This window comes from Aedes aegypti, chromosome 1, assembly GCF_002204515.2.
Source record: "Aedes aegypti strain LVP_AGWG chromosome 1, AaegL5.0 Primary Assembly, whole genome shotgun sequence".
In the NCBI taxonomy this organism is placed as follows: domain Eukaryota; kingdom Metazoa; phylum Arthropoda; class Insecta; order Diptera; family Culicidae; genus Aedes; species Aedes aegypti.
Genome location: NC_035107.1, coordinates 220420172 through 220564350, shown reverse-complemented (window position 1 = coordinate 220564350; position 144179 = coordinate 220420172). Strand labels below are relative to the sequence as shown.

Genomic DNA, 144179 nt, shown 5'->3' with positions numbered 1-144179 from the left:
CTGAGAAAAGGAAAAGTGTTTCTCATCGGTCAAGATTTGTGAAATCGAAGCCTTCGCAAGATAAAGAAGAGCAGTATTAGAGTTGGGTTTCTTTTGCATTTCGCTAGCTGAAAAATGGTACCTCCGGCAGCTACAATGGATGAAATTCCCATGAAGACATGCTCTGACATTCGGTGAGAACTTTCCTTTCATCATTCTACTTTATTTCTTACATCATTCTACTTTATCCTTCATCATTCTACTTATTTTGTCGCAATAACTAAAAAATAACCTTTCAATAGTTCGACAATAAAATTGTCGACGCATAGATAGATGACTTTTTCAAATTGAGGCTACATGATGCGATTCATGTCATAACCAAGATTAATCCTGATTATGTAGCTTTTGAACCCTCCCACTAACAATCATCCTTCCTGTAAAAACCATGGGGATGCAGAGGTGATCTCGGTCTCTAGTAGCAATGGACGACCTTTCCTTCCCAGATGACTGTAAGGACGTGACCGGCGCCTTTATTGACATTACAGTCGACTCTCCACATCTCTATGTTCTACATCTCGATATCTCTCCCTATGTCGATGATTTCATAAGTCCCTTCAGTCTGCATACATTTTCACTCTCCATATCTCGATATCCTCCCTATCTCGATATCTCCATATCTCGATGTGTTTCTGTTCATTTTTCGTTCTCAATTTTCTCTCCGTATGTCGATATGACCAATATCGAAGGTTACTAGACCAATGTTTTGGGATTCAAAACAAATTAGGAGCGCGAAATGACGTTTGTTTGTGTATTACTGGTATTACTTTCTTGGCAACGGAGTGTTTTTCAATCTAGTATTCATCAAAAATTTGTTCTATGTCTCGATCTCTCCCTATCTCGATGGTCCCTTCGATATCGAGATGTGGAGAGACGACTGTACTATGATTGGAGTTCTCGAAATTGTACAATGAAGATGTATGCTACTCCCAAGCTGCATCTGTTTCCCTGTACAATTTTGATTATTCCAGTCAATTGCGGACTAGCAACCACGAATTGTACTGTCATCAATGCTCATGCTTATGATTATGCTCATCGTTCTAGTGGTTCTGTATGTTTTTTGCCATATATTTCATAGAGAACTCTATTGGCCTAAAATGTAAAAAGATCAAAATTGTAAACCTTCTTGATAATTAAAATCATGTATAATTATCAGTTTAAATGAAAATTAACAGGAATAATTGTAAAATCTCTAAATCTAAAATGTGAGTAATTGGAATGTTCTGTCAATTTGGCAAAATTTTTTTTAACGCTCTTTATGATCTATTGTCACAAAGAAACAAAGCTAAAAAGAGCTGTATATATGCGCTTGACATATTTTTGAGACTGTTGATTGTTAAATGGAACAAACCTTAAGTGTCAATGTCCTTAAGGTACTGCGAGGCAAGTGGGAACTAAAAAAACGATAGTTTGAACAAAATGTTCAATATAATTTTTAAATGAAAACATTTTGCAAATCCAACGACGCGGTCACATTTTGGCAAAATATTTGCTAGTGTGTGTATGAATTTGAATAATTTCGAAATTGTTAAAACCTCAGAAGAAAGTTGTAAAATGAGCCACTGGACGCAGTTACCTCGTTAAACGGGGCAAGTGGAACACATCCAAATTCATGCAATTCATAGGATTGATAAATCATAGATTGAGTGCATATTTAATGTTCATAAGGGATCAATCATAAAATACGTAGCTGACGCTTTAGAAAAAAAAGTGCATTTAATAGTATATCACATCGCACTTAATATTAACTGAAAAAGAAGCACAAATAGCATAAGAAGGAATCAAACATGTTACAAATAAATCATTTATAAGTTATTAATAAAACAGTAGCACGTAAACTTTATTATTGTTACACATGGCAAAAATCTTATTAACTGGATGGAATCGTTTTTTGTAATCACTAAATTTGGTAGAAATACCAAATAAAGTACAATAAAAATAGAAAAGTAATCTCATTATACATTTCAAATTTCAACTCTGTCTTTGTTCAACTATAAATAGGGTAGAAGCACCGGTTTTGGTCATACGCCAGTTGGAGCCATAGTGGATTATGAACCGTTTAAAAGCCAATCAACATGAAACCTTTTGTGTTCAGTAGATCACTTTCACATGATAGAGTCACATTTATTTAAGCGTCCAAATTCTTCAAAACATGAGAAAAACAATTAATTTTCCTTATAATTTTAACTCCCATACACCTAATTTGGTCAGGGCATCCTATATAATTTTTATTAACATTTTCTCTTAGGCTGGCCAAAACCGCAGCTTTTACCCTACATATTTCGAAACTAAAAAACAATAAAAATATATAGAAAAATAAGTCATTTTCCATTTTTCTTATGTGTATTTTGTTTTCTGCGTCCCTCCCGAAATGTCAGATAGGAACAACCCCAGCGTTAAAACTAAAAGCCCTGTAGTGTTTTTGTCGACATAGCGAACGTCAAACATTATCAAAAGTGTTAAGGTTCATTTATGAACCCAATTTTTGAGTTAAAGTTTAAATATGTTATAGCCGTTATTTGAGCGGGAAAAATTGTTTAAGTAATTGCAGTAACATGCTCTTTCGTGTTACTAAATAAAAACAAGATTTCATTCAACATTTTAGGACCCTATTATGATAAAAATCATTCTCCCAAAATTTGAAGTGATTCGGAAGAAATTTGTTTGTGCACATTCCATTTAAAGTTTGTATGGAAATTACTATGGAAAAGGCGCACTGTAATCTCCATATAAACTTCAAATGGCGTGTGCAAATTTCTTCCGAATCATTTCAAACTTTGGGAGGATGCTACTTACTATAATAAAAATCGTTTAAGCATAGGGGAGCTAAAATTTCAAAATTTGCATCACTCTAATAGTTATATAATATTGCTGTGTGCGTTTGAAATGCAAATGTCAAATGCGGGAACACCAAACGCGGTAAGATTTTTCACAAGAATGTCAAAGATAGATTTTTCTTGCTAGGGCGGCGGTGATTTATATAATCGTTTCTAGGTATCCTTTGATTGTTTTGTGTTACCGCATTTGGAGAATGTTTGCTCAAGATTTGCATCTCAAATGCAAACAGCAATATTACATTATATTAAATGCTTAGCTAGTAAGCATGCAACTTTTGTTTTGCGGATAACTCAGTAGCCCGAAGACTTAGATAGATGGCGTCTTCGGCAAAGTTATTCAGTAGCACAACAGCTACGACATTTTGTCACCAGGTGGCGCAAATGAGCAAGAAACTTTTGTTCTGCAGATAGCTCAGGCGCCTGACCACTTAGAAAGATAGCGTCTTGGGCAAAGTGTTTCTGGTTCAAGGGCTAACATTATTTTAGCAATGAGGTTCGAGATTTCGCCACCAGGTAGGTGGCTCTAGTGAGCATGGAACTTCTGTTTTGCGCATAACTCACTAGCCTGACAACTTGGAAAGATAACGTCTTCGACAAAGTTGTTCAGTAGCGCAAGGAATAACGAAATTTTGTCGCCTGGTGATGCTATTCGTGATCAAACGTCAACATCCCACCGCAAAATCACTAATACCCTTCTTCTTTCTGGCGTTATGTCCCCACTGGGACAAGGCCTGCTTCTCAGCTTAGTGTTTTTATGAGCACTTCCACAGTTATTAACTGAGAGCTTACTATGCCAATGACCATTTTTGCATGCGTATATCGTGTGGCAGGTACGATGATACTTTATGCCTTTTATATCCTGCAAATAAAGAATAAAATAATATGTTAATCTGTCCACGTTCGGGAAGTCTGTCCCTTCTGCGCATACAGCAGCCATTATTAATAGCTAAGAAATTTAGTAGGTACGAACAAGTAAAAGGTACCATAGTCATAGGGTAGTATAATGACTAATACTTGATATAGGTAGACATGACAGTCCTTTCCCTTTATAAACATTCTAATAACTCTTTAAAAAGACACCTACACGTTACAATAACTCATACAATGAACAATCGAAAAAATACCCAGAAAATTCCACAATTTAATCTTCAAATCACAAATTTGTTCATGACTACAACAAAACATTCAAACCATTGGATTCATACTGCTTAACATTACATTTGACAAATTCGTCAACACTAAAGAACAAATCCGTTTATCTCAATACAGCAATCGCTACACAAAGGAACAACTATGTTCACAATAAACGACAATTTCGTCAGCTCTAAAGAACAATTTGGCTCAACTCATATAGGCAATTTCACCACACTTTTCAAAAACAAATTAAATTGGCAATTCGCCATCCCAAAGAAAAACAATTATCTCCAACACACGTTTCCATGATCCTCGTCGCCACTTTTATATCCTGCAAATAAAGAATAAAATAATATGTTAATCTGTCCACGTTCGGGAAGTCTGTCCCTTCTGCGCATACAGCAGCCATTATTAATAGCTAAGAAATTTAGTAGGTACGAACCTGGGAGGGAGAAACCAATACGAAATTTATGTACGTCAAGGTGAGCCGAGATTCTGCTGTCACGAACTGTCACTGTGAGCCTAGATCTAAAACAATGGACAAACATGGAAAAAGCGCGTAATTGATTAAAACGTATTTTTGCATTTTATCAAATGTGACATAAAATCGATTGAAAAGCTATTCATGCTTATTCAAAAGTAATGTCACAATAGCACCTTTTATCCTGATTGAATATAAAGTATTCAAATACGCATTATTTTACTTTTTCCAATTAAAACGAAAATTAAATGCACAGAAAACTTTGGCCCTTTTTCCATGTTTGTCCAGAACGATCGAAGGAACACAACAAAAGAAAACTAGCGATTTTCATCAAGTCTGCCTTGATTGTCGTTGGCAAGCTGGAGTTTTCTTGCAATTCGAAATAACTTTGTGTCACATTTCGTGTGTAATATCGGTGCCTCCCTCCCAGGTACGAACAAGTAAAAGGTACCATAGTCATAGGGTAGTATAATGACTAATACTTGATATAGGTGGACATGACAATGCCCTGGGAAGTCGAGAAAATTTCCAACCCGAAAAGATCCTCGACCGGTGGGATTCGAACCCACGACCCTCAGCTTGGTCTTGCTGAATAGCTGCGCGTTTACCGCTACGGCTACCTGGGCCCCACTAATACCCTCCGTTATATGAATTATGGTGGAGCGTCGATCGTCACAAGTTTCTCGTTGAACAGTCAATAGAGCGCTGCATATGACGAGCCTAACCTCACTTATTTGACAGCTGCTGGTCCTGTTGTTTACGTTTCGGACTTAGTCGTTTTTTCCATCATTTTTTCATCTTCGCATTTCTATCACCAGCATGTTGATGGTGACGATTTTCCACGGTAGGAAGATAGAATAATACGATCCGTGGGTATCTGCAGTGGATTTGACCTCTTCTCGCAGCAAACTTTCACGAAGTTAAGAATGATTCGAAAAAAGTACTAAGTCCAAACTGTAAACAACAGGACCAGTACCTGTCAAAATTGAAGCATGACGTCACAGTGCAGTGGGCAATTGAGCATTAAACTTTTGGTGGAAGTGGTCAGGCTACTGAGCTATCCGCAAAACATAAGATCCATGCTCACTAGAGCCGCCTGTTGACAAACTCTCGAACCTCTTTGCTAAAATAATGTTAGCCCTTGAACCTGAAACACTTTGCCCAAATAATGGCTGTGGTAATTTCATCATCCGGAATTCCACGTATCACTACAAACACAGATATTACTAAATACTATTCGTTACGCTCCACAATCTTCATGGCTCTTCCAAGCCTTTATGCTTCCCGCACAAAGCAACAATTACACTCTAAACTTGCTGCACCCATTCTGCATCACCTTTCACTACGTAACAAGATATATTTACCTAGCCGACCAAGGTTGATTCATCCAAGGCACCACATCAACTTTTTTTTTTATAAAACGGAAATAATGTTTACATTTTAGTAGTTTCTTGTTTTCCACTTTAAAGACAAAATCCCTATCAGAGTTAGCCAACTTTTCCTGTAAGTCTCCTAAATAAAAAAGTCTATTTTTTATAAATGCTTAATTGATATTTGTTTAGCAGTCATTTGCTCGGAATCATTTACTTTACTCCTCGAAAATCTCAATATTCTTGAAAGTCTTCTGCTTATGCTGTTACTGGTTAATTAATATTTGATTTTGAATTCTACCACAGATGTGTTATAATATCTCTATCGTCAATCAACTTTATATGCACGGAAAAAAAAGTCTTGTAAGATTGACATAATCGTTCCGATAGTTGCTTTAACACGGCATCCGATTATTTACTATGGTTTCTTCTAAACTATCGAAATGGTTCACCCATTTAATCTTTCTGTTGTTTCTACTTTGAATAATACAATCATACAATATTTTTGAATCAAGTTTATTTTTTTCGGATGAGCTTATTCTCGATAATTTATATGTTTTTTTTTTCTGTTCGGGACATAAACCACTGCGACCAATATTTGATCTATTGTAGTATATCCCGTGTCCTTTGTTTAGTGCATGTCGTGTTACCTTATCACTATTGAGAAGCGATAAAGTATTCGGTTTTCTTTCAGTTGTAATTCCCAACTTGATCACAGGAAAAGATTCTAATTGAAAGGTTCCGCTATCTATACCCTTTAAAGAATGTGGTGGGATCACTCTTCACAGGCGCGCCCCTTTATCAGTCAAAATCGGATCCCTTGATAAAGCCAAGAAGTTACCCCGATATTGTCCATGTATCAGAATCCAAGTCCTTTCTTCTTCAAACTAGAGAACTAAATAAATAAAAGATTAGAAAACAAATTGTTGCATTCGACTCATTTTTTTTTCCTTGTCTCAAGACCATTCTCGGCAACTGGAAAAACCAAGACTTGTCACTTTCAACAAGGTTTAAAAATGTAACAAGGACTAAAAAATGTTCCTTTGATTACTATAATATCCTGTTCTCTTAGTTTGAAGCAGTCAGAACTAGGGTTCACTGGTAGATGGGGTAAAGCATAACGCACCAGGAAAAGGTTATCTACCCGCGTTATGGGTTATTTCAGTGGCACAACCAAGGGGGGGTTTTGGGGGTCAAACCCCCCCCCCCCCCCAGAGCTGAAAAATATATGTGACTTACATGACCATTTTTAAATTTAACACTACAATCTACAAACACCGGACCAGTAGGCTTTATTACCAGTTGTAGTATTCTGAATGGTGCCTTTGTTTTGAATAGGACCTCACGATTTAGGTATTAGTAAACGTGAGAAATTTACGTTTCTATGCTGGCTTTGAACGATATTATATGCGTCAAACATTTGTACATGCATATATATTGGGACATTTTTAACAGCTGATTGATGTATTACCCAAAGCTTCTACAGTCTTTTCGTTGGCTTAGCATTTAGTTGAATTTTAAATCATTCAGGGCACGTAAATTCTCGATTATTTCGATAATTTTCTTTGATTACGAATAAAATCCTACAAACGCTCAAAGGGGATGGCAGTTCCGTTCTTAATCTGAAAAATAACAAATATTTGTGTACAAGCTAGGAATGTTTCAAAATCTGCAATGCCGATTCCTTTTCATCCAACTGCTTATAGTAAGGACGAACATGTATCAAACCCACAAATCAAATTTTGAAGAGCACAAATGTTGAGAACCATAAAGCCTTATTCTTCTAGGCATTACGTCCTCACTGAGACAAAGTCTGCTTCTCAGCTTAGTGTTCTTATGATCACTTCCAGAGTTATTAACTGAGAGCTTTCTTTGCCAAAGTTGCCATTTTTGCATTCGTACTTCGTGTGGCAGGTACGATTATACTCTATACCCAGGGAAGTCAAGGAAATTTTCATTACGAAAAGATCCTGGACCGACCGGGATTCGAACCAAGACACCTTCATTATGGATTTGCCTTGTAGCCGCGGACGAGCAGTCACCACCAGCGAGTAGACAATCGTTCAAGTTTTCAGCTTAAACAGTTGTCTGGTTCTCCAGATGTGTGCTCTTAAACATTTCAAGTTTGGCTTCAATTCATCTTTACCCTAACAATTTATTTAAAAAAAAAACCTTTTTTTTTCATCTTTCCAACACAGGCGTATTTCGAAAAATTTTGGAAAATTTCAAAGAAATACTCTTCAATGGTGTAAGTCCATAAAAAAGGTATACCTGGAGTGGACAAGAGAAGCTTAAGTTAGCAAATGTGTTTTCACCGTCTTTGAATGTTGGTCTAGAAATGTATTGATATTTTACCACCTCCAAAACCCCCCCTAGAGACAAATCCTGGTTGCGCTATTGGGTCATTTATATGGTTGATCGACCAGAAAATATAATTGACTGTACTTTTCTTTTTTTCCGTGGTTTTCATGTAACCTCAATCATTTTTTTTTTTTAGATTTTATTTTACTACCCACAGTTTAGAGATCCCTTTGCAAACAATTTCATTTTCGTCAGCCAGTTAGCTGCCCAGTTGAAGGAGACATCTACTGTATTGTATTTCTTTATGATTTGCAACCGGATGTGGACGGGCTAGCCTCGCTAGGATCTGCGTGGTCTTAGCGGACTAGCCTTTCAACAGGTTATGGGCCCAGGAACGTGTTCTTACAGCATGTATCGTTCTGGAGGAGGATTGGCCGCATAAGCCGCGTTGCGCAGCACGGGATCCTCAGGCTGGATGGATTGGCCGCAACGAAGAACGGGATCTATCGGGAACGTAGGCGATACAGGACACTGGATGGCAGCTGGCTGGTCAAAGGCTAAGAAATAAGTCGATTCCCATTTAGAAAATTCACTGGGTATTAACTGATTCAGTCACATTAGGTATATTCATCATTAATTTAGTTAACATTTAAACAGATAACACTTAATCAACGATTTCACGCCAAAATACTCGGTTCGTGGCCGCATCTCTCCATCCTCGGTTCTGCCCCACACGCAATGAAATAAATCCAATAAATCTTTAAACGGAATTCAAGATAATTTGTCCCATATGTGTATCTACCTATCTGTCTATCCTTTGATTTTTATTAGAGTAATAGTAAAGCCATATTATACGATACTAGTTTGGTGATAACTTTTTCAAATCACTTCGTCAACATGCAATATGTTTCAGAAATACATTTGAAAAATATAAATTCATGAAAGTTTCTCAAATATAAGCATTTTTTAACATATTTTCATCATGTTTTCAAACCACCACAACAAAAAAGCCCCACGTGGCCCCACTTTTCTTTCTTCGGGACAATGAAACTTTTAGCTGCCGCCATCTGCTGCTTCAAGAGTTATCCTGGATTTTGTAAAACACTATTTTTAGACTGTTTTTACCAAAAATATAATTAAATCTGAAAATTTTGCTAGTGAATGATGTAAATTTACTTTGTTATAGTTAAGCTTCTAATACTTGATGACAAAAAATGTTTTATTTTTTTTTATGAAAAAATGGTCAAAATCGATCTTTTTTGACCACAGCTTCTTGTGTCTACTTGAAGGCTTCATATAAAAAGCTTTTGGTTTATGTGGGAATATTATTAGTTGAGTTTTAGAAGCATTAAGAGAAATCTTCCATTTTTGCAAGTCTGAAGAAAAAATATCCAAACATTTTTGCAATTGACTACAGATGACACGCAGACTTCGTCCTTCGATCGAGAGGCCTGTGTCATCCGCAAACAAAGATTTTTGACATCCTTGAGGTAACTCAGGTAAGTCAGATGTGAAAATATTGTATAATATTGGTCCCAAAATGCTGCCTTGGGGGGGAACACCAGCTCTTACAGGAAGTCTTTCAGACTAGGAGTTCTGATAACACAGCGTAACAAAAATGACATTTTTGCGTGTCTCAAGGATCAAATTATGTGTCTCAAGTAGATTTTGGGTCGCTGAATTTGATGCCGTTCTCAGAAATGTTCCAGCACGTCACAATTTTTTGCAACATGTCGCCAAAGTTGTATAAAACACAGGTTTTATTGATGTTTACATGAAAATTAAAGTATGATTTATCAAACTTTTTTTGTGATTTAATCAACCAATCGTGCAAAATAGGACTTGAACTTTTAATTTAGATATAATTTGATTGTAAGTTTTACCATTAATTTCACTTTAAATCGATTTTTTCAACATGCTTGCAGCCTCCATATAAAATTCTTCGTTTCTCTTATATGGCAAAAGACAATACTTTTCAGAACCAACAAAAAATAACATTTTACCAGCGGAAAAATTATGAACTTTGTTGAAAAGTATTGTTTAACACATGAAGTTTGAATTTTGTGACAAATTAAGCAAATAAATAGCCATACAAGTTGGAAAACTTCTATGCAAGTTGGCTGAAAACGTCAAATTTAGCATTTTCAACAGTCAATATCTCAAAAACTAGACGTGCTATGATATTTTTGAAAACGGCAATGGATTCAGCAACCCCTATTCGAGTAAATAGTGGTACTTTGGTGCTTGAGACAAAAACGTGTTCCGCAGTGTAATTAACCTGAAGTGTACGATTTGACAGATAACTTTGAATTATTCTAACAATGTACGTTGGAAAATTAAAGTTTTTTTTTTTAATTTTACAATCAAACCTTCATGCCAAACACTGTCGAATGTTTTTTCAATGTCCAAAAGAGCAAGACCAGTAGAATAGCCTTCAGATTTATTGGAACGGATCAAATTTGTTACACGTAAAAGTTGATGAGTGGTCGAATGTTCATGGCAGAATCCGAACTGTTCATTGGAAAAAAATGAATTTTCGTTGATGTGGGCCATCATTCTGTTCAAAATGATGTTTTCAAAAGGTTTACTGATGGAGGAAAGCAAACTGATTGGACGATAGCTAGAAGCTTCAGTAGGATTTTCGTCTGGTTTAAAATTGGTACAGCTTTGGCATTTTTTCATTTGTCAGGAAAATATCCCAACTGAAAACATTTATTAAATATATCAACTAAGGACCACAAGCTACTTTCTGGAAGTTTTTCGATGAGGATGTAGAAAATTTCATCATCGTCAGGGGCTTTCCTATTTTTTTTATAATAATTCTAACTTCATTCAAATCAGTCTCCCATGAATTTTCGAAAACGTTCTCTTGATTGAGAACGTTTTCGAAGTCACGAGTATCTTGATTTTCTTTTGAACTAGTAAGTCCTAAATTAAAATTGTGCACGCTTTCAAACTGCATAACAAGTTTTTGAGGTTTATAGCAATTAGTTGGTAATAATTTGTTTTCTTCTTTCAATGCCAGTATTGGCTCCTGAGGTTTTTTTCAAAAATTTAGATAATTTCCAAAAAGTCTTAGAGCCAGGGTTTAATTAGGAAATTTTATTTTCATATATTTTGTTTCTTTATTGAAACGAATCGTTTTTAATGTTTTTTTCTGCAGATCCTGCCATATAATTTTCATAGCAGGATCGCGAGTGCGTTGAAATTGCCTTCTTCTCACGTTTTTAAGACGGATCAAGAGTTCAAGATCATCGTCTATAATCACGGATTCAAATTTTACTTCACATTTTGGAATTGCAATGCTCCTGGCTTCAACAATGGAATTTGTTAAAGTTTCAAGAGCATTGTCAATATCAAGTTTTGTTTGTAAAGAAATGTTAACATCAAGATTAGAGTCAATATACGTTTCATATATATTCCAGTCGGTTCGAAAATAATTGAAAGTGTAGCTGATATGATTGAGAATCGCTTCATGGGATATTTGAAATGTAACAGGGACATGGTCAGAATCACAATCAGCATGAGTAACCAGTTGCCATGGCTACAAAGATGACTAGAGTCTGGTAAGACCAAATCAATCGTAGAAGGGTTTCTAGAAGAGGAAAAACAAATAGGGCTATCACCCTAAGCAGCAAATGTGTCACGTTAAACACTTGGGTGTTCTTCATCGATATGATGAGCTTCATGAGGGGTTCGTCGCTTACGCCGTCCAAAGCGCACACAAATCACTGCTCTTGTCAAGGAAGCAAAAGCATCGACAGCCTAAAGGAGGTAATCAGTTCCAGCGTTTAGCATTCTGCTCGGCATGTATGTATATGAAGCGTCCCATATATGAGACCACAGCTCCGTGCACCGGTTTAGGCGGTCTGGTGGTTAGCACCGATCTCCGTGACTTGGGAGTGCGCTCTAGTAAACATGTGGAACCCAGTGCGGTAGTTATTTAGCTATCTGATAGTTGATTCCAGTATCTGCTAATTGAGAATGTTGGACACCGTAAAACGGTGATATCTGTGGTGGTTCTTTGGCATCGTTTTTGAATAATCCTTCGAATTTCCAAAGCTTCCCTCGTGTGAAATATTGAAGAAAAGTACAAAATACAGACCCAAAAAACCGTAGCGATTAACTTACAGTTTGAAGGCAAATATATACACGAAATACAATTGACTTATGAGTAAATTATGCTCTTAGCAATTAGGCGTTACCAACCCAAAATGCTCCCTGGGCCAATCAAGAGAACGTTTTCCAAACATTCCTGGGAGACTGATTTGGAAGAAATGAGAACTATTAATAAAGAAGTCAAAAATATGAAAATATGGTTTACCAATTTTAAAACCGAACAAAAATCCTGCAGAAGCTTCCAGCTATCGTCCAATCAACATGCTTTCCTCCATCAGTAAACTTTTTCAAAACGTCATTTTGAACAGAATGATGGTCCATATCAACAATAATTATTTTTCTTTTGTCAATGAAAAGTTTGGATTTCGGAATAGACATTCGATCACTCATCAACTTTTACATGTAACAAATTTGATTCGTTCCAACAAATCTGAAGGCAATTCCACTGGTCTTGCTCTGTTAGACATAGAAGAAGCATTCGGCAGTGTTTGGCATGAAAGCTTGATTGTAAAATTAAAAAAAACTTTTAATTTTCCAACAACCATTGTTAGAAAAATCCAAAGTTTTCTGTCAAATCGTACCTTCAGGTTGATTATCAGTACTCTGAATCAGTCTGAAAGTCTTCCTCTATAATCAAAAAATATTCTCATAAGTGTGAATAACTGCCTCCTGCATTCCCGCAAAAAATAAACCGTGATGATGTCATCGTCGCTACGTTGAGCAGCAATAAATACTGTGCGACCTCGGTGAGAAAAGCGAAAGCATCCAACATCGAGGGGTCAACCTTTCTCTTCCATTCATTCTCTCCACAAGAAGTCTCCCGTGTAGCGAAGCATCGTTCAGAAAACCTACAAGTGAACTTCACCTTCGAAAACCATGCCTTTCCCATTCCACTCCAGGAATGAGGCGAAAGATTGAAACAAAAAACAGTATTGTTTTCTTTTTTTGCCTATGGTTTTATCTTTTCTCGTTGCTTCTTATTTTCAAACTTAACCCTACGTTTTTGGCGTTTTATTGCTGTTTTTTTTTCGTTCCATCGGGTTCAAATGGATTCAAATTGATCTATCGTTTCGGGCAGTTCATTTTTCAAGCATGTCATCTACTTCTTGTTACCGAACGTAATATAAGCAACATGACCTACATTCTACTCCAGGGAACAGAGGGGGAGAGAGAAGAATGAAAACCGATACTTTTACGAAATTCAGGTGGCAGAAATTCCTGAAAAAATAATTGCGCCTTTTAGAATCAGATCGTTTTTTAAATGCTGACATGTCCGGAAGTCATAAAACATAGAAGTTTAGTGCTTTTTTATTTCCCAAACCAGCCATAAAATAGATTAATTCACCTAGAGATGATGGAACCTTTCTCGAATTGGGTGCAAGCAACCATCACAAAAGGAATCAAAATAGCAAAATTGAGTTTAGTTCATGTGTAATTTGGTCTTGATTTATCAAATTCAAATAAGAGCAATCCGGAGTAATAATGATCGGTTTTTTCATTATTTCCTCATCAATTATTTCACATTTTCTTTTCTTCTCTGGTACAGGATAATTTTTTTGTAAGTATTTTATTGTAATCCGGTAAAATAGGAATTCATTACAAACATAAAGAGCAATTTATCCGGAAGCCCAATCAATGCGGACTTCTGCAAAGTTGTTGCTGAGAAGCTTTCACTTAGGTAGAGTTCGTGAACTTTCACTTAAAATATCATGACTTTGAGATGGAGGGCTGACCACTAAAGGTTGGCTTCTATGTAGTAATTTCCAGATAAACTTTAAATAGATTGAGCACAGTCCAATTTCCTCCGAATCATTTCAAACCTTGAGATGATGCTATTCACCATAATTTACAACGTTTAAGCGTAGGGGAGCCACAATGACTTGTGAATGAGTGACTTGTTGTATATTTGGCAGCTTTGTTCTCTTCGTCATAGGTGGGTTTCTAAAACCTTTCTTCTTTCTTTTTTTCTGGCATTACGTCCCCACTGGGACAAAGCCTGCTTCTCAGCTTAATGTTCTTATGAGCACTTCCACAGTTATTAACTGAGAGCTTACTGTGCCAATGATCATTTTTGCATGTGTATATCGTGTGGCAGGTACGAAGATACTCTATGCCCTGGGCAGTCGAGAAAATTTCCAACCCGAAAAGATCCTCGACCGGTGGGATTCGAACCCACGACCCTCAGCTTGGTCTTGCTGAATAGCTGCGCGTTTGCCGCTACGGCTATCTGGGCCCCCGTTTCCAAAACCTATTGAGCTCAAAATCGTTTATTAGAAATAATGCAATCAGTTTTGATTCGTCTCACAACTAACGGCTCACTGTGATGTAGTGATAGGTATAAATACACCCCGTCAACGTATTATAAAATGCTCAACAAGAAAATTTAAATCTTCTGGCTACCCTCTCCATTCCCACAGCATGATGAAATCTGTGGATTTCCCTCAAAATTCATTTATTCCATCAAAACACAGCCCACACATATAAGCACAATTACTTTTGACCGACAAAAAAATGCTTGACGGCTCACAGTGCAGCAAAAGCAATTACAATTAGAGGAATCGTTTTCTATGCCAAACATCACGCACACAATGATGCGTGCAAATTATTCTCTCAGTTCAGACGGATGAAAAACTTTGTTTACGTTCTCAATTATATGCGGTCGTTGAAGGAATTTTTTAAAGTTTCGAGAATTATAGAAGTTTTACGGCGTGTGATTGGAATGAAATCCTACAGTGAAGATGTACAAAGGTTTTCCATAGTGTAAATAAGTACCCGGTGAAGTAAGCCACCCAGGGGCGGGAACAAATTTGAATCGTAATGTGGTGTGGCTCAGTCGATCGCTAATCAGATTTCGCTCGGTCTTCGTCCATGCTATTTCGGTGGAAAAGTGCAAAGAAGTTATTTATCAAAATACATATATATTATTGAATTTTTAGTGTACAACTGGATGAACCATAACAGCTTTCACCAAATTTCACTTGGAAAACGAATATATATTGTAGGTAAGTTCGAGTATCCGCCGTAGTGGAACATTTAAAGCTTTATACGACGAATAATAGCACTTGCGACGAAGTAGATCGAAACCCCAGCAAATTATTTATTCTTCCGAAAGAAAATCGTTCTTACACGATATTTCCATTTCCTTCTTCTTTTGATGTTTTTGGCATTCGATGCCACCCAACTCTGTTTTACGATTTACTTGCAATAACTTTGTCAATTCACAACCGAAGGTTCTGCCACGGTGTCTAGGGCTTGACAAAATGAGCCACTTTGCGTTCCCAGTTTTTTTTTCAAAAATTTGTCAAGACTATCTATCATGTGGAAGGATACCAGATTTTTTTTACAAAATAATGCAATCCAAAAATGGCAACTCCAACAAAAAGAGATGTATTGATGTTTTATAGAAAATTTTGAACAAACCATACACATCCCAACCTCTTTTTACGACCGTTATCGGGGGTGTAGATAAAATCAGGGTTATACTATTTTTTGTGAAAAATGCAACGTCTAGATGTGGATATACTGATCCGAGATATTCGGCAAAGTCGAAGCATGGGTTGAGAACTTTCCAAAATGGCCGTTCAAGTTTTTATATTTTGGTAATAGATGGCAACACTGCTCGATTGTTATCAAAAGAGCCAATTATATGGGGGTGTGATACGCAAATACCAATAAATTTTAAAGGTAACGATACCGAATGTTCACCAAAGATGAAGGAAGTGTTGCGTGCCATACAGTCGTCCGAAGCACAAATGTTCATGTGGATGGCAACATTATTTAAGAAGAATAAAGAAAAGATCAGAACCATAAAACTTGAATAGCAATACTCTTCAACTGTAATCCAGTTTTTCATGAAGCGTTCAAAATGTTGTAGTAGCTGGCAACACTGCTCAAGTGAAATTGCGCCACCAGGCAGTAATAGTGTGCATGAAACTTTTGTTTTGCGGTTATCTCAGGATCCTGACCTCTTAGAAAGATTGCGTCTTCGGCGAAATTGTTCATTAGCTCAAGGACTATCATTATTCAACCAAAGAATTTCGAGATTTTGCCACTAGGCGGCGATAGTGAGCATATAATTTTTGTTTTGCGGATATCTCAGAATCTTGAACCTTCCTTAGCCGAGTGTTAGAGTCCGCGGCTACATAGCAAAGTCATGCTGAAGGTGTCTGGGTTCGTTTCGCGGTCGGTCCAGGATCTTTTCGTAAAGTAAATTTCCTTGACTTCCCTGGGCATAGAGTATCATTGTATCTGCCACACGATATACGAATGCGAAAAATGGCAACTTAGGCAAAGAAAACTCTTAGTTAATAACTGTGCCGGCTCTGTCCCAGTGGGGCCAAAAAGAATAAGAAGGATATATCAGGATTCTGACCACTTAGAAAGATGGCGTAGTCGACAAAGTTGTTTAGTAGCTCATGGACCATCATTATTCAAGCCAAAATATTCGAGATTTTGCCACCAGGCGGCGATAGTGTGCATATATGTTTTGTTTTGCGGATATCTCAGGATCCTGACCACTTAAAAAGACGATGTTCTTCAGTAGCTCAAGAGCTATCATTATTCAAAACAAGAGATTCGAGATTTTGCCACCAGGCGGTGCCAGTGAGCATAGTAGCTCAAGAGCTATCATTATTCTATTCAAGAGAGTGGCTAAATGTTGAACTTCATAGCTTTTATAGTGATAGCGCTTGAGCTACTGAACAACTTTGCCGAAGGCGTCATCTATCTAAGTGGTCAGGATCCTGAGAATATCGCAAAACAAAAGTTTCATGCTCACTAGCGCTGCCTGGTGGCAAAATCTTGAATCTCAGAGCTTTTATAATTATAGTCCTTGAGCTAATGAACAACTTTGCCGAAGACGCCATCTTTCTAAGCGGCCAGGATCCTGAAATAACCGCAAAACAAAATTTCGATGCTCACTAGCGCCGCCTAGTAGCAGAATTCCGCATTTCAATGACCAGCACATGTTAGCCCTTGATCTACTGAACAATTTTGCTGAACATTCATTTTGAATATATTTTTAGATATTGATCATTTATACAAATGGTCGTTAATCTGAATTTTGGTCGTAAAAAAGTTCAGTTTCTCTCACTAACCGCCGAGCGGTGACACTGATGTTTGTATTCCACTCACTTATCGCGCTGCGCTGGATTCTCAAAATTCTCAAACTTCCAACACAAGCGCATGGAAGAACGGTAATCGAGAACTGTCAAAACGTATGGAAAATAATGAAAAACGTAAAATATTTGCAATTTGAAAACTGGATCGAAAATGTGGAGATTAGAACGTAATGTGAATGCATAACTTTCTGTGTTTAGTTCATCTTCCGTGGTGCTTTCTTTGCTTCGTAATTTCGATTTTACTACCACTGAAAAAGAGCCATCTATTGCCAATTCAGTTTTGAATATCGCCCTATTAAGATTAGTTTGAAAATGACACGCTAAAACAATCATTTAAGACAAGAAAAAGTTTTTGTTAGAATGACGTTTTTTCCCTAAAAGTACTCATCTTTCATTGTATGGATGATTGATAGCAAACATATTTTTTTATCTTGACAAAAAGTTTCTTTAAAATGAATATAGCCCCATTTTTTACATCGACTTTAAAATTTTAAAATATTTTTTTTTCGTTTTTTTTTTTGGAAAAAAAAATCGGGTAAAGTCTGCCTCTTTTTAAATGATAGTCTAGATAAATTAAAAAAAAAACATAGTATGGAAACTGGCTTATGCTGGCAAGGTCTACGCATCCAGAAAACTTAATTGAAATTTGAGATAGTTTTGACCTTCATTTGTTTAGTTTAGTTTGAAAATGAAACGATAAAAAAAATAATTTCCTATCTTGAGAAAAAGTTTCATTAAAATATATATATCCTTTTTTTTAAATCGAGTTTAAATTTTAAAAATCAATTTTATTCTGCGTAGGCTACAAATTGATTTTTTTCGGGCTTTTTTCAAAAATTTAGACAATTTTGAATATTTTTTTTTTTTGAAAAAAAAATCGACAAAAAAAAGTTTGTTCCTTTTTAAATGATAGTCTAGATATATTAAAAAAAAAAACAAGTATGCAAACTGATTTATGTTCTAAAAATTTCATTTAAATCTGAGAGGGTGCTGCCAGCTCGGAATACGATTTGGCACGTAATGCGTCTATAGCTTTCAGAAACATATGAATAAATTTGAAAACTGACAAGGTTAAAAAATAGTGACAATGGGTGATATAAATAAAAAGTGTTGAACTTTACTACATGTAGCATCTACTCAAGAACAAAATCCACAAAGTTTACTACACTATTGGTATGAATAAAAAACCTTTCAAACATGTAGTACCTACTACTATTCGAACATGAACAGTGACTGATGCTGCACGTTAAGAATATTCTATTCAGAGTGCAGAGTGATTCTGCACATAGAGAAAAATCTATTCAGAATGACGGTTAAAATTAATACAATCATGCTTATGAAGGAAATGCATGGAATCTAATCTAATCTAAACGCGACAATTTGCACAAAATCATGAAGGTGCTGTAATTTGACACCGCTAGCGCATGACGGCTCACCATAGTAGCATGTCCGAAAGAACTTGAAACTATTGAGAACCAGAGCTACAGGTCCAAAGCCCTGATAAAGGTAGATGGTTGTGATGACCGTGGTCATCATGTAAAGAACAAGCGGACGATGCTGTATCGTGTCAGCATCGAGGAGGCAGCCCCTCTAGCACGATGTAGGTAGCGCAACCCTGGTTAGGTGGCCTATCGAAGACTCTTCACCAACCAAGAAAGGCAAAAGTAGAGCAAACGGATTGATTTTACGGCAACAGACCCGGCAACGAATAAAGGACAACGATTGGAAAGTTGGATCTTGGAACGTGAGAACTTGGAATGAATCCGCGCGTGTTGGGCTCCTGGCTCGTGAACTGCGGAATGTCGGCGTGAACGTGGCAGCTATCCAGGAATTACGCTGGCAGAGAACCGGAGAACGCGAATTCCGAGCGGTGGACCCCATCGCCAACACTTCATTCAGGTACCACATCTACTACAGCGGTGGCGACAGAGCAGAACGTGGGGTTGGCTTCATAGTGATTGGGAAGCAGATGAAGCGAATTATTCGGTGGAAACCGGTAAGCGACCGAATCTGTGTGTTGAGAATGAAGGGCAAGTTTTTCAACTACAGCCTGATCAGCATATATGCGCCAACGAACGATAAGCCCGATGACATGAAGGATCTTCTTCTTCTTTTCTGGCATTACGTCCCCACTGGAACAGAGCCTGCTTCTCAGCTTAGTGTTCTTATGAGCACTTCCACAGTTATTAACTGAGAGCTTTCTATGCCAATGACCATTTTTGCATGTGTATATCGTGTGGCAGGTACGAATATACTCTATGCCCTAGGAAGTCGAGAAAATTTCCAACCCGAAAAGATCCTCGACCGGTGGGATTCGAACCCACGACCCTCAGCATGGTCATGACATGAAGGATGAGTTCTATGAGAGCCTAGATAAGGCCTACGGAGAGTGCCCAAAACAAGACGTCAAGATAGTCATCGGCGACGCAAATGCGCAGATCGGGAAAGAAGATTTCTTCAGACCCGTCATTGGAACGGAAAGCCTTCGTTCCGTTACCAATGATAATAGCCTGCGGCTAGAGGGATGGCAATCAGCAGTACATACTTCGCGCGAAAGAATATCCGCAAACACACCTGGCGACATCCGAGTGGCGATGCCTGCTCCCAAATAGACCACGTGCTGGTTGATGGGCGACATTTCTCAGATGTCATTGATGTCAGGACCTTCCGAGGCCCTAATATCGACTCGGATCATTATCTCGTTGTAGCTAAAACTCGGGCGCGGTTATCCAGCGTCACGAGTTCCGCAACACACAGAACGCTACGCTTCAATATACAACGCTTGTCGACTGATGGGGTAGCTGCGCAGTACCGTCAGCAACTAGACGAGAAGTTGGGAAGAGTCAACGTTGCTGGAGACGTCGACAGCCTGTGGGACCCTATCCACGAAGCTGTGACAACAACGGCGCGGGAAGTGATCGGCACTGGTCAACGACGAAGACGGAACGACTGGTTCGATAAAGAGTGCCAGAGGGTGACAGACATGAAGAATGTCGCCAGAAGCCGTATGCTTGTGGCCGGTATCCGACAGAACAGAGAGCGGTACAGGGCAGCGAGAGCCGAAGAAAAGCGAATCCACCGCAGAAAGAAAAGGCAGCACGAAGAAAGTGGGGTAGCTGACGCACAAGAAAGCATGAACCGGAATGATATGCGGAGATTTTATGCAACGGTCAATGGTGCGCGGCACAATACCGTACCAGTGCCCGCCATGTGCAATGACCGAGAAGGGAATTTGCTGACCGATAAAACGGCGGTGGCTGCCAGGTGGAAGGAGCACTTTCAGCAATTGTTGAACGGTGAGAATGGAAATGTAGCGAGGAACAGGATGAACATACATGATGACGATCAAGCTGTGGACCCACCGACCATAGGAGAGGTTAAAAAGGCTATCAGCGAGCTGAAGAACTGTAAGGCTGCTGGGAAGGACGAGATCCCAGTCGAGCTTCTCAAGCACGGAAGCGAGCAGCTTTACCAGTCGATCCACCGAGTACTTCTGAAGGTATGGGAGGACGAAGAAGTGCCCACCGGCTGGTTGGATGACCTCATCCCCTATCTACAAGAAAGGGCACAGACTGGAGTGTGCCAATTACAGAGGAATCACCCTGCTGAATTCGGCGTACAAAATTCTGTCGCGCATCCTGTTTAACAGACTGAGACCGCTCGAGGAGTCCTTCGTCGGCGAATACCAAGCTGGTTTTCGTGAGGTCCGTTCGACAACGGACCAGATGTTTAGCTTGCGAATGATCCTAGACAAATTCCGGGAGTGTAACTTGCAGACTCACCATCTGTTTATTGATTTCAAGGCGGCGAACGACTCAGTGAAAAGAAATGAGCTTTGGCAGATAATGTCTGAAAATGGTTTTCCGGCGAAACTAATTAGGCTGATACGTGCTACGCTGGATGGTTCGAAATCAAGTGTTCGGATCGCAGACGAGGTGTCAACCTCGTTCGTGACGTTAGACGGATTGAAGCAGGGAGACGCACTTTCGAATTTACTGTTCAACATTGCACTTGAGGGTGCTATTAGGAGATCTGGCGTGCAAAGAAATGGCACTATTATCACAAGGTCGCACATGCTCCTTGGCTTTGCGGACGATATAGACCTGATTGGAATCGATCGCAGGTCAGTGGAAGAGGCCTTCGTGCCTCTGAAGAGGGAGACAGCGAGGATAGGCCTGACCATCAATCCTACCAAGACGAAGTACATGGTTGCAGGTAGAGATAGAGTCAGGCATGGTGGTGTAAGTGCTGAGGTAGTGTTTGATGGGGATGTGTTTGAAGTTGTTGAAGAATTTGTTTACCTTGGAACACTTGTGACATATGACAACGACGTTTCCCGCGAAGTGAAAAGACGTGTTGTGGCTGCGAATAGGGCCTTTTACGGACTACGTAACCAGCTTAGGTCCCGCAGCTTGCAAACCGAAACAAAATTCTCCCTGTATAAAACATTGATTCTTCCGGTGGCTCTCTACGGGCACGAAGCGTGGACGTTGAAAGAGTCAGACCGGAAAGCTCTCGGTGTTTTCGAGCGTAAAGTGCTGCGGACAATACTCGGTGGGAAACTCGAAAATGGTGTGTGGCGCAGACGCATGAATCACGAGTTGTATCAAGTGTACAAAGATGCGAATATTATCAATCGTGTAAAATACGGCAGACTTCAATGGGCTGGTCACTTAGTGCGAATGTCGGAAGAAAGAATTGCGAAAATAATATTCAGCAGGGAACCAGGTAGAGGTCGGCGGCTTCGGGGAAGACCACGAATACGCTGGCTGTACGCAGTGGGAGAGGACCTGGCGACCCTAAACGATCGGGGCAACTGGAGAAGTTTCGCCCAAGACCGACGAAGATGGAGCTCTACAATACGCCCGGCAATGGCGTGATGCTACGCTGTAGCCATCAAGGTATCAAGGTAGGTGTAGTGTAATTTTGCGATTAGTCTGGTATTCTCTTTATGTGTATGATTGTAATATGATGATGGTACATAAAAAAAATCTGGGTAATTTTCGATCTTCAGTGATTGACGATTTTTCAATTTCAGCTTAAAATCTATGAAGAGATCTTGAGATTACACCTATCAAATTAGGAACCACATATTTCCTAGCACCAGTACTAAGATTCTGATGAAATTGTGGTAGAACTTTGATGCTCCCCGTGTGTTTTCTTAACAGCATGTTGAATTCCCGAAATTCAAAGTCTTTCTGTGATATTCTCGTTATTTCGGTGGGGTTTCTGATAGTATCCTTGGAATTTGTAGAATTTAGAATGTAGAGATTTTTATGAGAATTGTAGTGATTTCGTTGGCAGTCGTTAGAAATCAATGAGGATCTTCCCTAAAACACCAGGGTTCCCTTTGAAATTATTAAAATTCTTAGCGATTTCACAAAAAATCCTATTGAAATCTAGAAAATATTTACCGATATTCAAAAGCTTCATATTAAAGCTTTGCTTTGAAATTCCAACGGAACTGGAGATCAACGGAATCTTAAAGGTTTTTACAATAATTACAAAGATTGATTTTCAGAATTCCAAATATTCAAACAATAATTCGCAGTAATCCCACCGAAATCACATAGATTCTAACAGAAATATCGTCTCAAAGATACCCACAGAATTCCAAGAGATTAATAACCGGAATCCCATTCCCACCTCAATTCTAGAGTTTTTATCAGATTTCTAATATTTCCACAATATTCCTCAGAATTCCTAAGCAAAACTCAAAATACCTTCCGAAATACCAAAACTCAAATCGTTTTCCCATGATTTTTACTCAAAAGTAAATTATTCCATTCAATTCCGCAATCTCAAAGCATGTGTAGCAACCTCTGAAGCTAATTACCAGTAGCTTTGTAGTAAATGCTACCTTTATTCACCTACCTACCTTTATACCTTGTTTTTAGTATGTTCGAAAGGTGTAGAAAGAGAAATGACACGAACATGTTCCACTCGTGTTCCACATATAGCGTTTACTACCGAGAATGTAGTAAACTCAACTTTACTACATTTTATTCATACCGCCCAATATCCCGTGGGGTGCCAAAACAGGAAATTCAACAGTAAGTACAGTTGTGTTCAGAATAATAGTAGTGGAAGCCGATTTTCATACAAAATGCTCAACTTTGGCATGCTGTAACTTTGTGTCCATATGAGCAATCGACATGAAATTTTGACAGTGAACTACAAATATACTCAAATTTAATATCACAAGATTTGAAAATTTTCACACTACCGGCTAAAAAGTTAAGCACCAGGTGAAATCGCTCAAAATAATAGTAGTTTTTCTTTTGCAAATTTTTGTTCAGTAACAATTTTGTAAAAAAATGGGTTGTTTATATATTTATTGCTTGGGTGGAAATGGTTGAAACGATGAATAAAGAAAAATTCAAAAAATTCAAATACAGCAGATATTTAAATTATTAAAACTACTATTATTTTGAGCGATTTCACCTGGTGCTTAACTTTTTAGCCGGTAGTGTGAAAATTTTCAAATCTTGTGATATTAAATTTGAGTATATTTCTCGCATAACTTCTGATCTCGCCCTAAAAGCCATTGGTAACCATGTGTGTAGCTCGTTGTTTCTGAGCATTTGAATGTATTTTCATGTTACTTACCAACGCTATGGGAATGAAAGGATCATTATCTACCTGCCCGTGATGTTAGTTTGGGTGCTTATTCTTTCATTTGCTCAGAAACAACGAGCTACACACGTGGTTACCAATGGCTTTTAGGGCGTTATCTCAGAGTATGCGAGATTTGTAGTTCACTGTCAAAATTTCATGTCGATTGCTCATATGGAAACAAAGTTACAGCAAGCCAAAGTTGAGCATTTTGTATGAAAATCGGCTTTCACTACTATTATTCTGAACACAACTATACATTGAATCACTTCAAATCTCCGACCTCCGAACCTCATGATTCAACATGATGGATACTTATGTAAGGGAAGACAGGGTACAGCGCTCCCTAAGGAACAGCTCAATTTTAACAGTGAATTCCGTCAATAACTTCTGATTTGATTTTTTTGGAACAGGATTGGGCCAACCATATCCAAGTAATTGAATTTTAAAGAAATAAAACCACAGTCAACAATTTTCAAAACAGCGGGGTATAAAGCGTCACCCCAGTTCCAAACGGGGTTGCTTGTATTAAAATCCAGCTGTTTTCCAAAACCTTTTGTATGCAGGATGCGTTAGGCAGTTTTTTATCTCGTTTGAGTTAGGCTTTTGCGGCACAAGTTGAATTTCAATGATAGTTTCGGAGCAATAACTAAATATGGTGCATTTTGCCGTGTTTTGCCCCGACGGCGCATTTTACTCCCAATTCCCCTACATGTCAATGGTTGCTACTCCGTGATTGATTGGAATTGGTAAAAATTGCGCTTCTATCCAAATCTATTCCAAAAAATAAGGGATTTCCCGTTTATTCTCGAAGTGCACATTTAAGCAGATCTCATATTATCAGTACTTGGCGACGGCCAAGTCCTTACAGTAATTTGGGATGGGGAAGGAATGTTAGTGTGTAGTGATTGTTGCTTCTAGAGACCTAGAATACCTCTGCATGTCCACAATAACCATGGGAAGGATGTTGATTAGTGAGAGAGGAAAAAGATCTGTGAGTCATCTTTAGTCGGTGAAGCGATCCATGGATAAGAAAACTAAATTAGTCATTTTGTATCGCGTTGAAAAGATAGTGGTAAAAGATTACTATGAAATAGAAATTTGATAGAATTCAAAAACTTGTTTTCAGCATGAGACAGAAATTTATATCATAACAGGTTTAAAAATTAAACTGTACACTCAAGTTTTCCTATGAATTCAGAAAATATATTTTTCGTATAAATTTTATGTAGCAATAAATTGCTTTTATATAATTTATACATGAATAAAAACAATTATGAAGTGTTCAAATGTTGTTACAATTCCGTAAAATATAGTAGTTTGAAGATATTTAGCAAATAACAATTTATATTACAAATAAAATATTCCACATTTTGATCGGACCAGGAGAGTTTCTTAAATAGTTGCATTGAAATTTCATTCAAAAATATCATAATCCAATATCCTTCATCAAAGAAACTCGTTAAATTATTATCGAACACCAAAATGTTAAGCAAACATTCCCATCAATACTATTATTTTGTTTCCAATTGAAAACCTTTCAACGAATTTGGAGAGAACCTGTTAAAAAATGCCTTCTCATCCTGCTGACCCAACACTGAAATCTGGGACACTGGCCCGGCAGGGGGCTAATGATGAATAAACCGGATTTTTTTCCTCTACCGGGCAAGCACTTTCGTTGAACTGTAGAATTTTTCCACTGCGCGGTAATTTATTTATAAACATATGATGATTTGCCCCGCAAAACTTGAGACACCACACTCCAAGTTGCAAATCAACGATCCACCGCAAGTCAACAAAGAGCAGCCAGCCAGCGAGAGTGTGGCAGACTCTTCTTCTTGCAATGTGGTCCAATGAAGAGGTTGACCTATTTGCAAAATAAAATCAGTTGCGGGCGTGTTTCTCGCGTTCGCCTTGGGCGTTTGATGTTTGTTCTGTAAGTTTCACGCGCCTGGATGGAAATGGGGTTAGGAATATACTCTCGTGGTGAAAGTTGGCCCGGAGACCGGAGAGAACAATGCCAAGGTTTTTTTTTTGTGTGGTCGTTCTCTCTTTTCTTTCTATTTTCTTGCGACGACTTGAGGTGAGGTGTTTCATTCTCGTTAGTGGAGCGGACGGAATTCAGGTTCGTCGCTTGATGCGATAGTCTTGTAGGGGTCATCGCGCTTTTTAGGTATCAAGGTAAAAAATCAACACGTTCGATTGAATGGATTGATCTCTTGACTCGATTCAAACAAGTGATTACCCGAATTGAAGTGAATAATAAAATGAATATATAATTAGAATAATTTTTGCAACCGTATCTAGTTTGACCATTATTATGTTTTTGATATGTGGAATATAACATCACATCAATAACAAAATAAGCAATCATAGCAAAATTTGTTATTAATTTGCTATCCTTCAAAATCGTCTAATAACTAATATATAGCACAATACTATCATGGTAAAAATAATAAATAAAATGAATTATAATAATAACAAACTTTGCCATCATAGTAAAATATGTTATTATTTTGAAATTTATGACTTATGAAATTAAGGCATTTGAAAAACCTTATATCAAAAATGTTTGATTGTCGGCATTTTTAAAATGTACAAATACAAATAAATTCCACATTTCAAAATACACATAAATAATCGTTCTCATGATGCATTTAAAATTTCATCCATGCTTTTGTTCAATTTTTGAGTATCAAAAAATAAAAAAGATATATGTAGCAAAAAATAGACATTTGCTCTCCCTCTTAGACAATTACGTAATTTAAGATTGATGTTTTTTGATAAAAATCGCTTGTTTGGATGTTTTAGTGCTACTCTCCGGGAAAATGTTCGCGATACGTATAGGATGTTTTGATTCTGGTGTTTGTTTCAATAGGCCCCACTTACACCGGGTATAAAGATATTTTAGGGAAAATTAGACCATAGAATTTGTCATATGAAATGAAAACAAAAAACCTGTTCTCGTAAGCAACTTGAAACAATACTTAAAATTAAAGCTTATTGAAGTAATTTTTTATCTTTATTAACGAGATTTTTATCTCTAGGCCATCTCGAGACCAACGGTTTTACTTCACTGTCAAGTCGTCATTATAACTTTTTACGTCATTCCGGTGTTGTCATGATTTCTTTCAAAGATCAGTCCATAGATTATATTCTTTATAGGATTCCTTCATATAATTAGGAAATCGTTCAGAAATTTCCCCGGGAATACTTACAGATAATAGCAACTTGTAGCTGTTTTTTGTCATTTCAAGCCTTTTTTTTACCCTTTTAAACTATATTATGCCGTTTTAAGTCATTTCAAGCCATTCAAAGCTATTTCAAACCATTTTTATTCATACAGGCCGTCTTGGTAGTGTTATTCGAACAACACGCCTAGCCGTTTCCATAGGGGACATAGAAGTCCTTCCTTTCAAGTAATAGTGTTTCATATGGTATGTCCTCTACAACATCTAATACAATTTCTCTCGCCGTTCCCTTACGCTACCTATCCATCTAGTTTTCATTGCTTCTCCTTACTCCCTATTACTTTGAGCAAAACAGACCGATATGCCGGTAAACTAATTAAATATCCAATTCAAGCCGTTTTTAACCATTTGAAGCCGATTAAGACCATTGTATTCCGTTTTTAAACCCTTTCAAGGCATTTTAAGCCGTTTAAGCCATTTTGATCAGTTTTAAGCCGTTTGAAGCCATTGTTAGCCGTTTTTAGTCTTTTTAAGCTATTTTAACACATTTTGAAGCAATGTTAACCGGTTTTTAGCCATCTTAAGGTGAAGATGCGTCGAAGTCAAACCATATGGCCATTATCATGAACACAAATCTAGAGAACAATACAACAGTTTGATCTGAAAACTTATTCGATTGGTCAAACGCTGGTACCGTTAAGTCACCAGTCACCGTGCGGCCTCCATTCACCGTGCACAAATACAAATTCCTACAGAAAATTCATAAAATTTTCACAAATTATTCTTTTGTCAGCAAAACAAGATAAAACTGATGAAACGAAGTAGTTTTTGTCACAAGGCATTTTGAAAAACCTAGTTTTTGTAGTCAAAATCATGTGAATTCTGTTTAATAATGAGATCTTTCAACACTCTTAGTAGAAACGCCAAAAAAATACATTTTTCATTTTATCGATGGAGTATAAAATTATTCAAAATTTCAACAAGTTTTCATTGTTGATACTATAAGTAAGATGTATTTCATCGTATGAGCATTGAGCTTTTATGCAAATTAGAATTTTTTTATTGTGTTTCAGCCGAAACCCAAATGCACGGTGAATGGATCCTATTCAATATATATGGTTCCTATTGCCGTGCATTAGTGTAAAAGGCATGAAATTATTCGGTAATCTTAGATTTATTGTTATGTGGTCATTAAACTACTTCATGTTTAGTTTTTGAGTGAACATGGAATGGTTTGGACAATACAGTCAAACCTCCTATAACGATTGTAATGAAAAATAATAATTTGGTAAATTTTTAACTTTTTATGGTTTTTATTGTAAATGAAGATTTAAATACTCTTAAAAATGAGTGCGCATACTACTAGCAACATAGTTGCTCCATCAACAACGTTTCTTCAAGATACAAAATTGAATCATGACGAAAACTATATGCACGGTGAATGGAGCACTAGTGTGCACGGTAAATGGTGACATAGAACGGTACGAGGCGACCTAACCATGACATTTTCAAACATAATTTTTGAGTTATTTTTTGTTATGCATCACTAGTTTTAGATTTTTCCCTGAATTATTATATAATTGCACACTTCGTAGTAATATTCTAGTACGCTTCAAATTATTTGGAAAAGTTATATAATTTTTTGCAGTGCAAATTTTTCTTAAATGCACAGTGAATGGTAGCTTGACGGTAATGACCAATCGATTAAGTTTTCAGCTTCGATTTTTTGTTGTCTAGATTCGTAATCTTGAAAATTTGAGATTTGGCATCGATGCATCTTCACCTTAAGGTGAAGATGAATCGAAGCCAAACTTCAAATTTTCAAGAGCATGGATGTTTGGTTGTGCAGATCCGTGCTCTTGAAAATTTGAAGTTTGGCTTCGATTCATCTTCACCTTGAGCCATTTAGAATCATTTTCTTTTGGTTTAAGAGTTTAAGCAGTTTAAGAGGTTACAAGCAGTTTTTTACCCTTTCAAGCCGTTTCAAGCATTTTGAAAGCCGTGTTTAGCCATTTTAGGCCATTTTAGGGTGGTAAATGGCCATTTTTGGGTAACAAATGACTGGACAATGCGTACCATTGGTACCTCGCGTACCCGCAGGTATAAAATAGACCCCATTTGTGGTCCTTAGCCTCTTGTCCAGTAACTCCTATACCTACCACCTCGTGGTGCCGCCAGAGGTACGAATAACCGTAGAGAAGATCTGGTAACCAACCCTGGTGGGACCTTGGGCATATGCTGACAGGGAAGGGGGGCTCCTCTCTTCTGAGGGAGTAGCTTATCAGAGCGACTGTTCTCCATGTTAGGAGCGGTTGATCATCGTCCTAGTGCCAGCGTTTGACTCTAAACAGTGCTGTGCACGATGATCCTCCGGCGAGTCAGAGGGTTGGTGCAGGCCTTACAAGCCAGCCCAAAAAATCACCAGTACAGGAAGCATACAATGTAAATTCGTACCGGAACAATCGGCATAGACCCAGGCATCGAAAACGGACTAACGATTGGAAACTCGGATCATGGAACTGTAAGTCTCTCAATTTCTTGGGAAGTACCCGCATTCTTTCCGAATTATTGAGGGTCCGCAAGTTCGACATCGTAGCGCTGCAGGAGGTTTGCTGGAAAGGGTCGACGGTACATACGTATAGAGATGGTCATACCATCTACCAGAGCTGCGACAACAGACATGAGCTGGGCACAACTTTTATCGTGATGGGCGAAATGCAGAGGCGCGTGATTGGTTGGTGGCCAATCGACAACAGAATGTGCAAGTTGAGGATCAAAGGCCGTTTCTTCAATATCAGCATAATCAACGTGCACAGCCCTCACCTTGCAAGTGGAAGCAGCTCTACGATGAACACCTAAACGGCGCAGAGGAGGAAGATCAGGACATCAGTACGGCGGATGAGGGAGACGTGCCAACTCCCCCAATAGGTGAAGTTTAGGATGCTATCAAACAGCTCAAGAACAACAAAGCAGCTGGAAAGGATGGTATTGGAGCGGAACTTATTAAAATGGGCCCGGACAAGTTGGCCACTTGTCTGCACCGATTGATAGCCAGGATCTGGGATACAGAACAGCTACCGGAGGAGTGGAAGGAGGGAATAATATACCCAATATACAAAAAGGGTGACAAGTTTGTATGTGAGAACTATCGAGCGATCACCATTCTTAATGCAGCCTATAAATTGCTTTCCCAGATCATCTTCCGCCGTCTATTGCCACTGGCAAGCAGATTTGTGGGAAGTTATCAAGCCAGTTTTGTGGACGGGCGATCGACAACAGACCAAATCTTTATGTTGCGACAGATCCTCCAAAAATGTCGCGAATATCAAGTCCCTACGCACCACCTATTCATCAATTTCAAAGCGTCCTATGATACCATCGACCGCGAAGAGCTATGGAAGATTATGGACGAGAATGGTTTTCCCGGGAAACTGACTAGACTGATCAAAGCAACGATGGATAGTGTACAGTGCTGTGTGAAGATATCGGGTGCATTATCGGACCCGTTTGAAACACGCAAAGGACTTCTACAAGGCGATGGTCTTTCCTGCCTCCTGTTCAATATTGCGCTAGAAGGTGTTATGAAACGAACGGGCTTCAACAACGATCTTCAATAAATCCAGCCAGTTCAATTGTTTCGCTGACGACGTGGACATTGTCGGAAGAACGTTCCAGGTGGTTGCTGAACAGTATACCAGGCTGAAACGTGAAGCAGATCGGGTTGGATTGAAGGTAAATATGTCGAAGACGAAATATCTGCTGGCTGGAGGAACCGAGCGCGATAGAGCTCGCATAGGCAGACGCGTGACGATCGACGGGGATGAGTTCGAGGTGGTGGACGAATTTGTCTATCTCGGATCATTGATAACGGCGGATAACAACTGCAGCAGAGAAATTCGAAGACGTATCATTGCCGGAAGTCGTGCTTACTATGGACTCCACAAGACCTTGCGGTCTGGTAAACTTCACTTCCGTACTAAGTGTACCATGTACAAGACGCTAATAAGACCGGTAGTCCTCTACGGGCATGAGACGTGGACAATGCTCGAAGAGGACCTGCAAGCGCTAGGAATTATTGAACGACGTGTGCTTAGAACGATCTTCGGCGGAGTATGTGAGATCGGCGTATGGAGGAGAAGAATGAACCACTAGCTTGCGCTAGTCTACGGTGAACCCAGCTGGAAGGGTACGATGGGCGGGACATGTTGTGAGAATGCCGGACAACAATCCCGCAAAAATGGTGTTCAACTCAAATCCGGCCGGTACAAGTCGAAGGGTAGCGCAACGAGCTAGGTGGTCTGACCAAGTGGAGCAGGATCTTGGAAGTGTGGGACGATCGAGTAATTGGAGGTTAGCAGCCATGGACCGAGTTAGTTGGCGTAACATTGTGGCGCAGGTCATGTCTTGAAGGACGCCAACAAAAGTAAAGTAAGGCCATTTTAAGCTGTTTTAGCCATTTCGAGCCGTTTTAAACTTTCTTAAGCTATTTAAAGCTCATTATGAGCCATTTTAAGCCAGTTTAAGCCATTTAAGCCTTTTAAAGCTATTTCAAACCGTTTTATGACAATTTAAGTCGTTTTAAGAGGAAAATAACCATCATCGTTTTGCAAGTTTTCAAAACCTATTTTTTCACTCAAAATTGAAACAATCTTCATGATAATCTATCATTACATTGCGCTTACTCTCTGTAATGCAATGATAAATTTTCATAAGGTTCCCTTAACATTTGAACGAAAAATCTGGTTTTTAATATTCAATAATTGCTGATGATCGAATGATGGATTATTGAGCCTTAAGCCATTTGACGTCATTTTAAGTTGTTTTAGTCCGTGTTGAGCAATTTTAAGCCGTTTCAGACTTTTATATCCTGCAAATAAAGAATAAAATAATATATTAATCTGTCCACAGTCCAGGAAGTCTCTCCCTTTTGCTCCTACAACAACCAGTATTTATAGCTTAGAAATCCTTTAGGTACGAACAAGTAAAAGGTGTGGCATCCTACGGTATTTAGAAATATTGGAGAAGGTCTTTTCTTTGTAGAGTATCCAAACTATGGTGAGCTCGAGAGCTATCACCAGTAAGGACTCAATAAAAGTCGAGACTCCTTTCCCAGTTTCTGGTTCGTAAGAATCTATTTATTATTTCGTCGTTTCTGGGTTTATATATTGTTACAAAAGCTTACAATGTTTAACTGCTTAATCTATTTTCTATTGGTGAGAATGAGACAACTGGAGTCCACACTTAAAAATTATTCATCTTTGCAAATGTGGCATTTTGTATGCCTAGGTGGTCCGTGCCCAAAAATGTGCATCTTGCTATTTCGGCAATTCGTATCTCGGTGGTCCGGCCAGGGCGATGCAATTTGAAACCTTTCGATTTCGTTTGCCTGTCCGTGTAGGGCTCACGCGGAGGAGGGAAAAAGGAATGGAAATAATTCTGGCACTTGAGGTGCGGTTGTCGCATATGGTTGTAATTTCAATATCTTGCACTTTTCGAGTGCATTGGTCGGTTTCAGGCGGATGGCCTTTGAGTGTGTTTATGATTGTGGGTTTCGGTGATCAGTGGTTCTCAACCCACGACAAAGGTACCAGAGTCATAAGACAGAATAAGGAATATCATTCGAGATAGGTAGACATGACACAGACCATTTCAAGTCGTATTAAGGTGCTAGAAAAAATGGCTCAAAAGTCAGGACTGGAAAAGCAGTTTTCTCCTTCTAAAACAATAAATTGATGAAAATAAGGACAAACAGCCTTTTTATTTGGCAAATAAAAGACCTGTGTGTTCGATTTGTCTATTCAAAAAGAGAAAACTGCTTTTTTAGTTTTGACTTTTGCACCATTTTTACTTGGGCCTTAAACCATTCTAAGCTGTTTTAAGTCATTTTGAACCGTTTTAAGCCCATTTAAGCAGCTTAAAATACCGTTGTTAACTATTTTAAGCAATTTAAGACATTTTTAGCCTTCAAACCGTTTTAAGCCATTTTAAGCTAATAGCCGTTTTAAGCTATTATCAGCCATATATAGCCGTATAAGCCATTTTTAAACATTTCAAGCGTAAGGTGAATACGAATCGAAGCCAATGTTCAAATTTTCTAGAGCACAGATCTGGAGAACCAAATATCCGTTTGAGCTAAAAACTTAATCGATTGGTCACCACCACCCAGTGAACACAAACTCGTATACGATAGGGTATAAGAGTACAAAAGTGGAGGCGATATACGTACATGCGCCATAAGGCTGCATGCAAGATGTACGTATATCACCTCCACCTTTGTACTCTTGTATACCATCATATACGATGGTATGTTTACTGGGCAGATAGTGACCAATCGATTAAGTTTACAGCTCAATCGGATGTTTGGTTCTTCAGATCCGTGCTCTTGAAAATTTGAACTTTGGCTTCGATTCATCTTCACCTTAAAGCTATTTAAAAGCGTTTTTAGCCAATTCAAGACATTTGAGACTGTTTTAAGCCCTTTCAAGTTGTCTCAAGCCGTTTTAAGCAATTTCAAGCTGATTTAAACCCCATTGAACCATATTGAGCCATTTTAAGTCGTTTTCATCCATTTTAAGCCATTTCAAGCTATTTAAAACCATTTTTAGCCATTTAAGCCCATTCAAGTTGTTTTAAGCCGTTTTATGTTGTTTGCGAGTGGATACGAGTAACTGACACTGAAGATATCCATAAATGCAATGATGCGGCGGAATTAAAAGGTACTCCAATCTACTTTTTCGTCTCTCCATTTTAAGCCCTATAAAGCCGTTCTAATTAATAACCGTTTTTAGCCGTTTTAAGGCGTTTTAATCAATTTTAAGCCGTTTTAAGCCATTTTAGGCCATTGTTAGGCTTATTAAACCATTTTTAAGCAATTTTAACCCGTTTTTAGCCATATTAAGCCATTTATAATAATTTTCTTTCGGTTTTAGCAGTTCAAGCTGTTTTAAGCCGTATGTTACTCCTTGAAGCCCTTTTAGGCCGTTTCAAGCCATTTCAAGCCATTTATTACCGGTTTGATTTAATTTTAATCCCCTTTTATCCATTTAACGGCATTTAATGCAGATTTAAGTTATATTGAGCCGCTTTAAGACATTTTAAGCAATTTTAAGCCATTTCAAGCAATTTTGAATCGTTTGAAGCCCTTATAAATCGTTCTAAGTGTTCATTGGAGCTTTTAACAAGAAGAGTTATATTGATCAATGCGCTAATATACTTACTATTATGATATGCGAAAAACTGGCGAGATTGATCCCTGTGAAACAAAAAAAATAAGAAAAAAAAATCTCTATGGAACACTCCAGGGAAACACAATTTGACGAGACTTCTGCATAGGATCTCAAACAAACATGTTTTACCACAACGGCTTTCGTAATGCATGCGAAATGGCTCTGAATTGGATAAAAGTTTCCTAAATTTAGTTCAAAATTAAAAAAAAAAATCTCCAAAAAGTGGTGTATGGGAAAGTTATAGATCTAGCTAAAACCTACAACTTTGCTGAAGACAGCACGCCGTTAACTTTAAAATCTTGTGAGTTACAGGCGAATTTCGAGGTTTTTAAGTGTATTTTTGAAGTGACTTTTCTCAATTTACAAAAATTACGTTCTCGCAGTTTTTGCAGCAAAAGTTGCCTATTAAATGGCCTCTTGAATGCCGCTAAAAGAAAAATTTTATCAAACCAACTCCATGAGTTATGGTCGTCTAAAAATTTCATAGTTTTTCACTTAAATTTGCTTATAACTTCAAAATCACAAGAATTACAAACTTGCAATGTTCAGCCAAAATGTGTATCATTACTTCTTCTGCAACTCTTTTGAAGACCACTTTCACGTAAAACTGAAAATAAAAAAGTTACTCCTAAATAACTGATTTTTGGGTCCACCCTAAGTTAAAACTTTCAAAATCAATTTATATATTTCAAATGAAGAGTTATATCAAAAGTGTCTTCGACAAAGTTGTCCAAAATAACATTTTCTAAAAATTTGCAGAACAGCGCAGCCACAAATTTCATCAAACAAAAAAGTTTGAGTCAAATTTTTAACTTAAATAAGGGTCACCCTATTCAAAAATTTTCTCAAAAGGCGCACAACTCAATTAAGAATAACTTATCTGAAGATATCGAACGTCTAAAATCGACGAGAACAGAGAAAACACTTTTTTTTCCGGCTAAATTGTCGATTCGGACCATTGTGCAGTGAGATCTGTCAAAACGTGAGCCAAACAAACATGCGTTATGTTTGTTTTCGAGTTTTCTTGATTGATAAAATTTGTTTTGAATAGAGCAAAATATATGAAATATTTTCCTTTTTTGATTTTTTGTCAATACGATATTATTTGTTGGTTTTTTCTGTTGTTTATTAGTTTGGAAATCTAGCTCAAACATCTACAACAAAACAAAATACATTTTTAGCAATGGTTATATTGTTATATAGCAATGGTTATACTCTTATATTGTTGCTGACGATATGGACTTCTGTGAGTTTTCGGATCTTCTTTAGCAAATCCAGCGTTGGTGTGTGAATGGTTTAAGCTGAAATGTTTTATTATGTGATAATTAGATTAACTTTAAGTGTTTTTAATGTGTTAGACTTACAAATTTTAATCCTCTTCACGTGTAAAGTCCATTGTGTCAGTCTTATGGAATCGACTATCTGCATGTAATCTATTTCATATAAATGTTGCTATCTTTGTCGCTTCTTCTACGGAATCCACGCTATCCAGATAATCGTCAACATAGTGGTTGAATATTATGGCGTTCGTTGCTTCTGGAAATTCGTTCTTCAATTCTTCCGCATTGCGATTTTTAATATACTGTGCGGAACACGGTGAGCATGTCGAGCCAAACGTGGCAGCGTTCATGACATAGGTGTGCATGTCGGTTGATGGATGATCCCGCCATAGAAAGAGCTGACTTTGACGATCTTCAGGGCGTATCAAAAGTTGGTGAAACATTTCCCTGATGTCACCTGTCACCGCTATTTGACGCTGTCGTAAAGTTCCGGTGGTCTTCGCTCGAGGCACTTGAGACGTCGCTCTGCCATTGGTCTGCTGTCCGGAAACTCAAAATAATCGTAGCGCCATAGTAAACCGGTTTAGAATCGTCCTGAAGATGTACGAATCGTAGTTCGTTCCATAATGTCTCGAGCGCGAAGATCATCAGCTGTTTCAACCAGGGGTGCAGGCATTACACCAGACCAATCAGAATTCTAGGCGAGGTTCCATCATAGCTTTCTACCGGTATTCGATATGGGAATTGTTGAACAAGTTCATCAAAATTCAGCGACTGAGTGGGTAAATCCAAACTCTCAACATTATGTACTCGCTGTAAGGAATAGCGCTTATTAATACCCTTACCAGAAATTTCCAACGGGATTACTCTTGACTCCGATTCGGTCCGAGTTACATTGCTTGTCCATAGTAAACAAAGTGGTTCTACATCTCCTTTTACTCCGAGTTGATCTGCAACTTCCTTCTCCACTAGGGTGAATTCTGAACCATCGTCGAGAAAAGCTAAGACGTCGATTGAAGAATACTTGCTATGCAACGTTACGGGAAGGATGCGAAAGAGAGTAGATCGCTGTTTCCGTCTATGGGTATTTACCTTCCCAGTAGCAGGTTCACTTGGTCCCGGCAGCTGTCGGGATGTTGTTGCGTTATCCTCGGGTTTACCAGGATGTAACAGCGTGTGATGTCGCAACTCGCACCCTTCTATGCCACAACCCGATGCCTTTCAGGGCCGCTTACCATGGGAAGTTAAACACCGTCTGCAGAGATGGAGCTGTTGCACCAACTTCCAACGTTTATCGATGTTCCGGCCTTTGAAGACGTTGCAATCTCTAACTTTATGGCCGATTCTCTGACATACATTACACGGTCGTAGCTGTTCTGGCTGTCTCTCTTTGGATGTTCCTGTTGGGCGCTTAAGTTCGTGACTTTTGTGTTTCTTCTCCATCTCTTCAACATGTGCGTTGATAAAGCCCTTCTCTCTTCCCTTTTGCTTGTCTGGATTTACGGTAACATTACTGGCAGCCGACGCTATCATGGCCATATAATCGCTGAAAGCTCGAAGATCTGCTTGAGCAATTTGTCGTTGATAAAGCGCCCAGTCTAGCTTGATACCAGCAGGTAGTTTGTCAACCAATTCTTGCAATAGCAAGTAGTAGTGGTTCTCCATGTTCATGGCTATTAAATGTCCACACAAGTTCTGAACGGCAAGTCCAAAACCTATTACACTCTCTAATTTATCTGCGGTGTAGCACGAACTCTGTTGATAAGACTATTAACCACCTGTTCAGGCCGACCATACAACATCTATAATGATGCTATGATTTGTGGTACCGAAGACGGATGCAGAAGTTGACAGCCAACAGCATTGAGGGCATTACTTTTTAGACAACGCTGTAGCCGCATCAAATTTTCAGCTTCAGTGTAGCCACACATTTCGGTTGAGGTGGTGTAACTACTATAAAACAAAGGCTAATCCATTGGATTGCCATCGAAAATGGGGAGATCCTTCGGTACCACGTGGCGAGCAGCGAGTTGCTGCGCATTTGGCCCTATATGGACCACTGCAGGCACGGAAGAAGAAGTTGTTGCTTGTGACGACACAATCGGATTTGAACAACTTGAAACGAACGTAATCGGCGGACGTAAAATCGAACTCGAAATCGGTGGATAACCAAGCGAACTAGTGGTCGATAAGGAACTCGGGGTAGGTCGATTTATGCTAATATTAGATACAGCAGAGGCATTCGGCGTCGAATGATGTTCCGGATGTTCCAAATCAACCGGTTGAGTGTGATTGAAAGGGAAGGAAACTTGGGTTGGATTTAACATACCTTCACGTGCCACATTAGTAGCAAACCTGGTTGTCTGACCTGCACACCTTTCCACCATTATTGAACCAATAGATTGGCGGCTATACGGCAGCATATTCTGACGACGACGGACATCTTCGTCAGCTGGTTGCTCCGCTGACTGTAGACGTAATCGATCTAACTCACACTGCAGCTCTCGTACCTTCTGTTCGAGTTCATTAGCACGAGTTCTGGAGTCCCATGATATTCTGGGTGATGCTCTAGCCATTTCCATTTGCTTGGATGTGGGCGGTGATATAACATTGAGCGAATGAGCGGGAACGTGTGACGGAAAACAATCCTCCTCCAGATGACCAATAGGGCCGCATACCGAACTCGGCGTTACAAACGTCTCAGTCGGATTCGCAGCTGCGACACGGAAACTAACGGTTCTTTGGTCGACGCCGAGCGGTTGGAGAGACGTCGAAGCAGGATTCAATGAAACTTGAGCGCATACTGTCTGGTTCCTAGATTTAGTAGCGACTTGTGCTAACGAGACTTGATTGTTGAATTGACTTGTGCTAGTTTGAACGTTGTCGGCCGCTTGCTGCTTAGCTGTAGTTTCTTTCGGTACGGTTCCAGTTCGCGACGTCGAGGAAGTTGGGGCTTTTTGTTGCCCGGAACTTGTCGAGACCGCTTCTGTCTGGGATTCCAATTACCGACGAACTGAGCTAGATGCACTACGTAGGCTTCCGAAGCTCTTCACACTGCCACTTTCATCTTCATTTAGCTCATTTTGCAGAAGATTGTACTTTTTCTTAATGAACTCCAATTCGCGCTCCAACTTCTGTTTCATATTATTGGTCCGTATCTCGATCTCCTGTTGAAGTGCTTTCTCCCTCAATTCTCTAGCATGATCCACAGCTTCCCGCATCAACTTCTCCTGTGCATTTTGCTCCTCCGCTAAGCGTTGAATCTGCAACTGGATGTTCACTAAACGAGACGATGATGATCTGCTTGATCGAGATGAGTGGGACGAATCAATTTTTGCTGCGTTGTTTTGTTCTTTCACACAGTTGTAAGTAACGGTCAGCCAGTCGGGAGCGTCTTAGAGACTCCCCGACTCAACTGCCCGCTTACCGTAATTTACCGCGGACAGGGAATCTTCGCACTAGAATTAGGAAAACCCACAGCACTTCACTGGTCAAAACTCCTACTTTATTTCCTTCACAAACGCAGTTTTATTTGGGCTTCAACCTACTCCTCGCTATTCACTTCTTTCCCACTTTCTTATGTACTAATCTGACCTTTCACTTAGGGGCCCCTTCTTCTCACAGCTACCACCTGTCCACTCCTTCCTCTCGGCCTGGTATCGGCCGCCGGCGTTCTTCTTCCACACAAGTATGTTTCAGCCACGTCTGGCCACGCTCTCCTCGGGTTGGCATGGGGGGACTTCGGCTGCAGACTGCTGGGACCCTCCTACGCGTCCTAGGCTACCGATTTGGTGACGGATCGGTCTTCAGCTAATACCGATGCAGGAAAGTACCCGGAATAGGCCTCTAGGACGTCGTAGTTCGGTAATAGAAATACTGTGGTTTCTATATAAAAAAACGGCGGGGTCCTGGTGTCCACTTTCCGCTATCTTCTTCCTCAACTCTTTGTCTGCTTTCCACTTAACTTTTTGAATTCTAGCTTAACGACTAGCTTCTTCAGCTGTATCCGTCGGTCATTCCCCTTATTCATTCGGGTTTTCAACGATGCCACCCCTCATGGCCGCCCGAACGTTATGCTACCAAACATCTACGGTGGTGGGTTTTGGGAGCTCGGTGGGTGGTAGCCTGCATGGTTACGGTCATTTGACATACTACTGCCCTAGTTGTATGCCTAGTGCTACTGGGGAAAAACCTAGACACCTACTACGAATATTTCCTGTCGTTTTAACGTACAAACAAAATACAAAATCACCTTAAGGTGATTATAAAACGAAGCCAAACTTTGAATTTTCAAATGCACAACACTGGAGAATCTGACTACAATTCGCGTTGAAAATCAATCAAATTACTTACTTGCTGGTGGTGACCATTGGGCAAAAATTTCAACGCGGAGAGCTGTTTGGTTCTCAAGTCTTGTGCTCTTGAAATTTTGAGATGTGGTTTCGTTCTATAATCACCTTAACATTAACAATTGACAAATCAAACACTTACACAGTGGCCGCAACTAAAACTGCAATCCTTGATTCCCTCATCAACTTTCGCGCAGGAAAAATGATACCACCTCTCACATACATCGCACTGTACCATATATCGCTCAGCGGCGTCAGGACGATTGCAGCCGGAGCAACTAGCTTCTGTGGCTGCTTCTTCCTCCGAGAGTTCTCTAACAATGCTCAATCGTTCCGGCCGTGGCCTGAGAGTAGGCATTCTGCTCTGGGTAGCCTTGGAACTATCCAACTAACCTCAAATTGGTTGGATAAAATTTCTTAAAGTTTGTTGCTGACGATATGGACTTCTGTGAGTTTTCGGATCTTCTTTAGCAAACCCAGCGTTGGTGTGTGAATGGTTTAAGCTGAAATGTTTTATTATGTGATAATTAGATTAACTTTAAGTGTTTTTAATGTGTTAGACTTACAAATTTTAATCCTCTTCACGTGTAAAGTCCACTGTGTCAGTCTTATGGAATCGACTTTCTGTATGTAATCTATTTCATATAAATGTTCATTTTAGCTAATTCTATAAATTCATGTTTTTACTTACGATTAGGATACAAATTCAATCAAGATTTTAACTAATATGTACTAATAAGATATAAGTTTTAATTTGCACAGTTACTACTTACTTTTCTGTTTTCTTTCTCAATGCCAATGTCAGTTGTCTCATCATTATAATTTGTCCTGTCAATGTCAGTCGTTCTGTCAGAATTTGTGATCGGTTCAAGGCCAGTATACACCAAGTGACCGTCGCTAACATATATAAAGGATCGCTAGTATAGACTAAAGAGTCTAAAATACAAAGACACTAAATCTGATCATATTGAAAATAAATCAGCTAGCAATTATGCCAAATCTATTACGCAGCACTGCCAATGTTGAATCACACGCTTAAAGTAGGTCACAGGTTTCATGTGTTGAATTTACATAGATTTGAGTAACGAATGGAACATTGACTAAATGTGTGGAAAACCAATGTAATGAGTAGAGCATACTTTATGCAAAGCATGAAAATGGCAACCGAAAATATTCTACTTCAGCAGAAGCAACATTTTCGTTGGCGGTACATTTTTGTGTGAGCCGTTTTCAAAGTGTATCAAAAGTGTTTGACAAATCTCCTGCTGGATTGGAATGACATTGACAGTAAATTTGGAGTTCCAATTGGAACATTTCGTTTCTTTGTTTATAGTTTCTTTAGTATAGACGAAGTAATGTTTATGCATAAGTTAGAATATAACTGTTTTTGGATTCCAAAAACATATGGTGGAAGTGTGCTACACTTTTATTAATAAAATACCGTGCTCCCCGTTTATTTGCAATTTGAACTTTGCTTTATGCGAAACGTCTTTATGTGAAATGAGGAACTCTCCATTCCAGTACCTAATGCATGCACTGTCACACTTTCACATACTCAAAACACCCCCATGTCACCTCCCCAAGATGAACGTCATTTTTCAATGTACCCTAAAACTACCCCAGATGTCCCTATAAAATAATAGGCTGCTGGTTTGATTTGCAAAACATATCTTATTTCCTTTCTTTCTTCGATTGAATGCTAAATAAGCTTATACTCGTGTACCACCTAGCATATAATATGTGCCTGGATCACTACTGGAATTATCTAACTCACATCCACCTAACGGTTCCACGAGCCAAACGCCACAACCTGGAATAAACCTGTCCGGGTGGGGAAAGAGTAAAAACACGCGCGCGCATTAGCACACCTTGCTCAAAAGCTGCGAATCTCCTGCGCGCGAATGCGTCTTATCTATCTGGGGGAGACTGGGTAGTCTTGATCACACCCTATTTTCCAGGAATCTAAAACAGCTTTATTCCAAGCAATTTTTTGCAATACTTTGTCTATAGGAAAGACAATGTCAGAGCAGGAAGGTCATCCGATGGTGTAAGAGATAATATATAAGAAGCAGTTTGTTTGTTGTTCACTCAAAAGCAAACAAAAAATAACGGAAAACCGAATACGCTTTTAATGATGCTATTGCAAAGCATCTTTACTAGAGAGCTTGTGCGGAAATTTCGTCAAATTTTGTTTTATCTGCAGAGTTACGGCTTATTTAAGAAAAACAGATCAAGTCTCCCCAGTCTCCCCTATATGTAATGCTCTTCTTTCTGCGTGTTGCTCTGCTAGTACCATTTCAAACCTAGTTCTGCTTGATACGCCACCGCGTGTGTCGATATGGTCATGGCGATCGATCTCGCCGGTTGAACCAGTTTCCTGGAGTCCCACTTCTTGGGTCGGAATTAGGTCTAATCAACCTCATCCGCTCGCATCTACTGGCTGCGGCGCTTAATTTATTCCCAGCTTCATAGCTTTCTGTTCTACCTTGCTACCTGATTAGACAATTTGCATGACATTTTCTGGTTGGCCCTTTTTGCAAAAACGACTGAAGAGACCAGTTACAATATTGGACAATACATGTGTAACTTATTTGATTTTCCATACGAAATTATCAACTTAGGAGGGTTAGATCTGAAATATTTATGGATCTATTTGAAAGAAATTTTCACATCAGGCAGATATAACTTGAATTTTAAAATTTATGTTTGAGTGATTTTTCCACCAACGAGTTCAAAAGCAATTAAAGTTTGACTAAAGTGTTTTTTTTTTTTAACTTTCATAATTGACATAATTGAAGAAATCGAACGAATAGTTTCATTGTGTGTTCAACTGAATTGTAGTTTTGACAAGATAAGTAAGTTTGCTAAAGTCAGTTTTTGTGCAAGGCTCTCATATTTTAAGAAAAATCACTTTTAATTTTACATAAATAGTAAGTTCGTTATTACATTTAAACTCATGGTAAAAAAAAACTCAGAAATTCAAGTTTTGTCTGATGTGCTGAGAAAATTTCATTCAAATCGGTCCATAGATAACTAAGATTTAGCATACCAAATTTCACCATTTTGTAAGGAAAATAGCAAAGTTGCAAATGTTTTGTTCAATACTGTATATATTAAAGTGGGGCAGAGGGGTATTGCGTTGCGTCGTGTTCGATTTGACCACTTCGTCAGTGATTATCATGCTATCCCAATTATCTAGATTGTCACCCATTCCATTACACAGGAAGATGTTTCCACAAACAAATAGGCGTTATTTTTGAGATGCTTTATTGATTCGTAGGTATTTTGACCAACCAAAAATTAATGTTGTTTACTGTTTTTTTTTATTTTAAGTCGAAACATTTTTAAAAGTGACACGAAAAATACTAGCCCATTTTTTCAACAATGGGTTACTTAAATTAAAAATCATGCGGCATTCTAGCCGTAATCTTATCTTACTTTAAGATCACTTGCTAAATTTTGGCGGAGAATTTTAAACACTATTTTGAATCAAGTTTCAATCAAGTCATCGTTAAAAAGTTCGGAGTCACCCCTCAGTATGGTTTATCCAAAAAGTTTTCCAATAGCGATTTTTCTTTTTTGATAGTTTGTGTATAGCATGAAATCTATTTCCTAAACTTATCCGCAATAATATTTTTTGTTGACTGTGTAGGATTTGAGCTATAAATCTAAAGTTCAAAACTTAAATGGATCATTGTTAATAGTGATCATAATAAATCATTTATGATAATTATTATTTTTCATCTTTGTGGCTTTTCGCCCGAGGTTACCAGTCATGTATGATAAATAAATTTTATACGAAATAGATTTATAACATAGAAAATTATTAAACAACGGGTTAACAGGCTAGAATCAATTTCATAAACTTGAGTTGGATAAAACAACCATTAAGCATAATTTTAACATCCGATCGCACTGTGATGATTTATTCAGTCTTTTAATTTTGTATTTAGATAAGTATCCTACATTTCTTTATCAATGGCAAGATAATTGCACATTTTTATATGCCTCATCCCTTCAGAAGATGTTGCCATGACCTGTTTACGGTCTCCGTTATCTATGCTTACCGTAACCATAGAGATTAGAAGCATACAGCAAAAAGTAGGGTTGCTGCGACTACTCTATCCCATCTACAAAACTCGTCCCATTCGTCTGCATCATGTAGCAAACAGGAAGTGGTACTGGTCCGGTGGATGGATATCTGTGCAAGAAACCAGCTTCGGCCTGGCTATAAGAAAGTGCACCGTGATGATATTGCTGTTATGTTGGTTACGTAAAAGCAAATCCGCTACTGCTGTATTAGCGGTTAAAATGCTGCTAAGCTAGAATAGGATTTAATTTCGCGTGCAAAAACTGGTAGGGCGTCTGTGCCAGTAATAGAGGCGGTAGTAACATGTTGAGAAATTGAAAAATCGCCAAAAAAAACAAACGAGCTCGTTTTTTATACCTGAATATGTCATTCAAAAGTTTTTCTAGTTTATTTCACGAAAACAATAATCCTAGAATGATCAAATCATTGAATCTAATAAAAAGTAGTTCTTCCGTGGAACATGTTCCAGTAATAGTGGGATTTGCTAACTTTTGTTCCTATAATATTGGTTTACATTTATTTCCCATTAGTATTACATCAAAGTTTTAGAATGTAATTCAATGTTTTCGCACCTTATGTTAAATCGGAGGTAATGAATTAAAAAACAAACAAATTATCTTAAACTGCTGGAGAATGAAAACATACAAACAAGTTAAGGCCTTCCTTAGCCTAGTGGTTAGAGTCCGCGGCTACAACGCCAAGCCATGTCTGGGTTCAATTCCCGGTCGGTCCAGGATCTTTTCGTTATGGAAATTTCCTTGACTTCCCTGGGCATAGAGTATAATCGTACCTGCCACACGATAGACGAATGCGAAAATGGCAACTTTGGCATAGAAAGCTCTCAGTTAATAACTGTGGAAGTGCTCATAAGAACACTAAGCTGAGAAGCAGGCTCTGTCCCAGTGGGGACGTTAATGCCAAGAAGAAGAAGAAGTTAAGGCACAGATAATAGATGTTTATGCTAAAACAAAAATTTTCTGAAAACATGTGTAAATATTCAACTCCTTACAATCACTTGCGCCGCCACACAGCGAATTGCGTCAATCAGTGGTGAATATCAGTATCTTGGAATATTTCATATTCACCACTAACATCGTCATTGAAAGTTACCGATGACAGCGTCACCACGATGTTGCTACTTGTGTTGCCATTCTAAATGTCCGTTAATTGTCTTACACAGTTTAACAATCGACTTCAACGTCTGTTATCTGTGGTTAAGGTGGTGAATATCAGTGGTGAATATCAGTATCTTGGAATATTTCATATTCACCACTAACATCGTCATTGAAAGTTACCGATGACAGCGTCACCACGATGTTGCTACTTGTGTTGCCATTCTAAATGTCCGTTAATTGTCTTACACAGTTTAACAATCGACTTCAACGTCTGTTATCTGTGGTTAAGGTTTTTTCTACTATATTTTTCTTCTAGCAAGATTTTCAAGTGAGGAAACAAAAAATGTCTCCTTCCAAATCGCAAAGAAAGGAGACTGTCGCGTTTTGCCGGAAACTCTTAAAGATCGCAAACTTCAGCTTAAACAACCAAACTTCTCCATTTGAAGAGAAGAAGCATTTTTTTAGCTTTTGACGACAAAACTGAATGTTTGTTCAATGTCGTCTTGAAAGGTCACTCAAGTGATTACAAGTCACCTATAGAGATCAAAATTGGAATAAAAGCTTCATATGGAATTTCTCTTGTCCAAGCTTATGAAAAAGAGAACCCAATCTGGCATTCGTCGAAAGGGCTTTCTCAAGGAGTATTATTTAGTTTACTTGAACAAAAGTGATTTAAATAATATTCAAGCTTTAGAAAAAGCAAGACTCATGTTCGATGTCCGTGTGACATGGGAACATTTTCAGAAACCTCGTTGAAATTTCCAAAAACCCACTCAGTGCTGTCGGTGCCAAAAGTGGGGTCATGCTACAAAGCATTGCCGCATGGATGCTAAATGCATGATTTGCGGAGGTTCTTCTCACGCTAAGGGTGTCTGTCCTGTGAACGAGGATACTAAAAAGTTTGTAAGCGCAAATTGCGGTAGCAACCATAAGTCTAACTTTTGGAATTGCCCTTCGCGTAAGCCAGCGGTTTTCATATCGTGCTCCGCGAAGCCTTGGCAGGTGCTCCGCGAGAGATTTTTAATATTTGTATCAATGCTTTGAAATATCTCATCTTTTTGCTTTAAAATACTCTTCTAATTATATCAAACCAAGCCATATCAAGGATTTTCAAAAATATTAATTTAAGCGACAAAATAATCGATCGCGCTAAAAATGTGATCGATTAGTTGTGATAAATTTAGAAAAAATCGCAGTACCGTGTTGATTCGAATTACCTGGACGCTTCGAATCTCGAACACCGGCCCTAGGCATTCTAAAATGATTATTTTGTCAATTTTAATGAGTGGTGAATGTAGAAGACGTGATAATTATGTATCTTAAGCTAAAAAAATGCAATATAATTAAAAAAAAAATACCGTTAAAAAGGCGAATGTCCGGCAAATCGAAGCAGCACGATATAGGGGTACCGGGGGCAGTATGGACACCCGGGGCAGAATGGACACCCCCTGTATCTTTGCATAAGCGAATACTTTTACACTTTCAATGCAAACAATATTTCAGTTACCTGTCGGAAGACTAAATTATCCACTAAAATTTCAGAAAAAATGTTCAAAACATTGATTTTAAATCGAAAAATTGAGCATGATTTTATTTGGTTCGAAAATTATAACATTCACACCTCACCAAATAAGGTTTCAGATGCAAATGACTGCAAGTTGACCGATAATGTAGCTCTTGATTGAATCTTCAATTATTTATGCTATATTTAAAAATATAGTAGATTTTTTTCTGGTACTTTAAGACATTGAAAAACTTATATGAAAATTTCTTATACTGTTGGGGCAATATGGACACCAGGGGACTAAGTAGAGCTGACACTTTAAAGAGAAAGAAATATAACTTCAAATACAAAATTATCCAAAAATATTAAGCATTCAATGCAATGATTATGAAGCGGAACCACAAATCGGTTGAAAATCGTCAATTTTCTAGATTAAACTAACCTGAAGGCTTTCAATATTGCATCTCTACGAAAAATGTCGTAAATTGGTTTTAATCATGTTTTCAGTGGCACAGTGACCTGTCACTATGGTTTCCTGAATATGTACTTCATTTTTCGAGGTTTTGAGAACGATCGCGGCACAATTTTCCTATAAACATAAAGGTGTCCATACTGCCCCATGGGGGTGTCCACTTTGCCCCGCTTGCTTGATGGCGACTACCAAATATAAACTTTTTTTGAACCTTCTTTTGAAAACAAAATATTTTTTTCCTAATTATGCAACCATGTTTAACAAATGCTTAAGTACTCTAAAAAGCATACTACACATAAAAAACAGTATAATATTCATGTCTTTACAGTCAAAATAGGCAAATTCCTTAGGGTGTCCATACTGCCCCGCGTTCCCCTACTGTAAAATAAATCTCCGACTTTGAACTGTAAACCGCAAAAATACAGATTTTTCTGTGAAATCTTCTATTTGAGCGACAAAACCCGTGAAAACTAACAATTTTACTGTCATCTTGTAAGATACTAACGTGACAGCATTATTTTTACCAAACTTCTGTGATAACATTTTAAAGCCGCTCTGGCAGGCATGAGCTCCTTTTGATTCAGTTTTTGCATACCACTTATAATCATTGAATGCTGGCGTAGTGGTAACACGCCTACTTTCTGATCGGTAGGTCGAAATATCAATTCACGGTTAAACCATTTTTGAGTTTGTTCAACAATTTCACAGATTGGTAAGTTATTTTTCACCAAACGTTCAGCTGTTGAGATCGAATTTTCATTTGAAATCGCTGGTTTGTGCTCTTGAAAATTAAGAAGTGGTTTTAATTCAACTTCGCTTTATGCTTTCGACGTTATGGTGGATGACGGAACACAGTTTTGACGTTGGATAACGTCTTACGGCAACATACTGGTGTACAATTTCGAAAAACGAAAAATCGCTCGCGTCACGAAAAGTGGTTAGATTTTGACTGTTAATAACTTACTAATTCCCGGATAGATTTTCTAGATTCTTGCACCAATCGATTGGAAATCTTTCTACGAATCTACTCCAATAATGAAAACTCTTGGTTCTCATGGCTAAACTATTGAAAAATTGAGAAATATCGAAGCATGTCTTATTTTTCACACAAATTATGTCACGCTAAATTTCAACTTTTTCGAACACCCCCCCCCCCCTCCCCCATTGTCACGTTTTTTTGTATGAGTCCTCCGAAATTTTTGTAAGGCTTGTCACGCTTGGCTTGACCCCCTCCCCCCTCGGAGCGTGACGTAATTTGTGCATGACCCCTAACACCGTGATACAAAATTAGGAATATTTCAAGATTTTCATCAAAATTTCGAATATTTTCGATAGTGCTGGATTTGCGGTACATTAATAAAGCTTAAAAAAGAAATATTTTCCTATAGAAACTCGCTTAATTGTTCGAACCAACTTAAGTCGGAAAACTTCTCAACTAAAGTAATTCTGCTGTTTTGAAATATTTGACGAAATCACTTTAATTTTGATGCCTAATTGTCGTAGGAAATCATTCAAATTAAGAAGTTCGCTTAATCAAATAAACAAATCTTTTAAGGTTAAAATAAAATCAAAATTAATGGAAGATCGTTTGAAAATAAAATCTGGGATATCAAACAATGTAACGATGAAGAACAGGTGCTCCGCGCAGCAATTTTATTTCAAAAAGTGCTCCGCAAGCCAAAATGACTGAAAACGCCAGGGGGTGAGCGAATCTCGAGGCTCGTACTAGGCAGATGAACGGTTACTTTTTTCGCAGCCGGAAATAAATAAATAAATAAATAAATAAATAAATAATAAAATGTAATTGTTGAATGTTGGTCCATTTGCGTTAAATCACTAAATAATGTGTAAAATGCCTTAAGCAAAATGGACTGGTATAAACAATTAAATGCTTCAAGATAGCATACACTGAGGCAAAAATCTCGCATGATTTTCATAAGATCACACTAATGAACGCGTTTTTAATTATTTTTTTGTGGTTTCATAAGACACTTGTGTATTTCATACAACTAGATTGAAATTTATACGACTAGTGTACTTTTTTCATAATTATAAATTGTCAATGTCATAAGAATGCTTATGAACCCCATTGTTCATCATAGTGGTTTCTGCGCTCGTGTACATACACGTTACATGTCACCAAAACTACTTAAAGAGTGCTGGTTGAAAATATAAACAAAGATCAGCTGTTCCCAGCAAAATCAAACGGCAGTATTTTCAACCAGCAACTTTGCGCACGTGTTCGTGACACCGCTCGGCGAGAGCTCAATTGTGAAAAACCTCGTGAGATAAAATTTCTCAGTGCAGACCTTTCACTGACAGAAATTCAATATGGCTTCCGAAATCGACTTGTTTGCTGATTTGCCGCTGGGTGATTCTGTTTTTGCTGCATTAAATGGTAAATATTTCCCATTTATAATCAAATCCGCTATAACTAACACTTTTTTTTTCGATCAGATTGTGGAATTGGATCCGAACACTAATACTTTTCACCGAAGAGAACTTACACATCTTGGAGCAAGCCAAGGAGAACTGGCCCCAAAACTGGCAATTTAATCTTATTTGGCCGTTGATTAAAGCCTGGCGTGAGCGTAACGTATGTATTTTATTGTTCAAAACAAAATTATACGATTTTCATTCGGTACATTTTATATAGGGTCTTGATAACATCCAAGTTATCAATGTCGCTGCATTGACCGATCCGGACCCGTTGTCAGCAAGCCAGGAAGATCCAGAAGATATTCGGATTGAAGCATCCATCAAACAGGAGATTCCAGTACCGCAGGCAAATCCGCCAGCAGAATTTTGCTCAGTTGCCATTGAATCTTCATCAGGCACCAATTCGGAAACACAACAGAATTCTTCAGCAGTATCTCATTCTTCTGAAGATCCATTCTCTGGATGCGAATCGAGCAAAGTATCGCAATTATCACAGGTAACAAATATACAGATCTGTAAATAACTCAATTTTCACAAATAGCACTAACTAGTACTTGTAATTGTTATGGTCTAACTGTGAAAGTTCAATATTGTGGTTTCAACCTGTTTCAACACTAAATAAGATATGTTAGTAATATAGTTTGTTTCCGTTGTTCTTACCATATTTCGTTAAAATGGTCGGAAGTAGTGCGCAAATCAACGATCGGACGTTGGAATGCAGCCTAATGCTAAATCCACAATAATAATTTCAGTTCGGAAAATGAATTACCAATTACAGTTACAGTCACTTCATCAACAGTCTGGTGAACAGATCGATCGAAGTCTTCGTTATGTTGTTAATTCTTTGAAATCAGTGTAAATGACACTACCACAACTATAGGTACATCCGCAAGTAATGGATCACTTACCCTTATTCAATTATGAATGAGTCATTTTACGAAGACTTGACGTCAGACCTGGGAGAAAAGTTTTCCTTTTCAATCATCGTCATCAGTTTTTGCGAAGATAATGCATCAACCAACAAACCGTGCGCATTTCTAGCGTAGCTTTTCACACAGGCGAAAACTTAAATGGAGAATATTTATTAAAATATTTTTCATCACAAATTTGTTTTTTTATGTGAAATATAGATAACAAAGAGGTAGCTGATACAATAATTAGGTGTAATGTTGCAGTAACAAACATTTTTGGATCTCTTTTTTGTTATTTAATACATATCCCTGTTTGGTAAGATGAGGCGTTGTTGAAAATCACGCTGGATTTTATCATAACAAAATCCCAGATCTTCTGGGACGCCGCAGCGACGATCAACTGTTCCGAAACGTCTCGTAAAGTGGCTTATACAATTTCTTTCAACAAGTGGTTTTTATAACGAATGGATTGTCCTCGTTACATGCAAATTTATAAAATATTTAAGTGAATAACTATTTCTAAGCAATATCTAAGAGCTGAATGTTAAAATATGTTTTTTTTTTACAGGAATGCAGCAATCCATCAACTGGCACCCTAACTGTTGAAGCATTTAAGGCACTGCTTCTCCAAACGGCGACCGGGGAGGATCTGCTGGCCAACGCAGAGACTTTCGACCTTTCCGAGAACAGTCAAAAATTAGTGGTAGATATCATTGCGCGATATCACTTGACGCAAAAGAGAAAAACAACTCTGGAAGTTCTTGACGATTACGCAAAGGTTGTGACGCGTGTTTTCAAGAAAGAGCGGAAGGTAATATAATGTGGTAATATCACTGTGTCGTTTAGTAATGATCATTTTCTATCGAACAGGAACCGTACTTCGTACGAAAACCAAAAGGAAATCCTGGGGGTCGACTGTTTAATAGGATTAACTATTTGAAGCAGTCTGACCGCAAAAGAATTCAGGCGGAAATCGAACATCGAAAAACTAGTAGCGAATCAACCAGTCTCAACCCACAAGTGAATGGGGCTATGATATACTGCTTCGCGTTAAAAAATGGGTTAGCCAACTCGACAAAATCGAATTTTCATCCACTTTGTCGTATCGCAGTTCGATTCCCAATAATACACATGATGCGCGACAAAATTGGTGGAAATTTGATTTTTTCTAGTTGGGTAATCCATTTTTCAACGCGGATTAGTATAATTCATTTATTGAAGTTTATAATCAGAAGCTCAAATTACACAAGACAGTCTTATGGAACCACGAATAAATTGGAACGTTAATTCATAAGACTATCTATGGATTTTGTTATCATGTTAATGCTGTTTCATAAGATCATCTTGCAAAATACCTTCGAGAGGCATTATGGAAACAACATCTGTGGAAAGTCATACGATGGTCTTATGAATTTCAAAGATTTTTCTTGTGTCGTAATTCCATAAGCAAATCTTATGACAGTCTTACGTTCGCTTTCCTCAGTGTATGGTTTGTGACGTGTTCAAATAGCCCGAAAGAAGGCAAAATAAGGACTTGATTAGTTTGTGCATTTTATTGCTTCCCGACCCCAGACATCAACTTGTTAATGTCAAAGGGGTTGATTCATTTTTGAGGGTGCCCAGTAGGAGATGGAATCCTAGACAAAATTCAGCTATGAGGATAGAACTTTTGCCGCTGTCGACTAATAGCAATAAAGTTTATTAAAGCACTTGTATTTACGGGAATGACATTAGGACCCAAAAAAATATGAAACTTCGTCATCCCGTAGGGCTCAAATAGTGACGTTCTCCATAACAGTAGTATTGGGAACGTTACAAATGTAACTTGATGTTCTGTGATTTGTAAACTCGTGTAATTGTCTTAACTTATTATGTTTTGTAACACCCTCTGAGTTACCAGACGTACTCTTTTTAGAGAACATGTACTCTTTTTTGGCTTATTAATTGGTGTACTATTCTTTTTTGCTAAATGGGCTCAAGTGTACTCTTATTGCTGAGAATTTCCGAACAAATCAAATAACATGTTGAAGTAACCAGCCCAATAAACATTTTTGTTAAATACTAGTTACACAAATCACTCTCATGCATGATTCACGTGAATTATCGTACTTGGGAGGTTAACCTCTTTCTCTTGATAAAAAAGGTGATCCACCAATTTTCGACAAATAGGGAGCCAGATCCTATTCTTGGCACTTTTGAATCACTTCGGCAGTAGGGTCTTTTGAAAGCAACTGAGCTCATATTGGGCCACGATATGCGTCGTATTGAAGTGCTTCTGATTGTCAAAATTCAGACAATTCGGCCGAAAAAAACCTCCCATGCCAAAGTGAATTATGGAAGTGCCCAAGTAGCTCCGCACCCTACTGGCTTAAACGAATCGGTACGATTAGATTAAGGTGAAACAGTTTGGAATCAATATTCAATAATGTACTAAAACTTTGAAGGCACAAATCTCGCGACATAAACATCAAATTACAGTGCAATTCCTATTTTTGGGTTGTGCACTAGCAGAATGTATAAAATAAGAAGGTCGACTTAGTACGCTCATGACTTCAGCAGATTAGTGCCTTTGAGATCGCGAGTAGGAGCACATGCCGGCCATTCTACCAGCCATGTTTGGATTCCGACATGTGTCACCTTGAGAATGATTAGAAAGTACTTATGGCCCATTGCACGGTGACGTCATCAGAAAATCGCTCTCTTTCCCTCCTTCGGGAAACCTGAAAACAACGGTGCCAGTACCTGTCAAATTTGACAGGTACTGGCACCATTGTTTTCAAGCTTTGTTAAAGAGCGAAAGAGAGAAAATTTCGCCGTGAAATGCCTAATACGCTCATTTATCTCATTCAATACAGGAATAAGTGACCTAACGAAAACAAACTATTTATAAATATTCAACTAACAGATTTTTGAAAATTTAGCCAATTTTATTCGAGATTTTTTTACAAAAACGATATGTTGATGATGGAATCGTTAAACAAGGTGTGTTAAACTTTTTTAACAGTAAAATACAGTATAGGGTAACGACTGTTCATTTCATTCTTAAACGCTAACAGTTGGCACCAGCGGCAAAAAGTACAGACAAAAAAAAAGTGTTGTCGCTGGCCGTGAAGCTTCCATAAAAAAAGTTACAAATTGTGACTTAGGCTCGTTTTGGATCCGAAAATTCAAACAGCTCGCAAAAATCAGTGTGTTGACCGAATTTCTGTTGGGCTTTGTCTATTTTCAGAAACCCTCCTGGAGATCCGAATTTGGTCACTGTGGCCACCGGGAACCCGCTACATCTGAAAAAAGTCCCTTTAGAGACTCTTACTTTCGTAACTATACAAGTAATCTGAACCGTCCTCATGTTATTGAATAGGTATTCACGTGGACTGTGAATAGAGATTCTCAAATCCCTTAGTTTTCCATACCCGTTTCCGGAAACCCGGAACATCCGAAATGCAAGTTCTCATCGCAATGTTGTATATGTAATTCACATCGGTACTATTCGGTTAATGGATATTTTGGCATAAAATCTCTCTGTAATAGGAAACCAATTACCGGCGTACATCTCTAAAAATTCGGTCCAGTATGGTCAATGCGGAACCGCTCGAGAAGTCCCGGAAGGTGGCCAAGCTGGCCAATTCGATGAAATAACTCGGATTCATGCCACAAAACCTAAAGAATTGTGGCCAATTCCTTACGATTTTTTATAATCGAATGTATTCTGCCAAAAGAATGAACCATTACAAGACACTCGACGCTCAGTCTCCCTGTTTTTTGTGACTTTTCTCACACAATAATAAGTAAATTTCCACTCAGGTTTCAGGTTAGCCGACGGCGCTGCAGAATCCATTCTCCCGAATTCATGGAGATTGAGACGTCGCACGTTATGTTTTAGATAAAAATTGAAATGGGTAATGTCTGTTACATTACCGCGGGGATGACGTAGAACTACTATGGACACAACTTCGATCAATTATGGGTCAGACAACAGTGCGGTAGCTTTTTGCAGGTGATAGGATGTTTGATGATAGATGATAGGTGCTGTGATTGTGAGTATTCAATAAGGGAGATCTGTCATTTGGTTTGGAAGCTTTTTCAGAGTTTTGGATTTCAAATTTCAAAGTAAAATGCTTTAAAAAGGATTTGATTTGATTATGATGTTTGAATAACGGTGAAGTTTGAGTATGAGTGTAATGAAAGATTATTAATAATTTTTCATGTTTATGAATTTGTAAGTATACTAGTTTTGTGTTGTTATTGATAGGAAGAAGTTTTCAGAATTTTACTCTTTTTGGACTCATTTTGGTGGTCCTGAAAAGGACCATTTGTCGTTCTGTGGTTCCGAGAACCAGTGTTTGGTGCTCCAGGTACAATCCAGTGTTGTGCCAGATGATTGAGTTTGTTTGTTTGGTCGTCGCTTCCTCATGTTGTTTGGTTGGGTGATCGGCTTCAGTTCTGGCTCCAGCTATAGTTCGCCAAACTCCTCCAGTAGATTAGATGTTTGATAGCTCGGGTGCTTTGATCGTGATAATTGGTCTATGGTACGAAAAGTATGAACAATATCGACTGCACTCTACACTTATATTTTTAATAAACATTAAATCGTACAAGAACCACCTAATGTGGTCGCTTCATTTGGACGATTTGCCAACTTCAAATTTATGAAATAGACAAATTTAATATATTCTTGTTTGGAAACGTCAATATTAAAGTAACCGTTGACTACAATAGGAGTATCTTGTTTTATTTAATTGAATAAACTACGGGTCATGAACATTTTCGTATCTTGCACAGTATGTTGAAGGCCGTATCCTTCTGGTAAATCGACACACCTCCAGCTCTCACACTGGAGCGTTTGAATTGGCTATGCAGCTGGAACCAGCAATGTCGACGGAGGAGTGATCGTCTAGCCAAATCTCACTCAGTGCAAGGAATTCTACACTGGTCAGAATTCGGTCTGTAGCAATATCCATTGCATGAGCATTTAGGCTCTGTACATTGATGTCGTATTCACAAGGGAGCACAACATTGTCGAGATAAAATCACTGAGTATTATATTTTCTTTTATTCCATTGCACAAACAAACCGTTCGAAATCACCAAATTAATAAAATTCTTATTTTAATCACTGTTTTAAACACACAGACATTTATTATAAGTATTAATTTAGTTGCACAACAAATCGCGTTACGTTTTTTTTAAATCACACCGCAAAGTACGCACAACAATTCGCCCAGAAAATCGCCAATAAACTGATCCGCTTCAACGCAGTTCTCTTCGTCGAACTCCCCAAGTCCATCCCGTCTGGAAAACCGCTTCCCATCTCTTTTTCATCTTCATGCTTCATCTCTCTCTCTCTCTCCTATTCGTAGCCATCATTCCATCGATTCCATCATCCCGGCTCAGCGCGAGCCCGCTTCCCGAAAGGAGACGAACATCTTCGTGTCTCGCCCGTTTCCACAACCTGAGATCACGATCGGCTCTTGATAAATCTGTGCGAAGATAGAACACACTGAAAAAATAGCTAAATAATTTTGTTGTTATATTAAATTTTATTCAACTCATCTGATATACTTCGTCCATTATACTACAATTGATACTCATCAACGTGCAGGCAGGGTCACTATGATCGTCTCCAAGCGTCCGTAATCGATGACTGCCCAGCGCTGCAGCTCGTTCCTCAAGTCAACCATCTTGGGGACCGTCCTTGTCGTCATTTGCTTTTCACTCTCCGCTGATCGCATCTCAGCAGGCAACAGATCGGCTTGCTCTGACCAGGCGTGCTTCTCAGACTGACATCCGAGAAGAAGGAGGAGAAAAAGAAGGCAATTTCTGAGCAAAACCGCTTCAAGTTTCAAAGATCGCCGTGATGAAGAAGACCCCGAAAAAGCCGCCATCGCAAACCTCATTGGGCGAGGAGGATTTCAACCAGTGCGCCAATCAATCAATGCATCCGTGTGACTCAAATTCAACAATTCAATCGGCCCTTTTCAGAGCCAACAAATGTGTTCTAAAGAGTTATTTGTGCAATATTTCCTAATATAGCTACCAAATGCAATATCTGATTCATTACGAATAATCGACAATACGATAATTTGAGGATGTTTCCGAGGACGCTGCTGCAGTGCCGTCGGGATGCAATAACACCATGATGCTATCTTGTAGATCCCTTGCCAAGACATGAATTTCATATAGCTTATTTCCTATTTGGGCGGCATCCATTAATTACGTAACGCTAAAATTGAAAATTGTTGACCCCCTCTCTCCCCTCCGTAACGCTTTTTGTATGAAAATTTTTAAATTTTTGTATGAGCCGTAACGCTTGAGCCTACTCCTCCCTCCCTCTAGAACGTTACGTAATTTGTGGACGGCGCCTTAGCCTATTTCTTCGCTTTCTGATCTGGGAAATAGACTATATGACAACCACAGGGATTAAGTCGAAATCTGGAAACGTAGTTCAGTCTTGAGCAATTGCACATTCCCGAAAATTGGCAGATTTTCAGATCAGCCGATCATGAGGCTTCTTGTAGTGGTGCCTAACGGGATTGTATCTTAACTGTACCGATGCTGCAACTTTCACGAGGAGCTTTTACTAGCTCGAAAGTTTGAATAAAATGAACCGAATCAGTCGAAAGTAGTATGTTTTACACAATTTGAATAGCAGACGATATTCCTCCCTTCCTTATTCTTCACCTTCTTCTGATCGACCAATCTGGGACATAAGGTATATAAAGTTGATGTCTTGGTTAGGGATTCACATATCTTTGAAAATTCATGGACGCATTCGGATGAACAATAAAACATTATTTCAATAGTTTACAATAAATGCAAAAACACGAATGTTTTGCATTCGAGCAAATTTTAAATATTTCTGATAAATATTCTGATTCGTGAAAGTTATGGAAATCGGAATTCGAAACCCAATATTGACTTCGCAGCACCAATCTGGAGTTCGCAGGTTGGACTTCCGAAGCGAAGTTTTGAACGAACTAACTGTCATTGCTCTGCCGGCTCGGCTTTTATCTCGACTGTTTTTGAAAACTGTCCAACATCACGTCGACAGAAGAAGTTTCACTACAACGGAGGATTTGTCAGTTCGAGCGCGCCAAAATCCTTCCGATTGAAAATGTGTTGGCGGTGCTTAAGGTGCAACTGTTTGCTATCCGTAAATGATTATCAATTTTGCAGTTTTCGGGGTGTGATATCGGTTCTACCAGACAGAGATGAACTGAAAGTGTATCAACATGCCTGTTGCTAGCAAGCATATGATCCGATAGATCACCGAATGACCGATATGATATAAAATAGAAATATTTTCTTTTCAACGATAGTTTGAACATAGATTGTTCATGGATGCCACGATGAGTCTATCGTGTGTTACCTAAAGTTCGTTGATAAAGAAGAGGAAAATGAACGAAGTTCTCTTTCTGAATTTTATCGGGATGCACAATACAAGCGTTAATATGAATGCTCTGCCTAATATAATTTGACATTTGCAATGCATTTCTTCATTGAAACTAACATGTAGAAAAATTTCAGATCAATAGATGCTTATTACAACTGGTCAAGAATCAGTTTAGTGAACAGTATTAAAAATATGTTGCAATTTTAATACATTTCCCAATTTCCGTACTCAAGAAATGCCATACAATGCTGAGTACTATGATGTTATTACGGTCCACGAGTAAATTCTCAAATTTCATGAGATTATGTGGGATAAATTATGTGAACCAAATCAAGTTTTGTACAATACCGCTAGATTTAGATCATGATAGATAAATTAGGAAATATTATTCAATAAACCCTTTTAACAACGTTTGTTAGTCCTGAAAAGCCGATTGAGCATGGATGCTGTCACAGATGAATAGCACTACGGGATGTTATCAGTTGATTGCCATGGTTAAACAGGGAAACCCCAACGAAAGTGTATATGTGAATAAGTTCTCTGTTTATACGACAAACTAGCTGAATATTTCATGGGTGCACAACATCAACAGGGTAGCGGATCACAGGGATTAAGTTGAAATCTGGAAACGTAGCTCAATCTTTCAATCTTGAATTTCACAAATCAGATGCTGTATTGACAGCTTGAAGGTTAACAGCTCAGCAGGTTTCTAGCAGCGAGGTACTTCTCGCTAAGCAAGTTCGGAGGAGCTCTTACCAGCTCGAAAGTGGAAATGAAATGAAACTGAATCCGACGAAGAAAGTATGTTTTATAACCATAGAATAGCAGATGATGCTCCTCCCTTTTGTGCTCTTCGCTTACTGATCGACCAATCTGGGAAATGGGTATGTGCCAATAATGTGTTGGGCTTAGAAATACTTGAAAATTGCGGAGAATGCTAATACGTGTGAAATTGGTCGAAAATGAACTGTTGGAAGGGTTGAAATTAACTAAATATTCAATACGAGCTATTGTAATCAATAGTTTTCTTCGTTATAAAGGTAAATTTCTGATCCATGGGTGCCAAAATTAGTACAATTGTTCAATGAGAATTTCTTTTCAAAAGTATTCTAAATATGTCGCACTTTTATTACATGTGATAGTTTTTCTTATCAAAGTGTTTCTATAAAATATGACGCTGACATCAAAGACGCTGTTGGAAATGCCACTCTATTTTACAACCGTTGTGAAATGTTGAGCGCTCACCCCGACGGCACTGCAGCAGCGCCCGCGAATACAGTCTCAAATTGTTGAGTCATAAATTATCATGACAAATGAAACTTTGTATGAAATTGTGAAATTGATTTAGGAATATAAGAAGTCATAAATCAAGTCGGAAATATTTCTCTTTTATCTCTTTTAATTTGATGGCCCTGAAAAGAGCCGATGACTTTGTTAGCTTTGATGCTCTTACAGATAAATAACATTGCGGGATGGTATCAGTTGATTGCCATGGTCAAACGGGGAATCCTTAACTCAAATGTATAAATTTGAGCAAGTTATTTGCTTATACGACAAACCAGCTGAATGTTTCGTGGCGTGGATGGCGCACAACAGCAACGGGTAGTGGATCACCGGGCTTTAGACGAAATCTTGAAACGTTGCTCTCTCTCTTGAAATCTTGAGCGATTTCACTAGTCCAACATTCGATTAGCAGCTCTTCGGTATGTGTACCTAACGGGATTGCTTCTTGACCACCAATGCTGATTTTATCACGAGTTGAAATCTTGAAGCGCGGGTCAACAGCTCCTCGACCGATGAAATTTGCGGCGGCGATGACGATGGCTGGGTGAACGCAAACAAGTGGTGAACCATAAAGCGAGAATGACTAGCCCGACCGTGTTCACAGTTCGACCGCAAATTCTCCTATGGACTGCTTCCTCTTCTTTTTCTTCTTGGCGGCGGCAGCGGTGATGTATTTGGCTTCGGACGGCATCTTCTCTCGCTTGCTCGACAGTTTGATTTGAGCGAAGCAAGAGAAACGGGAGGGTTCTTCGCTATCGATGTCTGTGCCTTAGAAGCACGCCCGGTCAGAGCAAGCCGATCTGTTGCCTGCTGAGATGCGAGCCAATCGGAGAGTGAAAAGCAAATGACGTCAAATTTTCTCTAGCACCCCTATTTATAGATTTGCTTAAAATCAACGTTCTTTTATAAAACAGTTATTAAACTATTTGAACAGGTATGTGGGATTCAGTAAGTGAACGACATGAGCCTTTGATGTCTTGTCCTTCGATTGAGGTTCTAATCAAGGAATTTCGTTAATTCATCAAAAAGTTATAAGCGTTTAAAATATTTTATGCCAACGTACAGTAAAGTGGGGCAAAAGTTCGAGTGGGGTAAGAGTTTCTTTTTAAGATTTCCAGCTCAATTCAAAACAAATCTTATAAATGTCATGGTGGTTCGAATGCTATTCAAGTAAGAGACTTTCAATCCAAATATCATAAAAATTGATTGAGATTTGAAAAAGTTATGGCTATTTGTTGTTTTTCGACGTGAATATTGTAATTTTTGGTCAAACTTTCGTTGCATGGAACCAATTGAAGATAAAATCTTTTTCAATATTTTATGTAAGGGCGTTTCTAGGCGTATCATAAGGTTGCTCGGAGGTGTATTAGTTTTTGCATAGATGCTTTAAAACAATTTTTAGCAAATAGTGGGGCAAAAGTTCGAATCAGCGGGGCAAAAGTTCGACCCATGTATAAAATCACGGAAAAATTTGCAAATTGCCTAAAATCCACATATTATCTTCAAATGCAGTTAAATTTGTCTGATCGTGTGAAAATTGTCACCAAAATGTTTCATTGCCACATAGTTTTGTGAAAAACTGCTATTTTTGAGTATATTACAATCAACCCGGTTTTGGACAATTTTTTGACAAAAATTTAGTATGTATTTTTCGTCAAACTTAAGTTTACGGCTGGTGTAAAGTATGCCTATCATAAAAAGATCGATATTTTGTGTTTTAGCCAGCGAACTTTTGCCCCACACTAGATTCGAACTCGTGCCCCACCGGTGGGGCAAAAGCTCGAATAAGACAATTAATTTTGAAACTGTTATAACTAAAAATGGGTAAATATTTTGACACAAGTTTGTTCAGCAAAATTATAGCCAATACGTTGAAGATTCAATGCATGGTATTTGTTTTGTTTCAACTGCTATTGTTTTCCTGGAAACTTTGATTATACCACTAAAGTCGAACTTTTGCCCCACCTTACTCTAACGATCTTGGTTTTGAAATTTCAATTTCACTCCTGTATAGAGAAGAAAGACGTAGTTCTACGTCAAAAACGAAAATGTCCTCAAATGTGCCCTGGCAGAACCGGATTTGGTGTTCCTATTTGAATTTCTTATTGTTCTTATGTTCTAATTCAATTTTTTTTTAAATGATAACCATCGACCATTATCTAACGTCCAACATAAAAAATCTTTGATTCAACTGCAATAAATAAAAATATAATCACATTTCCAAAATTTGGCACCCTTGTGACCCCAGTAGTGTCGGGGGCCTTCCTTAGCCGAGTGGTTAGAGTCCGTGGCTACGAAGTAAAGCCATGCTGAAGGTGTCTGGGTTCGAATCCCGGTCGGTCCAGGATCTTTTCGTAATGGAAATTTCCTTGACTTCCCTGGGCATAGAGTATAATCGTACCTGCCACACGATATACGAATGCAAAAATGGCAACTTTGACAAAGAAAGCTCTCAGGTAATAACTGTGGAAGTGCTCATAAAAACACTAAGCTGAGAAGCAGGCTCTGTCCCATTGAGGACGTTAATGCCAAGATGAAGAAGAAGTGACCCCAGTACAACCCGGAATATTTCCGGCATGATTCTGAATTCTGCATTGTCCATTTGTGACAAATAACTGGTAGGTACCTCTTTAAAGTCAACTGAGCGTGGTTTCCAAAACAATCGAATGTAAATTGATGAAATGGCAGCTATTTGAAAATGCCTCCGATATATCCGACCCCCGAGGTTACGGATATATCTAGAATCAAAAGATCCGGAATCAAAGATATCTGAATTCTGGAATCGAATCCAAACACCTAAAGCAGTGCTTTAATCTATGTCCATCAGTTTAAAAAAGCTTTCAGATAATTTACATTGCATTCATAGAGCTCAGTTTCATAAATAGAGCATTACAAATCCCGACTATACATAATTTACAACAATCACGGAATCACTTCACTCATTCATAGAAGACTGCACGCATGAATAAAAAAACACATTGAATCCACTCGCCAAGCTACCAATCATAACGGTGTGCGGCGATTTTCCGTCACGATCGACTACTTTTCCATACGGGAAGCTTGATGCACCAGATTACTTTCGCACTGGAAGTGCATTTTGCAGACCGCCGATTGAATAATAATCACTCAACGAACCAACTGAACTGCAAACGACGTGTTTTATCTGGTCTGATGTTTTACGTTTTTATTAGCTAAACCAACGCACCCCCACTATGAACTACATACATATATGGCCTTATAAAACTAATGCACAAACGGTAATAAAAAATCGAACATAATTAGCAACCACCACGCGCGCCGTTATTCGTAGTCAAAATCAAGCCCCGTCCCGTCAAAGTGTTCGCTAATCCAGGCGTCGAATCGCCGCGACAGATCGCCACTCATGTGGTTCTTCCAGTCACCGATCGCCCCCTTTCGGATGAATTTGACACTGGCCTTGTCATCGATCTGGGCCGAGTTCTTCATCAACGGCTCCATGTTGACGGCTGGGTTCTTCTGCATCCGGTCAAACTGCAGATGGTCGCACAACTTCTGAACGTCCTCATCGGTGATGTTCCGGGACACGTTCATGAACTCGGCAGTCTGACGGATCACCGTTGGCAGATTCCGCTTCATATCCTCGTATTTGAGGAACAGGATGTTGGGTTGATTACGTCGCTTCCAGAACGAAAGCATATGGGCCCACATCGGTCCAATAGGGGCGTTGTCAGCCAGAAAGATTTCACAGAAATCCTCAAAACTGCCCTCGGTTTGGTGGATCAGCTGACAATAGTAATAATAGGACACGCACAGATCCTTGGGGTTCCTGGCTATGTAGATCATCTTGGGGCGTACATGGTCCATCTCGTTCGGCAGAAGCTGCCAGGGTAGGTGACATTTGACGAACCGTGGACTTGGCATGTTGTGCACACAGGTTACGGAGTTGACCTTTTTGTGTTCCCTGTAGAAGCAAATGTTGATATGTGATTACAATCTAGGACATTCCCTTTCATCTTGTCACAATCCACTTACGTTACAAAGTCCTCCACGCTTCGATCCTCGGAGAAAATCGCGGAAAGCTCCAACAGGGGCGTCCGGACTTGTTGGATATTCTTGGCCCCCTCATAATCCAGGTTGTTCCCCAGAAGCCAAATCATCTCCTGGGCCCAGGTAGAACCTGTCCTCGGATAGGACAGCAACCACACATCATCCGATCGAATCTCGAACTTCTTGATATCTTCGCCAATTTCCTGGAACTTGCTGGGCATCAACACCCGCCCCGGGTGAACCTCAATCAGTGCATTATTGGTGCGAAAAAAGCCGTCCAACCGTTCTTGCAGATCTTGGTCTAACTTACGGTACTCTATGTTCATGGTTTTGCTCGCTAACCGTCGCGAAGCTTATTGGGATTGGGAATTTCAACGCTACTTTCACTCGCCACCGTCACTCGCAGACGACTAAAGTTTGCGCGTAAATTTACCGACTTGCACCGTCGCAGGAAAATTGGACTGGGGACTTCAACGATCGATGGCGGTGGCAAAAGTACCCAGTGCAACTCGGATCATTGAGCTTTGCGTTTGATGGCAGGAAATGTGCAGCCGTAGGTGAGTATGGGCAAAGTAAGTAAGTAATGATTGTGCCCCTCAAGTAGTGGGAGATTGGATTGGGTTTCGGCCAATATATAAACTTAGGAAGTGCATTAAAAATAGGTGGTAACGTTCATTGAGAACTAGTTTTTTTTCTGCCTAGACCAATGGAGAAAGTGAATGTGGCTTGCAATTATGTACCCGAATAGAAGTGTGACGTTCAAGTTTAAGATATACCATGACCCCACAGTTATGGATCAAATAGTGTGGAGTCCAACCTTTAAAATTCAATAAAACGACATGGAAAACGTAAAATTGTAATTCAAAAGCACGAATCGAATCGTTTCAAATTGGAACTTCGGTTAGCAAACTGTTTTGTGTGTAATATTTACATAGGATTGCATAAAAATTAAAAATTGTATCGATTCCTGAAAACCATATTATAGATCAATTTTCATATTATGGATCAAATTGTGACATATTACGGATCAGTGCGCAAAATCAAGAGATTTTCAGCTCAATGCATCTGTATTGCATGGTATGGCGAAAGTTAACAATGTGTCATATATAACTGCAAAAAATAGCAGTGTTAGAGCTGGAAACAAGGGTAAAAAGCCCTTTTTTGTGATACTGCATTATAGTAACTGAGACATGTACTGTTTTCGCTCCACACCATGTTTTCCACCCATTTTTGTCTGCTGAAAAATGAAATTTACAAACCTTGATGTTTTATTAGTTTTATTCTGAGTGCTATTGTCTTAAAATGTTGAATCCAATGCATAAAATAACAGAAATCTACATTCTTTGGAAGTGATCCATAACCATGGTAAACAATCCTTTCCTGGTCCATATTATGGATCACTAGTTAGAAGTGCTAATATTCGGTATTTAGAATCAACATTTAAGAAAAATGTTCTCCAAAGCTGAATTCATACTAAATCGAAGCGAACGAGCATAAAACATGCTTTAACATTTGAATTTTACCACCTGTGGGAGCTTATGAATGCTGACGGCACTTCTTACAGAAAACGACCATATAATGAAAGCTGTGTGGTACCAACTAAACATTTGTCAAATACACCGTTATTTAGCGGTTGAATGTTGTGCTTAACATTACAAATGGTAGAAGACAAATAGTATAACATGGGAAAAATATGTTTTACGTCAACGTTTACGTTTTGAGAGAGTTATCCGATGTTGAACGCCAAAGTGATCCGTCACTGTGGGTGATCCGTAACTGTGTGGGCATGGTATGTTTAAGCCACGAGCTGTTGGATGTTGGGGATTGAGTTTTATCTCTTTCGGAGCAAGATCCACTTCGAATGAACATGACATATTATGCCATAGGTTCCCAAACTGTGGGTGCTTATTTTATATTTTCGCCTTTGTGTTGGATGCCTCTTAATGATTGTACCCCGTTTGGCATAAAGCCGTTTGGCATAAAGTCATTTGGCATAATGGTCGTTTGGCATAATGGTCGTTTGGCAAAATGGCCATTTGACATAATGGTCATTTGGCATAATGACCGTTTGGCATAATGATTGACTTAGAAAGTATATCGCCATTTTCGAAGCTTTTACCGAGATCAACACCACCGAGCCCATAGCAAAAATTTTCGTAGTTTCTCAATAAGCGTGGTGGTTGTTCAGAGATATTCCAAGCTATGAATGACAAAAATTGTAGTGGCATTGGAGAACATTAGACACATTCCAGCGTAACGCGACACCATGAGGAACCGACTTTCATTATCAAATTAGGCCTGTTCTCGGAAATATGCCTTGTGACCATGTGATTAAACAGGTTTTATATCTTGCATATTAAATGTACTTGATGTTGTGACATTCATTTTGAAACATAACACTGTATATAAGGTAACTAAAAGCAGTTGCATTTCGTAACGCGACACCATCGCTGAAATGCACTTTTTTAAACATCACTCTATAATCGCCTATATCTGCTCTGCTATAATTTTACAATCTGGGTTTGTTCTAGGCAATCCTTCTATGTATTGATAAGAATCAGAGTGTGACTTCAAGCTGGAAGGAAATATTGAATAATTGCAGAAATCATTGATTTCATTATTTGAGCGCCGCGTTACGTTTATCTTCCAACAGGGTTCTGCAAATGGTGTCGCGTTACGCAAAAAGCATTTTTTATTTTTATTGATAAAATCGGTAATGTTGCTTTCAGGTTTCAGAAAAAATGTATCTAGTATTGTTATTTGTTTAATACATTCGACATTCTGCCTCACAGTGGGTAAATTTGATCCGACACTGGTTAAAATTGTTTTTTAATGTTTCTGTGAAACCTTTTGAGAATGTCGTGCTTTGTAAAAGCGTAGATGGCGCTTGTGGTCACCATATAAATTTGACTAAATTCTTTGCAATAATATTTAGATATTTCTGTGATTTTTTAAGAATGTTCCCGGTACAGTGCTTCCGGATGGCGGCGTGAATAATCTTGAGCTTTGATACATGTTAGAATGATTGAATTTGATTGTAAAACAAAATTATGTGAACCTTTCAGCGATGTACTTTTAAAAGTATGCTTTCGGCAAAGTTGACAAGCAGACGTTTATGGTTGTCGGAACTACCCGAAATTCAATAACACAGTGGAGTTAATGGATCTGATAAATGGGTAAAATTATTAAAAAGATTCAATAAATTATTCTAGGAATATTGTTTCAGAAATAGACGATCATAAAAGCTTCCTAATGATGTTACGAAAAATACGTAGAGCTGCTATACAGTGGGATTATTTGTACTTTTTTTGGGTTAAATTTTTAAACCGTTCCTTTGATCTTTTTTGAAGATGATGAAAATATCCGATGTACATTCGATTTTTATAATCTGCTGGTTCAGACATAGCGTGTGCAGGTGTTTATGATTTACTAATGGTGGTCTGAAGGATACAGAATTTTGTGGCAGAGGTGTGTAATTGAACCAGCTATTGGGCCAATAAAATTTCAACGTAGCCATGTAGTATTTTGAGGATCATGTTTTAGCAAAATTGTTAAGGACGTTTATGGTCTCAAAATAGTGATCTGAATATCATGGAATTCTGCTGCATAGAAGAGTTATTAAATAAGATTATTAGGCGAAACTGTAAATACATTTTAACTCATAAAATTCAATTCCTCAATTATACTACTGATTATTTGAGATTTCATTGAAAGGAAACAGTTGTACCAGATTTAAGCGTTGGCGCAATTCTTCTGAAACCTTCCTCGTTTTTGTGAGAGGTAAATAGGGTAGGTGTACCAGCTATGGGCATAGTGATTCCTTATTTCGCCATACGTGATTACTCTAATGTCTTCAAATTTTGAAAATGTTTGTATATTGTAGTAGTTAGATTTAACATATATCTTGATGTAAAAACATTCAAAAAGATTGTTATGTTTCTTTTTTTTTTGCACAAAGCCAATCAAATAGCTCTGGTTTTAGGTCTGGTTTTAAGAAGCGACCCAAATCTTATCAGAAAGGTGCCGGTCAGTGAAAAGATAGCCTCACACATGTTGGGGACTGCTTGGCTTCAATGGTAAACAAGAAAGCTCTCTGATAATAACTGTGGAAGTACTCATAAGAACTCATCCCAGTGAGGACGTAACGCCAGGAAGAAGAAGAAGTATAATTTGTATTGAAATAAAAGACCGCCTTGATCACCGAAGTTTATTGCAAAATTAATCAAATTAATTATTATACAACTCAAAGGATGAATGTCAACATAGATAAATGTCAAGTAAGGTGCATACTTAGCATGAGAGTTATTTTTTCCTAGGGAGGGCTTGAACTTTTCTATGGGGGTCTAAGCACCCCCTAGCCGCCCCCGTATTTACGCCAATGGTCATGACTAAAGAAACTATATGCAAAGAAGCGAAATGTTCCAATAGGGTCCTAAAGCCCTGTCCCAATTTTAGTGCCAAACGCTTAAGTTTAGGCCAAAAACACATGTTTACTCAATTTTCTAATGTTTTCCGTTGGTTTAAGCCCATAAATCATTTTTTTAGATTTTGTCACATCCTTTGGCTTAAACTCAAATTTTGGGTGTATTTTGATTTCCGTGTCCCTTACGAAATGTCAGATAGGAACAACCCCAGTGGTCGAACTAAAACCCCTGTGGTGTTTTTGTCGACTAAGCGAACGTCAAACATGATCAAAAGTGTCAAGGTTCATTTATGGACCAAATTTTTAAATTAAAGTTTAAACATGATATAGCCATTATTTGAGCGGGAAAAATTGCTAAAGTAGTTACAGTAACATGCTTTTTCGTGTTATCAAATAAATACAAGATTTCATTAAAAATTTTAGGACCCAATTGGAATTCCAAGTTTACTGTCAATGTCATTCCAATCGAGCAGGAGACTTGTCAAACACTTTTTCACACAAGCTGAAAACGGCTCACACGAAAATGTAACCGCCAACGAAAATGTTGCTTCTTCTGAAGTAGCATATTTTCTGAATACACGAGTGTCGGTTGCAATTTTCATGCTTTGCATAAAGAATGCTCTACTCATTACATTGGTTTTCCACACATTCAGTCAATTTTTCATTCGTTATCCAAACCTGTGCAAATTCAACACATGAAACCTGTGACTCACTTTTAGCGTGGGATTCAACATTGGCAGTGCTGCGTAATAGATTTGAAATAGTTGCTTGCTGATTTATTTTGAATATGATCAGATTTCGTCTCTTTGTAATTTAGACTCTCTAGTCATGACCAGTGAATCAAATTGTCATCAAAGGAGACAGAAAACAAACAACAAAGCAAGTCACTCACAACCCGTGTGTCCATACTTTTGCGGATCGGAATACAATCAGAAGCAAAATTGTCATGACAATCACGGGGCCCAACATTATTTTGAAAACAAAACCAAATTTGTCTTATGCATGCTGTTCGATATTGTGCCAATGTTTACCAACAAAGAGAAAGTTCTCGAAAATTGCAATGCAAAGCCCAGAAAATCGCTGCGTATGTGGTGATCGATCTTTGTCATATTCTACTCAAGTGGTGATAAACTGATGTTGCGCAATAAAATTGTTGCAACAAGAATAGGAAATGACAATGTCTGTGTTGCTGCGTGTTGGATGACAATTTATTCGCTGGTCATGACAAGACATCCAGAAGATTTGAAAAAAAAAAACTACGTGTCTAAGTTGATTTTTACGAGATGACCATTTTTTACGGTTGCTCCATAGTGGCCACCTATATCCAAGAACAATCCCAATCATCCGTTATGTTTAGTAATTGATTTCTGATATGTTTTGAAAAAAGCGCAGTGATCTAGGATGATTTTCACGAAATGACCATTTTTACGGATGTTCCGGATCTTCCAGAGGCCATTATTGTGATTACCTAGGTCCAAGAACAATTCAAATGATCTATTGCGTTTTATAATAAAGCCTGTCCACGTTAAATTTCGGACACCCAAATAATGGCAGCAAAAAAAAGTTACTCATAATTCAACAAAAACAATTGTTTATTTCAGAATAAAAGAGTTATATCTACAAAATAAACAGTTGACAAGGATGTTAATCCTTCTTTCTGTAAAATTCTCGAACTTTCTGTGGTACACCCGCCATCCGTGTCCGAAATTTATCGTGGACAGGCTTTACACATATTGTCTTGGATTATTTTCATGAATTGACCATTTTTACAGATATTCCGGATTATCCGCTGGAGAACCACATTGTTTACCATCGAAGCCAAGTATTCACATGTTAGAGACTATTCCTGCACTAAACGGCACCTGTCTGATAAGATTTGGGTCACTAGCCAACGAGTTCATTAAAAACCAGAGCTATTTGATCAGATTTGAGTGAAAAACAAGAGAAAACAGACATACCCACATTTTACAAAAACGGGGAGGGTTTTAGTGGGGTGGCACCAACGCTGAAAGCTAGTATAACTATTTCCATCTATTAATAAGTAAAAATTTCGAAAATCGGTTGTAGCATTACTGAGAACGAGCATTTTGAAATTTGTAGTTTCATCCTGAAAATTTACGGTTAAAATTAACGTAACGCGACACCAAAACTTTGCACCTAGTGTAACTTTTCGAAGAATGGTCCGATTTTAAATCTTTTTTTATGGAAACACGTATCTTCACGGATAAAAATCTGATCCCCACACCATGATTTACAAATCATGAAATTCATAAATTGGTTAGGTCATAATATCAGGAACACAAATCATGGTTCCTGGAGTCATAATCATGATTCCTCATAAGCGTAACATCTAGTGTGGAAACACTAAGCGGCGCACTTTGCTTCATCTCATTCGTATCGATCACTCTAAATTGAAGATGACGAAGTGGTTGAGTGGTAGAGTACGTGGCTCACAATCGGAAGGTTCTTGGCTCGAATCTGAATGTATGCTATTTTCTAACTTTTTTTTTATTTTGTCGATCATAAACGGTTGCGCGACTCAGCATTTTTGGCTGAATCATGATTCCGAGGAATCAGCTACAAAAACCTAACGCGTGTGTTGCGTTACGGCAATCTGACTCATGATATCATGAGTCCAAATCATGGTGTATTTTCATAAGACGAAAACACGCTGGAATCATGATATCATGAGTCATATGTTTGTTTTTGGATTCTGATTTCTACCCGTGTTGACGAGTACGAAGAGAATCCAAAATATAAGAGTTCTATAAGAAGTATTTATTTCACAATGTCAAAAATAAGGCAACTTTCGTAACGCGACACCATAATAATGTGACTACAGTCGAATTTCGTTCGTTGCACTACGTTTAATTGCACTTCGTTTTAATTGGGCTCCCGTTAAGTGGGCTATAGCCCACCTAAAACGAAGGCAAACGTCACTTTCTGACATAAACCCTAATTTGTCAATGTTGGTAGCACTGAATTTCTATTGTAATCGGTTATTTGACAGCACAAAACTTAGCCCGATTAGTGAAAGTCTTTCACTAGGTGGGCTACGGGTTTAGTGCAACGAACGAAAGTTGACTGTATTTGAAAAAAATACGTTTTCAAAGAACCAATAATTCGTTTAAAAAAAATAAACCCGCACATAACAATGTCATCTAATACACTTCTAGTTAACGGATAAGACAATCATATTACACTTGATAAACTATGATTCAGTGCTTTTATAAAAAAGTTGTTAAATGTCTCAATTCCTCACCAATAAATTATATAAACTTTATATAACTTTTCAGATAAGTTTTTCGCTGTATTTTCAATCAAATTTATGTTCTTCATACAATTCAACATATTGTCTTCTATGTTCTGCATAGCTTTGGAAATATTTCAGAGTTTGAATTTTTATATCTTGGCGTAGATGTGCGTGGAATGTGTCATTACTAAATAAAATTCGTGATGGGACTGGTGGAAGATTTTTTCGGAATAATAATTTTCTCTACATCCCAGTATCTTTAAGCTTGTTGCGATACACATATTAGAAAATAGTAAATTGGCAAAGAAAGTTCGCAGTTTTTGATAAAGAGAACGCTCATAAAAATGCCGATCAAGCTCTGTCCCAGTTTGGACGTAACACATGATGAAAATTACTTGGTAAAAGAAGGGAAAATTTATTTGCAAAATATTAAAAGCTCTTATCCAAAGATCTATTATTAAAGCATAATGCAAAAATAGCCTAAATACGGAATCAGATTATTTTTCGTTTAAAATGTTTACGGCTAACGCAAAAAAAATCTTTTCACAGCAAAACTCAAATGAACAACACATTTTTGAAAGAAAATATTTGTGGCAAAACTTTTGAAGATTCAATATAAATTTTATTTTGGAAGTGTACATCAAAAACACTGTCTATTATCGAAAGAAGGAAAAATTTGTGATTGAAATAATATTTTCTCCAGTATATCTCGAACGAGATTATGCGTCTGCAAAAAAAAATAAGATAAATATTGGCAGGGTCTAAAGTAATTATCATTCTAACAGCACGTCTTACAAGAATTGATAAAATAGCAAAATATGAAAATAGTTAATGTTTAGCTGAACTAAATAAGTATATAACAGTATAAATATCAAGAACAGCCTCTTTTTAAAAGAAGGTTAAATTGATGATTAGGCCAATAGAAAATTAGACGCCAAAAATAATTGTGACATAATAAAACGAAAAGGCATAAAAATTTGCGTTCAGTATCATCGAAGTGATTGTGCTACTTTTCCCCGAATGCCAGTTCCCGAATGATCCGTTTCCCCAAAAAGTGGTGCAGTTTAAATAAGTGCTATAATATACTTCAGTGGTTGGAGAAAGAACGATAAGCAATCAAAAATTCTGTCATTCTCGGCTATATACATGTTGGCAAAAATGCTGAGGACGGTAAAACTCAAAAGAACCGCCAATTAAATAAAGATGGCCAGTTGGTTCGCCACCCTGAAATGTATAAATTTACAACAATTATGAATGCCAAAAACTTTCCGGGGAAGTGGGCAATTCGGGGAAGCGGGATATTCGTGGCACTGGCATTCGGGGAACTGGCGTTCAGGGTAACGACAATCGTGAAACCGACATTGGGGGAATATGCCAAACGACTTTATGCCAAACGGCTTTATGCCAAACGACTTCATGCCAAATGACCTACCACCCTTCTTAATATTGGGTGTCCCACAAAGTATGGGCACGACTTTGATAACGAGAATCAAAATATGTTTTCAAACAAATATACAGACATTCCATGAAAAACCGATCTAGTGGGTCACCAAATTGCTGGGTGTGTGAAAATTTGCTATTTTGTTCCTAATCCGAAATAAGGATACACGTGTTTTCTGATTTTTTATTAGGGTGACCATTTAAGAAATAGGGTGACCAGAAAAATCACGATTTTGCAATTTTTTTTTTTTTTTTAAATTATAACTTTTGAACCGTATGAACAATTTTCAATCTTTTTGGACGATTTTGGAAGATTTTTACTTTTCAGGAAAAATATAAAATTTCACAAGAATTGTTTTTCTTGGTTCTTTTTTTTTCGTGTTTTGAAGGCCTCGGGACCAAAGGGGCTATTGCTGTTCTCATTTTTTCCTGAAAGATCAGAAAATTTTACGTTTACTGTCAAATTTTCAGCGATGTATGTTTTTGAGATATATTTTTTTGAAAACAAAAAGTCAGTCATTTTTCATCGGCACACACTGTAGGTCTCAGCGCATTAGATTTTTTATTTAAAAAATCATAACTTTTGAACAGCTCAACCGGTTGAGCTGTTCGAAAGTTATGTTTTTTTTAATAAAAAATCCATTGCGCTGAGACCTACAGTGTGTGCCGATGAAAAATGACTGACTTTTTATTTTTAAAAAATATATCTCAATAACTAAAAAACATACATCGCTAAAAACTTGACAGTAAACGTAAAATTTTCTGAACTTTCAAGAAACAATGAAAACAGCAATAGCCTTTTTAGTCCCGAGGGCTTCAAAACACGAAAAAACGGGAATTATTTTTTTGTTTCATGTAAAAAAAACAATTTTTGTGAAATTTTATATCTTTCCTGAAAAGTCAAAATATTTAGCTTTCATTTCGTCCAAAACGGCTGAAAATCGGTCGAACGGTTCAAAATTTATAATTTTTAAAAATAAAAATTTTGCAAAATCGCGATTTTTCTGGTCGCCCTATTTCGGAAATGGTCACCCTCATCGAAAAATCCGAAAACACGTGTATCCTTATTTCGGATAAGGAACAAAATAGCAAATTTTCACGGAATTCAGTGACCCACTAGATCGGTTTTTCAGGGAATGGCTGTATACATATATTTTATAATTTTTGTATTTTTCCTTGGGACATTTGACATGCTGCCTGAGAAAATTTTGTTCGAAAAAATAACCTTTTACATTGAAATGTTTGATTTTAAAAAATCAATTCTTATCTAGCCAGCACAGACCCTACTTTTGTGTTTTGTTGGAATTTAACTAGTAATGAATGCTTTTACCTAAATTCTTCGATGTAATGAGTGCATTGCATCTAAGAAGTTACACAATTTTTTTTGTTTAAAAATTCATTTGGCTTTGCTAGAAAACTGCGCCTAGCCACGCGCAGTACCAGCGAGAATCCAGACGTTGCAGTAGGCCAAGATTTTGATTTTCGACGATGTAACCATGAAGCCGTTATTGATGATCTACATCTGTTGAACTGGGAGGAAATCTTCAACGGAGCAAATATTAACAAAGCGGTCGATACTTTCTACACATTGGTATTCGGAATCATTAGCAGACACACTCCGCTCCGCGAAACTAATCCTCAGCGGTCGAACTATCAGCCATGGTGGAATTCGGATCTTCGACACCAAAAAAACGTTCTTAGCAAAACTCGCCGTCGCTTCTTACGCCATCGCACTGATGAAAACAAGGGTTTTCTCCGTTGTCTTGAATCTGAGTACAACGAATGTGTGTCTTCTTCGTTCCGTGAGTATATTTTTCGTATTCAAGATGAGGTCAAGGCCGATCCTTCCTCTTTTCGTCGATTTTTTCAAAAGCAGAAAAGATGCGCAGGCAATCCCATCCGAAATGTCGTATACACACTTAATCTTGGTTTCGCTGTTCGGTAATTTATTTTACGGGGTTTGAACTGTAAATTGCTTAAAATACTGAGTTTTCATTAATTATGTCGACAAATTACTGACGATCAGTATTGATTCATGCTTTTAACGTAATTCAGTAGATTTTCTTACCGACTGCACCGTAACATTGCAACCTTACCGTATGTAGTCAGTAAAACTAAAAACATCAGTAAAAATAAGAACCGGATTTCATTCAAATAATGTTTTGCTGAGATGTCGGTAAAACAAAATCAAAACATTACAATGCGCATACGCAACATATACTCTTCAGAGAAACATCAGTAAATGGAGTCCCTGCAGCAGGATCTAGAACGGTTGAGGATCGATACCAGAAAATCCGCGTTTCGTCAAGAAGCTTTGGTAAGTTCATTACCGATATCTTTCATATCAGTGGATGCTGCAGAACTAAAATAGTCATGGGTAAACTGCAACATATCATCCGGATGAAATTATTGAGGTTATGTTAAGAATGTTTGCAAAAATATTTCGTTACAGATCCGGAACAAGTGTTGGCCCGATGCATTCAAAGCGCAATGGCGCGTGGGAAATCCGCAAATTTGAAAAATTAGTTATCTGGTGTATACAATAAAAACTCAATGAACACACATTTTCCGTCGAATTTTACTGGGAAGAACATTAAGTTGGGAAGATCACAAACAAATGGGAAACAGATTGCATGAGCCAACGTAACAGGATAGGAGGGAGGGGAAAGCTGGGTACCGTTTTAATAGCTGGGAAATTCAGTAATCCAATGTAAATAAAACTAATTTTGCTGTAAAAACCGGTATTCTTCTATTGATAATGTTACTGACTAAGACGGTATTTTTTGACATCACGGGAATTCTCTGCTTTACGGATCCTTCGGTAAAGTTAAATTTTACTGAGTTTACTCTGCTGTTCAAAAACCCAGTAAAAGTTTACCGACTTCGGTAATAAAATCTAAGTGTGTAGCGACTTATTAAGTTACGACATCGAAGGGAACTTTTCGCCGACTATTTCAAATCCGTTTATAACGTTGAAACACCACCGGATCCGCATGAGATTCTGAATTCCCTGCCGTCTTTCGACATACATTTGCCGTTTCTAACGTTTGCCGTGGCAAAATTCGTAAGTGCCCTCAACTCTGTCGATCCTTCCAAGGGTCATGGACCTGATAAACTTCATTCATTCAACGATGCACTGAAAGCGCAACCAGGATTTGGATTTGGGGGAGGGGGTCTTTGATATCTTGAAGGTAATGATTTTTGGAAAAGTATGTTTCAACAAAAAAATGGGTTGTAGAGTTTTAGTATATTTTGTTTTATTATATAATATAATATGCATACTAAGTAATGATAAGTTAAACAAGATTAAAATACATAATGCCTGATATCGCTCAATCTGCATTTACTTATCTGTGTTGCAGTAGCGTAGCTAGGGGGGTGCGGTAGGTGCGGTCCGCACCGGGCTCCAAGTTCCTAGGGGCCCCAAAATTACTGTAAGGATTTCGCCTACCATGAAAAGTTATAGGAAACTGATAACACAGCGTAACAAAAATGACACTTTCGCGTGTCTCAAGGATCAAATTATGTGTTTCTAGTAGATTTTGGGTCGCTGAATCTGATGCCGTTCTCAGAAATGTTCCAGTACGTCACAATTTTTAGCTACAGGTCGCCAAAGTTGTATAAAACACTGGTTTTATTGATCTTTACATGAAATTTAAGGTATGATTTATCAAACTTTTTTGTGATATAATCTACCAAACATGCTAAATAGGACTTGAACTTTCAATTTAGATACAAATCAGTTGAAATTTTACGATAAAATTTAGGTTAAATCGATTTTTTTCAACATGTTTGCAGCCTTCATATAAAATTCTTCGTTTCTCTTATATGGCATAATAAAATACTTTTCTGAACCACCAAAAAATAACATTTTACCATCGAAAATATTATGAACTTCGTTGATAATTATTGTTCTATACATAAAGTTTAAATTATGTGGCAAATTGAGCAAACAAATTGCCGTACAAGTTGAAAAACTTGCATGCAAGTTGGATAAAACAGTCAAATTTAGCATTTTCAACAGTCAATATATCAAAAACTAGACGTGCCATGACATTTCTGAAAACGGCAATGGACTCAGCAACCCTTAATTTAGTAAATAGCGGTATTTTGGTTCTTGAGACAAAACCGTGTTCCGCAGTGTAATTAATGACCTTAAATTAAAATGCGCATGGTAAGAACAAGTTTTGGAGGACACCTGGATTAGCGATGTACAGGGGCCCCATGATTGTCCCTTATGGATACACCAGAGCTAATTCTAAAGTGAGCCGAGGGCCCCAGGAAACCGCTGCCTTGAGCTCCCACAGTTTAGGGCTCTTTACAAAAAAAAAAGTTTGCTGATGTTGTTCTTATAAGCCATAAGCTAACTGATAGTTTTATGCGGCCCTGAGATAGATATTCCAGTAGACTCGGAACCCTTTTTCAAATATGTGGAATCTATTTTATCAATCTATCCAAGTTAAACTCAAAAAATCTGAAAGCTTTAAATGGCTGATCTACAAACATTCACAATAATTCATGAAAATTCTGTTCAGATTTTTTTTTTTTTTGATATTATGTCATAGGTTCCACCATATCCAAAAATTTCTCCAAAATTTGGAAAAAAATACGACGGAAATTCCAAGACTTCATTCGGACATTTTTTACAGGAGTAATTTCAGAATCTTAATTAGCAATAACTTCAGAAAAGTTTTCCCAATGCTTCAATATAGAAATTATATATAATATTCAAAGCAATCCCACCAGATTTTTTTTCTATTAATTTCTTAAAAACTTGTATTAGGCGAAAATTAACTTCAATAGAGCTAGTAATAATCTAACTTGCGTTTCTATATGGAGGGACAGTTCTTCAGTTAATTTTTTAAAGGATTCTCCAAGATCTGTAATGGGAATCAATCTTGGAATATTTCAAGTGGGTTTACACTAAGGAGACCTCCAAGCTTTTCCTTTTAAAGGACGCTAAGAATTCTTTTCACAGGTTTTACGAAGAACTTTAGGGATTCTTGCACGAGTTATTTTAGTTATTTTAGGTTAATTTTAAAAAATTCTGAGAAACGTTTTTGCTAGTATTTCTCCTTGTAGCTTGCGAGAATTTCTTAGATAATTGACAACCGGTTTTTGATTCGTCTTTTAGTTTTACCAGGCAGTCCTTCTTGGATTCGTTCAGGATTAATCCCAGGCATTACTATAAGAAGTTCTTTAAATAATAAATGTTGCATCTTTTCTTAGCGATTCACAGATTTCATTTCAAAGCTTCTTCTAAACATTCTTGTGAGAATTTTTTTAGGCGCATTACTAAATGTTTCATTAATGAAGTAAAAGAATTTTGACAGAGTAGCAGAAATTTATTTCAAAATCTCAGTGAGATGAGAATGAGAAGCACTTCAATCCGATGCATTTTGAGGCCAAATATGAGTTCTGTAGCATTAAAAAAAAACCACTGATGAAGTGAATTAAAAGTGCCAAGAATAGGATCCGGCTCCCTTTAATAACATCATCTAGCATCAAACATTTTATCTTGATTGTCTTTTAGATTTTTTTCCAGTAATATGTGCAAAATTTGCTAAAAATTCAGCATACTTTTGTCCTGTGATTTCACCAGATGTTTGTTCAAGAATTCTTTAGACGATTCTGGCAAAAGTTCAAATATATATTACTCTAAGCATACTTCTTTGAATTATTCTAGGTAATTTTCTTCTTCAGTTGCTACAGAAAATTATTCAAGAATACCTTTCAAGATCCTTTTGAAAATTCATTTTTGTTCAGTTTCTGAAGCAATTCTTTTTTTTTCGCAAAATGTTGCTCCAGAAATTACTCCTAACGGAAATCCTGGCTATTCTCTTGTATGTATGTTTATTTTTCCGGTAGGATATATTTTGAGTTTCAGTTAAAAACATTTTAAAATAACAAACCTTTCAAAAAAAAAGTTGAAGGAATATGAATGTTTAGTGAATGTACTAATCAGCCATTCCATGAAAAACCGATCTAGTGGGTCACCGAATTCCGTGAAAATTTGCTATTTTTTTTCCTTATCCGAAATAAGGATACACGTGTTTTTGGATTTTTAATTTGGATGATCATTTCCGATAAACAGTGACCTGGAAAATCGCGATTTTGCAAAATTTTTATTTTTTACAAAATTACAATTTTTGAACCGCTTGATCGATTTTTAATTTTTTTTGGAAAAAATGAAAGCTTAAGATTTGGACTTTTCAAGAAAAATATGAAATTTCACAAAAATGTTTTTGTACATGAAAAAAAATAATAAAAAAATCCGAGATATATTTTTTTGAAAATAAAAAATCAGTCATTTTTCATCGGCACACACTGTAGGTTCAATTTTTATTTAAAAAAAACCGTAAAATGGGGTGTTAAGGGATGAAAAAAAAATTCCACTTAAAATTCGAGCAACTTCTAATATGCCAATAGTAGAACAAAATACAGTCCTACCATTCTCCCGGCGTGTATATTAAAAGCCAATTACAATGAAGACGATCCTATGGCAGATTTCTGAGTTAATCATAAAAATGTGTGATTTTTGGCGAAAATGCAAAATGGGGTGTTAAGGAATTTGAGCTTTGTATATAAAACTATATTTTGCCAACTGCAAAAAAAAATATTTTGGTCAACATCGTTGATGTGTCCCTTCAACTCTTAAGGTCTTGTTCAATGTAAAGATGATATTACTTCCATATAATTCAAGTTGGAACTCCTGTAAACGCTATTCCTAACTGCTAAATCTCCCATACCTATTGATTCTATTTTCAAGCAAGCTATCAGTGCATCGCACAATTGTCTTGAAAAGATTTTTATACTTATATGCAGTATTCGTATCCTAGAACAGTGCAGAGCAATCTTGTCATGACTTGTCAAAAGAAGGATAATTTCAATAAGCTTTAAGTGTGAATAGAGTAAGTGTCCAATTTGTCTTTTAAATAAAGCACCACACCAAATTCAGAGTTCCTTAATATAAAAAGTACCAGCTGATTGCTGATGCTCTAAAACTATCAATATCACTTGCGAGCTATCAATATCACTTTGATTTGACATCCAACAGCATTGATGCGACATAGCAATCTAGATCATAATCACTGCAGAATGAGTGATCACGAGGTAATTATCCATGCTTTTAAGGTTTTTCAGTGACCAACACGTAATTTCAATCTGTTTGCAGCACTGTCAAAAAAAAATCATACTAATGAATTTCCATTTTATTTGCCTAGTTTTAGGCTAAACTTAACCCATCAGTGATATCGATAGTCTATCGCCATCAATGCACTGGAGATGGAGTAGACAGCATGATGTTGATGTGATATAGAATGTTCCGAATTGTATCGCAGTTGGCCTGTACAAATCAGCAAATTTTAAGCGTTGATAGTGACAGCGAGCAACTCTGCACCAAATAACGGATTTGCATGTAACACCCAGTGGCATGATCGAGAAAAATCCTAACGAAAACTTTTCAATATAGAGCGTAAATCGCTCACACTATACCACACACTATATATTTTCCAAAAAGAGCTCGGAAACAACCTTATATTATAATTGTTTATCTAGGACCTAGGTTATGCTTAAAAGATATAATAGCTCCAAAACCATCTCAAATAAGATAATCATTCTTATATGCAAATTTTTCACCAATGTGAACAACTTTTGAAAATATCATCATGAAAAACCCATATTCACATTAATCAGTTTTTATCTACATTTTCCTACCAATTTTACCAAATTTTGAAATAAGTCGTTTTTGGTGATATTTAGTGACTTACTAAATAGATCCCTTAACTTTACGTTGCAGTTCAACTTCACGGAACAACTCAAAACTATATTGAAATATATTACGGCATAAATTTAATGAGTTTAGTTACTTAGAAAAGTTATAATTGATAAATCCTTAACACCCCACTTATTTTCAAAACGAGACTTTTTTCATAAAAGTTTTTAAAAATCGAAACCCAGACATAATTTTAAGAAGTTTTTGTCTGTACTATGATCTCAATTAAATTTCCTTATCTTCTACCTTACTCGCGAATTTTTCTCAAACATCTATCATGGTTTTGTAGATAAATGTATTTAGACCATAAAATTTGAACAAAAATGTTTTGAAAGGTTTTCAATTTCTAGAAACCACAATACTTCATATTAATAGACAGCTCCTATTACATAATGCAGTTCACAATCCTCTGAACAAATCGAGCATTTCAGATGACTTACATATCGACTTTCTAGGTTTCTGTGATTTGTCGAACTTGATTGAGAAGTTCAATCCCTTAAAACCCCACGAGTCCTTAACACCCCATTTTACGGTAACTTTTGAACAACTTAACCTATTTTCAATCTTTTTTATAGAATGAAAGCTTAAGATTTCAACTTTTTCTGAAAAATATAGAACATTGAAAAAAAAATTACATGAAAATATATAAAAATTTCCTGAAAACAATATTTTTTTAACAACTACCGAAAAGCTAAACATTACATATACTTTGCAATTGGATTAAATGGACAAATTGATGTGAAGTTTTGCGAAAAAGTTACACGTCTTCTCAGTGAGAATCGAACTCACGACTCCCTGATCTCTAGTTAGGGCGCGTTACCACTACGCTATGAGAGGACTCATGAACGCAGAAGTTAACCTGAATTCGATTTCAGCTCAATAATCACGTGGTCCTTTTTCGCAAAGTGCACCTCTTTCGGAAGAATTAGATGCCCATTCAATATTTATTTAATATTTTTTTATGTAAATTTTTTTTCGGAGTTTTATGTATTTAAATTTTAAGCTTTCATTTCGTCCAAGAAAATTGAAAATCGGTCAAGCGGTTCAAAAGTTATTATTATTTTTAAGAATATAGATTTAGCAAAATCGCGCTGGTCCTTCTATTTCGGAAATGGTCACCCTAATCAAAAAATCCAAAAACACGTGATACACTTATTTCGGATAAGGAACAAAATAGCAAATTTTCACGGAATTCGGTGACTTACTAAATCGGTTTTTCATGGAATGGCTGAATAGGCATGACGGATTTCCACAGGACTGAAACGGCTGTCATCTACGAACAACTTGAGTGAAGCCAAAAATTTGGTGCTGGAGATGGTGCTGATTTAACAGCTTGCCGTAAAACGATGCGTTAAGCTCTAAACACACGCGTTTCGTAAGCGGCGTGAATGCATTATTTGCATTTCACTTGTTTTTCTGGTGTTTAATTCGTACTAGACTGCTCAGTTTGCCGTGATTATAAGTTACTAAAATCTCCCAACTATTTTGGCACAAAATCTGCGTTAGTTGTACGTATGATATTTTGCTCGTACGACATATGTCGCTTACGCGCGGGGTTTCCTGTACACAGAGCTTATACTTTGTTTACTCAGCACTAGCGCCACGCACAAAGTGGCTGGCTTCAAGAACTAGTGCTTTCTTCAGGGGGTTGCGGATTTCACGACACCTCGACAAAGGGATTGGCAGCACCCCTTCAAAATTCAATGAATCTTTATGGGTGTGAAGACTATGTGAAACTAAGATACTTTACATACCTTGTTTTTTCTAAATCGATCTAGACTAACATTTGGAAAGGGTCAAAGTTTTTTTTTTACTTTTTTTATAAACCCGTATAACTCGAAAACGGTAAGACCTACAAAAAAATGTTGTATGGGGGACTGTCGTGAAATTTCCTGACGTTTCAGAGAAAAAAATTGAAAAAATAAAAACACATTTTCTACACTGAACAAAAATATTCAAAACTTTAAAGTCGATTTAAAAAAAACGGTCATTTCAGATTTTGATCATCCTTAAGCAAAAAGTTTCGTAATTAAATTTACTAAAAGTCGTCCATACATTGCAAATTGGGCATATTTAGGGGAAAAAAGTTTTTCTAACAACGAATTTTTAAAGTCTCAATCGGAATTTTTTTTTCAAAGATTTTGTCACAGACAAACAGACGTCACACTCTCATCAGTGTCCATCGACCACCGTTTAAACGGTCGATTCAAAAATATGGTAGGTGGCCAATCCACCACCTGCAGCGCTTGCATCGTTTTTGTTCGCGTTTGACGTTTACACAGTACCGCCATCTGTTGGCCCGTCGGCCAAACATACCAATTTTAGCATTGGGCGTACATGTACTCATGACTATGATTTTAATCGAAATTTGTTATAAGTGTTACGTCTGTTTGTCTGTGGTGATTATGTTTTTTAAATGAAGGCAATCAATGGGCTTCGCCTCTGCCTATGAGAAAATTAACTCCGTCTAACCATCCAACGGATTTTTATGGTTTGAAAGATATCACAACAGTATTGCAAAAATTGCAAAGTAACAACTTTATCCATACCCCATTAAATTCTCTTCTAGAATTGAATTTAATGAAATTAATGCTTAACTGTTTATGAATTGTCTCTCAGGCAGAAATTAGTTAAAAACTGTTATGCGATGTTTTAGTAAGAACGACTGATTGTTTTTTTTTTCGAGAATGTGAAAATTGTAATTCCAAAGAAAATATTACAGGAGAACTAAGGAAAGTGACAAAGAAGATGTAGTTTTTCAGCAATTGCTCACCACCAATCGCTGTAACTTAGAAACTATAATAAAGCCTGTTGAAGAATTTGTTACGTATTTCGTGGAAAAAATTGATAAGCTCATAACTCATGATTTTATTTGCAAAGAACAGTCTTCTTTTCTACGAAACAAAAAATATTCCTTAAAACAAGGTGAAATACTGGTAATTAGCAACTTTCCTGAAAATTATAGTTTTATCATACAAAACGCTGCTCAAGGATATCACTGGAATAATTTCCAAGCAACGATACACCCATTCGAAATTTACCATAAAAAAGATAATAAATTGGAAAACGTTAGTTTTCTTATAATATCAGAAATGTTGATCCACAGACAAACAGACGTCACACTCTCATCATTGTGCATCGACCACCTTTTTAACGGTCGATTCAAAAATATGGTGGGTGGCCAATCCGCCACCTGCAGCGCTCGCATCGTTTTTGTTCGCGTTTGACGTTTACACACTACCGTCATCTGTTGGCCTGTCGGCCAAACATACCGATTTTAGTATTGGGCGTACATGTCCTCGTGACTATGATTTTGATCGAGATTTGTTCTAAGTGTTACGTCTGTTTGTCTGCGGTTGATCCATGACATCCATCCATGATTTATTTCAAAATTGATAAATTTTGTTAAACAAAAAATAAATTTCTCAAAAGTCATTTCTATGTCATAAAAATAACTAATACTAATTAAATTTCTGTTATATACAATATTCGTATGAACAATATGTTAAAATGTCTGAGGAATTGGTGGAATTGTTTGATAATGTTAAAACTGTCCCCGGTACCCAAAAATATCATTGCTTTATGCCTATTAGTGATACACAAATTGCAGCCAAACGGTATACCAATTCAGAGGATGAACCAAAAATATTCAATTTATTCAGTGAAGCCCAAAAATAATGTAGATATTCATATGCAGATACTACGTTTTAGGATATATAGCAATGATAAAAATAATAATGCATGATAAAAAACAAACCATGACTTTTGTTATAAGCATTATATTGACCCTTTCCAGACACCTGTTAAGATTGGCTTTGACCAAATAAGAAATGAAACATTATTGTGATATCTTTACAACCATAAAAAACCCATCGGATTGTTAGACGGAGTTGATTTTCTCATAAGCGGTTTGGTGCGAGATCAATTGTATTTAATTAAAAAAAAACTCTGTATAATTCCGTTTTATATTTTAACTACTTTCAATAAAACAAATATAATCTATTTTGTGATTAAAACCCATTTATCACTTGAAAATATGATCATACTAGACTAGACTATTTAAAGCAAAATAAAAATAAGAGAAAAAATTCATTTTGTTTTGGACTTAAAAAAATCGATGTTAGAAAAACTTTTTTCCCTAAAATATGCCCAATTTGCAATGTATGGATGACTTTTATTAAATTTAATAACGAAACTTTTGGCTTAAGGATGATCAAAATCTGAAATGAACGTTTTTTAACCCTCTAATACCCAAATTTTTATTTTCGATCTAAATATCATTTTTAGTTATCTAAAATCGTTCTAAACACGTTTTGGGCAATGATTTATTTTTATTCGCAAATCTATGAATTTTGGTTCTTGATTTTTAAAATATTTATTTTTGAACATCCCTATCCCTTTTCATTGTTTCTTGAAGCCTCTTCTAGTTACTGATTTTTGGCAATAATAAAAATTCAAGTTTTTACGGTACTTTTATTTTTTTATTATTTTTTTGGAAATATTTTTATTTTCCGTGTAAATAACGGAAAAACAGGTTTGAAATTATTTTAATACCCCCAAGCTGTTCTTCTGTGATAGGTTGATAGTAGAAAAATATAAAAGGTACGATTTGTTATATTACACGTTAAATGAACCCCACGCATTTGTATGTTATATAAGAATACAATTTTCAAACAATTTTCAAAAATACAAAAAACTTTCAAAAGTCATAAAAAACTTTTCTTATATGCGTGTTATGAGTCAAGGTTTAAGCCAAAAATAAAATTATTTTTATTTCCGAGCTACGAAAAAATACACAAAATTCCAAAGTGCACCCCGTCTAAAGGCGGGGTTGGGTATTAGAGGGTTAAATCGACTTTAAAGTTTTGAATCATTTTTTGTCAGTATAGATTTTTTTTTCACCGAAATCTCGAAAGTTTTGCTGAGAATCGTCGGTTCGAAAAAAGATGAAATTTAGCGTGACATAATTTGTGTACCATCCCAATGATCAAACACTCACTGAAACAAGCGTTGTAGTAATGAGAACCATGAACGTGTTTTTAAATTTACTATTCCAACCACGATTGAGCTATCATGAACGCTTTTTATTTGCGTTTCGTTCCCTCTCAATCCAACCGCGTCGATAGCCGAGCGGCTAGCGTTCGCGCTTGGCAATCACCAGATCCTCGGTTCGATTCTGGTCTGCTGCAAGTTTTTAACCATGATATAGTAATTTTTACTATACAAATGGTGCCATGGTAAAATTGAATGCACAAAATATTCTAAATAAATGCGAATTTAGTCTGCACAAATCAAGTGGCGTTGTGTATTTAATTTAACCCTCTGATATAGTATTTTCAACCGCAAAGCTGTTCTCAGTGCTGAAACAAGCGTTGTAGTAATGAGAACCATGAACGTGTTTTTAAATTTACTATTCCAACCACGATTGAGCTATCATGAACGCTTTTTATTTGCGTTTCGTTCCCTCTCAATCCAACCGCGTCGATAGCCGAGCGGCTAGCGTTCGCGCTTGGCAATCACCAGATCCTCGGTTCGATTCTGGTCTGCTGCAAGTTTTTAACCATGATATAGTAATTTTTACTATACAAATGGTGCCATGGTAAAATTGAATGCACAAAATATTCTAAATAAATGCGAATTTAGTCTGCACAAATCAAGTGGCGTTGTGTATTTAATTTAACCCTCTGATATAGTATTTTCAACCGCAAAGCTGTTCTCAGTGAAGCTTAATGAGCCTACACTGAAACAAGCGTTGTAGTAATGAGAACCATGAACGTGTTTTTAAATTTACTATTCCAACCACGATTGAGCTATCATGAACGCTTTTTATTTGCGTTTCGTTCCCTCTCAATCCAACCGCGTCGATAGCCGAGCGGCTAGCGTTCGCGCTTGGCAATCACCAGATCCTCGGTTCGATTCTGGTCTGCTGCAAGTTTTTAACCATGATATAGTAATTTTTACTATACAAATGGTGCCATGGTAAAATTGAATGCACAAAATATTCTAAATAAATGCGAATTTAGTCTGCACAAATCAAGTGGCGTTGTGTATTTAATTTAACCCTCTGATATAGTATTTTCAACCGCAAAGCTGTTCTCAGTGTATGCATGCTATAAAACGTTTGAGTTTTACTGTGCGCCCTGTTTTCAAGTTGCCCGTGAGAGAGAGCGAGACAGCACCAACACACGGCGCACAGTAAAAGTCATGAGAACAAAAGAATTTATGGCACGTACAGAGGCTCATACACAGCCAATTCAGATTACCGACCCCAGTAAAATTTTACTGGGTTTTGGAACTACGGTTTTTTCGGTAATTTTTACGATTACCGAAAAAACCCAGTAAATCACAATATGTTTTGATTGATGGAAATTACTGACTTAGTCAGTAAAATTGTAGAGCGTTTTTACTGACTTTCCAGTTTCCCATGCTCCGTGCTTTGCTTTTCCGGATACTGTTTTTTCAGAAATCAATACAAATTAAAACCCTATCGACATGAACATGGACATCGACATGCATTTTTCGTACGAATAAACATTTACGGTAGTGGAAGTAACCGAAAAATGTGTGACAAAATCATTATTTGGATGGTTTGCATACAAGAGGCAAACTCAATGATGCAGATGAATTTACCTCTTGTATGTAAACTAACCAAATTTACCAACGTAAGCAGTCCTGAGCCTTTTTGGTTGCTTAAAATGGTTGAGTTTCTCACTAAATTTCGACTACTTACCACAAGAAAGCGCAAAATAAGTGCAGGAAAAGATTGGTTGCCATAGCCGTGTCTCCCGGCGCCGGACGATTTTACAGCAGGTGATTCTCATTTGACACTTCCCCGCATGCGCATAAGTTTGTTTTGATTTTATTTTGACGACAAGTCAGTAAAAAACATCAACTACTGAATAGTCGGTAATTGTTTTTACTGACTTTTCGGCCTGTTCGGTAATGCTGGAAAATTGGGTCACGATTTGCTTGTTCGGTATTTTTTTATACTGGGTACGAATTGTAAATCATAAAAAATACCGAACTTTCAGCTTTTTGATTGAAAACTTCTGAGGTTCAGTAATAATTTTTACTTTTTACTGAACTACGGTTGCTGTCAGACCCAATTTTCCAGCATTACCGAACAGGCCGAAAAGTCAGTAAAAACAATTACCGACTATTCAGTAGTTGATGTTTTTTACTGACTTGTCGTCAAAATAAAATCAAAACAAACTTATGCGCATGCGGGGAAGTGTCAAATGAGAATCACCTGCTGTAAAATCGTCCGGCGCCGGGAGACACGGCTATGGCAACCAATCTTTTCCTGCACTTATTTTGCGCTTTCTTGTGGTAAGTAGTCGAAATTTAGTGAGAAACTCAACCATTTTAAGCAACCAAAAAGGCTCAGGACTGCTTACGTTGGTAAATTTGGTTAGTTTACATACAAGAGGTAAATTCATCTGCATCATTGAGTTTGCCTCTTGTATGCAAACCATCCAAATAATGATTTTGTCACACATTTTTCGGTTACTTCCACTACCGTAAATGTTTATTCGTACGAAAAATGCATGTCGATGTCCATGTTCATGTCGATAGGGTTTTAATTTGTATTGATTTCTGAAAAAACAGTATCCGGAAAAGCAAAGCACGGAGCATGGGAAACTGGAAAGTCAGTAAAAACGCTCTACAATTTTACTGACTAAGTCAGTAATTTCCATCAATCAAAACATATTGTGATTTACTGGGTTTTTTCGGTAATCGTAAAAATTACCGAAAAAACCGTAGTTCCAAAACCCAGTAAAATTTTACTGGGGTCGGTAATCTGAATTGGCTGTGTACGGTGGGTGTCACGGATTGAAATACAATGCTTTGTAGTGGATGCTACTATGGACATAGTCAAATTTACTGCACTGCTCAGTGATTTTCACCAGATTATAGTACACTTAACAGATTTTTGTAGTCGGTTGAAAATCGTTGGTGCAGTTCTTAATTCTACCATGGATACGGTAGATTATTCAACAAAATTTGTTTGCGTGTATATTGGTTACCTGGATATGTGAAAAATGTTCAGCGTGTTGTGTTCGATTCATCATCGACCTAAACCATATTAGACCTGTTCGTTTTTTTTGCCAAAAATATTTGTATCTAGTCTGCCGCTGTAAAACTTAGCATGCCATAAACATAAACTTTCCGGATTTTTAATGAAAATGTACTTTATGTACGCAACTCATTCAAAATTCTAGTGAATTAAAGGATGAAATCGGTGTAGTTTTCCATTAAATTTCAATGCGGAAACCCAGAACGACATGTTAGTTAGTACGAAATAAACTCATTTTGGTGTGAAATCTTTTGGACGTGTAAGAGAGACTGCAGTTTGACACTTCACGCGAGAGAGAGCGAACAAAAACAAAAAAATCTTCGTGGCTGCCTTCATCTCGTTCGCAAAAGGCAAACTAAAAAATTTTTGTTTTCCAATGTTACTTTTGTGCTGGCAATAATAATAAAACCTAGTGGACCGTGTCCGCGACCGAGGGAGGACAAGCGCGACAGGAAGTTAAAAAGTGAGTTTTTCTCGGGCCAGTGCAGGTGGCATCCTTGAAAATTTGTGCACAATCCAAATTTTGTTGATGGTCGTCTCTTCCGGTGTCGAAACGAATCGAAACCATTCCTGGGTGGAAGTCCGCAGTCGATTCCAAGCTGTGTTTTCTGTCGTGCGTACGGGTGGATAGTTGTGCGTCTTGTCGATCCGCTAGAAGTGAAAATCCAACCGGAGAAGTCGAGTCCGAGTGCCGTCAAGGGGAATCGTGCCGTCGCTGCTCCGGAGAAGCAGCGGCGCAAAGTTCCCGTTCCCCAATGGGGAAGTATACGCACAGTTCGAACCTAAGTCAACACCGGAACTTGGAGCAGATCAGCAATGAGCTGATCCAGGAAACGAAAATCTGCAGCGACCAGAGTCCACTGCCCAAAGGTCTGCGGGAGCGACTGGAAGGGTAAGTCTTGCTGCGGGGGAGGAGGATGGGATTTTTGCTGGGTTCGGTAGTTATTCGGGAGGGTCATGAAAACAACGCACAGGCAGTTTCAAGGTCGCTGTGTCGTAATCGATGTCAGTTTTTTGTATGAATTTCATCAGCTGAGGCTCTTTTGGTTGCTTATGCTTATTTGTATATTGGTATACAGAATTTTTACCTACGTGTCGTATAGAACGATGGTTTTCAATGTCTTTTTTTGTTTTAATTCCTTTATTAGTATCATACCCTGGCCACGATCACAGGGTTTGACGGTGCCAAAGTAGAAGGTGCACCATAATAATACCCGTCTGTGAAACATATCACCTTCCCAATACTTTGGCACACCTCTAACGGTTCATGATTTATCATGAAACGGCTGCATTCAGGCGGAGGATCTGTTAATATGTTTCGGCGTATTATCAGGTCCTCTTCGAACGGAGGGACCGCCAGGGCTCATTAGTTACTTATAAACCAGTGCTGGTTGTTGATGGTTCAGTTCGTTTACCACGAGCTGTAGCATCCTTTGTACTAATCAGTAATGGTTGTTAAGTTTCGAAGCTAACGTGTGATCAATCGTTTTATAATGCAACATAAGAATGGGTGTTTGGTGGAACTGCGCGTAATACTTGTTGTTATTAAATTTAGTGATTGTGTTGGTGCTAATAGTGTGTTTATAATAAAATCTATGGTGATGAAAATTCGAAAATGAAATTCTAAGTGATTCTGATAGTTTTGTTAGAAATATAATAATAATGATGTATAATTATGTGAACTCTACTAATTTAATAAATTCCATAATACATTTTTCAATCATTTCTCTGAATATAAACATTATTGCCTAGTTCTTCAAACATGCATGATAAAAGTGTTAATAATGACAGCGAGTGCAATGGAGCAAAATGGATCAAAGTGATTTTGTTTTACTGTAACTTTGTTGATAGTGCTAAATTGTAGTTTGAATAGTAATGACTCTACAGCAACAAAAATAATGAAACATTTAAATTGAATATCTTTTAATTACTTAGTAATGCTAACAGATGGTAAATGCTATTGAATTTATATGAAAATGGTGTGACGTGAAAAGTGATATAATGGAAAGTATATCTGAAGTGTATTACGAAAGTTGATGAGTGATAATCGGTGATAAACGTGATAGTGTCGAAAATAAAAGTGACGACAGTGAGTGATGAAATGAAATGGGAAATTAGGACCTTTTAATAAAACTATTTCGTTCTTCACTTTAACCACTCTAGTAGCATTTCAGGCCTTATCATAGTTTGATAGTAGTCTAAAGTACTAGACTGCAAAACTACTACGGTAAGGGCTGATTGCTGCTAGGGTACACAGTGACCATTTGAGCAACATTGCTTAGGAACGTCTGTGTGATGAACGCAATAGAGGCTTATAAAAGCAAATGCTGGGAAGGAGCTTAGGGCAGATTAAGAGTGCCAGTACTACCCCTATCGCTACCGACAAAAAAAAAAAAAAAAAAAAAAAAAAAAAAAAAAAAAAAAAAAAAAAAAAAAAAAAAAAATCCTTTATTAGTATCATTGCAAACATTACATTCGTTTTTTACATCTAGGAGTTCTATGTTAGGCAACACTATCATCCCAGTTTGACAAAACTAAATTAAGCTATTATTAACATTTTGTTAAGAACATATTACCACAGACAAACAGACGTAACACTTAGAACAAACCGCGATCAAAATCATAGTCACGAAGACATGTGCGCCCAATGCTAAAATCGGTGTATTTGGCCGATGGACCAACAGATGGCGGTAGTGTGTAAACGTCAAACGCGAACATAAATGATGCGAGCGCTGCGGGTGGTGGATTGGCCACCTACCATATATTTGAATTGGCCGTTTAAAAGGTGGTCGATGGACATCGGTGAGAGTGTGACGTCTGTTTGTCGGTGATATTACATTTCATTTGAAGTAGCAGTACAGAATTTTTACAGGTGAGTTGGTTTCATCTGCTTATGAAAGAAAAAAAAACGCTTTCAGTTAACGTAAACAAAATATAGAAGAAATTGATCGTGGCAATAGAAGATTGCAGCAATTTTTGTCTAAAATTAATATTTTTTTCGACATTTGTTCCAATGTTTCGGTACGCATCCCCCGTGCAAAAACAGAATCGGGTGTAACGCGAATTCCGAGCGGTGGGCTTTATCGCCAACACTTCATTCAAGTACCACATCTACTAAGTCGGTGGCGACAGAGCAAAACGTGGAGTTGGCTTCATAGTGATTGGGAAGCAGATGAACCGAATTATTTGGTGGAAACCGGTAAGCGACCGAATCTGTGTGTTGAGAATGAAGGGCAAGTTCTTCAACTACAGCCTAATCAGCATATATGCGTCAACGAATGATAAGCCCGATGCCATGAGGGATGAGTTCTATGAGAGCCTGGATAAGGCCTACGGAGAGTGCCCAAAACAAGATGTCGAGTCATCGGCGATGCAAATGCGCAGATCGGGAAAAAAGATTTCTTCCGACCCGTCTTTGGAACGGAAAGTCTCCATTCCGCTACCAATGATAATGGCCTGCGGCTAGTAACCTTCGTTGCTGCTAGAGGGATGGCAATCAGCAGTACCTACTTCGCAAATATGTCTGGCGACACCCGAGTGGCGATGCCTGCTCCCAAATAGACCACGTGCTGGTTGATGGGATACATTTTTCAGATGTCACGGATGTCAGGACCTTCCGAGGCCCTAATATCGACTCGGATCATTATTTCGTTATAGCTAAAATTCGGGCGCGGTTATCCAGCGTCACGAGTTCCAGAACAAGCAGAACGCTGCGCTTCAATATACAACGGTTGTCGACTGATGGGGTAGCTGCAGAGTACCGTCAGCAACGAGTTGAGCAGTTGGAAAGAATCAACGTCGACAGCCTGTGGGACCCTATCCACGTAGCTGTGACAACAACGGCGCGGGAAGTGATCGGCACTGGTCAACGACGAAGACGAAACGACTAGTTCGATGAAGAGTGCCAGAGAGTGACAGACATGAAGAATGTCGCCAGAAGCCGTATGCTTGTAGCCGGTACCCGACAGATCAGATAACGGTACAGGGCAGCGAGAGCCTAAGAAAAGCGAATCCACCGCAGAAAGAAAAGGCAGCACGAAGAAAGTGTGGTAGCTGAAGCACAAGAAAGCATGAACCGGAATGCTATGCGGAGATTCTATGCTACGGTCAATGGTGCGCGGCACAGCACCGTACCAGTGCCCATGTGCAATGATCGAGAAGGGAATTTGCTGACCGATAAAACGGCGGTTGCTGCCAGATGGAAGGAGCAGCTTCAGCAATTGTTGAACGGTGAAAATGGAAATGTAGCGAGGAACAGGATGAACATTGACGATGACAATCAAGCTGTGGATCCACCGACCATAGGGGAGGTTAAAAAGGCTATCAGCGAAGTGAGCAGCTTTATCAGTCGATCCACCAAGTACTTCTGAAGGTATGGGAGGACGAAGAATTGCCCACTGGCTGGTTGGATGGCACCATACGCCCAATCTACAAAAAAGGACACAGACTGGAGTGTGCCAATTACAGAGGAATTACCCTGCTGAATTCGGCGTACAAAATTCTGTCGCGCAACCTGTTTAACAGACTGAGACCGCTCGAGGAGTCCTTCGTCGACGAATACCAAACTGGTTTTCGTGAGGGCCGTTCGACAACGGACCATATGTTTACCTTGCGAATGATCCTAGATAAATTCCGGGAGTACAACTTGCAGACTCACCATCTGTTTACTGATTTCAAGGCGGCGTACGACTCAGTGAAAAGAAATGAGCTTTGGCAGATAATGTCTGAAAATGGTTTTCCGGCGAAACTAATTAGGCTGATACGTGCTACGCTGGATGGCTCGAAATCAAGTGTTCGAATCGCTGACGAAGTGTCAACCTGTGACGTTAGACGGGCTGAAGCAGGGAGACGCACTTTCGAATTTATTGTTCAACATTGCACTCGAGGGTGCTATTAGGAGATCTGGCGTGCAGAGAAATGGCACTATTATCACAAGATCGCACATGCTCCTTGGCCTAATTGGAATCGATCGCAGGTCAGTGGAAGATTTCGTGCCTCTGAAGAGGGAGACAGCGAGGATAGGCCTGACCATTGACTCTACCAAAACGAAGTACATGGTTGCAGGTAGCGATAGAGGTAGGCCTGGTGGTGTTGGTGCTGAGGTAGTGATTGATGGGAATGTGTTCGAAGTTGTTGAAGTATTTGTTTACCTTGGAACACTTGTTGCATGTAACAACGACGTTTCCAGCGAAGTGAAAAGACGTGTTTCGGCTGCGAATAGGGCCTTTTACGGACTACGTAACCAACTTAGGTCCCGCAGCTTGCAAACAGAGACAAAATTCGCCCTGGATATAACATTGATTCTTCCGGTTTCCGGTGGCTCTCTACGGGCACGAAGCGTGGACGTTGAAAGAGTCAGACCGGGAAGCTCTCGGTGTTTTCGAGCGTAAAGTGCGGACAATACTCGGTGGGAAGCTCGAAAATGGCGTGTGGCGCAGACGCATGAATCACGAGTTGTATCAAGTGTATAAAGATGCGAATATTATCAAGCGTATAAAATACGGCAGACTTCAGTGGGCTGGTCACTTAGTGTGAATGTCGGAAGAAAGAATTGCGAAAATAATATTCAGCAGGGAGCCAGGTAGAGGTCGGCGGCTTCGGGTAAGACCACGAATACGCTGGCTGTACGCAGTGGAAGAGGACCTGGCGACCCTAAACGTTCGGGGCAACTGGAGAAGTTTCGCCCAAGACCGACGAAGATGGAGGTTTACTGTACGCCCGGCAATGGCGTGACAATACGCTGTAGCCATCAAGGTATCAAGGTATGGTAGGTTTGTAAAGTAAACTTCGCGTATAATTTCTTCGTTATCCGTTCCGTAGAACCGCAATTAGTCCGCTCCGTGGCATATCTTCCCACACTAGCTTACACAATTCCTAATGAACCATAGTTCTTTTAAAGGGTCGTTTATGATTGTTTGTTTAACGAACTAGCTGTGTAATTTATTTTTTTTAAACGTTTCATGAACTCATTGATTGAATGGGAATGTTTAATACTTTCCGGCAATTGATTATATATTCTTGGTTCCATATTCTCGTAATTTCTTGGTGCACTATTGATGGGACTGAAGAAAATTGTTCACTGTTTCCACTGGCTTCGTCTTGAGTTTATCAGCTAGACTGATGAGATTTTCGACTGACATTTGTCGTACAGATTCTCGAAAGATTTCTGCAAAGATTATTGACAAGATTTATGATGAAATTCTAACGTTTTATTTTTTTGACGATTCTTCCTAAGGTCGTTTGTTGACTTACAAGTAGCCCATCAGCAAGTTTCTTGAATTATTCAAAACAGCTTGGAGAAGTGATGCTTAATAGATACCTATCTTTAGCATTTTTAGAAAATTTATTGATGTGAATTCTTTGGTTACTGATGAAACTTTGAAAACATATGCAAAAATTCAAATCATATTAAAAATAGCATAGTTTTTGAAAAAAAGTTCAGTTGCTACTCATCTTTCTCTCACACGAGACGTACGTTGTTTTGCTCCACCCGATTTCTATTATTTTTTCGTGATCATGCCGGTGTCGAGGAAAAATTGTATTGACCAAGCATTCCGGACATCAAGAAGTTGCTTGATGAGGAACTCAAAGTGGACATGACGGCAGTGAAATGCTTGCAGCTCCACAATGTTAAAAATGTTGTGGACCTGGTGTTGCATAGTGAGCAAGCCGCTTCTAGTTTTGCTTCGAAGCACCATCTGAAGCATTGTATGGTGTGCGATGGGATAAAGCTGAATATTCCACTACCTATTTACGTCGATAGCACGGCTTTTGACGTGCGTATCCATGACCTCCAGGAGGAAATTGATAACCTTGCGATCATCAACCATATGTCCCAGTATGGTGATGTGTTCAGCTTTAGAAATGATGTCTGGAAAAACTATTTTCCAGGCCTCAATAATGGTGTTCGCACCACTCGAACACCATTATGAAAATTAACACACCTTTACCATCATACGTAACCATACAACATAAAACTACGTCAGTTAGACATTTTCAACAAATCCGTCCGTAGGGGGGTCTGTAGCCTTGAGGTTACGCTTCCGCTTCATAAGCGGAAGGTCATGGGTTCGATTCCCAGCCCCTCCACAAAAAACCCGTCCAGCCACCAGAAGACGCCTCACGGAGCACATCCATCCTCCGTCAGTATCAGATGGTGACTGAGACAAACTGACCCTCTTCGCAGGCAGCTAGCCTCACTAATAGCAGAGCTCTCTCCTACCTGCTCGGTGTGAGAGTAAAAGAGTAGGAGAGAGTGAAACTAGATGTACATATAGATAAGTTGAAAATAGATCTGTATCGATAAAGCAGCTACAGATCAACTGAGTCCGGCACAGTAGTGGCCACGAGCACGGAGTGCCTTAAAAAAAAAAAATCCGTCCGTGTAAAAACTGCGGGAAAAAATGCATCCAAATCTTCGGTGTTCAGAAGCCGCAGCCAAATCTGAAACGGTTTCTGTTAGCCCATCACCTCAAGTCCAGAAGCAAATAAAATCACCAGCTACACAACAACAGAACGAGACGATAAACATCGACAAACAATGGCCATCACTGTCGAAGCCTCTGGATGCCGATAGCAAACCAACAGCACCTAAACCAGAAACAAAAAGACAGCGATCAGTCGACTCGGACACAGCGAACAACCAAACTGCGAAAAAACCCGCACCTTCAGCCTCGACCATAGAGCAGCAGCGTTGCTGTGGTACCTGATGTCTCTCCCGCGGTTTCGTATTCGTGGATCGACGATGTAGAGTTGCGGAAACAGTATATTGAAGAAGATGATATAAGGATAAATGAACTGATTTTACAAGGTTATACATGTAATTGAACTTTGTAATCAGTGTTTAGCAATCGGCTCCGTTATGCCTTAGGGCGCTTGAGCCTTCCAAATAAACAAATAAAGAAAAAAAAATCGATGGCTTCTCAAACAACAGTTTTTTGGTATATTTTGGTAATTTCCTTTTAAAAAGATTCTTATTGAGATCTTGTAAACTTGCTCGGTAAACTCCTGTCCTGATTCCTAGTGGACTTAGTAAATTCAGATTATGGTGGATTACCGACGTGACTTTTAAATGCTTTACAAATAATATATTTTGATTTATAATCATTACGAGAATATTCATTATTAGGAGAATTAGCCCTGCCGAGGCTGGTCCCTTGCCCTGGACAGTTTGCCTAGGCTTCTGCTGCATGTGTTAAGTGCTATATGCACTGGCCCCTCCCAGAAAAAAAAAATACCGTTAGGTGATCCCGGGCAGAGTCTATATACAGAGAGTTGCGCAAAGAGACTTCATTGAATAGTTGTTCTTCTTCTAAAATAGCCTTTATCTGTTTTGCTGCTCTGCTCGATAGGTACCGTAAAACGGGGTGAATAGAAAAAGTGGGGCGAATAGAAACAAAGTGACCTTCAGTTAAAAATGTGACTGTTATGTAATGATGAACTTTTAAAACCTACTGAAAAAAATTTTTCCAGTAGTTTAAAAACAGCAGAGTATCGCTAGACTATTTTCAAATTAAAAATTTTGCTACATTTCTCATTAAAAAATAGAGAAAAAAATATTAAAGTCTCAATAATTTTTGATAGCTTGAAACATCCGCCATTTTAGCTGATTCCAAAAATGATCAAAAATTGAACTTAGTTTTGAAAATTTTGATTTTTTTTTCTTCACTAAGTAACTACATGTTGATATTTCTTCAAGATGCACTTAAAAATGTGTTTATTTTTCCATTAAAATGAAAAAAAGTATTGATATTTACTGAACAGTGTTTCTATTCGCCCCATTGCGGGGTGAATAGAAACATACAACATTTTCATAAATCTTTGTATGATTTAATTTTTATTTTTTAACAGCAATTAGGGTCTTAGCAAAGGAAGACGCGACCCATATTTAAGGCTAATAAAATTGGTTTTTATCCACACGGTTTAAGTTGTACACATTCAAACGTGTCGAAAAGTGTTTCTATTCGCCCCATTTTACGGTAGACGGTTCGACAGTTCGATAGATAGGGTGATGTGTTAGTATCCATCGTATTAAGCATTGATCAGTGAGAACTGCAATTTTACCAGTATTGCAGTGAATGATGCTGATACAAACCGATGTCAAACAATTCTTTCTCAAAACGGCTTTAGCATTGTACAATAACATTTTGATAAATCTTGATCTCTTTTTGGAAATAATGCAAAGAAAATGCATCAATCCGTCGTATCGTTTTCAACTCCGTCGCAATCAGTTTCCAGATTCGTCTCACAACTTACGGCTCACTGTGTGTATTGAATGGTTAAAACACAACATATCAATGCTATAATAAAATGTTTTGCTAGAATATATAGATCTACGGGCATCTCCCTCCATTCCTTCAGCATGATGGAATATACTAATTTCCTTTAAAATTAATTGTTCGTCATCAAAATTCAGCCCAAACATATGAACACAATTCCTTTTGACCGTACAATTATGGCATTTGCTCACAGTACAGCGAAAACAACACAATCAAAGGAACCGTATTTTTACGTCGAGCGTCGCGCACACATTGATGCGCACAAGCTTTTTTATCTCAGTAAGACGGATAGAACTTTGTTTACATTCTCAATTATTCGCGGCGGTTGAGGAAATTTCGTAAAATTTGGTGATTTATTGGAGTTTTACGGCGTGTGATTGGAATGAAATCCTTCAGTGAAGAAGTACGAAGGTTTTCCATAGTGAAAATAAGTGCCCGGCGAAGTAAGTCACCCACGGGGGCGGGCAGAAACTTGTGTTGGAAAGTGGTGTGTGGCTCAGTCGATCGCTAAGCATTTCTCTCAAATCGTGTTCGTCCATGCGATTTCGGTAATAAAGTGCAAAGTGAATTATTGAACTGAAGTTATTTACCGAAATACACTAGTTTTATTGCATTTTTGGTGTACAAGTGTACAAACCATAACAGCTTTCACAAAATTACACTTGGAAAATGAATCTATGTTGCAGGTAAGTTTGAATATCCAAGTGTAGAACTAGCCCTCGTGCGTTAAAATACACTCAAATAAAGATATAAAAAAAAAAAAAAAAAAAAAAAAAAAAAAAAAAAAAAAAAAAAAAAAAAAAAAAAAAGTTTGAATATCCGCCGTAGTGGAACATTTAAAGTTTAATACGACAAATAGTTACGCTTACGACGAAGTAGAACAAAACCCTAGATTTGGTTTCACTTTTTGCTCCATTCATAGTCTATGATTCCGGGGAGATAAGGGTCTGAGGCCAAGGGTAACGTTTTTGCACTCTCTACACCACTTGAGAAATTCAACAGGCTGGTTTAAGTGGGTTGTGATGTGCCATCCCCACGCTTCCTGAGTTAGCTTCTTCGGGATTTGGTTGCAGATTGCCTCTTTGTAAAAAAAAAAAGTGATCGTTAGTACATTGCTATAGATACACGAGATCTAAAAAAATCTAAAACACGTGCTCGAGTGCTTGATTTTTAAAGCTGTGCTGAAGGTGTCTAGGTTTGATTTCCTGAAGGTCTCAGATCTTTTCGTAATGGAAATTTTCTCGATTTATCTGGGTATATAATTGTTTCCTGTCATACGAATGCAAACATGTTACTTTGGCAATGACAATTTTAGTTATTAACTGTGGAAGAGCTTATAGAACACTAATATGAGAAGCACGTTCTGTCGAAGTAAAAACGTTACGCCAAAAAGGATAAGAATGATGAAAATGCAACAATTTGGGAAAAATTTAATAAAATAATATATGTGTAAAAAATACCCTTAACATATTTTTTTCTACAGATTACCGCGCCACATTCGCAAGGAGGTGGTAAAGCGAACCCGGGATGGATGCTCACCGTTGTTCATTGCCTGCCGCCGGGGAAACGTCAAGATCACCGAGTATCTCATCACGGTCTGCGATGCGGACAGCGAACAAAAGGGCCTGTACGAAGTGCCGGAAGACCGTTCCGTCCACTGCGTTACACCGCTGTGGTGTGCATGCGTTTCCGGTAAGCTCCCGGTGGTGAAGTGCCTAGTTCGGTTGGGCGCCAACATCAACGCTCTCTCCGATACGGGCTCGACGCCGCTGCGAAGTGCCTGCTTCATGACGCACATTGACATAGGTAAGTGAGCATGGAACTACATATTGATTTAAAAAATGGTCTTGGAAATAATGTCATATTTGCGCTAATGGATATGGTCGCCAGCAAAACCTCTAGTTGTACACTTTCACTAGTTTCATCCAGAAATCTTATCTCCACGAATTCGTTTTTGAACCTTGGTTGGTACTGGCAAACCCGTTCGGAATCATAGCTGCAGGAAAAAACACAGTTTCAAGCTTTTTTGCTTGACCTGGCGAAAGGTATACCAAATGTTTTCTAATAGGGTATCGTTGACTTATAAAATACCAATTCCAACAGATGTTATAGCTTGAAAAGAATCTACATATGCAGCAACACACATATTTATATTAGAAATCAGCCTGAACTAAAACTTTCTAGGAAATTATTGTGACTGTCGCATTTGAGATATTCGTAGAGTCTGCCAACAAATGTAGCTAACCCCTCTTTTCGTTCACTTTCAGTCCAATACCTGGTTGAAAACGGAGCCGACATCCGGAAGCCCAACTACAACGGTGGAACATGCCTTATCAATTCGGTTCAATCGGTGCAACTGTGCAGCTACCTTATCAGCAAGGGAGCCGACGTAAATGCCCGTGACATCCAGGACAAAACCGCTCTCCATTACGCCATCCAAGAACACCGACTGGAAACTGCCCAGCTGCTCCTGGAGCACGGTGCCGATCCGTTCGCCAAAAGTCGCTACGGGGATGATGCCCTTCAAACAGCGTGCCTCAAGGGTGCGCACCAGATTTTCGATTACTTGAAAAACCGCATCAACTACTCGTCGGAACGGTTGGCCGACGCCCACGAACTGATCGGATCCACCTTCATCGACGATCACAACGAAACTCGGGTAGCGATCCTCCACTGGCGACTGGCCCATCACATCCGCTTGCGGGACGCGAACTACATCCGTAAAAAGCCGGAGATTCCGCTCCGGTACGCGTACGGCAATGCGGTCGAATTCTCCACGATAGCCGAACTGGACAATATTGCCGCCGATGTGGACGCCATGCGAATTCAGAGCTTGCTCATCTACGAACGGATACTGGGCATCGACCACAAGGACACCCTGTTCCGGTTGATGTTCCGGGGTGCGTCCTACGCGGACTCTTTACGCTTCCAACGATGTATCGATCTGTGGCTGCTGGCGTTGCAGGTTCGGGTACAAAAGTATTCCATTCTGTACTCGGACACGTGCCTTACGGCACAGGCGATAGTCCGACTGATGCTGGATTTGCTCGATAAGTACGCGGATGTGATGCCAAATGGGTTCGTCGAGCAGGGAATGCCGCGATTCGAAGATGTGTACGCCGTGTTCCAAGTGCTGACTTCGAATATCAATGGTGAGTTGGAATGTGGTGACCTGGAGAGGTCTAACCTGTTTGGTCTAATGCGTTTCAGCTTAATTCTGTTTGGTATACAGTCGATTGGCATAATGGACGTTTGGAATAAATCTGAAAAACTTTTAATTTGATCATATTTCTTCCATAAACTGATGATCGTACATTCAATTTCAGGTAATAATAAAATATAGGAATGGACGGGCCAACATAGGCTACCTTAGTTTTGAGCTTAAAAACAGAGTATGACCCCTTAATATCTCATAAAGGATGCTTCCACTAGCCAGAACCCTAAAAACTGTGAAAGTTTCAATAGCTGATTAGTTAGTTTATCTTTATTTGAGTGGCTGTTTGACCTTGACGAATTCGCGATTTGAAATATGAAAATTTTTGGCTTCAAATACATTTTTGTCTGTTGTACCGTGTCATGCTCTATGATATCATAAGGTTAATTATATGACAAATATTAAACCCATTCAAAAATGTACAGGTTTTATTTGCCTTTAAGATAACGATACAATATTCAATATTATATGTATTTTTGGTGAAAAATAGTATTTGATTTTTTTGATTCGATTTTTACATGAAAATAGCAATATTGCGGAGTAATTTAAAAATTTGAATTGCTTCGCGGAAATATACACATTAATATTTCAACAACTTTTAATGGTATTCAAGGCAACTTTGATTTTGCATAAGTTTGAATCACAAATAAAAGCAAATAAGGCATTTTTTCGTGGCGTAAAAAAAAATCAGTGAAGGCCCGTCGGAGTAGACGTCATTTTTCTAATTTTCTTAGCGTCCGTGCTAAGACTGTAGGACAACAACAAACGCGATTCTTTATCAAAAATATTTTATTTTTTATGCAATATTCCAAGGAACTATATGCTACAGATATGTTTCATGGTGCTTCTATGAAATCTTATCAAATATTACCATAATTATTGAGTTTCATTCAAAAAAGTATTGCGCGGAATTAGGCTACCTCTTTTTTCCATAATGCCCTAATTCCGTGCACTTTTCTTCGTATAACAACAGACAAGTAAAACATGTTATATCCGTCTTCACATCTGTCTATTTCTCTGAAAAGTAACTTCATGCATACATACGTTTCATATACAAGCGGAATATAGGGAAAACCCACTTAGGCAGCGTCCATAAATAACGTAGCATTTTTTGACCAATTTTTGACACCCCCTCCCCCTTCGTAGCCTTTTTCTCCATACTTAATACATGGTTCGTAGCAAAATCGTAGACTTCCCCCTCCTCCTAAAATGCTACGTCATTTATGGACGGTCCCTTACAGGGAAAAATACTACGTGGTTTATGCACAACCCCAAAAAAATAGTCTATACATCTGTGCGCACAAAATTGACTTAGCATTATGAACCACACATAACATTACCAATGTACACTTGTTTATGATTCTTATTTATATTATACAATCCATATAGAATTATTGGAAAAACAACATATGTCGTAATTTATAGAAGACCCCACAAATTACGACACATTCTCGGGAAATGATTCACGGAAACGTTACGATCCCTACATAATCTACGAAGCCTTCATACAAAAAGTATGATAATACGGAGGAGAGGGATTGAAAATGACCATATTTTGTGTGACGTAATTTATGGATGACCCTTAGGTTCTTCTGAGGTTTCTTTTTTGCTTAAAAAAATTAAGTTTCAGTTACCCGTGGTATTAATGGATACCATTAATTGATTTGCTTAAAACTTTTTGATTCCAAGCAATAATGCGAACTAGTCCTTGTATTGTATGAAAACAAATAGGGGTAGTCGGGGCGGTTTTGCCAATGGGACGGAATGATTCACATTGGCATGGAGGTTTTTCAGGGGCCTTCCTTAGCAGAGTGATTAGAGTCCGCGGCTACAAAGCAAAGCCATGCTGAAGGTGTCTGGGTTCGATTCGATATTTCATTTCTCAACTTAATAAATAATAAAATATTTAACTTGTTAGATTCTATGAGATAATTTCACAACATAAAATAGGGTGCTCATATCACCCCATCGACAAAAAAATCGACGAAAAGCTCATTCGTGATTTTTTTAAGACAACGGAAATCGTGCATATCTAGTGTATTGATCTAAAAATTGCAATACTAACGACTTTTCTTAAGATGGCCAAATTGCCCCACTTTCCCCTAGACGAAATTCACACGTACCAATGCCACGGTATTGGTTATCGTTATTTCATGTGATAGAAAAAAATAATAAAAAAAACTGAACGTAGACTGAAAAATTACGGTTCATACAAAACTCTACGTTTTCTCATACAAAAAGTGTTACGGAAGGGGAGGGGGTTGAAAATTTTCAATTTTAAGTGTTACGTAACGAATGGATGCAGCCCCTCATCAAAATTAATGTTAATTTGATTGTTTCATGAGTGCGCGGAATTAGGCATTCTTCTGCGCGGAATATGGAAAAGCGTTTAAAAAATGCGCGGAATTAGGCAATTACGAGTGAACTATTTCAAAAAATTCACGAATTTAAATTATGAATACAGTCTAGTTTATATGTTTCTCATAATCTAGAATAGATTTGCTAGCGATCCACCCAAAAAGCTTTTTTGTTGATGCAATACTATTTTTTAAGTCACCATTTGAATCGTTTTATTCCTTAACTGCGCTGAATTACGGCACTTTACGGTACCTTGACTCATAACACGCATATAAGAAAAGTTTTTTATGACTTTTGAAACTTTTTTGTATTTTTTTGAAATTGTTTGAAAAATTGCATTCTTATATAACCTACAAATGCCTGGGCTTCATTTAATGTGTAATATAAAAAATCGTACCTTTTATATTTTTCTACGATTAACCTATCACAAACGAAGAGCCTGGTGGTACTTACTTGATACTTGATGAGCTACAATCCGCTACGTTGAATTTACGCCGAATGGATAATTCTTCTCCACTGGGATCGGTCCTGAGCCAATCTCTTCCAGTCGCCCTGAACGTTAAGTGCCCTTAAGTCCTCTTCAACTGCAAAAAGCCAACATGTGCGCGGCCTACCACGAAGCCGACGGCCTCGTCCGGGTTCTCTACTGAATATTATTTTTGCTTGTCGTTCTTCCGGCATTCGTACCACGTGACCAGCCCAACGCAGCCTGCCGTGTTTTATGAGCTTGATAATATCCACTTCTTTATATACTTGGTACAACTCATGATTCATGCGATGCCGCCAGATGCCATTTTCTTGTTTACCGCCGAGTATTGTTCGCAGCACTTTACGCTCAAAAACTCCAAACGCTTTCCGGTCGACCTCTTTTAACGTCCAGGATTCATGGCCGTATAGAGCAACCGGAAGGATAAGAGTCTTATATAGCGCGAATTTTGTTTTCGTCTGCAGGCTACGGGACTTAAGCTGGTTACGGAGCCCGTAAAAAGCCCTATTTGCAGCTGCAAGACGCCTTTTCACCTCGCGGGTAACATCATTATCGCAAGTCACTAAAGTACCAAGATACACAAATTCTTCCACTACTTCAAATTTTTCGCCACCTAGCACCACTACACTACCAACGTCACGATTGGAACCACGCTGTCTACCAGCGATCATGTACTTAGTTTTGCTGGTGTTGACGGTAAGTCCAATCCTCGCTGTCTCCCTTTGAAAAGGCATGAATGCCTCTTCTACGGCTCGACGATCAATTCCGATTATATCGATATCGTCCGCAAAACCCAGGAGCATATGCGACCGGGTGACGATGGTACCGCTTCTTTGCACGCCCGCTCTCCTCATAGCTCCTTCGAGAGCAATGTTGAACAAAAGGTTCGAAAGCGCATCTCCTTGCTTCAATCCATCTAAGGTTACGAAGGAGGTTGAAGTCTCATCCACAACCCGCACACTTGATTTCGATCCATCCAACGTTGCACGAATCAGTCTAATCAGTTTCGCCGGAAAACCGTGTTCTACCATTATCTGCCATAACTCATTTCTCTTTACTGAATCGTACGCCGCCTTGAAATCAATGAACAGATGATGAGTTGCAAGTTGTATACCCGGAACTTTTCAAGCATTTGTCGCAAGGTAAACATTTCATCCGTCGTTGATCGGCCCTCACGAAAACCAGCTTGGTATTCGCCGACGAAGGACTCCTCCAGCGGTCTCAATCTGTTGAACAGAACACGCGACATTATTTTGTACGCCAAATTGAGGAGCGTTATTCCTCGGTAATTGGCGCACTCCAATCTGTGGCCTTTCTTATACAGAGGGCAAATGAGGCCCTACAGCCAGCTAGCAGGCAATTCTTCTTCCTCCCATATCCTTAACAGGGTACGGTGCAGTATTTTGTACAGCTGCTCACTACCGTGCTTGAAAAGTTCGGCCGGGAGCTCGTCTTTTCCAGCAGCCTTACAGGTCTTCAACTCCTTAATCGCTCTTCTAACCTCATCTAGCGTCGGGGGCTCCACAGCTTGTCCATCGTTGCTGATGATTAATCTGTTCTCAGACGCGCTCGTGTTCTCTCCATTAAACAATTGCTCGAAGTGTTCTTTCCACCTGGCAGCCACCAAGATTTTGTCTGTCAGCAAGTTACCTTCGCGGTCATTGCACATGACGGGAGACGGCGCAGTTTTTCTCCGTACGCCATTGACAGTTTCGTAAAATCTCCGCATATCGTTTTGTTCGCTGCTGTTTTGCGCCTCAGTAATGATGTCTTCTTCATACTGCGTTTTCTTTCTGCGGTGAATTCGTTTCTCGGCTGCTCTAGCTTCCTTGTACCGCTCTCTATTCTGCCGGGTACCAGACACTAACATCCGACTTCTGGCAACATTCTTCTCATCCGTCACATTCTGGCACTCCTCATCAAACCAACCGTTTCTGGGTCGTCTCTGAGCAGTACCTATCACCTCTCGCGCTGCTGTGCTCATCGCACCGTGGATAGACTCCCACAGATTGTTGAGGTTTTCGCCTACGTTGTATCCCCTTATCCGCTCATCAAGCTTCCGGCGGTACTCGTCTGCTACACCTTCTGTTGATAAGCGCTGGATATTGAAACGCAACGGTCGCTGTGTTCTTGTGTTCGCCACGGTAGACAACCGTGCACGAATTTTACTAACAACGAGATAGTGATCAGAGTCGATGTTTGGGCCTCTAAAGGTCCTCACATCGATGACATCCGAGAAATGCCGACCGTCCACCAAAACGTGGTCTATTTGGTTGCAGAGCTCGCCATTTGGGTGCATCCAGGTGTACTTTCGGATGTCTTTGCTTGCAAAGTAGGTGCTGCTGATGGCCATCCCTCTAGCTGCAGCAAAAGTTATTAGCCTTAGGCCGTTTTCATTGGTGGCGGAGTGAAGGCTCTCCGTACCAATTATAGGGCGGAAAAAATCCTCCCTTCCGACCTGAGCGTTGGCATCCCCGATAACAACTTTTACGTCATGTTTTGGGCACTCTCCGTAGGTCTTGTCGAGACAATCATAAAACGCATCCTTCGTGTCGTCGGGTTTATCGTTTGTCGGCGCATAGATGTTGATCAGACTGTAGTTGAAGAATTTGCCCCGTATCCTCAATACGCAGATTCGTTCATTAATCGGTTTCCACCGCATAACACGCTTCATCTGCTTCCCGATCACTATGAATCCGACGCCATGCTCTGCCTTATCGCTGCCACTATGGTAGATGTTGTATTTGAAAGCTGTGTTGGCGACGGGTTCCACTGCCCTGAATTCACGTTCTCCAGTTCTAGGCCATCTTACTTCCTGAATAGCAGCCACGCTCACTCCAACCTTCTGCAATTCACGAGCCAAAAGGCTCACTCGTCCGGGTTCATTTAACGTCCTGATATTCCAGGTACCGAGTTTCCAATTATAGTCCTTATTTCGTTGCCAGGTCGGTTGCCGAAAATATCGTTCGTTATTTCTCCTTTCTCCATTTTTCGTGCTAGGTAAGAAATTCGATATGCTACCTTACCAGGGTCGCGATACCTACATCACGATGGTGGGGGGGCTGCCACCTCAGGTGTAGCTGACGTGATACAGCATTTCATACTCAGCCGCTGGATGCCAGAACAGACGCTGTTTGAGCCGCACCTCCTTGGTGGACAGACGCTCGAGACGCACCTCCTCACTCTAGCTGATGTCAGAAGGACAACAGTGCCCAGGCTGCACTACCAGCTAAGTACGCAACCCTTAGCTGGCGGTCTTTGTCATCATTTGACCCGTGGAAGCGCGAGGAAGGAACTTGTGAGGACCAGAGCTGTGTTGGTCGCTCCTTCCTTATTGTCGACTCACAATTTTGCATGAATATTATACAGTTTTTGTATGGGCCGTAACATCGTTAGGACACCCACCCACCCCCACCGTTATGAAATTTGTGAATGGGCGCTTTTATGGTGGCAAGAACCTTATCTAGTTAATGCGATTTTCCTTACCCACTTGCCTCACGGTACCTTAGGCCAAACGACTGTATGCGTCACAACTTCGACAGGGTTTCAATATTTCTGCTTTTTTTTATTTCTTTTTACTATTTCCAGATGCCCGCCAGTTGCTCAACATCCGTCCGGTGCATCGGAAGCAGCAGGAAAACTTCGACAGGATCCTCAAGTGTCTAACTCATCTGATGTATCTACTGATCTCGACGACCAAAAGCGAAGAGGACCGGGAATTGGTCAACGTCTCGGTACAGAAGCTGGTCCGTAACAACATCCGCAGTGCCATCACCAACGACACTTTGCTACATCTGTCCGTGTCGAGGTTGAACGTGATCAAGAGTGGATATTTTACCGACGACAGCAGTTTGAGGGTGATCTTTCCGAATCTGAATGTGGCCAAGTTGCTGTTGGAGTGCGGAGCTCATGTCAATGCCAAGAACGAGAGCAAGTCGACGCCTCTGCTGGTGGCATCCATGCCGTACAATTACGAACGGGAGGTGAGTTGTATCGGTTTGTAATAATCTTCCAGCGATTTTTCAAAGCATGCTTAGAAGAATTTATCCAAAATTTGCTCCAAGAAATGCTTGAACATTCCAACCAAGGTATCTAAAAGGGAGGTAATACGATATGTCAAATTGCTGAAACCGCCATATTGGAAAAGTATACGACAGCTGGCCACTTCGTTTTCATGGAATAGTCCAGCATGCCATGAAATCTAGTCTGTTTTTTCTCTTCACAGTTTGTTTTGTTTTGTGCACCAACTGAAACGTCAATATTTCACTATGGACCGATGCACGAGTTCACTAATTTGACGTTTGAGCGGTGCCGAATTCACTTGTTGCCATGGTCACGTAAATAACACGGCACCGTTCAAACGTCAAATAGTGAACTCGTGCATTGATCCATTGTAGAGAAATCAGTTGGAAGCTTTCTAGGATAATGAAGTTCTTTTATAGGTAACATAGTAAAATGAAGAACATACCTCAAGATCTATTGGCAAAAAGGTAAATGATAATCTGACGCATTTCTCATCCGCGTTCGGAATCTTTCAGGGCACCCTCAATTGGCTTTGTCAAACTAATGCTTTGGATTCCTTAAATCGAAGAAGTTGCATCGGACAGAGATACCGTAAAGTGCCGTAATTCAGCGCAGTTGAGGAATAAACCGATTCAAATGGTTACATTAAAAATAGTATTGCATCAACAAAAAAGCTTTATGTGTGGATCGCTAGCAAATATATTCTAGATTATGGGAAAAATATAAACTAGACTGTATTCATAATTTACATTCGTAATTTTTTTTGAAATAGTTCACTCGTTGGAATTGCCTAATTCCGCGCATTTTTTAAACGCTTTTCCATATTCCGCGCAGAAGAATGCCTAATTCCGCGCACTCATGAAGCAATCAAATTAACATTATTTTTTATGAGGGGCTGCATCCATTCGTTACGTAATTGAATTGAAAATGTTCAACCCCTCCCCTTCCGTTACACTTTTTGTATGAGAAAACGTAGAGTTTTGTATGAACCGTAACTTTTTGGTCTACGTTCATTTTTTTTTTATTACTTTTTTGTCTATCACATGAAATAAAGATAACCAATATCGTGGCATTGGTACGTGTGAATTTCGTCTAGGGGAAAGTGAGGCAATTTGGCCATCTTAAGAAAAGTCGTTAGAATTGCAATTTTAAGATCAATACACTAGATATGCACGATTTCCGTTGCCTTAAAAAAATCACGAATGAATTTTTCGTCGATTTTTCTGTCAATGGGGTGATATGAGCTCCCTATTTTATGTTGTAAAATTATCTCATAGAATCTAACAATTTAATTATTTTATTTACTCTACTGGAAAGTTAGAAATGAAATACTCTTTCGAAATCTACTGAGCTCATATTTGGCTTCAATATGTTTTTTATTGCATAGTTTTGAACAATTCGGTCGAGAAAAAACCCCATCTTCTTCTTGGCATTAACGGGAATTGGCAGCATGGCTTGGCTTTGTAACCGCGGACTCTAATCACTCTACTAAGGAAGGCCCCTTGAAAACCTCCATGCCAATGTGAATCATTCCACCCCATTGGCGAAACAGCCCCGACTACCCCTATTTGTATTCTGCACTGTTCGTACAATACAAGGACTAGTTCGCATTATTGCTTGGAATCAATAAGCTTTAAGGGCCCATTCACAAATTTCATAACGCTGAAGTGGGTGGGTGGGTGTCCTCATGATGTTATGGCTCATACAAAAGGCGTTACGAGGGGGTGGGCGGGTGTCAAAAATGACCATATTCAGCGTTATAAAATTTGTGAATGAACCCTAAGCAAATAAATTAATGGTATCCACTAATGCCACGGGTAACTGAAACTTAATTTTTTAAGCAAAAAAGAAACCTCATAAATTACGTCACACAAAATATGGCCATTTTCAATCCCTCTCCTCCGTATCATACTTTTTGTATGGAGGCTTCGTAAATTATGTAGGGATCGTAACGTTTCTGTGAATCATTTCCCGAGAATGTGTCGTAATTTGTGGGGTCTACTACAAATTACGACATATGTTGTTTTTCCAATAATTCTATGTGGATTGTATAATATAAATAAGAATCATAAACAAGTGTACATTGGCAATGTTATGTGTGGTTCATTATGCTAAGTCAATTTTGTGCGCACAGATGTATAGACTATTTTTTTGGGTCTGTGCATAAACCACGAGGTATTTTTCCCTGTAAGGGAGCGTCCATAAATGACGTAGCATTTTAGGGGGAGGGTGAAGTCTACGATTTTGCTACAAACCATGTATTAAGTATGGAAAAAATAGGCTACGAAGGGGAGGGGGCGTCAAAAATTGGTCAAAAAATGCTAAGTCATTTATGGACGCTGCCTAAGTGGGATTTTCCGATATTCTGCTTGTACATGAAACGTATATATGCATGAAGTTACTTTTCAGAGAAATAGACAGATGTGAAGACGGATGTAGCATGTTTTACTTGTCTGTTGTTATACGAAGAACAGTGCGCGGAATTAGGGCATTATAAAAAAAGACGTAGCCTAATTCCGCGCAATACTTTTTTGAATAAAACTCAATAATTATGCTAATATTTGATAAGATTTCATAGAAGCACCATGAAACATATCTGTAGCAAGTAGTTCCATGGAATATTGCATAAAAAATAAAACATTTTTGATAAAGAAATCGCGTTTGTTGTTGTCCTACAGTCTTAGCACGGACGCTAAGAAAATTAGAAAAATGACGTCTACTCCGACGGGCCTTCACTGATTATTTTTTTATGCCGCGAAAAAATGCCTTATTTGCTTTTATTTGTGAATCAAACTTATGCTAAATCAAAGTAGCCTCGAATAGCAATAAAAGTTGCTGAAATATTAATGTGTATTTCCATATATAAATAATTTTGTATGAAATGCGCGGAATTAGGCACTGCGCTGAATTAGGGCACTTTACGGTAATCGGAAAAACTAGAATGTTGGCAAATTTCAGCGAGAAGCGATTGCGAAAGATGAATGCCAAAAAACGACCCGATCAATTGAATACTGTTTGATTCATTCCATTGGTTCAACAATAAAATAAATTTGTTTCAACATCGTTAGTCTTAAAGCGTTTTATCCCTGTTTTAGGATTTTGATCCAGGCAAAAAAATGCAACAACGCTTTTAATGAATGAATTGAAACTATCTCCTAATGTACACAGAAAACTTAATTTTAATACAATTCAATTGTGGCTCTTTTTACTTAGCAGAATGCGTTGCATATTTCCATATTACTTGGTTGTTCTGTGACAACCGACCATCGTATTGGTCACATGACGATAATCACAATTTTGTTTCGTTTCGCTCTCGACCGTTCGGGGATTGATGAAAAACCACACTACGGTTTTTAGTGATGGCGACCGTATTACCGTAATCTCTAACAGCAAAAAAAAAACAAATGATGGCGCCTAAAATAAAATAATTTGATTTAATCTTGGAGACAATGAAACTTTATCCTGCTTGCCTTCACTTATCAGACACGCAACGATCTTGCGATAAACATCTCTATGGATATGAAAGAAACTTATGGATGGCAAAATACAAAAACATATCGACCAGCTCGCCGACTCGCCAGCTGTCACTTTGTACACCCTTTTGGTTTACCACTTCCCGCATCCAGTGACTGCTTAGATTGTTGTACCTGTACTTTCAATATACCTTGATTCCAACGCTACAACCACCAGTAATTTACTCTGAGATTACTGTGATTTTTTTTATCCAAAGGTTACCGTACGATTTTTTTGTATATATTTTTCACTATAATTTCAACCGATTTCGCCAGTTGCTACTCTAGGCGATCTTCCAACAAATTGTTTAAGGATTTTTCCATGAAACCCTACAAGATTTTCTACGATTTGTGAATGTGTGCGTGTGAATTCCTTCAAGAATTTATCTATGATTACTCCCAGGAATAGCTCTGAAAATTCCTCGAGAGGTTATTCGAAAAAACTATTGAGAACTCTTCGATGAATTCCTCAGTAAATTCAATCGAGGATTCATCATGAAGATCCTCTTGATTTTTTTTCTAGACATTTATCGAGCCTTTTGTTTTATAGGTCTCTATAGTTCCTATTTTTAAGTCGCTACCAGTCCTGTTAATGTTACTTTTTGCTTTTTCCTTTACAGTTAGTTCACACCCTGCTGGAGTACGGTGCGCATCTGGATCAACCGAACCGGAACGACGATCGACCCATGTCGCTGATAGCGATGAACCCCGTCAATGACATCCCGCTGGTAAACTACATCAGTCTGAAGTGTCTCTGCTCGACGGTAATCACCAAGTTCGGTATTCCCTACCGCAATCAGATCCCAAGAACGCTGGAGGATTTCGTCCGGTGGCATGAACCGTAATGACTAGCTCCACCGCGTGTGTAATTCGTGAGTTACGCTTTCACATACCTATCTAGAAGGGACGGTTTTATGTTGGGAAAATTGGCAACACTGAGCGTTTTCTGCGCCATCTATGTGTCAACGATTAAAAAAGGGAGTTGTTGCGTTAAGATTGAAAGATATTCGTTCTGTCAATTTTCTCAATATGAGATCTCCACCCAAAAACCTGATCTGTAGCTATAGTTTGTTGAACCAATCTACTTTCATTTCGACTACTCAACAAATGGTCTCGCCAGATGCCCTCCGTTCATAATATTTAGCATATTTGTGTTTTGCATTAACGGGCTATACTAGTTTTTAAGCAGTCGAGAGCACATACCTGCCTAATAATAGTGCATCTCTTCTTCTCTGTACATATTTTTTTACGAATCCTTCCCAATTATAGTTTTACATGGAGTAGACTTTGAAGAGCATCACACTTGGTGGCTCTACTAAATACCCAACTTTTCCAATGCCACACACTTTACGGTAAACTGATTCGTCACGTCAAAGTCATCTCTTACGCTAATTCTACTGAAATAGAAGCATCAAATAATATACACTCCCGTGCATAAGTTTGGGTTCACCCCCTAAAAAACATGCAAAAGTGTTCTGTCCATATCTCTGTTATTACACGTCCAATTAAAACTCTTTAAGCCGCATTCGAAAGGCAAAGAGTTATTCTTACTTCGTATGTATTTCTCCAAAATTATTTTTTGAACTTTGTATACTAAATTTGTACTTAAAGTTGTGATATTTTTCAAAAAACACACTGAAAAATCATATCTAATTTCCTCAGCATTGGGTCGACCAAAATTTCAAATCAAAGTGTCATTAGAATCATAATCTTATATTCTTTGAAGAGACCCCACGAAATTTTGGCGGAAAAATCTGAAAAGTATTCAAAATCAATGAAACAATCAGTCAAGTCATCGTGCAAAAGTTTGGGTTCACCCCTCAGTATGGTGTATCGTGCAAAAGTTTGGGTTCACCTGAACTTACTTAAATTTGTGAAATCTCAAACCAATCATGTACGCACCATTATTTGCGCTCAAAAAAGCTTTAAACTTTTAAAATCGGTTGAGAAATGGCAGAGATATTGACAAAAATGATGTGCGTGTGGCTCAGGTGAACCCAAACTTTTGCACGATTTGCATCATACTGAGGGGTGAACCCAAACTTTTGCACGATAACTTGACTGACTGTTTCATTGATTTTGAATACTTTCCAGATTTTTCTGCCAAAATTTCGTGGGGTCTCTTCAAAGAATATAAGATTACGATTCTAATGACACTTTGATTTAAAATTTTGGTCGACCCAATGCTGAGGAAATTAGATATGATTTTTCAGTGTGTTTTTTGAAAAATGTCACAACTTTAAGTATAAATTTAGTATACAAAATTAAAAAAAAGTTTTTGGAAAAATACATACGAAGTAAGAATAACTCTTTGCCTTTCGAATGCGGCTTAAAGAGTTTTAATTGGACGTGTAATCACAGAGATATGGACAGAACACTTTTGTATGTTTTTGAGGAGGTGAACCCAAACTTTTGCACGGGAGTGTACATGATTAGTAGGTATATCAGACTTCAAGCATAGAAGATGACAAGTGTTTAAATGTCTGTGTGGGATGAGAAAAAATACATACAATGTGACTCTCACATAAAACTATAGGAAACAAGTTAAGCTTGATGATAGCTGCAATAATTTAATGAGATTCGAATTCCAAATTCAAACGAAATAAACAAATCAATAACATATTTTATCCAACAACAACAGAAATCAATTCGGAATATTCAGTCAATTGAATCCTACTTTAAGCATACAAACGTAATTACTAACATCAAACAAGCATCAATCAGCAGTATTCGACTAGCTCCCTAAATGCTATTACAATCTTATAGCCACAAGAGTAACCATCCAGCCGGATCTGGGTCGTTTGGCATAAAGCCCTATGACATACAGCACATTTGGCTAAATGTCGTTCAGCATAATCTTGTTGTATCACGAACAAGGCCTTTTGAAAGAAGGGATATAATTCTGCTTATGCTAAATGATTTTTATGTCATATGTTTGAGGGTGGGTCGTTTCGCATAAAGGCGTTAATTATAAGAACGTTTTTCATAATGAACCGTTGACATAATGAGAATTATATGCCTTCTTCCAAATTTTATCTGTTCCTATATTCAAATGCTTTATGTGAAATTTCCATTATTCCAAACGTCTTTATGCAAAATAGGTCACTTCCCAAATGATCATTATGCCAAATGACCCGCTCTAGCCATCTTAGTAACTCATAGAAATCGATGTGTGATTGTGTAGAAAAAAAAACAGAATTGGAAGTACATACATTATTCCAAATGCCATGCGTTCCCAAGGGTTGTACAGTCAAACACGTTCTTCAGGGTTTTTGTTCTGAAATGCTGGGCAATGCTGTTTACTGAATGGCTGCACTGGGAAGCACTACATTTTGAGTAATTACGTAGCACAATGCAAGTAAAAACTCTACCATATGTGAATCGCATAGCGAAATTGAGTGTTTCCAAAAGCACAATCAACCAGGAGTAGAACTTTTCGCATAATTTTAGACGTCGAGGTTTCGCATAAAGGAAATTTGGCATAATCCATAATTATATGTCTTCTTCAAACTGCAACGACTATATGCGAAACGTCCTTAGAGTGAAGTGAGTCACTTCCCCAATTAATCGGTTGATTAGAGCGGAAAGATTATAATAACGAAATTTGAAGCACAAAATAACGGCTGAAACTACAGTGACATTTATAGATTGAAATCAGAACCCCACAATCAAGTGACAGATATATCGAATAATTAACCAAATATGATAGAGGATAGCAAGCGTTACTGTTACGGCTAGTGTGTAGTGTAAGTGTGAATGCTTCGTCTACCATGGGACTACCCCCATAATGCCCATTTGGCATAACAGGAACAGCCAATCCGTAAAAAAAAAACCGTGATGTCACATGAGCATTACGCCAAATTGAGATGCTCCAATCTGCATAAGCACTTCGGTTATTCAATATAAAATACGACATAGTAACAATAATACGACACGATCACTATATCCGGACTTGGTAAAATAAGGCGCAAACACTTATTTTTATGCAATTCAGTATCATAATTCTTATGTTTTGCAATCGTTTTTGGAACAAGGGTGACCTCTTTGTTTTTGTTGGTTTATGTAACTAGTTACAGTTGAATGATGAATATGACTGTTATAAATTTAACTAACAAGACAGCATGAATTTCACCGAAACATACAATTAGGAAAAACATGATTACATATTCTAATCTTCAGGATTGTTGTTTCGGGATTAGTTTGGAAAAAAAATTGTCTTCTTTTTACACATGGGGATTTTTTTTAATTTCCGTACAAAGTGGGCCGAAGGGTCTCAGATTTTCATGAAACCTTTTCCACAGGTTTTTTTTTTGCTCATCAATATATGAATAAAAAAAAATTAGAAAAATTCAGGGTCGCTTATTTTCCCGGAAAACTCAGTTGGATTTTTTTTGTTTTCCTCTGACACTACTTACTTTGAAAAATCATAACTCAAGAACGAAGCATCGTAGAAACAAAGTTTTTTTTATGAAAATGAAGCAAATTTTCTCAGGAATAAAAAAAAAATATTAACTGGAAAAAGTTTTCCACAAAATTTTCCACCGTTGAGAAAATTCGTAAAGAAAAGCCGGAAAAAATATGCTCCAACTCGTGGAAAATTTTCAAAAAAATATTTTTGAGAAGATAATTTCATAAGCTTTAACCGCTGAAATTTTTGAAATGTACTTTTTTTCGTTTTTGAGTTATGGCCAATTTTGTAAAAAATGTGCAAATGTGCCATTTTGAGCCTTTTGTTTGAAAAATCATAACTCAATAAAGAAGCATCGTACAAACTAAGTTTTTTCATGAAAATGAAAGCAAATTTTGTCAGGAATAAAAAAAATATTACCTGGAAACAGTTTTCCACAAAATTTTCCACCGTTGAGAAAATTCGTAAAGAAAAGCCGGAAAAACTATGTTCTAATTAGTGGAAAACCTTCAAAAATATATTTTTGAGAGGGTTATTTCATAAGCTTTAATCGCTGAAATTTTTGAAATGTATTTTTTTTTTTTCGTTTTTGAGCTATGGCCAATTTTGTAAAACAAAAAAACAACAGGGCAGTCTTAGTTGAGCTGTCACGTCCTGTCCTAGAGAGTGACAACTGTCCAAAAACTCGAGTGACAGAACTGAATCGAGCGATTTTTTAGGTCGACAGTGACTCCAGTCGAGTCATTTAGATCGACTCAACGGACTCAACTTATAAAATACGGCCCTAAAATTGAAATCTGGATGTGAATGGAAGAAAATTTTGGATAAAATACGATTTTTTTTTATGAATGATTCGATTCGTTATTGATTCTATTTATTCGGTGAATTTATGGGAAAATAATTTCTGAAAAATCATTTGAAAATTTCTAGAGGAATCTCCTAAGAAATTACTATATGAATCCTTGGAGTAACTTCTGGAAATGAATTCTTAAAGATACCTTGAAAAAATTGCTGGAAAAATTACAGAAGAAATCCTTGAAGATATCCCTGGAAGTATCTATCATTCGAGCAATATCTATCTAAATTCCAAAAGAAGTTCTGAAATGAAACGTCTTTATGAGAAATGGGTCCTAATACCCAGACTGGATTCAAATAAGAGTGGCGTCAATGTAAAAATTGGAACAGCGGGGAACTGTCATTTCCATACAAATCCGCGTTCCAATCGAGCAGGGTACCTGTCAAAACTGGAACATGACGTCACTCTTGTTTACAGACACTCTACTAATACCTTGTTGCTAAAACGTCTTTCCTACATTCGAATTGATACCTCCAATAAATCATTTTATTTGTGGTAAAATGTTAGAAATTCGACCGTTATTATGATCATTTTATTATGATACTGAATTGCTAATGTGCACATAATTAACTTGTATTGTAAATGCCTTGGTTAAACATTGTTGTCCGGTGACGTTGTTGCAGAAAAACATTGATAATGTAATTGTAATGCAGCTTCAGCACAGTTATTCAAACACCACTGTTGGAGGAATCATTACACACGGAAAATGTTAGTTCCAATCATGCAAATGCTCAAAATAGACTGAAACAAACCCAAGTCAGATTGATGTCGACATACAAACGTTTGTCCTTGTGTGATGGTGACTTTGAACGTCGCTACAATAGTTACTAAAACTGAAAATATTATACAATCACCAAAGCAAATAGGACAAGTTATCAAGCATCATGGTAACCTCATACTTCTGCGAAATATTAACGTTCTTTATATACCTCTAAATTAAACAATATTTATTCTTATTTCCTTAAAAATAAAATTTAAGTTTCAGTTCTGACGTTTAGTTGAGGTTATAATGATCACACACTTGCGGGATAATCTCAAACACACTGATTGGAAAATGCAACTTAATCAGCTGAATACATCAATATACCAACCGTATTATAAATGTGTTGAAAGTATTAGACGAATAATTAAACACTAGGTACATACTAAAATTAGGTGAACTAAATTACCGCATAACCTTGCTACACGTAAAAAGTTGAACATGTATACACCAAGTGAAGTATAGTAATTAGAGTAAAATATACACCACTCGAGAAGTTAAATGCCCGCTTCACGAAAGCGCAATAATAATATAAAAATTCCAGGTTGTTATTTGCATCCGAACTTTCTTGATTCTCCAACTAAGGACTTAGGTCATCGTGAACAAATCCCCATTGTACACCGTTTCTCTTCATGACATTTATTTTCTCGAACAATAATTCTACCGTCTGATGAATTCTACTCCTACGAATCAACGAAAAACGAACAAATAATTAAATCTCTCCCAATCGGCTATCTACCTGAGACTAATCCACCCATCAGCAGCGTAGCAGTGGCCGCTACGATCCCAACCATCAGTCTTATCTCAACCCACGGCGCAGCACCTGCGCCGTTTCTCGCCGAGCTACTATAACTATCTATGATGTGGATCTTCCAGCCCATGTTGGCGTGGGTAAAACTGTTGTAGTACACCACGTCGGGCCAGCTCGAGTTGGGCGTGATCTCCAAGATCGCCGGATCGCCCTTCTCGCAGCTCCATCGGAGCGTTCGGTTGAACTTCTTGAACGTAGCAAAGTTATCGTCCAATCGACGATCCTGATTAGGCGGATGCTCTGCCAAACAACGCGGACCAGCTGCCGTTGGCTTAGGACGTCCACGACGAGTGAACTCCACGCCCGCTAGGACACGGATTTCACTCTGCTTGGCGTCCGACAGACGGTCAAATCCTCCGCGCGGTTCGTCTGTGATAACCAACGGGTGGTAGAACTCCGGCGAGTGGGGATTGTTGCCTCCGCGAACCTTGAATGAGTATGTCAAACCTCTTCGAAGCCACAATTCTGGTACCAAGAGTCCGTTGATGTACCACGCCAAACCATTGGAGACGTGTCCGGTGATACCTTGGTAGCCTCGTTTTCCTCCCGCTGGACCAAGCGTAGCCGTGAACGATCGTATCGTCCGATCGAAGATCTGCGCCTTCTCCCAGACGTCCTTCAGGTTGACTTCGCTGCGTGTAAAGCTGAAGCAATCGTTAACTGGCTCCGAGGTATTGAAAGAAATCACAATATCCTTTTTCGGGTAGATATCATGGTATGTCGGCTCGTTGTTTGAATCCAGCCTGCCCATGGCCCAAATCATGTACATTGAACGGTCCAACACAAACGTCTTGTCTCCATTATCCGGGGAAATCAGCATCCTTCGGAAAGTGATTGTGTTAATGCCGTTCTCTCGGTTAAACGTATGCAACTGATAACTGTCTTGACCTCCAACGACGTCATCCCGACAAACTCCCTTGTTTTGACCCAAAACTTGAACACATGGCGCCAATGAGGTTATGTTGTAATCCACCGCATAACCCTGATGTCCTTCAATATATGCTACCGCTACGTCAGCTCCCTGCATCTGACTTTTATCGTCCGCCCCGCTTATTCCAAAGGCCATGTACTCATCCTCCTTCACATTACCCGCCAGCTGCAGCGTTATCTGCGGTCCAAAAACCTCCCACGAAACCCGGTAGTCCTTGTGCAGTTGCCGACAGTTCGGCAGCGATTCGATGTGCGGAGTTATCTTGACCAACGACGGCGGCACGTTCAAATCGTCCGAAATCAAAATGGAACCAAAATCTTCCTTCGTTTCCACGTCGTACACCGAGAACCAATCGATGTCGAAGATGGTCATATCGCCCGGCAACTCTAGGGTTATTGTCTCCCGATCGTATGCCCGAATAGGGTCCAAACTGCAAACAGAAACCATATCAATTACTCACAAAATAAAACCCTTTCCATCAACGCAATACTTACTATCCCATCTCATCCGGAATTTTCCGCCCCTTGGAGGACGGTGAAGGTCCAACGCCCACCCAGAAGTGCACCTCTTTACCCTTCCCATCGTAGCTGAACTCCGGTATCCGGATCGTCTTCGAATCCAAGATGTCGATCGCTTCACTACTCACGCCGTGGCTGTTCCGCGACAAACTGCCGGCCTTCTGCGGCACCGGCGGCTCAAAGTCCTCCGGGATGTACACGTCGGCGAAGTTGTTCTGCGAGTTCAGATCGTAGATGGCCAACCACTTAACCTCGGTGATCTTCTTGTTGTCCGGCAGCCTCAGCGTGAAATCCTTGTTGAAGTACCGCTCGAGGATGTTTGTCCTATGGGAAGCAAATACTTAACTGAGACAATATTCCATTAATCCAAATCAATAAACCCATACTTTCCGAACTCATCCGGTACGATGAAGCCCTGAGGTCCGGGTCGGTTGCTAGCACCGGACCAGAAGAACGTGTCCACCCCGTTGCCGTCGTAGTTGAACCCTGTCAGTAGAAATGTGTACTCATCTACGGCGTACACGTCCCCGGATGCCTGATGATGGTAGGAGTTGAATTTGCCAATGTACTTGCCCCGATACGGGCCATCTTCCGGTTTTTGAGAATCTGTAATCAAAGTTGATGATGAGTAATGTCGCGTATGAGTCCAAACTTTTTATAAAACATCATATTTTCTAGCGTTCTTGTAATTCTTGAGTCATATGGCATTCTTATTGCACAAACAAAAAAGCAGTTCACTGCGAAAATCCTTTGCCTTTGCTTCGAAATGTATTGAGTACTAGTGGTCCCGGCAAACTTCGTCTTGCCATCAAGTAGGCTGCTGAAACATGTCATGGAACCTCCCATACAATATGACAGTTCCGTGCACTCTCATTTTTTCAACTTTCCCGGTGAATATCCTGGGATGTTTATACACACAAACACGTCGGAACACTTGACGAACAAAACGGAATTATAATCATTCAAATCCGTTGACCCGTTTGGATGCCATTTCGTGACATACAAACACCATTCCATTTTTATTTATATAGATATAGAAGATAGATGGGATTGAATTTTTGGGTTTTACGAGTATGATGCAGAAGCATCATCTCATAGTTCCGTTCCATGTTTTAACGTTCTCGTTTAGAAACTATCGGCATCCTAATCGTTTTTCTTCTACAATTCAGCATTGATTTCCTTTTTTAATGTGGCATTCCTTGGGACATATTTCGGAGTTTCTTCGCATTGCCTGCCGATAAAATTTATAATGTGACGGATTTCACGCCAACTCGACAAAGGAATTGGCGGCACCCCTTCAGAATTCAATGAAACTTTCTGGGTGTGAAGACTATGTGAAACTAAGATACTTTACATATTGTGTTCTGCTTGATCATCCTTAAGCAAAAAGTTTCGTAATTAAATTTACTAAAAGTCGTTCATACATTGCAAATTGGGCATATTTTAGGGAAAAAAGTTTTTTTAACATCGAATTTTTTAAGTCGCAAATTTTTTTTTTACTTTTTTTATAAACCCGTATAACTTGAAAACGGTAAGACCTACAAAAAAGTGTTGTATGGGGGGCTGTCGTGAAATTTCCTGACGTTTTAGAAAAAAATGTTGAAAAAATAAAAACACATTTTCTACACTGAAAAAAAATATGATTCAAAACTTAAGAGTCGATTTAAAAAAATGGCCATTTCAGATTTTCAACAGTATTATTGAAACTTTGAATTTATCCCCAATCTCGTCGAGAAACATGAGGAGCTTGGACTATCGAATTAAAAAGTCAGTGGAGATCACCAAAGCTGTACGTCATGACATACTAGGCATGGATGCAATGGACGTCGACAAGGTGGAGGCATTCGAGGAAATCATCAATCAGTTGAAAGAAAAATTCAACTCACCTGGTATTGACAAAAATGACCAGTTGAAAATATTATCGGTTCTTCCTAAGTCGTGGTCGATCAACAAAATTGTCGAGGAGTTCGAGGCACCAATTTACATGGTAAGACAAGTGAAACAACTTGTGAATGAACAGGGCATTCTATGTACTACAAGGGCTCGAAGTGGGCATGGAATTAGTGAAACAGATAAACAGGTTGTTATTGATTTCTTTGATAGTGATGATATTAGTAGGCCTATGCCAGGAGCCAATGACTTCGTTTCTGAGTACCGAAATGGTAGTAAAGAACAAGTTCAAAAGCGTCTATTGATGATGTCTCTTAAAGAGGCGTACATGATTTTTGAAGAAAGATGCCAAAATGTAGAAATTGGTTTTACTTTGTTTACTATGTTGAGGCCTAAACATTGTAGGCTTCTCGATAGCACAGGAATTCACAATGTATGTGTGTGCACATACCACGAAAATGTTAAATTAATGCTTAACAGTTTAGGAATTGTCTCTCAGGCAGAAATTTGTGAAAAACTGTTATGCAATGTTTTAGTAAGAACGACTGATTGTTTTTTTCGAGAATGTGAAAAGTGTAATTCCAAAGAAAATATTACAGGAGAACTAATCTCGCTTTTAGAGGAAAGCGACAAAGAAGATGTAGTTTTTTAGCAATGGCTCACCACCGATCGCTGTAATTTAGAAACTATGATAAAGCCTGTTGAAGAATTTGTTACGTATTTCGTGGAGAAAGTTGATAAGCTAATAACTCATGATTTTATTTGCAACGAACAGTCTTCTTTTCTACGAAACAAAAAAACTCCTTAAAACAAGGTGAAATACTGGTAATTAGCGACTTTTCTGAAAATTATAGTTTTATCCTACAAAACGCTGCTCAAGGATATCACTGGAATAATTCCCAAGCAACGATACACCCATTCGAGATTTACCATAAAAAAGATAATAAATTGGAAAACGTTAGTTTTATTATAATATCAGAAGTGTTGACCCATGATACAGTAGCAGTTCAGCTATTTATTTCAAAATTGATAAATTTTGTTAAACAAAAAATAAATTTCTCAAAAGTTATTTTTATGTCAGATGGAGCTGCAGCTCATTATAAAAATAAAAAAAAAATTGCCAGCTTATGTAATTTCAAGAAAATATATGGATTGGAAGCAGAATGGCACTTTTTTGCCACATCCCACGGCAAAGGCCCCTGTGACGCTATTGGTGGCACTCTCAAGCGAATGGCAAAAAGAGCAAGTCTTGCAAAAGGCTATGGAAACACAATCGCAACTCCGCGAGAACTTTTCGACTGGGCAGTGAAACAAACTGATACATGTATCACCAAATTAAATTTCTGTTATATATCTAATGAACAGTATGTTAAAATGTCAGAGGAATTGATGGAATTGTTTGATAAGGTTAAAACTGTCCCTGGCACCTAAAAATATCATTGTTTTATGCCTATTAGTGATACACAAATTGCAGCCAAACGGTATACCAATTCAGAGGATGAACCAAAACTATTGAATTTATTCAGTAAAGCCCAAAAATAATGTAAATATTCATGTGCAGATACTACGTTTTAGGATATATAGCAATAATAAAAATAATGATTCATGATAAAAAAACCACGACTTTTTTTATATAAGCATAATATTGACCCTTTCCAGACACCTGTTAAGATTGGCTTTGACCAAATAAGAAATAAATTATTATTGTGATATCTTTCCAACCATTAAAAACCCATCGGATTGTTAGACGGAGTTCATTTTCTCATAAGCGGTTTGGTGCGAGATCAATTGTATTTAATTAAAAAAAAAACTCTGTATAATTCCGTTTTACTTCTTTTAACTACTCCCAATAAAACAAATATAATCTATTTTGTGATTAAAACTCATTTATCACTTCAAAATATGAGCATACTAGACTATTTGAAGCGAAATAAAAAAAAATCAAAAAAAAAATTTGGACTTAAAAAATTTGTTGTTAGAAAAAACTATTTTCCCTAAAATATGCCCAATTTGCAATGTATGGACGACTTTTAGTAAATTTAATTACGAAACTTTTTGCTTAGGGATGATCAAAATCAGAAATGGCCGTTTTTTTAAATCGACTTTAAAGTTTTGAATCATTGTTTTTTTCGGTGTAGAAAATGTTTTTTTATTTTTTCAATATTTTTTTCTAAAACTTCAGGAAATTTCACGACAACAACACTATTGTTTTGAATTTTTTGAAATTACAACACTTTTTTGTAGGTCTTACCGTTTTCGAGTTATACGGGTTTATAAAAAAAGTAAAAAAAACTTTGACCCTTTTCAAATGTTAGTCTAGATCGATTTTGAAAAAACAAAATTTGCAATGTATCTTAGTTTCACATACTTTTGACATCCAGAAAGTTTCATTGAATTCTGAATTGGTGCTGCCAATCGCGTGTCGAGTTGGCGTGAAATCCGTCTGTTCTAACATTTAACAGACTAATTTTGTACTCTTTATCATCATCATCATCATCATCATTATCATCATCTTCTACTTCTTCTTTTTTTCTGGGACGTCCCATCTGAGACAGAGAATGCTTTTCAACTGAAAAGTTCCTCGACCGGTGTGCCTCGAACCCACGACCCTTAGCTTGATCTGAATAGCTGCGCGTTTACCGCTATGGCTATCTGGGCCCCATTTTCATCATTTGCTTCCTAAAGCTCTGTTTTTTCGTCATAGAGAATTTTTTTTTCTTCCAGCGATTCAAAAAAAAAACGGCATTGTGATAGAAACCACAAAAATTGCTGCCAGCATACATCTATTTTTTTTGGATATTTTATGCTATCCAAAATATCAGTAATATCAACACTTCAAGTTCTGCGGGATCAACACAGGCTCAGACGACATTCCCTAAGTAAAATTGGTAGCTGAATAACAGCTTAGTCTGCTGAAGTTCTGTTTGTACAAATTATTTCAGTTGAATAAATTGTTATTCAGCTACGAATGTGACTTGGGTTCCTATCAGTCTTTTGCGACCCCTTATATTGAGTGATACCACTACTGCTATGTTTAGGTTTTTAGGATATTGTAGAACGTCAAACATATTGAAATATATGCCTTGAGGATCTCCGAAACCGATATTGATCAAAATGTTTATTTTTATATTTCACTGTATCCATTTATGTCCAAAAAATCTCAAAAACTTTTGTAAGTTTTTCATCATTTATATGGGGACTTCCTTAGCATAGTGGTAATGTTCGTGACTATACAGCAAAGCCATGCTGAGGGTGTCTGGCAGAGTTTGGATTTTGATTCGAATAAGCCGAATGACCCATATTCAGTGAGTGTAACGATTCGGAAACCGTAACAGTTTGAGGCACATCGCAATCGAGGAACCCTATGAATGTTGATATACGCTCTCTCGTTAAATACACAGTTCGAACGAAACGTGTAAATTTCTGAGACATATAATGCACATAATTGGAGCGTGTAATATGATGGATATTTACATGATATGTCATGTAAACTTCAATTATATGTCATGTAATCCAGCAGGATCCTGAGTGATTACATGACATATAACACATTTTTACATGATTTCAGATTTAAATTTACATGACGTCATGTTTACATCGTATAAATGAATCACGTGTAATCTTCATTATTTTTAACAGTGTATGTGGCGAGAGAGCGTTATCGGGCCATTCGGGAGATTTATGTTTAGCTTAAAATTTGGAAAAGCCTCCATATTTTCTGGTAATACTGCCATAAGCAACCTAATTATAATCTATTGCTTCATATAACACCCAAACATATTCGCTTGTGAGTCTTGATCAGAATAAGAGAGTGTCAGCAAATGTAACACGTGATAACACACAGTGATGGGCACCGAACAGAGGATGTCTTTTTTTTGGCGTGTATCTTTTTTTCTCTATCGTGCCTTATTATCTTCGACGAACGATAAAAATCATGCGTGTTGTATGAATGCGGGCACATGCAAGGGATAATATTATAACTCACAGTGCGCATCGTACCTTCGTGCCTTCGTGCTGTGCGTACACAAATTCTCTCTGCTCTTGGAAGTTTTCTTAAAAACTACTCAAAGCAATAAAACAGTACTTTTCAGTGCTACAAAAACAGTTCTGTTCAGTGCTAAAATTAAAAACGGTACTTTTCAGTGCTACTAAACAGTTTTCAGTACTATTTTTCTACTATTGATCCCTTTACGATCCTTGTTTGGACCCGTGCCTTCGATTTTTCGTTGGACCCGTTGGCAAAAGCTAGCGGTGGTAATCCTTCTTGGACACCGTCTTGGGAAAAAACCTCCTGACGGTCACGTCTTCTTTCGTTTATTCACTAGAAATGGTTGCAACCACGAACAAAAGGAAGGGTGAATCTCTGAATTCACAACTTCCTTCCAAAAAAGTGGGATTTAAAACTGTCACTAAACGTGGCAAAAATGGAAGAAAGGACGTTTCTCCGGAATGCGAACTTTCTTCCAAGTGTGAAATGAATAATTGTATCGAAATGAGCAATCATTTCGATGCTCTAGACAAATTTCCCGAACTCCAAATCGAAGCAGCCTCTAGCCCAGGCTCTTTGATTCAAGTGAGGAAGCAAAGAGTGCCGCCTATCGTGGTCAGTTGTTCCGAATTTGGGGGATTTAGGCAGGAGATCTTGAACTCCATTAGGGGAATCAAGGTTTCCTTCCAAATCGCAAAGAAGGGGACTGTCGCGTTTTGCCGAAAACTCTTAAAGATCGCGAACTTCTCAAACATCTTGAAGAGAAGAAGCACAATTTTTTACTTATGACGACAAAACTGAACGTTTGTTCAAAGTTGTCTTGAAAGGTCTCTCAAGTGACTATAAGTCACCTGAAGAGATCAAAAATGGAATAAATGATTTACTTGGATTTTCCCCCAGTCCAAGTAATCATTATGAAAAAGAGAACCCAATCTGGCATTGTTCGGAAAGGGCTTTCTCAAGAATATTATTTAGTTCACTTTAACAAAAAAGATCTAAATAATATTAAAGCTTTAGAAAAAGCAAAACTAATGTTCGATGTCCGTGTGACGTGGGAACATTTCCAGAAACCTGGAGGAAATTACCAAAACCCCACTCAGTGCTGTCGGTGCCAAAAGTGGGGTCATGGTACAAAAAATTGTCGCATGGATGCTAAATGCATGATTTGCGGAGGTTCTTCTCACGCTAAGGACGTCTGTCCAGTGAAGGAAGATACCAGAAAGCTTGAATGCGCCAATTGCAAGGGCCCTTATAAAGCTAACTTTTGGGAATGCCCTTCACGCAAGAGAGTCGTTGAGGCTCGTGCCAGGCAGATGAAGGATAATATCCGTTACGATAACGGCCGTTTCCGGAATTTGCCTGGTAGAGTATCGAACAATGCTCATTTTTCAGTTAACGATCGCTTGATTAGGAATCATACCCACCAGGAAGATCATAATCATGCTAATTCACAAACAAATTTTAATCCGGCGGGTAGCCGTTCGAATCTTTCAATTTCGAATGTGCCTACTCACGGAAATCCTTTGCTAATATCGTAGCAGGTAATTTGAACTCCTCCCCTGTTCGTACTATGAGTACCCATTCTACTTGTCTCAAATCAAATGGAAAAAACCCTACCGCCACAGGTAACTCCGCTTCTTCGTCTACCGGAAATTCTAATGGGAAATCACATGACATGTCTGCCTCTGATTTTAATTTTCTAACTGAACAATTGAATCTAATGATTGATGCAATGTTCAAAGTCACCACTATGACTGAAGCAGTCCAAGTAGGTGTAAAATTTACAAATCAAATTGTTATTGGATTACGTTTTTCTAATGGATCCAAATAATAATTTAAATATTTTAAATTGGAATGCTCGTTCTCTGAATGGTAAAGAGGACGAGCTGTTTAATTTTCTTACAGTTAATATCGTGCATATAGCAGTTATTACCGAAACGTATTTAAAACCTGGATCTAAACTCAAAAGAGATCCTAACTTTTTTGTTTATCGTAATGATCGACTTGATGGGGCATGTGGGGGAGTTGCAATCATCATTCATAGGCGTATAAAACATCAACTGTTTTCGTCATTTGAAACTAAAGTTTTTGAAATGTTAGGTGTTTCTGTTGAAACACAGTTTGGTAAATATACTTTCATAGCTGCCTATTTGCATTTTCAATGCTCTGGACAGCAAGTTAATTTGCTCCAATCTGACTTGCGAAGGTTGATTCGCAATCAGTCAATTTTTTTGTCATTGGTGACTTTAATGCCAAACATCGGTCATGGAATAATTCTCAAAGTAATTCCAACGGCAGAATTTTATTTGATGAGTGCTCTTCCGGATATTTCTCAATTCAACACCCTGATAGCCCTACATGGTTTTCCTCTTCTAGAAATCCATCTACGAATGATTTGGTCTTAACCGACTCTAGTCATCTTTGTAGCCAATAAGTTACTCATGCTGATTTTAATTCTGATCATGTCCCTGTTACATTTCAAATATCCCATGAAGCGATTCTCAATCATATCAGCTCCACTTTCAATTATTTACGAGCCGATTGGAATATATATAAAACGTATGTTGACTCTAATCTTGATGTTAACATTTCTTTAGAAACTAATCTTGATATTGACAATGCTCTTGAAACTTTAACAAATTCCATTGTTGAAGCCAGGAGCATTGCAATTCCAAAATGTGAAGTAAAATTTGAATCCGTGATTATAGACAATGATCTTAAACTCTTAATCCGTCTTAAAAACGTGAGGAGAAGGCAATTTCAACGCACTCGTGATTTGCAGAAAAAAATCAAGAAACGTTTCTCACATTTAAGGAACAAAAATTTTGAAAATAAAATTTCTCAATTGGACGCTGCCTCAAAGCCCTTTTGGAAATTATCTAAAATCTTGAAAAAACCTCAGAAGCCAATACCGGCATAAAAAGAGGAAAACAAATTATTACTAACTAATTGCGAAAAAGCTCAAAAACTTGCTATGCAGTTTGAAAGCGCGTACAATTTGAATTTAGGACTTACGAGTCCAATTGAAAATCCAGTTACTCAGGACTTCGAAAATATTCTCAATCAAGTGAACGTTTTCGAAAATGCCGGGGAGACTGATTTGGAAGAAGTGAGAACTATTATTAAAAAATTCAAAAATATGAAAGCTCCTGGCGATGATGGAATTTTCTATATCCTCATCAAGAAACTTCCAGAAAGTAGCTTATCATTTTTAGTTGATATATTTAACAAATGTTTTCAATTAGCATATTTTCTTGACAAATGGAGAAATGCTAAGGTTGTACCAATTTTAAAACCAGACAAAAATCCTGCTGAAACTTCTAGCTATCGTCCAATCAGTTTGCTTTCCTCCATCAGTAAACTTTTTGAAAAGGTCATTTTGAACAGAATGATGGCCCACATCAACGAAAATTCAATTTTTGCCAATGAACAGTTCGGATTCCGCCATGGACATTCGACCACTCATCAACTTTTACGTGTAACAAATTTGATCCGTTCCAACAAATCTGAAGGCTATTCTACTCGTCTTGCTCTTCTAGACATAGAAAAAGCATTCGACAGTGTTTGGCATGAAGGTTTGATTGTAAAATTGAAAAACTTTAATTTTTCAACATACATTCTTAGAATAATTCAAAGTTATCTGTCAAATCGTACACTTCAGGTTAATTATCAGAACTCCAGATCTGAAAGACTTCCTGTAAGAGCTGGTGTTCCTCAAGGCAGCATTTTGGGACCAATATTATACAATACTTTCACATCTGACTTACCTCAGTTACCTCAGGGATGTCAAAAATCCTTGTTTGCGGATGACACAGGCCTCTCCGCCAAAGGACGAAGTCTGCGTGTCATCTGTAGTCGATTGCAAAAAAGTTTGGATATTTTTTCTTCATACTTGCAAAAATGGAAGATTTCTCCTAATGCTTCCAAAGCAACTAATAATATTCCCACATAAACCAAAAGCTCTTAATTTGAAACCTTCAAGTAGACATGTTGTCACGATGAGAGTGGTTCCAATAAATTGGTCAGATGAAGTTAAGCATCTAGGGCTCATGCTAGATAAAAATTTAACTTTACAACATCACATTGAGGGCATTCTAGCCAAATGTAATAAATATGTAAAATGTCTCTATCCCCTTATTAATAGAAAATCAAAATTTTGTCTTAAAAACAAACTTTTGATATTCAAACAAATTTTCAGGCCAGCCATGTTGTATGCTGTACCAATATGGACTAGCTGTTGTAATACCAGGAAGAAAGCTCTGCAGAGAATTCAAAATAAAATTTTGAAAATGATTCTGAGGCTTCCTCCCTGGTATAGTACCAATGAGTTACATAGAATATCCAATGTTGAAACATTGGAACAAATGTCAAATAAAATAATAAGTTAGGTTAAGTAAATTGAAAACGTTATTTTTTTTTCTCTTATAAGCAGGTGTAATCAACTCACCTGTAAAAAATCTGAACTGCTACGGCAAATGAAATGTAATATGTTGTTAATGAAATGTTAATAAAATCTTAAATTTGTTTTACCAAATTAGGATGATAGTGTTATCTAATAACACAGAACACCTAGATATAAGAAATGAATGTAATGTTTAAATTGATACTAATAAAAAAAAATTAAAAATCTAGAAAAATATAAGGATGCATATCTATGTCATTTCTAGAGGAAAATGAATCTATTTAGAAATCCTGGTTGGAGCACTGGAGATTTTTTGAGTAATCCGCTAAGGATTTGTAAGAGACATTCTTGGTAAAAAATCTAAAAGAACCCTGAAAGAAAAGCCTTTGTTACCTGTTGAGAATCTTCGCTTAGAATCCCTGCGAGAATGAATCCCGTATGTCCAGCAATTTCAAGAGAATATATAGATCTCCTGAGTTTATTCAGGTACTCGCAAAAGGCTCATCCGAAAAAAATGTGTAGGTGTTGCTGAAGACAACGATGTGAAACTAAACGAAAGATCCACGGAAATCACAAAAAATAAAATGAACGAAAATTCTAGAAAATCGTTGCGACGGATATCACATCTCTGACCCTCAAATATGGTAGGCCTTCCCTAGGCTCCTCCAGAAAAATAATTGGTACGCTTATGACCAGGGTTTATAACAAGCAGAAAGAAACAATTTTGGTTAAAATAATGACTTATAAGACATAAAAAACAGATATTTTTTTATAGACATCCATTAAGATAGAGACTATTTCTCTAAAAAGATCTATACTAGGAGCCCTGGATACTATTTGCATGAGGTGTACGGATTCCAGTGCACAACTGTACTGTCGTGCGAGACAATCCTGGCTTGTTTGGAGAATCATATCCATCGGGCCAACTCGGAGAAGCAGAAGCGACTTAAGCACAAAAGAAGCCGGAGATTACTAATTTGAAGAAGCTGATCAAGGTGCAGGCGGGTAACGATTCGGACGAAGCCATGGCCACTGATTCGGGCCGTGAACTGGCGGTGGGCCACCAGGATCCCCGCAAGAAGTCTACGAAATCGAAGATCTCGGGACAGATGCCCTAGAGAAGAGATTGATATAATACAAGGCTGGTAGCGAGTCACTTTTTAGTGACTTGGTCACTTTTTTGAGGCCAGTCACTTTAAAGTCTCTTTTTTGAAGCCATTTCAACTAAAGTCACTTTTTTCGTCAAAAAGTCACTTTTTTCCACTATTTTGAGCTAAATTTTCGGGAGAAAATTAAGAATCGGCCTTTTTAATTTAAGCTAAGTTTTAAGTTAGCAGGGTGTCTACTACCTGGTAAAACCTGGAATTATCAGGGAATTTTATTCAAACTGGAATCATCAACGAATTCCTGCTATATGCAGGGAAATTACTTCGAACCAGTAATTATTATGGTAGAATATGTCCTTTTTGTAAACAAAATTTGTTCAATAAAAAAACATTTCGGCTGCGCCGCTATTACAACACTACTTGAGATATGCAGTCAATTAATTATTAGTTATTTTTATTATTCCGAATAAGACTTGTTTAAATAAGGAAGTAGGACTTAGAATTGCAACAATGGAAAAGGCAAGTACGATTCCCAGTTCCATATGAAATAAATAATTTTATAGGAAAAGATTAAAGCTTACAACAGGTACGAAAAATAGTATATTTTCAGGAAAGCAGATCTTTTTTAAGGCTTGGATACTAGTTCAATGCATATCTCTAAAAAGTGTTTATTTTTAGTTAAGGTCTCCAAACATATTATAATCATTATGGTATCTACAGCCACTTTGTTGCCTTAACCTTGTCTTTCCCATGGTAGCTCCAGAGCTCCATTAATTTTTGACGAACTTGAAGCAAACCGATCCAGAGGAATACTGTTAGATTATGATTCTATACTTTCCAAAGTCAACTAACTTTTTGAATTGTAAAACTATTGGTAACCAATCATTTTACTGTTGCAAAACAACCAACAAATTTTAAACTGGTTTTGAAAAAGTAGACTCTTTGAAAAATTGTTTATTGAATTACTTTTTATAAAAACGCTTTTTCATAAAGAAACTGTCGATTGACGTCGTCGGAAAGAGATAGTTAATCTGCTTGCAGTGAATTCTGGTGCAACATTCTAGAGGCTCCAGAGAAACCTTCAGAAACTATTACGTAACTATTTATCCAGAGATTCCTTCTGGAATAATTTCAAGAACTCCACCAGGAACGCCACCAGTTTTTCAATAGAAAAATTTCTCCAAGCGTTACTTCTAGGATTCTTCCCGCAGGCCTTAAAAAAGTTCTTCCCCAAAGGTTTATTGCAGAGTTTTCGAAAAAAAATCGACATTTTTACAAAAAACCCTACAATAATTCCAATTACACTGCGGAATTGCTCAAGCTAGTTAAGCAAGTTTAAGGTTTTATTGGATAAAATCTTTTCCAAGAATTCTTCGATTAATGGCATCTGGGATTCATCATTAGATTCCTCTAGAAATTTCTCCAGCATTTTTTATTATCATAACAATTTATCAAGAAATATATTCTTCAAGAATCCAAGAGATCATCGTAGGTATTCATCATTATTACTCACACAAGTTTCATTAGAAATTACACTAGGATTTTTTTAGAAATTCTTCGCGGATTTTTCAAAAATTTTCACAAATAAATATTATTTTTTTTCTTGACTTCCCTGAAGACAACCCGACTAGTGAATTGCAAAAGGGTTGCAACAGATTTTGTTACTCAGTTAGCGCATTTCTTCGAGCAAAATATTATATAATTTTGGCGGGTTAGTAGTTAAAATAACAAAAAAAAAATAATACAATTCCTTCCACACTGAACAAAATTGATACAAAATCTGTTATAATTTAAGCAAAAATATTAAACATCATGTTTTAAATCAAACAAAAATATAACTAGATTTGTTATATTCCATTACTGAATTATGACAAAATTTGTTATTTTCTTTCCTATCTTTTTTAGAACAAATTGTGGAATAATTCAGTTTTAAAATGAAGCAAATTTGAAATAGCTTTTGTTATTATAACTGATTTTGTTTTAATTGTGTTATAATTTCCACCATCACCTCAAAGTGCATCTAACAAAAATTGAACAAGATTTGTTATTTGTAAGAAATCTTGATATAATTTGGATATAATTTTGTATAAAAAAGAAAACAGATTGAATTCATGAAGGTATCTAAACGATTCTTTTAAGAATTACATAAAAAGTTCGTAAAAATCACATAACAGACACACGAAGAGGTCTTCGGAGTAATAAGAAATGTACGACAAAACGAGCAGATACTTGTCGTAATTTCACGAGGAAGTCTTAGAATGTGAATTCGACCACACGTACCTCCCATTAAACTTACTGATGAAAAATTTCATTGTCATCCAGGCTTATATCAACCATTTGTTCATCCTTAGTCGTCGTTTGAAGGACGCGGTTTTAAGCAGTATTACATTCAAATTCGATTTTCTGTCATCATATTTTATTTGAAATATTGATTAATGCATAAAAATATTGATTTTACGAGGTAGAAGCTCCAGCTCTTCTATATGGAAATGTAAAATGACAAAAATTCTAATTTTACAAATGTTCCAAATTCAGATTAAAATTTACAAAATAACATACTTTGGTAATATAAAAGACACCAAATTTTGAAAAGATTGAAAACATGCTAAAAAAGGATTATGTACGAAAATATTAACAATGAAGTTTAAAACAAATGTAGGCAATATCTTGTAATTTTGAAAGCACAATAAAAATGTCCAAATATGGTTCTCAACTAAACATACTACCTGTAGAAGATCATAAGGAATATTCCCTATCATATTTGATATTGATCGTAAAACCAAAGACAAATTAAAGACCCCGATGTCCCTTGCAGTTGCCCAAAATTTTATGGCTCATAAGGTAATCTAGAATGCCGCGAAAAGTGTACTGCGATCTGTCAAACTTGGGTACCTTTTGTACTACCGAGGGACCAAATGCAGTACTAGAAGTGGTACACAATCTGAGCCCTAGTGTGACGGACCTGGTAAAACAGTATACTAGAATTGAAATAAAATTGCTTATGACTTGATTTTCAAGTCACTTTTAGTCCCTTTTTCGAAAATCGAAAGTCACTTTTTAGTCACTTATTTCTCAAATCCGGTCACTAAAATAACTTTTTTCGGTGCCCATTTTTGCTACCAGCCCTGTTGATATACCATTTCTATGTTAACTTCCCTTCGCTAAGACTCCGACCGAAATTTTCTTTCATTCTAATTCTCAATTCAGTTTGTTTAGTTCCAAATCCTCGAGCTTAAGCGCGACAAGGAGCGCAAGGGCGCTGCCTACAAAAGATCCTTGGCGAGGGTGTCGAGGTGAGGGCTCTAACGCAGTCAGTGACTCTGAAGGTGATGAACCTTGACGAGATCACCAACGCAGAAGAGCTCGTCACTGCACTGCGGCAACAGTGCGATATTCAGGTGCCCACCGCTGCCGTTCAGCTACGGAAGGGTCCGGCAGGAACTCAGGTGGCCTTAGTACACCTACCTGTGGCGGACGCAAATAAGGTAAGATCAAGGTTGGTTGGTCAGTATGCTCACTGACCATACAGGAGCAACCGGTGATCTGCTTCAGGTGTAGGGAACCAGGACACATGTCCTGGGGCTGTAAAGGCCCTGATAGGACTAAGTTGTGCAGGCGTTGTGGTAAGGAAGGTCATAAGGCACTAGGCTGCAAGAACCCTCCCAAGTGCTTGATTTATTCCGGGAAGTCCGTGAACAACAAGCATCCAACGGGAGGCTCAAGGTGCCCGACCTTCAAAAGAGCCATAAACGAAAAGTCACAGTGCAGGTAACGCAGCTGAACCTGAACCATTGTGACGCAGTTCAGCAACTGTTGTATCAGGCAGTTGTTGAGTGGGGGATGGATATCGCCATCATATCGGACCCATACCGAGTACACGCCGGCAACGGCAATTGGGTCGTGGATGGATCCGGAAAAATGGCGGCAATATGGACGACGGGTAAATACCCCGTCCAGGAGTTGTTGTCTACTACCTACGAGGGCTTCGTGATCGCCAAGGTAAACGGGGTCCTCTTCTGTAGCTGCTATGAGCCTCCGAGTTGGTCGACCGAGCGGTTCACGCAGATGCTGGACTGTATGACGACCGTGCTGACAGGTCGAAGGCCAGTAGTAATAGCGGGTGACTTCGATGCCTGGGCCGTGGAATGGGGAAGCCGCATCACGAACCAGCGAGGTCAAATCCTGCTAGAGGCACTGGCCGTGCTAGATGTCGATCTGGCTAATGTTGGTACCAAAAGTACCTTCAGCCGAAACGGAGCGGAGTCGATTATCGACGTTACTTTTTGTAGTTCTGGCCTAACGAGTAGTTCGAACTGCAGGGTAGACAATGCCTACATTCACAGCGACCACCTGGCGGTTCGCTACAGTACCGACTACAACAACAGCAGGCAGCGTGTAGAGGAAGCGGCTAGGTCAAGGCCAAGCCCTCGTAGATGGAAGACATCGTACTTCAATGACGAAGTACTTAGAGAGGCGCTCCGCCGTGAGCGTAACCTACTCGGCCTAAGCGGGGACGAACTGGTAGCGGTGCTTTCGCGTGCATGCGATGCGACCATGCCTAGGAAATTCCACCCTAGGAATGGGAGACCACCGACGTACTGGTGGACTCAAGCAATTGCGAACCTGCGCCGTGCCTGCCTACGGGCCAGGAGGCGGATGCAGCGAGCACGTACCGAGCAGGAGCGTGAAAACGACGGGCGGTGTTCACCGCTGCCAAAGTAGCGCTGAAGTCCGAGATAAGGGCAAGCAAAAAGGTCTGCTTTGAGGGACTCTGTCAGAGTGCCAACGCGAATCCGTGGGGCGATGCCTACAGGATCGTAATGGCGAAGACAAGAGGTGCAATGGCTCCTACAGAGCAATCTCCAGAGATGCTGGAGGGGATTATCGAGGGGCTCTTTTCGCGCCACAACCCTAGCCCATGGCCTCCTTTCGTAGGACAGCCGGGGATTTGGGCTGGCGATGAGTATAGGGTAACCGATGAGGAACTTGTAGGGATTGCAAAATCCCTCAGTATGGGGAAGGCACCAGGTCCGGACGGAGTTCCAAACCTGGCTCTCAAAGTCGCAATCATGGACGCTCCCGGGATGTTCAGATCTGCTATGCAGATATGCCTGGACGAGGGAGTATTTCCAGATGTGTGGAAGAGGCAGAGCCTGGTACTATTGCCAAAGGCGGGAAAACCAACCGGTATCCCGTCGGCGTATATACCAATATGCTTGATCGACACGGCGGGGAAGGTGCTCGAGAAGATCATCCTCAACAGACTGTTGAGGTACACTGAGGGTGTAAATGGTCTCTACAGCAACCAGTTCGGCTTCCGGAAAGGGAAGTCCACTGTAGACGCTATTCTGACGGTTAAGAAAACCGCTGAGATAGCACTCCAGCGTAAGAGGAGGGGGATTCGCTACTGCGCAGTAGTGACTCTGGATGTAAGGAACGCATTTAATAGTGCCAGTTGGGCAGCTATTGCTGATGCGCTCCTGCGTCTGGGGATTCCCGAGTACCTGTACAAGATTCTCAGAAGTTACTTCCAGAATCGGGTATTAGTCAATGACACAGAGGTGCGTAAGCTTCTGGCCAGTGTCGCCTCGTCCTTACTGAGGTATGGTGGCCCGGCTTGGGCCACGGCTTTGAGTACCGATAGCTACCGTAGCAAGCTAGAGAGTACTTATAGGCTAATGTGCCTGAGGGTTGCGAGCGCGTACCGTACCGTGTCACACGATGCACTCTGCGTCATCACCGGTATGGTGCCTATTGGTATCCTTATCATGGAAGACATAGAGTGCTTTGAAAGGCGCGGCACAAGAGGCATACGCAGGACTGCCAGACTGGCCTCCATGGTCAAATGGCAGCGTGCGTGGGACCGTTCCACCAAGGGAGTGGCTAGTGCAGACGCTAAACGACAGGTGGTCCAAGGGTTCGCAGTCGGCTACGTAGATCATACCGGTGCCCTACGGTCGATATCGACCCTTACAGCGATTAAGTGACCGCGGGGAGAACATCCTGGTAGCGCTGCTGTCGTGGCGCCGGCCTACTGGGTTGGATACGAGCCTCTGGTTGTTCGGGGAAGGTGGAGGCCCCTTCGTCAGCAATCTCAGCTGGTGCTAGCTGACAGGGCCTGAGCCTTCAGTAGGTCAAATTGCGAAGCCCGCAGTATCAGTTCTTGATACCTGCGGTGTAGCTGGGCGCGGGCGTTGTGGTCGACCCTGCCCGCCTTCAGCGGACAATGGGAGGTGAGGACCACCTGGGAAGCTGGCAAAGCGCCAGCATGCTACTTTAGTAGACCCCCCTAAGCGTGTCATCGATGTTCGTTGCTGCATGGCTACGCAGCCAACCTGGAGGATGCGATGTGCAATAGCCCCTCTCCGAAGCAATGCCCTCTTGGTGGTCCCGGAGAGACGAAGGGTTTGGCGGCAATGGAAATGGTTTAGTGGGTCGGGGGTGTAGTCCTGTTTACTGCTTGCATGTAGTAAATGGTCCCCAACCCCGCACTCCCGGACCTCGGTCCGGAGTCTGTTGAGCAGATTATCCCCCTATTGCTAAGAAGGAAAAAAAAAACTGTACAAAGAGCCACCCATCTTCAGAATGCAACGCATCAAAAGATATGTGAAATCGGATCACCACCCAATTCTGTCTTTAATTTGGTCGACGTTAAGTCAGAGTGGACCAAGTGTCATTTTTCATACTTTGTAAAAATGGACTTAAAGTCTAACACTTTCAAACAATATAATATGAAGTAATAATCATGAAAAAACATAATCCAAACCTCTAATAGAATGATTTTTTGATCAACTATGTGCACTTGGTCCACTCAGATAGCAGCAAGCCGTGCGCGCCGGCGGCTGAGTTTTGAATTTTGTGTCACGTTTACCTCGCTCTGCGTTTTTTTTATTCTGCTTGTAAAAATTAGATCCTGCGGATGGTGCAATGCCACGTGCAAATGTTCGGTGGAATCATGTTTTTCAAAGTAATAAAAGTGTTTTTTTTTTTTTTCGGGAGATGATTTGCTTGCGTTTTGCTCGAGAGTGCTCCAGTAATTTAAGTCATATCACGCGACTCGTTTTTTATCTCCGGTGTGTGTTAAGCGTGTTGATTGAAAAATGGAATGTGAAAAGTGACGGATTGCAGAGGAGTTTCGAAAAAGGAATTTGGTGAGTTTGTTCTGATCAGCAGCGCATGATCACAATGCGTAAATATTAACCATTTGCCGCCCAGAACGTCTACCAATCGTATCCTATGGCACTACCCTTTCCATCAACATTCCACAACATCCCGTAACACCTATGAGAGGTCGTAGAGTTCTCTGCATCTTTCTTAAGTAGGTGTTCAACCAATCATCCTTTCCCATTCCCCAGCTTTCGCAAGGACATGGCCAGGACAGCTCTCGATTATTGGAGAATGCGTCAATCTTGTCTAAGAGATAGAAGTTAGTCCCAAATTTCTGACTTTGGTAACGGACAGGAAGAAGGCAACCCTCATACTAGGTGGTCTAGGACTGTACCACCTACGAATTTGTGCGAAATGCCTAATGCTATGCTAGAGTTCGGTTTTCATCTGGAGCGAGTGAGGACGTGTCGAGTTTTCCGGCCCGGTCTCGAAGTGAGCCTTCTAGCATTTCGGTCGTAGTGAGTGGTATGAAACTGCGGGGCTGTTATAATTTTCAGTTTGTGGAAGCTTTTGCCGTTTGTGAAAATATCAAATATGTGTCAGCAGGAACTGATTTTCGCTGCAAGAAATTTTCAATGACCAAGGCATTTTGGTGAAGAAAAAAATCTACGCTTGCTGGGTTTTTAGTGTGCAATAATGCTGTTACGAGTGGGAGAGAGTGTTAGTGAAATGTTCTCGATTGGTGTTTGGTTTTTATTTGTGTTGTTGGGTGATGTTAGAATGAAGGGTAGAGAAGGTGTATGTGAGGAAGAACTAAATAGTGCATGTGGAAAAGGGGGTCAATAAAAAGTGTGCATCTTGGGATGGTGGTCGCTGTCGAGAACGTCAAGACGCACACTCGTAAAAATAGCAATGAATGCCGCTTCGTTAGTGTGCGTACCGAACGGTTCGAAGAGAGCATCTTTGCATGGCAACCAGTAACATGAGGCACCAAGCTAAGTATCATTTTAAATCTTACATCTAGAGCTACATTTGTTTTACAATAATATATACTTCTTCACGGCTTGACACCACCATAACCCCAATGTGAATATATTTATTTTTTTTTTTTCATTTCACAACAGCCATTGAATGTGTTCAATGATTATCATTTGTATGTTTATTGAGTGCTTCGTGAAGCCCAAGCAGGACAGTTCGGTTTTGCGCCGTCCGATAGATTTTGCTCACGGTTTCGCGCGTGTTTTCGTCGCTGAAGATTTTTTTTTAGCGTCTTGCTGGATAGTGCTTCGTGAAGCCCAAGTAGGACAGTTCAATTTTGCGTCGTCAGATAGGTTTTGCTCACGGTTTCGCGCGTGTTTTCGTTGACGGAGATTTTTTTTTACGCGTATCGTTATACGATCCGATGACTCTGGAGGGATCGGTTTTGCTTTTTACTGGCTATTGAGCAAAAACATTACTGCATAATCGACAAGCATTTCGCGAAATACTATTTATACTATAAATAAACTCTTGTTTTCTTTTTTGATTGCCGGCATTCAAAAGATTAAATTGAAAACACTTAAACAACAAATGTTTATGGTCTATCGCCAGCTTCTAGGCGAATCCTGACAATATACCTTCCCCCACCTCCAACTCCGTAGCACTTATGAGGGTGTCGCTGAGTCGGTGGCCTCTCATTAAGTAAGTGCTACATCAACATTTCCTTCCCCTATCCCAAGTTACGGTAAAGATGGGCGTGGCCGGGAATAGTGATATTCATATTCGCGCGCACTTTAACGGACTTTCGGACACTGCACTAATTGATCCGTTTTTACATATCAACACACAAACAGTTTATTTAACGTAATAACAAAACTACACTTTATTTCACGCGAACACAAACAGTAATTTATTGCCGTCTTATACGGCCGACTGACGATGTGTAGATCGCGACGGATTGTTTTCAACTGCCAGCTGATTGCTGGCTGGCTGGCGATCGAGAAGCGATCGCAAGGGAATTATACATAACATAAATATGAACGTACACAAACAATAGGGACGGACTGACCAGATGCGTGCGGCAGAAAAAGACCACTCTATCAACGTTGGTTGTGGATCGCATCTGGTCGCTCACGATTCCCGTCGGTCGGGCAACAGTGGTAGATTGTTTTTTGGCTTCAACAGTATTCTTGTTTATGATTTGAACAAGGTATACTCCCCTGCCTTGTTCCTGAAAGTATTCAGGATGAGATTATTAGAAAGAAACATGAATGTTGCTAGTATCCAATCTACGAAGTATACCGTAACTACGCTATCGCTAACGCTAACGCTAATGCTTAATGCTATTCTATGCTATGTGCACTTGGTCCACTCTGACTGAATTGTAGACCATCGTTCAGTGAGTTGGTTTACTTTGAAAATTGCTTGGAAAATAACAATCATTCAACGCTTGCATGGTCAAACTGGGTACATATCTCTAAGTTGAACAGATTATCCACATAGAAGGTCAGTACCGAAAATTCTTCAAGAATCCATATCATCAATCCCCAAATCAATAGCATTAGGATGACTTAAAAAATAAAATTTTGCAAGACCAGGATATTGAAGACCAGAAATATTCAAATGTGCGTTCAGTCAGAGAGAACCAAGTGCAAATTTTGAGTACCGGCCAAAATATACTGGTTCAATAAGCGGATTTCATGCAGACACTATAGAACTACCAAAAACTTCTAAAATCGACTAAAAAATGCAAAAATCATTGCTTTTTTACACTTGGTCCGCTCTGTCTGCACAGAAATTGTTGCAATTTCCAAATATGAAAAATGATAAAAAAATCTAAATCAGATGCATCGAATTAGATAATATCTATGAAATTCTATTGATGGATGAGATGAAGAATCATTCGATGTCGGAAAATCTGACTAATTACTTGAAATGTCTTTCATTTCCTCGTATTCCTCAGCGTGCTGACCATTTTCGCTGTTATGATAATGAGTACTTACCCTTACACTTACCCTCAAGTGGTCTTCTACGAAATTGCAAAAAATGTTGTACGTAACTCATTGCAGAAGTCGATTTTTACAGCATTCGTCGCAATTATCCTACTCGGCAGGCCTCGTAGGATAAATTTACGACTCGTGCTGTAAAAATCATCATTCTGCAACTTGTTTCGTAAGCTACTATTGCTGTATATTTCTCGCAGTTTACAGCATTTATCAAATTTGATCAAAGTGAAATGGAGGTAAGGTAATTTCGCATCTTTTGAGAGAATACTCCAACTTTCCCAAGTTTTGTACTTGGTCCACTCTGACTTAACGCCGACCATTTTCGAGTCAAATGATTCCACATTCTCGATGAGAACAATCACCACGGCTTGGTACCATTTCAATGGCAAGCTTCCAAGGTGATAAAGTAGGTGATTCTAAACAGACATCCGCTATATTGAGGGATGAGAATGATCCGAGGAATTGAAATGTCTGATACACGTCATTCTCAAACCGTCTCTTAGTGGAAGATTGAGTGTTACTTGATGTCAGTGACTTCAACGCCATCGCCCCAGCGACGAACTTGCAAATTATGATTCATGCATGAATAAATTTCGAATGGTGTATCACCTGCGTTAGTAACGAGACGAATGTCATCCTCATAGTTGAGTGCCCTCGTTTGGACGTCCTTTCCGAAAGTAATCTGAAGGCCGTTCCAAAGCTCCGAACTCAAGCTCAAGAATAAGAACGTATACTTAAACTATGCGTAGCCTTGCTTATTGTGTCTACCGAAAGGTAGGTATGCGCTGTGCATTGAGGCTTGAGCGGTACGACTTTTTCGCCGACTTGAGTTTCCCGTTTCTATACGCGAGTGCCTTTTTTATTTCCTTTTGTTCTGCAACCAGTTTGGCCAGTGCAGTGGACTAAAAAACGTAGAGGCATTATATAGAGAGATTGGTTGCTACCTCGCTAGGTTTGCAAATCGCACAAATTGCTGATCATTGTTTTGTCACACAACATTGGCCCAATACGAGATGCAGGAGACAAGCAGTAGGTACGCAAGCCAATTATCAGCGTTTTTTTTTCGAAATTCCTTTCACCCATTCGCGAGAGCACGATTTAAATGTTTTCTCGCATCACTGAGGTGTGAGGATAATTTATGCAATAAAAACAATTAGGTATTTTTGGAAATCGATTCCAGCATTCCAGTTGATTGGAGAATACCTACCAGCACCGATAGCACATAGTGCATAGACTAGAGCGAACTGCACCAGGATCATTCCGGGTCCGAATTTCCATCGAACCGCTGCAGTGTTGAAGAATATTTTACATTTCCGCGACAAGAAAGTCGTCATTTTTGCTACTGTCTCGATTGTCGGGAATCTGCTGTCCCTTTCTCTCTCTCTCTCTCAAATCGCACAGACGTTGTATTTTCACGCACCACGTTCACGTATACTGGTATGTGTGTTAAATTTCTGCTCTCACTTTGAACATATTTTTTACATTTCACTTAACTTTTTCCCAGAGCCACATTGATTTGACAATTTTTCACATTCAAACACTTTTCTCCATTTTCGAACGATTGATAACTAGTTACATTCCGATCGCTGAAACCCCCGATAAGGCACAAGTAGGAGGAGCTTTTCCCTAGGCAGGCCAACTTTGATGACGAAGACAACGATCACGATCACCACGAACCAGACATATGAGTACGTACGCAACGAAAGCAGATCAAGCGCACAGGCTTTGGGGGACTTATCGCCGCCGCCTTCGATGTCTGCATTCAACGAACCACACTGAAGTGCTCTGCACACGACGAGGTTCCGCTCTAAACTAGCTTGGCTTGCTCGCTCGCAGACTGGTACGATACAGTGGACAGCGGCAACGTCCTAACACAACAAGTTTGGTGGGTCTTGCTGGCGATGACCAACAACAGCGTGATCGCGAGAGTTCATTTGCGCGATCGCGGCCCCACGGTGCTCAACAGAGCATTATTATCAGGAAAAAATCTTTCTCAAATCTGTCGTTTCTAAGGCTAAGCTGCATGATCGGGTAAAAATAAAATCGTTGCGTCCCTTCAAGATGGTATAACCTCCAAAATTCAGCACTATTTTGCTCATATCTTTTGACTCAGTATACCAATTCTCAAAAAAAATCAACTGATTTGTACAGGTGATTAGTATCACCTCCAAATACTACCACAAAGACTCAGATACCGCTGGCCAATTTTGATAGACGGATTCTGGAATTCAAATTCCTGTTTAAGGATTGATAATCTTGTGTCAAATCAATTTGTATTTTAAGGAAATTCTTATCAAGAAAAATATTAAATCCAACTGTTCCGTAAAGGTAAAATAGGAGCTTCATTGAAGTATTTTAGATACTTCGATAATTATACCGGAACTCTGGTTTAGTAATAAAATTTCACTTCTTGATTTCAGGACATCAATGTTTTGATTCTGATACTTAAATTTTCAATAGAATCCTACAATATCATTCAAATTTCTTCTTTCATCAGATGAATCGTCACTAGATTTTCATCATAATCATCTCTGGATTCCTTCCAGAGCTCTCTCAGGATACTCACAGGAATCCTCTCAGATCTCATCAGAATCTTCTCAGGATTATTATCGAAATCATCTACGGATTCTTATCAGAATTCTTCTTCTCTTTATTTAATATTTTCGTGCTCTCATCAGAATCTTTCCAGGATTCTCATCGAAATCTTCCTAGGATTCTCATCGGAACTCTTGCAGAATTCTCATCAGAACCATTCCTGGAAATACAGATTTCTCATCGAAATCCATCCCAGAATCACATAATTTCATCATAATCCTTCACGGATTCTCATTATATTTTTTCCAGGATTCTGATCGCGGTTCTATCAGGATTATCTTCAGAATACCTCTAAAATTCTTCTAAGAATCGTTCAAGGATATTATTTAGAACCCTGCTAGGGTTCTCATCTGAAACTTTCTACTATGGTTGCCAGAAACCTCTTATCAAAATCTTTCATCAGAAACCTTCTAGGAGAGGATTCTCAATAGAATTTTTACAGGGTTCTTATAAGCTTCCGTCTACCATTCCCAAATAAAAAAAACCCTTCAGGATTCTTTCAAGAACCATCCCAGTACAGTAGTTATGGTTTTAGCTAAAGTTCCGACACCATTCTCTGAAGAAAATTAGAACTAAGAAAGAAAAAGTTGAACGTAAGTGCATTGTAAAAAAAATGTAGTATAAAAACGAATACTATCATTCTGGGGCACCGTTAGCCCGTTCATGCTAGCTCAGCAGCACTGTACAGTGTA

General features: G+C 38.5%; 3 protein-coding genes across 3 annotated transcripts; 1 reads left to right on the top strand and 2 right to left on the bottom strand.

Annotated features, from left to right (window-relative positions):
* Positions 1–62435: 62435 nt before the first annotated feature.
* Positions 62436–63680, bottom strand: LOC5565034 (estrogen sulfotransferase). Its single transcript, XM_021838711.1, has 2 exons — positions 63278–63680; positions 62436–63206 (listed from the first exon to the last, which is right to left on the bottom strand). The coding sequence occupies exons 1-2, from the start codon at positions 63616–63618 to the stop codon at positions 62567–62569; spliced, it is 981 nt and encodes a 326-aa protein (XP_021694403.1). The 5' UTR covers positions 63619–63680; the 3' UTR covers positions 62436–62566.
* A 24861-nt stretch (positions 63681–88541) lies between these two features.
* LOC5579208 (protein fem-1 homolog C) lies at positions 88542–112554 on the top strand. Its single transcript, XM_001657281.2, has 5 exons — positions 88542–89151; positions 99021–99343; positions 99805–100689; positions 107185–107579; positions 111752–112554. The coding sequence occupies exons 1-5, from the start codon at positions 89015–89017 to the stop codon at positions 111974–111976; spliced, it is 1965 nt and encodes a 654-aa protein (XP_001657331.2). The 5' UTR covers positions 88542–89014; the 3' UTR covers positions 111977–112554.
* Positions 112555–117773: 5219 nt separating this feature from the next.
* Positions 117774–142792, bottom strand: LOC5579204 (protein Skeletor, isoforms B/C). The gene is made up of 4 exons (XM_021857631.1): positions 142100–142792; positions 119802–120021; positions 119392–119739; positions 117774–119327 (listed from the first exon to the last, which is right to left on the bottom strand). The coding sequence occupies exons 1-4, from the start codon at positions 142224–142226 to the stop codon at positions 117887–117889; spliced, it is 2136 nt and encodes a 711-aa protein (XP_021713323.1). The 5' UTR covers positions 142227–142792; the 3' UTR covers positions 117774–117886.
* Between the last annotated feature and the right edge of the window lie 1387 nt (positions 142793–144179).

What these genes read in the sequence shown, in the direction of transcription:
- LOC5579208 (XM_001657281.2), top strand. Translation starts at nt 89,015, where the DNA reads ATGGGGAAGTATACGCACAGTTCGAACCTAAGTCAACACCGGAACTTG. An exon ending in GCTGACTTCGAATATCAATG is followed by an intron (nt 100,690 to 107,184) that starts GTGAGTTGGAAT and finishes TACTATTTCCAG; the next exon opens with ATGCCCGCCAGTTGCTCAAC. An exon ending in CGTACAATTACGAACGGGAG is followed by an intron (nt 107,580 to 111,751) that starts GTGAGTTGTATC and finishes TTTCCTTTACAG; the next exon opens with TTAGTTCACACCCTGCTGGA.
- LOC5565034 (XM_021838711.1), bottom strand. Translation starts at nt 63,618, where the DNA reads ATGAACATAGAGTACCGTAAGTTAGACCAAGATCTGCAAGAACGGTTG. An exon ending in AGCGTGGAGGACTTTGTAAC is followed by an intron (nt 63,207 to 63,277) that starts GTAAGTGGATTG and finishes TTGCTTCTACAG; the next exon opens with GGAACACAAAAAGGTCAACT.
- LOC5579204 (XM_021857631.1), bottom strand. Translation starts at nt 142,226, where the DNA reads ATGACGACTTTCTTGTCGCGGAAATGTAAAATATTCTTCAACACTGCA. An exon ending in ACTATGTGCTATCGGTGCTG is followed by an intron (nt 120,022 to 142,099) that starts GTAGGTATTCTC and finishes CTTTGATTACAG; the next exon opens with ATTCTCAAAAACCGGAAGAT. An exon ending in ATTCCGGATGAGATGGGATA is followed by an intron (nt 119,328 to 119,391) that starts GTAAGTATTGCG and finishes TTCTGTTTGCAG; the next exon opens with TTTGGACCCTATTCGGGCAT.